Genomic DNA, 140,524 nt, shown 5'->3' with positions numbered 1-140,524 from the left:
TATAGGAGATAAACAAGAACAATAAGAAAAAAGTTTTCTTTGGAGGACTAAAAGGAAACTGGGTTTTATGAAGCAATAATGTATTTTAATGTGGACCACCTGCTGCATAATGTATTGGTAAAGGCAGCATATAGCTGCGCTGTGAAAGTTGCACAAGGCCATTATGTGAGAGATTGTGTACACTTGCAAGTGTGCCCATACATCCTGGGTACATATTTGTGTAATATTGTGTGTGTGTGTTTTTGTCATTCTGTTCGCTCAATGTTTGCTGATAATTTATTGGCATGATCAGCTGAAGAGTGCAGATGAGTTAGTGGCTGTTTTTCACTCAGATGTAGTATTGTGTGACATATAGGCTTATGTTAAATTAAAGAAATGTTAGAATAAGGAAAATAAGGGATCTGTAAACTGCTTTATTATGCCATTATCGATTGATCGACATTCCATAATAGGAAATAATATTCACTGGAAGAAAGGTCAAAGCATTTAGATGATATTCAGGAATATTGCAGCTGGCTGTAAAAACTCTGAGGTGTGTGGTTTTTGCTGCTGCTGCCAAGAAAGGATTCACACTCCACTCCCACTCAGTTTAGAGCTGTTCTTTGAGTGAGGCCCTGCTGCTGCTGCTGCTGTTGCCTTCCATTTTGAATGTCTGCTTCTCTGTCTTGGATGTGGGCTGCTGTCAGGATCAACAAATGGTAAGACGATGGCATGCATCCTCCTGCTATACATGGTGCGGTGTGTTCGCTGGGTATCAGAAAACCTTGTCTGTTCCAGACAAGGGGCTGTCATGAAGCTGCTATGATGACTAACTATAACTATAAACACACACTCAGCGTATTCTGGTTTCAGGAAGTCCCATGATGCTTGTTATTTGTTATATTGAAGGCAGAAGAGATTGATTTAATATGACAGGACACCTTGGAAAGGCTTAATGTATTATACATGCATTAAAACATATCAGACATGATTATGATTACTGTCACCATTGTGAGTTACTGATGAGTAAACAAACATGAGGCTGTGTGTTGTAGCTGTAGCTGGATAACCAGTATGCAAACAGAGAGAGCTTTATTCTAATCTATAGACGCGCTGCCCAAAAGGCTTCCCTTTGTTTCAGACTCATCTGTCCTGGTTGTTTGTTCTTCTTTTTTTTCTTTCTGAATAGAAGAGTCAGGGGCAGGATGGACAAGTGTTTCCGCACCGCAGGCCTTCACTGTTGTACTCCAGCACTGCCACAGAGTCTGCAATAGATCCCTGGCAGGGCCTAATGAGACACAAACACACCCCCGAGGTTCGACCGACTTGCTAAACACAACATCGTTGAACAGCACCGCAGTGTAGCAAATTAGCATTTATGCCCACATAAAAATCCATTTACTGACCCATTAGCTTAGCATAGTGCTAATGAGTTGCCAGTGATGACTCGCAAGGGACTCTTGGTTAGCAAGCAAAACGTCATTAAAGGTAGACTCTACATGTAAAGGGTGCACTGCGCTCCTCACACGTTCAGTGTTTTCTTTCTTTCCACCCATTTTTCTAGACACCTGCATGTTTGGCTTGGTGGAAACTGGCATTCCTCTGTCACAACAAATCTGTTTAACCATCCCTCAAACTAATGATGAGAAGGTGGCAGCACTCAACAATTACAGCATGTCCCAGATAAGCAGAGCAGCGCCGGCTGAAGAAAAACACCTTCATACGTGGTAAGCGGAAAGTAGAATGCAATCAAAGGTATCGGTAGTAAGAGCCTGAAGCAGCTTAAATCGACTGGGAGATCTCTGAAGTAATTTCTGACATTTATTTTCTTGGCCCGTGCTTTCTATTATACAACAATAGACACTTCAGTGTCAAATTCCAACCTGCTTCGGTAAAGGAATGTGCGGCGCTGCACCACACTATACCCACTTGACACTTATGAATGTGAAAAGCAGACATGCAGCGAATTAAATGTCATTCACAGTGCTGAGTGATTTCCTGTGAGGAGAGAAGCAGGCAGAGTGATATCGCTGTCATCTGAAAACATTTCCTCTGCCAGAGCCTCTTGGTTTGGACCCGGGCTTCCCGCACTGAAAAGGAGGTGACTCTAGGAGGGGGTGGGGGGTGGGGGGGGGGGGGGGGGGTCGGGGAGATGAAGGTATAAAATGGTCGTTTTGCTAGAGCAACACAAGCTAATTTATCATTCTCCAGGGGTCAGGCGACGCTCCCTTGGTTGTGAATTTTAATGTTGTTTTTTATGGGTCTTAATAAACTGTATTTTGCTGCGAGCGTTTATGCAGAAGAGCACAACATCCTTCACTCGGCTCATTTAGTGAGTCAAGGAGAGAAGGGCCGCAGCCAAATTTAACCAATGGAGTCATCAGTTTCTTGCACTAATAGGACACAGGGACGTGAAATATTGATGGTATTGGTAAAGTTTTATGGGAGTCACTCCTATGTTTCCTTGTGTGAAGAAGATTCACTCCTCCCGCATGGTGCACGTCACATAATTCAGTAGAAACGCCAACACTTTACAAACACATTAATCACTCACTGCTGACATTATATATTGTATTACAATTAGGATAAATCTATTTCGTTATCATTTATCACTAGAACTAACTTTATCACTACAATGAGCATGTGTTACTGCAACAGCCTAGGATTCTATGTAAAACCTTGGTGGGGCTGTGATATAGTCTCTGGGGCCATCTTGAAAAGGGAAAGTCAGGGGTCACATTCTGCCTTTGACCTATTTCCGCAGCAGGAAATTCACACTGATGAGGGTATAGATCTCCATGCATGCCCACTGACATGTTTATTGAGTTTTAAAGGGTTGAGTGACACCGTTTAACACCAGGGTCAGTTCATCACATGATTGCTTCCTGACACATCTGTCTCACTGATCCTCAGGCTTTGCATCCAGACAATTAACAGGCCTCCTGCCGAGGACTCCCTTGTTTATTTGAACATTTACTGCCTTTGGACTCGACAGCGGCTGCCCGTCCCTGCGACCACACACAAAGAGAACATGATGTCACAAAGGACTCCTAGTACTCGCTCAAGAAAAACAACGAATGTGTGTTTTATTAGGACGACATCAGCGAAAAAGTAATAGGCTCAAAGTCAAAGCCTCATTAGATGTACACAGCGGAAACACAACATGCTCTGTTCAATGACAGCATTCAGCTAAATGCTGATTAAAAAAGGACAATAAGTGTATTATGAGTGATTATGAATAAGAAGCAATTGAGTTTCTGAATTTTTTAATTATTTGAGGTGAAAACTGAACTGAATTGACTGTAAAGAAAAAACAGCTGTGATATTGTGTCAAAGGCGTCTATTTATTGTCAAACTCAAGTCCTCAGCATGGCATAACACTACTTTGTACCATGGGATGAGTCACTGTCAAACATAAGAGTCAGAAATATGGCGAGGAACAACACATACACAACAACAGCAGACGTTTGTTAGCCTTGCTAATTGTGGCCCATCCTTCTGCTACTGGCGTCACATACACTAGGGATGCTCGATTAATATTATTGTTTTTACATTGTAAAAGATTTACTTTTTTACACTGCATTTAGGAGGTGGCCAAAGAGAGGGAGGACTGGGCTCCCTATGGCCTCCCGAACCCTGGATGAGCTGAAGACATTGCAGCAACTATTTTTCAAACACAGACCTATATTCAGCTAAGCAGTTCTATTATACCCTTATATCCTATACATAGCTTACAGTGACGACTTCCTAGGATAAAAATATTTTCCTTTATTCTCTCTTGGTAACAAAAATAGAATGCAGAGAATATTATTATTAGTACATAAATATAAATATGACATGGTAACCTGAAGCTGTCTACCCCATCAGTTTCCTGTGCCTCTATCCCATGACGGTGATTAAACACAATCCACAGTTACAAACCAGGACAAACTCCCTTTTCTATGCCTCCAACCAAAGAAATGGGATATCTTCAACTGTGAAATATGTAAAGTGGAAAAAATGTCTGTCATTGCAGGCAGTCTGTCATTGCCAGTCTTGATTAGCTCAAACTCTGCTGAGCTTAGTGCACTGTCCTGGCCCTCCTGACTCCAAGACGATGTCCTCTGGGTTTTAGCTATGACAGATTGAGAGTGTCAGGAGGGACTCCCAAGGGTGTATGTGGTGTGTGTGTGGGAGTCTGTGCACTCCTGCATGCGTTTACGTGTATGTGCTTGCAAGCTTCTGTGCATCAGTGCATGATCATGATGTGTGTTCAACTGTGTGTACAGTATGTGAACGGCACCCACATACTGTAAGTGTGTGTGTGCACTTGCTGTCTAATATGTGTGTGCTCAGTGTGTGCTGAGTGTACCAGGGCCAAGATCTCATCTGTGAATCACATGTCTCCCATCAGTCTGACAGAATTAAGCCAAGTCCAATCAATACCCCGAGGGCCTCCAATTCTTGCAAGGGAGAGAGACAGACACACAGACACAGACTGAGAAAAGGCAAGAAGGGGAGACAAAGAAAGTGCAGTGGAGAAAACAACATGTAAAGTGATGAGTCCAAAGCTGTGTTTAAAAATGTAATAATAAGCACTTTTAGCACAGGCCCCTGTACAAAGCAGGCAGACAGATGCAGAAATAGACAACTTTATAACAGATCTCATCTTGACAAAGAAGCAGCACTGACAAGAAAAAGCAAAGACACTAAAACAAGTTTCATCTTTGACTGTTTTAGAAAGAAGAGCTGCTCGTATACCAGCTCCAAATCAAGATATTCACTGTTTGTTTTTAATTTACTTTAGTAGTAATTAAAAACCCAGAAAGACAGTCATCTTTATGATAGCGATGACCAAAAATAGAGTGAGAATATCTAATATTGCTTTATGTGGTGGATACGGATTGCTTTTAGGGACTGACTTCAGCAAATGCTGCTGCACAGCCCCGTACCCAACACACTGTGATGCATTCTGACACTTTTATTAGAATCAGGGTTCATTTTTTCAGCAGTTTGAGCTGCTGTATCTCATTTGTTGGATCAGACCACACAGGGCAGTCTTAGCACCCCACATACATCAGTGAGCCTTTTGCCTTTGCGTTTTGCGACCCATGACCCTGTCACTGGCTCACCTCTTTTCCTTCCGTCGACCGCTTTTGACAGGTGCTGACCACTGCAGACTGGGAACACTCCACAAAGGACCGGTAGTACTCATCTAGTACTTGGTTGTTGTCAAAGTCATTCAGATCCTTTTGCTGCCCATTTTTTTTCTGCCTCTAACATCAACTTTGAGGACAAAATGTTCAGTTGCTGCCAAATATATCCTACTCACTCACAGGTGCCATGGTAACCAGATAGTTAGTGTGCTAGTGCTAGTGCTATTCACTTTCACTTCATTTGTCAGTGCTCTTAATGTTATGGCTGATCAATGCGCTTGCATAAATGAAGGTGACCTTACAATAGCTGTGCGTAAAAGATTGTCACGCTCTTATTTATTTTTCCTTTGCATAAAGATTATTCATTAACCCTTGTGCGTCATTGGGGACTTTTTTGTCCATTTGGGTAATTTTTGCCTCTTTACCTGGCCACCATTTTATCTGTGTTGGTGCATATGGCACAATTTTTTGTAACAAAGACTCTCTCTAGACACATTTTAGAATTCCAATTTAAATTTTTCAAATACATCACCAGAACATGGTGAAACAAATTTACTACCCTTTTGTGTCGTTAGGGGACAAAAAAGTCCACTTCCAAAAAACTGCTATAAAAAATTAACAGATTAATATTAAGAGTTATTTTCCACAAAACAAAAGTTAGGTGGCTGAGGCATTATTTTTATATCTGTCATGGATAGGTCAAAGATTAGCCAAAATATTGAGTTTGATGCATTATTAGTTTTTGTGTAGCAGCAGTTTTAAAATTTACTACCCTTTTGTGTCATTAGGGGACAAAAAAGTCCCCTTCCAAAAAACTGCTATAAAAAAATTAACAGATTAATATTTTTTCTTACTTTTTTCTGCATAAATATGTTAAACAACTTCAGCCCTGCTCAAAACTACCAAACATTAAATAATTTTGAGGAATTTAACCCTTTAAATGCCAGTTTGATTACTTGATGTCACAGTAATTTTTTTATGAAGAAAACACAAAAAATGAGTTATTTTCCACAAAACAAAAGTTAGGTGGCTGAGGCATTATTTTTATATCTGTCATGGATAGGTCAAAGATATTGCCAAAATATTGAGTTTGATGCATTATTTTTTTTTATAGCAGTTTTCTGGAAGTGGACTTTTTTGTCCCCTAATGACACAAAAGGGTAGTAAATTAAAGTGACGCCTGAGGGTTAAATAAAAATGTCAAACACTGTTGACACCCTTAGGTGTAAAAGTAGGAAGTAACAGAATTAATAAGGCCTACTGAACCACAAAATCTTTATAGGGTTAATGCTCTATACTGATCACTTATCACTTAACACATTTAGCTCAGATGACAGCATGTGTACAAAGTCAAACTCTTATCTCTTTGGGAAATATAATACATGCTCTTAAAACACCCACATCAGTGACTTTAAGGAATTTAATATAAACCAGCATATAAATAACTGTTACGTCAGCCATTAAGCAAGTGATGAGTGTAATAAATAACAATCAGAGATGACCTGCTGTTATCTTGCTTTCAGGCTCAAACAAGTAAACATACAGGTACATTTAAAAGCTTTCCTTTACAGTTTGCTTTCGGAACCAGTAAGAGGACGAGGTTTACAGAATACTGTCATAAATCATGCCAATCAGACTTTAGTGGGTGTTTTTGGTGGATGCTTTTGATGGATGAATAGATAAATAGATAGATGGATATGAGAGAGACAGAAAGGCAGACAGATTAAGCATGTTTTGCTCTGTGTCCCCTGGGGAGGCCCATGTCCAGATGGCTCAGTGGAAAGTATCCTCCCCCCTCATCCACAAGAGCCCTGTCTCTCATGCAACACAGAGGGCTTGTTATCCCTCACTGTTCCGTCCATACTGTGGACTGTTTTCTGTCGTCTATGGGACCCGTCATGTATTAAATGCAGCCGTTAGAACTGAACTGAACTAAACAGGTAGAACTGAACTTGCATCACCCAGTAAAGCAACGAAAGCACTTTGGTGTGTTGGTACGTGGAATCATATGTTTAAGCACAAATGTCAGCCCTAATAAAAGCGTCATGCAACACATTACTCCCTGCAAGGTTTGCAAGCCTCTGCAGATCATGAAGGAAAATACGCATAGTTTGATTCACAGATGGCTGAATAATTGTTTTATTTACTATTAGATAGCACGCTTGGGAGGAAAATATAAACTCTCTTCGTCCTTTGATTTGGATTAAAAACAGTCCCAGTCAGCAGTGCTGCTTTTCATTGGGCCTAATGTGTGCTTCTTTGGCATGCAAATCAATGAGTTAGCAAAGCGGTGATTGGAATTCCACACATGTGGGCATTTGATCGGGATTTGCACCAAGATCCATGGGGCAAGTCGATCAAGGGTAATTCACTATGAAATATCCAGAGTTACGCTTCGGCGGGTGCATCTGGCCCCCGCCATTCATTTTGTTTAGCCATTCCAAGGTGGCAATCAAAATGAATTAGCATGACAATTTTATTTCTGAAACGGCTTAGGGCGGCCCATTTTTATTGATGAATTTCAATAAGGACTTGACAAAAGGTTCTTCGAAATTGACTGCCCACCCCTCACCCCCCCAATTCCCCCACCCCTTCCACTTGACCTTCAGGTATCTGTGTATGAATGTGGGCGCTGTAAATGTCCATATCAGCCATAATCATTTTATATCACCGTCCAGTGGTGTATCAGTCGGGGCTTGAGAGGGTAAGCACCCGAGGTGATGAAAAGGTCTGAATGCATGATGATGATGGTCATAAATCTCTCAGTGTTGTGTTAAAAAGTCGTACTGCTCATTCTAATCTTTTCCTCCATTTATCCATTGGTTTAACAGTTTAACATGGTGTAATTTGGATGATTAATGGTTTCCTACAGTATTAATGGTGATATAAGTATCTATGATGTCCTCTATCATTATACTGAAAGATTTAATATTGTTCTCATATGGAAAAAGTACAATGTGTCACAAGATTATACATCCAAACTAAGAGTGTCATAGGATGAAAAGGCACAAGTTTATTTTGTTGTTAAAGTTAAAACCTGTTTAAACAGCACCATGTTTAGGAACATCTGTTAGGGTTGTTGTTTTATTTACTTTTTTCCATTCAGACATGTATTTTGTAATTGTCTATTTAAATAACATCATTTGCAGTTTTAAGCATTAATTATGTTACCTGAAACCTAAAGACACTTTGTGCTAATCACTAGAGTGCAAACCTGCTTACAGTGACAAGGCGTGTTTTTCACCCTATGGTTCTATACACACAGGTTTGTGTTGCCTCCAGGAAACAGCCATATGCTTCCACTCTAAATGTCTGATATGACAAAAGTGTCCGCCTTCACCCACCTGCTCAGCTTTTACCCAGCCGTATAAACTGAAGCATGTACAACCTTAAATAGCGAGGAGAGTTCTCTTGAGAGCCGTGTGACAAAGTTTAGCTTGCTTTGAGCGGAACAGGTGGTGAATGAGTGATACGTCTTTTCCCTTTGGGGCTCACCTTAGCTAGAGTGTGTTTGGTGCTGAGACTATGCAGTACAAACTTCAGACTTGACTCAGCTGCTAGATAAAACGTGCAAAATTTACCAGCTTAATATATGAAGGAAAGCTATGATTTATGATCTATGTTTTCCCTGAAGTTAATCACTTAGCCTGTCAGCAAATAATTGTGTAAAAGCTGGGGTTGCTGGATTATTTTTTGCAGTGTCTGGCGATGAACATGAATAATATTTCAATCAGGAGAGACTAAGGTGACTGAATGAGGAAAATTATTTATTGAATTACAAAGAATAACAAAGAATATATGAAATGTGCTTTGGTGTTCTAGAACCTGACGCGATGAACAACATCCACAAAGGGAGGAAAGGACAGGAGGTGAGGCCCCTTAAACAGGAATCCCCCCGGATCTAGACCTGGTGGTGGTGGTGAAGGAGCTGGAGAGCTGGGGATAGGAGGCAGCCTGCGCTGTTGAGAAACTGGTGGTGCTTGGGATGGAGGAGGGTTGCAGGTGTCGATGTGAAGGACAGCTGGAGAAAAGATGAAAACATAAACGATTTTGCTAAGCTGTGATTGGGCAGGAGAAGAACAGATTGACAGCTGATTGGTGGAGGAGGTGCTCTAAATTAACCACCTGATTATTAAGGTGGGAGGTTAGAGAGAGAGGGGATGAGCGAGAAGAGAGATAAAGCATGTGGAGGATGAAGAGGGAGAGATCGGAGTGGCGGTTGGAAAATGATGAAGATTAGAGTGGTAGTCTTCCTGATTGAACTTGCGAGCTTCATTTGTGTAACAGCAATGTCAACATGTTGACATAAGTAGACTTGACAAGTGTCCAGAATTCTTTACAAAATTAATGACAATCCATCCAGAGGTTGTTTCAGTCCACACCACAGTGGCCTCCCCAGAGCCAGACAGGAAAGAAAACCAGTTTATTTTTTGATAAGGAAGTAGCTGTTAAATATTCTCTCTCAGCTGTGGACAATCAAACTAAAAGCATTGTTTCCACACAATTATAGGCAGCGCTTTACAGAATTGCTGCAGCTATCTGATCCCCACTCCCAGAGCTTTTGTTGTTTGGCCCAGACCTCTGTCACTCATTATGCATCACACAGTTTTTGGTACCCCACCAGAGCAGCTCCTCAAATACTCCTTGCAGCGCAGCGGCCCGCAAAATCTACACCCACATCTTGCATCAGCACAGCCAGGCGGCTATTATTTATGGTGCCTCCCGCCAGGAACCGTCAACAGCATAACTGCAGGCCTGCTGCTACAGGTTGTTAGGGTTTTCCAGTGATAAACCGACAGAGACCGGATGCCCCAGGTTCCTTTGCACTACCACAATAACTGCTATCATCAAAGAACAGGTGGTGTTTGATCTGGCTTGGATCAAAAGGTGAAGGACAGAACTGTCCTGCAGTGCTACAAGAGAAGAAGATATGTCATGCAGAGAAAGATAAAGGCTATAGAGAAAGAACACAGTAGTACCAGGCGGAGGCTTTTATAATTGAGACCAAGGGGAGTCCAGCTTGGGTCCTGGTGGGATTTCCCAAAAGGCTTCATCTACGTTTCTTCAAAGGCAAAAAGCTACATGTCACTCTGCTGACAGATCTTCATCCTCCACAGCCCTTCACTCCAATAAAGATACAAGCAGAATCCCATCATTATCACAGGGAAGTAAATAAGGCTAGAGGGGTGGAAGATCTAACAAGTTGGCGACACTTTTCATTGGTTTTCCACAAGAGGGTTTTTAACCGAGTTTTTCTTTTCAATCTCGACTTTGTTTGTGTCCAACTGGCTTTGTCCTTGATGTTCGGTGGCCAAGCATGGAGCTTTTGGCCCTAATCATTTGAAAGCACATCATCTGCCTCCTGAAGGCGCATTCTCATTAGCTTCAAAAGTGCATCAAAGAAGACAAAGTCAAGACCATGTGAAAGAAAGGAAGAAAGGGAGGAAGAAAAAGATAGAGAGGGAGAGAGATCTAGTTTGCCTCACCATTCATCATCATCCATCTGTCTTAAAGGCTTGGCTCAGATCCCGCGTAGTGAAATATGTTGATGAGGAGGAGCGAAAAGGCAACAAGGGAGATAGAAGGAAGGAGTGATTAGCAGAGTGAGAGGAGGAGAGGAAGGAGGGGCACTGGATGAAAGAGAGAGAAAGTGAATGAAGCAAGAGAAATAGAGGACAGATGAATGCAAGAGACAGACAATGTTCTCCAGCAGATCAATGCCGCATCATGGAGGCCACAACGGCAGCCCTGAGTGCAGAGAGGCTCTCTATAGACAATTAGACGAGCTGCTTCACCTCCTCCTGTCAAACCCTGCTTAAAGCCCCCTGCAGGTCTTCCTCTTCCTACCAGACTCGGCCATGCTTCCTATGGCTCTGTGCGTTTGAGATTATGTGATGTGTATGTGATTCAAGAATTCAAGTCACCAACCATTACAACCCCATATACCTCCATATTTACCCCATGTGAAAGTAGAAAATTGGGGAAATTTCAGCATGTTTCTCCAATGCATAGGATGGATTCCATTTTTGTGGCTTGTAAACACAGTTTGAAAAAAAATGACCCATCTCTCTCCAGCTCAACAAGACGTGAAGGTCGCGACCCACTGAATGCAGAGCTGCCAGAAAATGAGCAGCACTAGTGCCTCCAAAAAAAAACCTCGGGGAGCTGCTCTGGTACCTGAACGAGCCTGAGTGATGAAGTGATACAGCTATTAGGTTAACCTGTAAGGACACATTTTTCAGGGCAATGCCTGCTGACACATCCTGATACTACCAAAGGAACATTTGGATCATCAACTGGATCATTTTGTAATAATTCTCATTGAAGCTGAGATGTTTTGCAAGTCAATCTGCAACAAACCTGCAGTGCTATAACACAATTAAGGTCTAATGTCATTCTTGCAGTATGTTTTCACCTCTGACTGTGTGTGCCCATTTTTAGCACCAGATAGTTACTCGAGCTGAGGTGTGTGTATGTGTGTGTGAGATTGATTGAGAGAATGACTGAGTCCGACTGAGTTTGAAGGAGTACGTGTGCACCAGTAGACTCTAATAAAGTATTAGCAGGACAAGCAATTTGCTTCTTTGCCAGGCTTCTTGGCTTGAAAAAAGGACTTTTACAATAATGAGAGAAGCAGAAGAGGCAGTGGAAATGAACTCTTATCTCAACTAAAAGAGGAGAAGAGGAAGACTTAAATAGCATAATATATCAGCATAGCGCAGAGGGGGGGGGGGAGATAAATACAGAGAAAGAGAGGGAGAAAAGGCTGATTATTCACACTTTAGCCCTTTTTAACCTCTGGTTAGGATGAACCAATTATACTGCGGAAACACCTACCTGGTAACAGGTCCCTGCAGAAACGTGCACACAGGTCTAAATTACATTTCATTATTACAGTTATATGGTATACCTATAGGAAGTCAGGCACTGTTTTATATTGATTTCACATAAAATTAAGAATCAAAAATGGGTCCGCTGATGATAAATGTAAGCATGATTTTGTTCAGACATCATCACATATTCTAAGAGTGTGTCTTTTAGTTGATGTATACAGGAATGTAATTCCTTCTGCAGCAAGAGAGCATCCACATGTAGTGTTAAAAAATGCAAAATACAGCAAAGAAACATCACCTGACTTATTTATAGACACGTGGCATCATTGTGATTTTCCAGCAGTCGTACATTTTGATAGGCTTGGTCGATTTTAAGATTCGCCTATGAACCAAAAAATTTATTTGGGTTACTCTGTTAGATGACAAATCTTGGTCCAAAAAGAAAAACTGAAATAAATAAATAGTCTAATCTCATGCTGTTCGGTGCAAAGTTAGAGCCTGCTGTTAGCACACGCCAAGCAAAGGCTGGACTCTCCAAGGCACTGCCTGGTTTTTTTTTTTCTTCTATCTGTGCCTTGTGCTTTAAATTTTGATGCACTGAGGCACTGTGGTGTGGTGGGAGGGTTGGACCAGAACAAACACTGGAAGTGACTCAGACAAGCTGGATGCCAGCCTGCATTCAGCTGAGGACCAACAGCCATCACACCAGGTACTGAAAGGCTGGCGCTGCAGGGGGGCCGAGGAGGAGGGATGAGAGGAGGAAGTTTGGTCCTGGGTGTGAGGCCAAAAATAACACAATGTACTCCTGCAGCATACTGTTACTTTGAAAACTGTGAAGTTGCAGGTGATAGAGAGTGATAATTGGAGTTTTTGTGAAAGAAATAGCTCTAACCAGATAATTACATAGTTGAGGACATTTTGTACTGTTTTCTTTTGTAAAAAAAAAATACTGTTAGAAACTCCACTAACTTCAATTTAATACATTTCATTTTCATGCTAAAGGTTATGTACATTTGTGTATTGTAGTCTTAGTGGAAAAGCCTCTAACAATAGATATATTTCAGTATTGATTAATTCTTGAACAATGTCATAAAACAAGTTGTATCATATTGGAACCATCACCTGCACTGAATGGCTGCCATCTGATCTTCCAGTCCATCCAGCAGCTCCACACTAAAACCCTGAGGATTGTTTTCTTTTGCGAATTCATATGCAGTCAAATAAAATAGAAATCTTTGAAAGTCATAATGAAAAAAGATGAAAGGTACGAGCAGCCTGTGAGATTGTGTATCCGTGCAATATCTGGTTGAGGCTAACTTTATTGTTGATTGTCATGGCAAGGATAAATGAGAAAAGCTGGCAAAGAAAGGTCATTTTTCATGTCAGCCTCTAATCCTCTCCCTCTTCTTCCTCCTTTTCTCAACTTTGCAAATGTAAGGATTTGGCCCTCTTTCGTTTTTCCCTCCATCATTCTCCGTCTGTGTCTAAACCGTCTTTTTTTTCCTGCCTCCTTTCCTGTCTTCCTCCTCTCATCTCTCTATCTCTGTCATCATCTTGCCCCTCCTGCTCCATCTCCTCTCCTTTCCTCTCCTCTCCTCTCCTCTCCTCTCCTCTCTGCCCTCCCCTCTGCCCTCCCCTCCCTCTCCTCTTTTCCTTTTCTTTCTCGGCGTGAAATGTGTAGCTCATTAGTTTGCTCGCCACACCGTCTCACGTCAGTCTGTCCTTCACATCTCGCTGCACTGCTAAGAAGTCATTTACGCTGCCGTGTAGCTCCCCGCCGCACCCCACAACCCCACCATCTCCCCATTTCCCTCCCTGCAAACCTCACCACCACCACCACCACCACCAGCCTCCATATGGTTTCATCATCATTTTGCAGTAGCACAAGACAAAAAGACATTCAAGCCTCCACCTCCTACTTTTCCAACACCCTGTAAAACAGAAGTATTTGAAGGGTGAGGCTTGAGACTTGAAGGGGGAGGGAGGGGTGAGGGGGATCAGGATTATCCCAGGCGTAATGATACAGCACTTTGATAGAGCAGAAAGGGAAAGGCAGAGAAAGATGGGCGGGGGGTGAGATGGGTGTGTGTGTTGGTGGGGGGAGATGGGTGGAGGAATAAAGCTTAAGCTGCTTCCGAAAATCATGTAAATGCAGAGATAATAAAGGAACTGTTTGGCATTCAGGGGAGTGGGTGGCGCATCAGTGGGGAGAAATCTCAGTGAGAATGTTGACTAATGCCAGCTCGCTCTCTTTTCTCTCTCTCTCTCTCCTGCTTTAGAGCCAGCAGGGTGTCTGGGTATTTTATAAGGAAGCGGTGGGCAGGAGAAGGGAGAGGAGGGGGGGGGGGTGGTTAGGTTTTAGGATGCAGGCTTTGGAGACACTTGGCATAAAAGTGAAATCAAGTTGCAACATGTAACTTTAAAAGTTTACTGTCGAATTTACTGTAGTAAGCTGGGAACTATGATATTATGCCTCCTCGTGCTCCTGATATTACCGCACATTCTGAAGCCAAATATCCTATTAGATACAAGCTGCATTTAAGTGGGTATGCAATGCACTCTTATGCACGCAGATTTTCAGAATCATTTCCACCTAAGATTAAAATGCTTGGCATGTATTTGGATGTTCATTTCTAACGCACACAATGAGCTACAGGAACACACTGTAAGTAGTGCAGATTGGTTTATTTAACAGCCTGATCACATGGTTATATTCTCTGTTTGCTATTGTTGTGAGTGATTGTAGTGCATGTGTTGTCAAACTGACATTTTCATACACTACGTTGAACTCCCTCAGCCATCGTAGTTGTGAGCATCAATAGCTAATTAACTCTTACTGGGAATACCTGCCTCTTTAGCTGCTTAGTGCCTCGCACTGTGTGTCAGCTTGTCATTAACATTCTCTGCTGCTGGGACTGTAGCACACAGAGGGTTGATCAGGGCTTATCTGCTACTGCTAGAAGGCAGCCGTGGCAGCAGTAGATACTCAGTGAGTTGTTGCTGTGGTGTAAAAAGAAGAAAAAATACTGAATTCAAAATATTTCAGAAGGTACTTCTATGTCAAACAGTATTTTAAATGTTATATCTGGTCCAGACAGAGAGAGAGTTTTTGGACAGCCTCACCCAGACAGACAGTTTCACTTACATTTCCTAAATTAGTGCTGGGCTTGATTGACATTTGGTGATGGGACATAATTCCCAGTACAGCTCCACCCAATCCGCAGAAGACTAGAGGTCTAATTGAAAACACCTGTGTGGATCTGCTTTAAATTGCAAAGTGCCCGCTAACCACCGCTATGAACGAGAAGAAATGTATACTACGTATTTCCCACTCAGGTTTTGCAGTGGATTTAGTGAAGAGCCCTACATTTGTGCTCATTTTCAGCTGTGTGCAGCAATCTTTAGCTCCATTTGTGCTAAGAAACAATTGTAGATAATGGACCTATTTGTTGCCTCAAATCAGATTTCTATTATTACATTCTGGTCTATACAAAATATCTTCTAATCCTGAATCTTTCTTCCTGAGTAAAAAATAATGAGAGGAAAACCTTTAATCCACAGAACAAACAGAGTGTGACCACGATGCATTTTCAGAAATCAAATATGGTGACTTACACTTTTACTAGGTGCAGTATGTCAGACATAATCGCTTTCAAAGCTCTCTTAGTGTTTTTGGGCTGCTATACTGATATTCATACAGGTAAACTGAAGCCATGCTGACATGTCATGATGTATCTGTATGTATGTATCTGAGTATATATGTTGGAGGGTTAGTTGCTGGAGAATATGGAAGAGTTACATGGTCATTGCTCGACCTCTGAGCCATGCCTCCTCACTTCACACTGTACTATCTGGAGATGGGGGGCGTTACTCTAAATGATGAGGCGCACCTATTAAAGAGGATGCTCAGCGTATCACAAAATGTCAAGGGCAAGTTTGCATTAATGTGAAAATGAACTGTCTGTGCGCACACATGCTGACATTTGAGTGGAACAGGCCTACAAATACAACCTTTTCTCAACCAGAGCCTGTCTGTCCCCCTGAAATGGTTCTTATTTTTATTCATTTTTATGTCTTCCTGTATCCACATTTTAATATTCCCCAATCTATTTCTGTCTTTTACTGTGAGCTTTTATTCTGACTGTTGACAAGGATAACCTAATGACAGCAGGGCCTGCACGATAAAAAAAACATACATATATATTGTATAGGGTGTTATGTAGGACAGCGTGTACTAGAATTACATTACCTTGACTCTGATAGATGATCGCTATTTTGTTGTCTACCTGCTCAACAAAGAGAAATGTTTATGACTGTTTGTGCGGACGTGTGTGTGCACTCCATCATGCACACGGTCCTGCCTCTGTATGTGAGTCATTCAGAGCAACAGTCTGCATTAGAAATGAGAAATAATAAAGGCAGGGTTCACAGAAAGAATAGAATAAGAAAAAAAACACAATAATGGGAAATCTGTCTGATGTGGAGAGTGTGTGCAAGCAGATTGCTATATTTTATGTAAATTGTAACCTTTCTAGCGGTGCTGGCTATCAGGCGTGTTGACAGCATGGTGTGTATCTGTCCTGTTGACAAGACGAGCAGAGAGACACAGAGAGAGAAAAGACCTGTCACCGCTGACTAATTACACTGCAAGCAAACAGTTGAGTCCTCTGTTTACATTCAGGCAGCCAAGGGAGGCCGAGATGAGCATCATTAATCAGATTTGTCTATTGCATACTACCAACACACACACATGCACTCATAAGATTACAAATAGCTATCAGTCATGTTTTTGATTTGACATGAAGGACGGTCTTTCTAATTACCAAAGAGTTTGCAGTGATGAATCCAAATAAAGAGCAGGACCAGATGTGGTTAATTAAAACTCTCTGGGGTTTCTGGAAGCCGGCACAGGGCTGAATAGCTGCAGTCAAAGTCAATGGGGACACGGGCCATTTCTCCCAAAATCATTTGCAAACTCTTCCATGAAGTTGCATAAGACCCATTGCTGGGTTTGATTTGGAAACAAAATTAATAGATTTCCCATAAACTCACAGGGGTATTATTGGGGGAAATGCAAACGTGTTGACCAGTCTCTCAAAAAACAGATCAATGCTGGAGAGGTTTTTTTTTAAGGTGGATTGAAAGAATTGATGCATTCAGATCAGATGCAGAGGCTTGAGAAAATCCTCGTGCAGTATCATGTGGCATTTGTAAAAGGACAGAGGGTCCTGAAGATGCTTATTACAGGCATATTTATGTTATGTGTATGTGATATTGCTGCTTAAAGGAATGTATGTATGTATGTAGAATTGTACAAATTTCTTACACCGCTTAGAAGTAGTTAGGTAAAATGTGTGTTTTTTAACATGTACATTTCCTTATCAGATTAAGAGTGTGGTTTGTTAATTTTTTATATAGCTATTATATGAAAGGAAAAGAAGGTAGGAAGGAGAAGAAGCCCCTGCCTTATCGTTTTAGCTGTGGACCACTGGTCATGGGTGGCTTCAGGTCATCTGGCACTAACATACTGGCCCTCAGAGAGATACACACTTAGACAAGGGCCACTACACAGGAGAGAAAGAGAGAGAGAGATGAAGTGGAGGAAGGAGCGGTGAGAGAAACAAAGCGAGTGTATGGGGTCATGTGCTTCAGGGTGTAAGGCAAAGGTTTGGACCAGGGCCAGCCACAAGGATAGAAGGAGAGATGAATAAGTAAAAAAGTGATGAGGGAGATGAGACCTCAGTGACTCCTGATTGTTTCAGATACAGTGAAACTAGAAAGCAGGGTTTGTTAGTGAAAAAAAAAAGTACAGTGCTTAAGTTCATAAAATTATTTTGAAATGTTAACATGATGCTGATCTTTGTAGTCACTTGGTAATACATGTAAACAGTCATTCAGATCTCTGTTTTTGGTGACTTAAATAAACACATCGTCATACACGAATGACCAAACAACCATGGTTGACTCTTAAAACAACAAAGAGGCCCAAAACACTGCAGTTCCTCAAATGCCCACTTGAGGCTGGCTCTAAAAGCTGGTATAAAAATGATTAGGTGTCTAAAATCATATCCTATCATAAGTGAATATTTATATAACTCACCTGTTTAAATTATAAGGTTTAAGTTAATGCATAATGAAGTTGTCACCCAGCCACCTCAGCTCCACTCACATACCACCTCTTTGACCTTTTTGGATTAACCAGGTGTCAGGCAGAGCGACCACACTGACGTTTACAGTCACTTTTTACCACAGAGGTTTCTCTATCTTCATTTACAGTCAGGTACAAGGCAAACTTCTCACATTTACAACAGGATTCTTTTTTTTGTTTTTTTTCCCCTCTGGCCCTGGCTGGCAGATTTCACATGCATTAAATCAAAAATATTTGCTGTTTAAATTACCTAAAAAAACTGTTGTCACCTCGTATATTTATATAGGAAACAGCTGTGTAAATTATTATAATGATTCAGAACACTGGCACTCAATACCTGGACATTCCATCCACTGTTAATGTGAAAGTACTGATTGCATAACAGGTCAGTCTGAGGTCATTGTCTATTTTTATAAAGAAAATTGGCTTGGATGAGTCCACAAGTCCTTTTACATTTGACTTAGACATTAGCCTTTGATTGGTGATTCTGAGTGATTGTGTTCATATCTACTGTCACATCAAGCATTTTTAGAAGAGGAGCAGCTGCTAGGAGGCAATGGATGGGATCAAAATAGAGCAGGTGAAACCGAGTGAAGCCAGACAGACGAGGTGAGCTGTCAATCTACATTATAACTGTTACAGCAGCTCCATTTGAACATTTTAGAACTTAAGTTGTGTGTGCCAGTGAAGGAAAAGATTGTGTATGTGTGAGTGTGTTTGTGTGTTGACAGGTTTACAGGTCTTCTGGGCCACTGAGCTGGACAGACAAGACGCATCACTGTCACCTCACGGCTGGTCTGACAGGCAGCCAGGACGGCCATGACAGGCGTAAGTAACACGTTTTAGCCTGGACGCTAACACACTGTGACATATGCTCTCAAAAACACAGGCTGCCCACTCACAATTTTCTACACTAATTATAGGCATCACACAATGTTTTTTGTTTTTTTTTTTTCGGTGAAATGCCAATGATTTGGATGAAACTTGTTGGGATTGCACATTTGTCAGTGATGCCTTTGTCTTGGATACACTGCCTCAGATGTTTGTGTAACACCATTTACTGGCATGACAAATTAAAGATTTGGACTAGAAAGATGTTTCGAGTCATTGGTTTCTCTTAATCAACTTTCAAATTAGGAAAGAAAAGCTCACACACTTTATTGTCTGTAAACTCAATCAGCAAGCGTAATGAGATCTAATGGGCTCTATCGTCATGCAAATGCAGACCACAAAAAAAAACTCAAGACACTTCCCAGCCTCATATCATTAATCTGTGAAGTTGTTGGAGACGTTTGAAGACTCTGTCTTTGCATAATATGAACCTGCCCGGTGCACGTTCAGCATGCTGTTCCCCAATGATGTCAGCAACACTAACAGCGTCAATTAAAGTTGGAAAATGGGTGATGTATGTGACTGTGATAAGCCGTCTATCAGTCACAGTCAACGTGTCCATTCTGTATCAAACACAGGCAGCACTTTACATACAGTGTTCACATTGATCGACATTGATATTAACACTGAAAATGTGAACAAACAAATAAATCATTACATGTCTCTCAGACTCATGGTTTCTCTATTGATGGTGCCTTATAAATATAAGTATTATAAATACTATTATAAGTTAAATGTAATTTAAATTAACATTATAATCGATAAAAAGGTCACTAACAAGTAAAAAAAAAAAAACAATATAAATCCCAAAGATGGCAACCCAGCTATCACTGAGATGTATTGGGAAATTATTAAGATGAATGAATCTGTTGCCATCCACCAGGACGATGGGTAAAAAAAAACTCCAGACACAGAAAATAAAGTTGGAAAGGCTCAGTCTGAAACCCATCAGAACATCTGAAGATTTCAAAGACAGTCTGTTGGAAAGATGGGCCCATCTGCACACTGATCGATTAGTTCCCTCCTGAAATCTCTTGAAGCTGCCACTGCAAACAAAAGCCTTCTCCTCTGAATATTAAAAAATACATTTTAATTAGCATGTTCAACACACAGTGTGATGTATATTATGCTGTAATGCTCCCGTGAGGAACCACCAGCTGCATTTTTCCTTAAGTCTATTTATGTTTTTCATGATATAATTTGGCTTAACAAAGCATCTAACAGTGTGTGTGTAAGTGAGAAATGAAATGTTTTGTAAAATAAGTTCAAATCTGTACCCTGTCTATCAGGACAGTATAACAGCACCATGATGTAGAGTGTGTCTGGAAGATGTCGATTTGACACACACAGTGTTTTTTTGGCTGCTGTGCTGCACAGCTGCGTCTCCTCTTATGTTGAATGCAGACTTTTCAAAGTAATGAGCCATTTGTTTGTGAGGAGACTCAATTAGTTTACAGCTGTTACAGTCTCATAACTATAATTCTGGTGTTCACTTTTTTTAAATTGATTTGAAATTGTATACAGTTATGTACCAAGACACACCAAACAAATAAAAACACCTGATGTTTCTATTTTATGAAGGAATAACACTTAAGGCTGCCATGTGAATATTGATTACTTTCAACATAAAGTTATCTTCGTTTTTGGTTCTATAACTAGGTGAGATCTGTATTGAGGTTATCGTGGTTGCTCCTGCCCTGCTTGTCTGTTGTCAGGAAAATTTGTCAACAAAATTTACGAAAACAAAAATGCAGCAAACAAGGACAAGAGTGCTGACAGCAACACCACACAGCATGGCAGATGCTGTCCTGACGCTGCAGGTGAGATAAATTTAATGTGACTTTGAAATAAGGCACCCACCTGTCAGCATATACATAACAATGCCTAAAGTTTGTTATGGCAACTGATAGCATAAACACTGAAGGTCCCCAATGTTGGACAGAAAACCTTTCTGAGCAGTGATACCTGTGGTCAGAACCCTGGGTATATAATGCATACATTCTGTAAATGTTTAGTGTTATGTTGCACACCTGCAACCTTTTTACGGTCCAATCCATTTCCAAGTTAGCAATAAAAATGATCAATGCAAACATTTTGTTTAAAATGTTACATAATATGACCTGTCCTGGGTCGTAGATAGCTGTGATAGGCTCCAGCCCCCCATGACCCTGCACTGCAGGATGAAGCGGGTTCAGATGATGGATGGATGGAAGTATTGTCCACAACCTGAAGCTTTGCTTTATCTTTATCAGTTTGAGTCATGTGATTATTTGTGTTCCCTCCCAGGACAGGCTACCATACCTACAGCCACCTGCTGTCTGATCTTTAAGTCTGAATCACATTGTGTTTGACAGCGCCTCTGGTTTTCTTTTTTTTCTCACTCAACTACAACTGCAGCATCATGCTTCTACTTCATTACTCTTTCCTGGAAAGCTGTGAAACACAGCAGATTATCTTCAGATTACAGTTTACTCAGAGCTCTGCAGTCATTCTGTTGGCAGATAAGTGGAGAAGACAGTCTAATGCTCCATTTTAACTTCACTTCATTGGCTACCAGGGCAATTTAGGATTGATTGTAAAATTTTATTGATCAGCAGTAGCTGCACTTTTCTCCTTGGAGTAGCCTAATAACATCACATTGTTCTACAGTTGCTGCAGTAAAAGGGCCATTTAAACTGTGTTGAGTATAGACATTGAGGCATTTTGCAGACATGAACAACTGGCTTATTATTTCCCTTCTCTTACATGGCTCTGTAACCTCTGCCACTATTTGGGTCATCATTCACACAAATGAATACAACTAGCCTGGCTAATGCTCATTATTATCCCCCTTTTCCTGAATCTAACACTCATGAATGAAAAGTCAATGTCCTGAATACTTTATAAGGACTGAGTTGAGTCATTATGCTGAGGGTCATGCAAGTAACAGTCTCCTATAGCCCATTATTGTCATGCACTCCAGCAATGCTGCAATTAAATGCCATGCACATAAACTATTATAATATGCTGCTTTTGCTATGGAAGGAGCGAGCAGACAAACAGTGGTAAAGTTGAGGTCTGTCATATGTTGGCCAGCGAGCATCATTAATGAGTGGGTGAGATAAAACATGGCACAATGACTTGCATGCCTCTAAGGCTCTGTAAAGTGGCACCGCTGGGACTTCCTTTTACTGCATGAGGCACTGTCATTGTCTGGGCAGTGCACCAGGCTGAGTGCTGGTTTGCTGTTGATGGCACTGTTCGTGTGCATGCGCACGTATTACCCATCTGTTAGCTCAAGTTAATCTGTGAAGAAAAAAACAAATGCAACATCTGCAAGGCTTGGAGAGTTATTTTACCTAATGTGTTTTCCTCTTCATCCTCATTAGAGGGTGATCTGTGCTGACCTGAAGCCAGGTCAGACGGAAGGAGAACCAGGTGCTTGTCTGAATGGAATGAACACATTTGGGGAATAAACCTTCCATGATGCGAGTCCTGATCATCACAGATGATGTAATTATTGATCCTCAATAAAACACTGTGTATGTAGCCAAGTCCAAATTTAATTGCACCCATTTATCTCGTTCCTAGTCATTAAAAAGTGAATAAAATGTTGAATTATCTACAATAAAAGACTTACAGCTGCAATAATGAATATTTTCCCATTGACTGCGTGTAATATGAAATGAGCTGTTTATGGTGACAAAGCCACAGAGTATTAAAAAACAGGGTCCTCGGTCTTTTGACTCATTGTTTTTGTTTTCTACTCTTCTGTCTCACCACAGCTCCTCTCACCACGGCCAAAAAAACCCACTAACATCTTTTGTCCTGCCTGGGAAAGGGTTCAATCAGCATTTATTTTCGGGTGAAGACGTTACAACTCCAACAGGTGTTCACTGACACCGGCTTTGATTGTCAACAGTGTTAACAGCAAAATGAACAAAATTTCAATCAATTTCCATCCAATTCCTGCACAAATGCTGGGTTGTAAGAGACTGAAGTAGAACAATATAAAAATTCTTCCTGGATGTTAACCTTGTTTTCAGACAGTTGTTGGCAAATAATCTAATCATAACAACTTTATGTATGAAATATTAATATCTCAGGGTCAATTAACTAAATCATTAATAATCTCTTCATGTGACCATGCCTTGTGTGGGACTCTATTGAAGAGGTCTCGAGCTTTATGGAAACTCTCAGCTGGTTTTGGTATGTCATAGTCATAATGTTTATCTGCCCATAATGTAACCACATAAACTTTGTTTACGATGGTCACTAAAGACAGCAGATCAGCCTCTGCTAAACTATAATTGTGTATCTTTGTAGAGTTCAAAAACATAACATTAAACATAATAAATGCAGACTGCATCAAGCAATTTTCTCCAGACAGTTTCTTCTGTGTGATAAATATAATATTTATTATACAAACGTGTATGCATTCCTTATTATAGCTTCTTCTCCTGCTTTGTGTCAAGAAGAGTAGCTTGTGCTTTTATTGTTTATCATAACATTCAAAAAAGACTGAATATATGAATATGAATATAAGTCCATATGCCATATTTACATTTAATTTTCCTTTCAAATATATTTCACCCCTGCTTTTTGAACCCTTCCATGGGGGGAGCACACTGGAGTTCCGACCTACGAAGAATGAATGTAGCCTGCATGCCTGACCTGTCCTGTTCTAGTGGGAATGGTACCAATATAAAAATGTTAATGCCATGCTCCACCAGCTGAAGCCCACAGGGACTAAATATGGAAATATTTTTTAGAAGTCTTTGGGCACCCATTAATATCATTATCATCACCACTTACCGCCAGTATCCCATTTCCATGGCCCTAAAATTGTGTTTGAAGGCTTCGAGGAATAACATCACTGCCTTGCAACGACTATAATGTAGTGAATCTGAATGTGAGAGTGAGGAATATGAGGAACCTCAAATGCAGCATCCTGTGACTCTGAAGCTCGTGTGTGTATGTATTTTGTAGTATTCGGATGCTGAGTGTATGGGTGTTCCAACCAGCAGTCACCCCTCCCTACACCACCACCACCACCACCCCACTCTGGAGGTCATTTTGAAATGGAATAGATTTTTCTAGATCTCAGCCAAGGCTGTAGGGAAGGTCACTTCATTAATCACAGCTAAATGCCACTGTCTTCCCGTCTCCCTTCTTAACCAAGTAACACCCACTGATAACATCATTGATTGATACTAATAATTAATTCTCCTTCGGTACAGAGTGACACAGAGTATCATTCAGTGGGGACGCTTTAATTACTACGTAAAGACTCATTAGGTTAATGCCATTGTGTGCTCCTTTGGCACGGGGGGCAAATAGATGTCTTCCTCTTGCGGTGGCCTTTAGAGGAACAAGATGCCCCCCCCCCCTCTCTTTAACTCACTTCCTGTGTTGCTCTTTATCCATGCTATAGCCTACATTGTCTGCTGATTCAGTGTTGACAAGATTTTGGCAGATGGGTTGAAGCACATGACGAACAGTCCAGTGTGATTGTGTGTGTATAGGTCTGTGTCTGCATTTATGTTTGCAGCATGTTTATGTTTGTGTCTGACTTGCTGACATGTAAGCCACCAGTCACTTCAGTGCATCTGCATCACAAGCAAGAATAGAGGACATGCCAAGTTATTTTATTATCCTCCAATCTACACCGTACCAAAAGAAGCTGATGCAACCAACCACCCAGCGGCTTTTACATTTAAAATAATACTTTGTGACATGTTCACATAAATACATGCGTCATCTGCTACTGTCTCATTCAGCCTCTTTGTTTCTGTTGCCAATTATGAAGGCAGAGTAATGATTCAGGCTGTGGAAGCTTTTATTTTTGCTGCTCTAAACAGTCTGGAGGATCTTCGAGGCAAAGATTCCTCACTGTGTGGGACTTTATTTTGGAAAAATACGTGCAGTGGTCTGTGGTGAGAGGTTAGCCATTATTCTTAATTATTAGTTAATCTTCTCTATAATCTGCCATGAATTGCACATGTAATACTCATTTTGTATGTGAAAGTAGTTAAAATAAAAACATACGTGTAATCAGAACAACAACGCACATTTTACCAAGGTGACGGCCATGTTGGCATGTTATATGTACCGGGCAGTTACACACAAATTGTTGACTTTATTGTACAGAAAATCCCATGCACTCCAAAGGAAGGAGTCTCTCACCTCTCTGTAATCCACCCACACACAGGAAGTGATGCATTTTACATTTCCTATTTAACATGACTAAACCATAGAGGCTGGTGGTTTGCATTAACATTGGCAGCCACAGCTGCTGAATAAATGGAGCAGCAGGGTCTGAGCCATCATTCCAAAAAAGACTTCATAAAAGGAAAAACCTTGACTTTATTTTATTTTCTAGACAGATGACAAATAGACAGTTTTAAAATGGAGCAAAAGCTGCATTGGTCACATATCTGATTAAATGCGTCACTACTCAGCTCATCCTGCTGCCCACTGCTAGACATTAGCTCCATCTTGTGGGCTATATTTATAACCTAAAGAAAAACCTAAAGTGGATGATTACCTCTGATCTAGTGTGTGTATCAGTGCTTATTTGATGCTGCTTATTAAGCAGGACAATAAAATAATTAAATCTAGAATCCTCACAGAATTAGTTTTAACATTCATTTGACTCTTTTTGCAAAACCTTGACAATGACAAAAAAAATCATAAGTTTCTATGTGAAATGACAACAGATATTATGGTTTACAATTGTTTCTGCTGGACTCTAACTGATTTAGAGTTCAGCCTTGGTAACATGGGATGTTTCTTTATGAGGATTTCATGTGAGTTTGTGCTGTAATTCACTCACCCTGCATATACTCTGTGTCCCTGACATCTCTCAAATGTGGCATTTCCATGACATTTACCCAGACAGAATGGTCCACTATGAATTATTGGATAGAAACTATTTTTGGAGCTAAGCCATAAAGACTGACAAAAATGCAAATAAGAAGAGCAAATGATCAATATTGCCAGTGGACAGTGGATGGACAATAGATGTCTGTGAAATTGGGTTTCTCAGTTTGGGATGTATTAGCTATAGTAGGCAGTATGTAAAGTAATTACATGGAAGAATTACATGTAAGTATTACTGTATAATGTGCCTGTATGGTAGGGTGAATCTAATTAATCAAACACACCTCTCCACAGAAGGTAAGAGGAATGCAGAGTGTGCCAGAGTGTATTTAAAGTTTCTAGCCTTTGGTCAAGGTAAGAGACAAGGTGAAGGAAACTTTCAGCTCATTTGGTTCATTTTACAGTTAGTCCATTAAGTTAAGGCTGTGCCAGGTGCTAAATTGTCCTTTGTAGATTATTGGCTGCAGCCATTAGTAGATTATTCTTTTAAATTTTACTTTACTGGAGAAAGGCCATTGTAAACCGCATGCATGAGAGTTATAGTATGGCACTGGCTTTTATGTGTTTTATGAACTGGAATGAAGCTGAGGTTTATTGATTTTAAAATTACTGTTGCTTTATTGAGGTTACGGGGAAAAGGTCCTGGATGCTCAGGGTGCAGCAACCTTATCCCACAATGCAGAAATATATAGGATTTATTTCTATCTTTGTCCTTACTACTGTCAGCTCATTCTGTTCATACTTATTATATGAGGGTTATCGTAATGCTGGCCTACTTCATCACATGACTCCAGTACTGTGGGTGTTTTCACTCTAAAACCGAGGCTAGAATGTGGATTTTCAAAGCACTAAACCTAAGCCGAGCAACAACTGAGTCACTCTGGTATTGATCCATGACCCTGGAAGATATTTTATGGTCATTTTGTTCCATCCAGCAGAAACAGTCAAACCATCCAATTTTTTACTTTAAATAGCCCCCCCCCCCCCCCCCACACACACACACACCCTGAACAAGCATCAAACTGACCACCACCATAATACTAATTTTTTCCCTATATTATCACTTATACTGTATATGCATCATTACTTTTGTCCCAAGGAACAGAATAGGTTTTTAAGCACTATGATTTTCATGTTTATACTTGTGATCATTAACATAGAGGGTACTGGTTGCTGAAATTAAGAGATTTCTACAAATATTTATGTTTTGAAGACATGAGCATCCTCTTCATAACCAGAAAAAAAATTACTTGGAAATGACTTACACAACGCCTGGATTTCAGTGGAAAAGGGGATTAGAGTGCATATCTAACAACGGATAATTTCAGTATCACTGTAATATGACACCTGCTTCCTATTTAGATGGAAAGAAAAACACCCACATGGAAGGGCAGTGTATAACAGTGGCTACCAGCACTGCAGCGCCAGATTATTTATCTTAAAGATAAGAAAGTGTTGATATTCTGGTTTTTCTGGATTTCACTGAAACTGTCCTGTGATGTGGCAAAGTTTTTTAAAACTATGTAAAAGTGTGTAAATGCAGACTAATTATATTTGTTAATGTCAAATGTAGAATGTAGATAAAAGAATATTAGGAACCTGATCCTTCACTCTATGGGAACGAATTCAAAATTTGCCAATTACATGTTTTGTCCGTCCCTGTAAGTGTGAATGTCCCGCTGTAGGCTGTCATGATTCATGAACTTCTGGCGATGTACGGTAATTATTCATGAAATGTAACACCTACACTGTGTGGGCGGGAGCGGATCATGTTGACATGTTTCAGCAGGCGAGTAGCCGCCTGATCTCACGAAGTGTGTGCGCACCGTGCGGCGAGTTGAGTTATGCTTCAGGCAACTTTGTATGATTTAGGAGGATGTTAGCTTCAGGCCAGGTCTAAATGTTTCAGCCTGCTTTTCTTAACAGACAGCATGATACTAAGGAGCTCCAAAAAGCCCACCACATGACCAGACCGGAACTGTGGAGATTTTACCTTCAAAATAAAGTACTGTTATTTTATTTATTAGCTTATCCATGTTCTCGTTTTCTGTATATTTCAAGTAATTATTTTTATTCACTGCTAATACTATTCCACGCATATACGTGTAACTGTACTTTTTCATTTTTCATCTTTAAATGTGTTAGTTGTTACATATGCCAGCATCTCATTAATAACCCGTTGTTTCCTCTTGCACTGCGCCACAGTTTGTGACGGCCTGCTTTTATTTTGAAATGTTTGATAACGGAAGTGCTGGGTACGTTCATTACCTCGTACTTGTGATCGGTGTTTTTGCTTCACCTTCAGAACAAGTGACAGGCGAAGAAGAGGAGGAGGAGGAGGAGGGCGGAGAAGTTTTCAGTAGCTTCGCCTTCTCCTCTTCATAATGGAGGCTCAGGCGCATTTCTCCCGGGAGGAAATCAACAGCACGGTGTGGGAAGTCCCGGAGAAATACACGCGACTCAAACAGATCGGAACCGGAGCGTACGGCTCGGTGTGGTGAGTGCTTTATTACTGCACTGAATGTATGTGTGTGTGTGTGTGTCTGTGTGTGTGTGTGTGTGTGTGTGTGTGGGTCGAAGCTGGGACTGTGCATAAATCTTTACCGTTGGCTGCATGCAGCGTGTGGTGGGCCTGGTTTCTATCCTGTACTGTATACACACTGTCACCACTGATCACACAGCATGTAAACTCAGTCCTATTGTAACAGTATGAGTCACACAGCAGAACGGAGACCACATATCCTGTAACAGCTATAGATGATCTATTAGTCTGTTACAGTGGAGATGTAGCGATGGCACAGTGGCGGTTTTAAAGATGGCCACTTTCATGTCTGCATGCAGTTACACACAAGCTACTGAAATACACTGAGAAGGTATATGTGCTTATTACATAATATCTATTCACAAACCGGTAGCTTTTTATGCATTATAATGGTACAGCAGTACAAATCGAGGCTGTCACTGACGTTTGTTGAAATAGACACAACACACCAAAATCAATCATCATTATTGATTATTGATCTACCATATTGTTTATGGTTGACTTGATAAATAAAAACAAGTTTCTCAGGGCCTCTGATGCTTTATGTAGGCTGATTAATTATTGCACAGACTTGGGTTGTAAAAGTTATTTTTTTCTGATGCTATATCTAGTGTTGTTTGTGCTTTATCAGAAAAAAAATCTCAAACACCAACCCTTGTTTTTAATAAATAAGTTGTCAATAGAGACCAAATCTGTTTTTGCACCAGGCTGTAAACATGTTTATGTCTGCTTCAAAGTTGAAAATCCCAACATGGAGGTCTGTGAGGAATTACTTAGTTTTGGAACCAGCCCTCAGAGGCTGTGGAGGAACTGCAACTACCGGTACATCAACAGTGTTTCTCAGACATTCAAAGGCCATTGCTGATATAAAATAAGACATAACTAGCTACACATTCAATGGGTACACCAGTAGCATGCTGCCAACTTCCTAATATTTCACTATTTATCATTCATAAAGATACTTTCTAATATGTGTGTACCTTTACTGAAGTAGGATTTATTGTGACAAACTTTTAGCCATCATTGAGTATTTTTACTTTGCTGCATTGGTAGGTGTACTTCAGTGGCATCAGACTACATCTTCTGCCACTGAGCGTGTAGTGTGGGAGTTAAGATATGTTAGAGCTGAAAATGGCTGACCTTTAGAAGAAGCACCATCTGATGAACTGGGACTATTATTATCTGTTATTTCATATTTCTCATAAAGTGTCTCGACAATGGAAGCACAGAAGGAAATGGAAAAAAAATAAATAGCAGCAGTTTTATGGAATATATTTATTTGAATATTTGTGTTTTTGGCACGTTTCAGCTGCTGCATGTAAAACTATCCTACTACACTACATCATCAGTGTTGTCCACGGCACTCAGCACAAGGGAAGTGTGTTGGTGGATGTGGCTCCAAATAGCCTAACAAGCCTTTCCTCCCACCATTCAGTGCCCTGCAGATTGCTGCATACATGCACAATAATGAGCTGCCAAATGTTTACATGTTGATAGTCAAGAACCACACACTCTTTCTTTCAGTCACAGTACCATTTACAGTGTCTCCATCTGAGAGCATCTTTGCTGCATCATGCAGGTTTCTAAGCATGTGAAACTTCAAAAATCGACCATCCTCTTTATTTTTCCTACTGCTCTGACTTCAAAAGAGTGAAAATCATAGTGAAAGTAGAAGACGTATGCAGACACAGCACAATGTTAACCCCTCATTTCACTATAATTCATTGTAGCTCAGCAATAAACGAGAAGACTAAAGAGAAGGTGGCCATTAAGAAGCTCCACAGGCCCTTCCAGTCAGAGATCTTTGCCAAGAGGGCCTATCGAGAGCTCCGACTACTCAAACACATGAAGCATGAAAATGTAAGTACATCTGCTTCCTCTTAGGAAATGTGTTTTTTGCCTTTTACCCTCCATTGACACATACTTGCTCCAATGTCCTTGTTTCCTCTTTCATTCCAACTAGGTGATAGGACTTATGGATGTGTTTACACCTGCCTCGTGCCTGGATGACTTCCAGGACTTGTGAGTACTTTTTACCATGTCCGCAAACGTCTGCAGCATAGGCAGATACTTATGATCCGCAGTTTTCACCCGCAGAAACTACACAGCATTTGTCACTCCAGAACACATTCTAGCATGACGAATGAACATTTGGTCTACTTTCTGTTCTTACTGTTTCAGCAGAAGTTTGACATGTTCAGCCATGTCTCTGTGAGGCTGCATAGAAGAGTCACAGTTTTTAGCATTACTGTAACATAATAGACCCAAACCCAAGCAGCCAGTAACAGCCCCAGTCAAGGACGTCTACTTGTATTAGTAAGATAAATCATTCCACAATAAACTGAATAAAAAATGTGACCACTGTTCAAAAATCAGTTTTTCACTTTACTTTTACTTTGGCTGAAATATCTTTCTGTCTTATTGGAGTGTGTGATTCATAACAAGAAAAAGCAAGTAAAAAAGTTTTTATTTCCATAATGTTACCTGCAGTTATTTATAGTAGTAAATTTGAGAGATTATTAGCTCTACTAGACCTTTCTGCCATCTCTCCACTAATGGAGCATTGCTAGGTGCCCAAGAAGGGCATTCAGGAAGAATACAGTTTATAAAGGATCACGTAAGCATACACAAGCACTCTAAGCTCCTTAATGGAGATAAAAAGACATGGATTACAAAGTGTGGAGGATTATATAATGAGGCAAAAGAAAGCTCTTGTGCATTTACCATGATCTTGATTGAATACATTTTTGTACTCTGTTGTTGTCTGCTTCTATTTCTCAGCTACCTGGTGATGCCTTACATGTTTACCGACCTTTCTAAAGTGCGGGGTCATCTCTCGGAGGACAAAATCCAGTTTCTCGTCTACCAGATGCTCTGCGGACTCAGAGTGAGCAGCAAAGGATGACCTTACCCATTTACTATAATTAAACAACAGTGAAATGTATAGATTATCAGCTGTATGCCATAGTCAAAGGATTTTTTTACCTCTTTGAAGTGTAATAAGAGCTCTGCTACCTTTGTTTGTCTCTTCACAGTACATTCACAAGGCTGGAATCATCCACAGGGTGAGTACAAGTCAAGTGAAAACTAGCTTTAAGTCTACATTTTTCTTTGGAAATTTCTCCCTGTTCTTTAGACATGTTTATTTAATTCATAATTGCTAACGAGTCAGATCAAACCCTGCCCCAACAGGTAGGATGAGTTAACTCTTCTGAGATCTGACAACATGTCTAGAGAAGTTAGGCCACACCTTGTAGCACCGGTGCAGCGTGTGTGTGTGTTCGTTCTGATTCACCAATAAGATCATGTTATTAGATCTGTAAAAAAAAAAAGCAAAAAAAAAACAGAAATCTTTCATTTTACGCTCAGAAGTTTTTACATTTTAGCCCATATTGTGGATAATCGTCTCATCACACTCTCACATTTATAAATTGCTTTTTTCTGATGAACTGTAGAACATGAAACATTACTGGATTACCTGTTTGAAAACAGATACCGTATTTTTAAATTCACCCATGATCTACAGTTAAATCTCCATATTTCCTGATTTCTTTCATTAAAAAGTAGATTTACAACAATTACTCTTACTTTTATTATGAAATGTAGATGCCTTTGTCTTAATAATATACTACATGTAGTATGTTTAATCATAGCATACAGCTGATCATGGTGCTAATTATTAACAGCCCTGTGTTTGTATTTGCAGGGAAAAACAGTGTTAGGCTGCTATTGATTTTAAATCTTGAAAGCAGTTGAGGTGTTATCAACACTCGCTGAGTGTGGTACACTAATCATTGCACGCTGTATTGACGGCGTGCATCATGTTCAGGTTGTAGCTGAGTCACACGGCTGAATCCTACTTTCAAAGACCTGCAGTATTCGTGCAGTGAAACGCACAGCTGAGCCAGAAAGAGTGTGCAGCACAGTCTCTGTAATTTTCTTGTTAATTACCATGTGCACTAAGTAACCATCACTCATCTCATTTTCCTTTACAGGATCTTAAGCCTGGGAACTTGGCTGTTAATCAAGACTGTGAACTAAAGGTTTGTACTTCATAAACACAACACAGCACATAAATGATAGAGCAGCTGCAGCAGAGGGGGATATTCCAGGTAATAAGCGATTAACAGGATACAGCATGTGGATTTACATTCAGCCGTGCAGCATGCGTGTTGATGGTGTAATTGACTGTGGTAAAATATCACATATCAAACATTTTACATGTAAACACCCTGTAAAACAGTGTATAAACAGATGTCTGATGATGATCGGTGTCTTTCCTGCAGATCCTGGACTTTGGGCTGGCTCGCAGTACCGACGCTGAGATGACAGGCTACGTGGTGACCCGTTGGTACCGGGCGCCTGAGGTCATTCTGAACTGGATGCACTACACTCAGACTGGCAAGACAATTGTAGCCATTACATATTCTCTACCTCCATCCTCCCTGTTGTATCAGGCTTGTTGGTGCTATAACTGTTTGTTTGTCATGTGAAAACTCCAGCCTTAGACGTATGGCGCTCCATGGCTCAGCAAGTTCTATAATCCATATGAAGTTGCATTGGATGTAATTCAGGAAAATTAATCGGTTTTTTTTCCACTAAATCTGTTAGCTGTTGACACAGATGGGTCTGACAGCTGCCTGACTCAATGACAGAACTGTCACTGCAATGAAACTGACTTATGTTTCTTTAGGAGATAATACTTTTTCATTTTATAAACAGCTTCCGTAGTGTTGAATCAGAATGTAGCACGGAAAGCAGCTCTGGCAGATTTCATCCTGCATAGGATAGTATTACTCACCAAATTTAAACAGCACAATAGGCCAGACTCTCCGTTGTGTGTGTAGGAACTTTGCATAAATGCCACCTTCCTCATTTCTACTGGAGTAGTGTGTATCCTTCTTGTGTTCTCACTGATGTTTTTCTGTGTTTATTCTAGTGGACATCTGGTCTGTGGGCTGCATCATGGCTGAGATGATCAGTGGAAAAACTCTTTTCAAAGGGAAAGACTGTATCCTTTCATCTGACTGGTCCATTGGTTTTCAAGCCTGTGTAGCATCCATGAACAAAGATGGAAACACACTGTGATGATTCCCAAAGGATCCTATGTAGTTTCATTATCACCATTGTCAAAACATTGCAATAACGAAGAAGCCTGAGAACCACTCGATGAAACAACATGCTTCCTGAGGCCTGTGTCCTCTACAATATATATATATATATATATATATATTCATCATTTTTGCACATGAATCTACCACGTAGTAAACTTTTCACTGTTTCATCACATGGCTTTCATTTTAATCTCATTATTGTATTTTCTGTTGTCTAAATTTTTCATTTACCCACTAAAACACCAGCACAGGTTTACAAATCCTTGACTGTACCCTCCCACTCACTAACAGACATGGACCAGCTGACTCAGATTATGAAGGTGACCGGAGTGCCTGGGCCAGAGTTCATACAAAAACTGGACAGTCAAGAGGTAGGATTGTGCCTGTGACAAATATGAAATATGAAATAAATGTACATAAAGACAGACATTACAATATCTCTATTGCTAGTGGTTGATTCTGATAGTTTTTCAAAAAAGAAAATCAGATATGCAGCAGTAATGATTTCCCTCTGAGTCAGTGCAAGGAACGCATCTCTTTCATCTCTCCTCAACGCACTGAAGATGCACTAAAACCATTACTGAACATGTAACACGGCATTAACAAAGGCTAAAGTCCCACTATCAGCCCCCTCAGGTTAAAGTGCTGTATACATTAACATTCTGCATCCATAAGTTTTACCTGCAGTGGTTCCTGAGGGCGGCACTAGAGGGAAAAATGCAGAGCAACAATCCAAGCATGTGTAGCAAGCAAGTTCAACACTACTTAGCTATCAGCAGTGAAATTAAACACATTAATGGGTAACAATCTCCTACTATGTGATTTTAATAACATTCAAAAGGTGTGCTCATAAACAAAGTGGTACGCTGCATATATTTACACATGCGTTAGTGATAATGGTTGATAATTCCCCATGCATGCTGACAGAATACATCTACCGGTATCTATGTTTAGTCCGTGTTTATTTATTATGTTTTGATCTCTAAAAACAGGCAAAGAATTATGTGAAGGCCCTTCCTCGCTATCCCAGAAAAGACTTCTCTACGTTGTTTCCCAGAGCCAGTGAAAAAGGTGAGTTCATCTGTATCACTTTCAACCACATGCTGCTGTCCACAGTGTTTGTCCAGTTTTTAATCAATCCTATGGAGGTAATGTCCATTTTGTTCCTTTATGTCTCTGGACATAATTAATAATGGTAATAATTTAATCTTCTGAAAAAGGCTTAAGTTAATGATACATTTAATCAATATTTTGATTCCTGTATGACCACTGGCTCTTTTCAGGTATCGATCTGCTGGAAAAAATGCTGGTTCTGGACGGAGACGAGAGGCCCACAGCCGAACTGGCCCTGGAACACCCATACTTTGACAGCCTACGGGACCCAGACGACTTCCCCGAGCCTGCTCAATACGACGACAGCCACGATAACGCCACACTGTCCCTGGATGAGTGGAAGAGTGAGTGAAAATAATCAAAAGATGATGTGGTCTGATAAGAGTTAACCACATTGGTCTCCTAAAATGAATTACATTTGCAGTGCATGATGTTGCTGTATCATTAATGTGAACATGAATGATTAATGGTCTTTGATGTCTTCCGCACAGGGTTATGTTTCAGAGAGATGAAAAGCTTTGTGCCATTCCCACGACGAGACTCAAAGAGGAAAAACACTTTGACTATGTCTCCATGATCAGATGAATATCATGTAACTACTGATGACCCAACCCACACAGCATACAGCCAATGGTGCCCTTCTATACTCCAACCCCTGGATTTACTCCATTTATTTTGGATGTGTTTAGATTTTAAATCTGTTTTTTTTTGTTGTGTTCTTTGTGTTACACATTTCCTTTTAGTGAATTGTGTTGCAAATAGTGACTAAAATATTTGCTGTAATATTGTTTTACAATTAAATAATAAGACACAATGTGTATGATGTTATTTTTTTGCATTAAATACAGAATGGTGCTGCATCAGTCAGATTAAACCAAATGATTGATTGATGATGTGATAAACAAACACAGGATGCAGTATTGAGGTTCAAATGAATGTTATGAACATATGCAGTCTGTGAGCTTTACCAGCTGATGCCACAGAGACCCCAACAAAAGTTTAGAGGCTACTGTGTGAATCTAAAATATGTCACCAGTGCCTGTTATACAAAAAGCAATTTTTACCCATGCCTGCCTTTAGCTCACTGTGTTTGTCACTAATGTCTGCCATGCTGTGTACAGTATATTAACCAATCTTTCTAGTATGTGGCATTGCTTGACTATTAATTGGGCCTGTACCTGTATAATGTATGATCAGTTCATCCGCATGCATGTGCATGTTCACCTTGTGTGCAGAGAAGTTTCCACTCCAGAGCTGTTTGAATTAAAAGGTCCACAATATAATGTATAAAATTGTATCAACATCAATACAGACTGATGTGTTTTTGACCCTCAAATAGCTTGCGCGCGAAAACCATGGCCTGGTGACGTCAAGTGGGCGGGCTAAACCAGTATCAAGCTGTTGTTATCAAGGTGGCTCTTATGTCAGTAGGGCAGCGGAAGTGAGGCGTTCCGCTATCAAAATAAAACAATAAAGTAAAGAATGGAATGAAACCTCAATTTGTATGTTTTGTCAACACTAACCATCAAAACAATACATTGTAGCTTAAATTTCTGCCTTTTTCTTTGAACTGAGCTGCACAAATTTATTCATGGATTTAGTATTGATTTTCCCTTTTAGATTTGTTTCCCTATACTTGTTAACCAACTTCTTATATGAGTGTCCGCATCTTTTGTTCATTTTTTTCGATTGCAGTAAATAAAAACATGCAAAAACACAAAAAAGGTGGAAGAGCTCTGCCCTGCACATTCCTAAAACACAGTATAAAGCAAACTCTAGATAACTGCTTGTCCACGTTTTGCCGCAAAGGGTATTACACGTCGATAAAAATAATATTTTGGCACAAAATTACATTTATTCACAAGTTAGAACATTTTAATGGAATTAGTGTATAACTTACATGCACGCAAATGAGGAAATATTTTGAAATCTATACCCGGAAGTCCGATGTTTTTACTTAGGCTAATATCGATTTAGCACATACTCTGGGCTCCAAATAGCTAGCTAACTAGCCAAAAGGAGGCTAGTATCTCTCCTTCTGACAAAATAGGGTAAACAATAAGCTTTTTCTCAGGTTTTTCATGCAGATATATCGGTCTCGTTTTGAGTGAGCCATCGGTATTGACTGCCCGCCTCACAAACGGAGCGTTGTGAAGATACAGAGGGGTTATAAAACAGCGAAATATACCGGCTGGACCACCAAACTGTGGCTTGCTAACGGTGGCTATTAGCTTCTGGAGTGCAGCTAACAAGCCGCCTGGATAGGCAACCATTACTGTTAAAGCGGTTTGAGACCGCCGGCTGTTGAGCTGTCCCTGTCAGCCAGTATCCATAATAGGTAAGATGAATATTATGTGTTATACTGCTACTGTTTATTATTTTGACATTCATAACTTTTGACTTCAGATTTGTTAATGTGGTTTGTTATGTTATTTATCCTGTCAACCTTAAGAAATACCAAACCAGCTAACTCCAGTCCTGCTTAAAGTTAGCATGCTAGCTAGCTGACATATATTTACTTCTCTCGGTACGTTTTTGTTAAGTATGGCTGTTCTTATTCCAACGTAACAATGTGCAGTTCTCTGCTTCAACTTAGACAAACATGTAACTGAGATTTAAAGCATAAACAAGCGTTTACCAGTGTTCTAAAACTGTAAATATGGCTGACATTTTACTGTCGAAATAAGGACACAGATCTGCTGAGACTGTGGTATTCTCGAATCTCATTGGCCCTGGCTTGGATCAGTTCAACTTAGCTGAAAGCTGATTGGATATGGTGGTTGTGTTGTGGCTATCGTTGATAGAGAATGCCAACATTTTATGCGATAAAGTCGAAAATAATCGACAGATCATTTTTCTTTACTAGCTGCATGTGTTTTGCTGTAAAGACTAAACCTCTACTTCGCAGCTGACTAGCTGTCAATACATTGGTTCTTTTATTTAGCTATTTTGGGGGGTGAGTAGATTTCCGAGATGAAGTGTGATGGAATGTTTACAGGCATCGTGTACTCACATACTCATAGCGATATGTATAAAAAATTTCCTTGCACTATAATAATCATAGAACTGACTGTTGAAGAAGTGCAGCATAAATAGATAAATAAAAAATAAGTGACTACTGCACAGCCAATATAATAAAACCAAATATCAACATCAAATGTAGCAATGGGTGATTGCTACAATGATGATTCTGGATGATTAATACGTTGCTATTATAGTTACTAAAGCCGTCATCAATTAAAATGTTAACCACACAAACTGCTGCGACTTAACAGATTGCTTGTTGCTATTAATTATAGCTAGTGTTTAATGTTGAAGCTTGGAATAATTGTAGAGTCGGCACAAAGGTTTTGTACTGTACATTTTATGATATCAGATTAAATCACTAAGACCTAAACTGGCTAATATCTTAAAGGCATAATTCTAATTTGTACTAACAGAAATAATAGCAAGTCCTCAATGCTAGTATAATTCTTAACATACCTATGAATTTATATGTTAATTGTATGCTAATTCTTCTGTTGTTATTTACTTTGCTCAAGCATGTTCTTCCTCCATGCTCTCTCACTTTTATACAAAAGTGTGTATATCCTTAATACAGTGGTTTCTTTCAAGGGTAGAATATAAAGTCCCTCCAAAAGCAATTCAAATGATTTATTTTCATCTATGTTGTATATGTGTGTATATATAGAGAGAATCCTTGAGCTCTATCTTTTGACAGAATAGTTCAGGTTCACGTGTTATATGCAATGAGACACTGCAAGAAGAACTCAAATTCAAGCTGCAGAAATTGGACTTTTTACAAACTGTGTGTGCATGTTTTTTTTTTTGCCAAAAAGTACACATGTAATTTTAACCAAATATTTTTACTATCAAATGTTGTCTCTAAATGATTGCATTGACTACTGTTTATAATATATATTAATATATTTTGTTAACCTTACAGGAGGGAAAGAGTGAGCAGTGGCCTATGAGGAAGCCACGGCGAAAAGGCCAAGTGGCCGGAGGAGGTGGTGTAGATGTCAAAAAAACCAATGGCACTGCTGGCGGGCGTGGCGGTGCCCGGCAGCGTTCACCATCCCCTTACAGCCTCAAAGCCTCTCCAAGCAGAGAAACCCTGAGCTATGCCCAGGCCCAGAAGGTGGTGGAAGTGGAACTGGATGGTAGGCTTCATCGGATTTCTGTTTTGGAGCCTTTGGAGGTTATCACTGAAGATGAGATGATGGCTCAGGACATAAGTGAGTGTAACAGCAACAAAGAGAACAGTGTGCAGTCATCACCTCCCACCAGCAGTTATCACACAGCCCGCAAATCAGTCACACCCCGAGGCCGCCGGAAAGACTCCAAATGTTCCTCCATCAAGTCTCCACCCCCTCCCAAAAACCACTGCCCCAATTCTCACCCACAGTCACCTGAAAAGCTAAACACATCACACCATCACCACATGACCCTCCCTGAACCGAAGTTTCGTGTGCAGGAAACCTTTACACCACTTGAGGCACCTTGTTTGCCTACAGCATATTACCGTTACATTGAACATTCAGCTGAAGAGCATGAATCTAAGGCGGAGTATGACATGGATGAAGAGGATACAGCCTGGCTGGAAATGATCAATTCTGGCCGGACATCAGAGGGTTACTCAGCTATCTCACCAGACACATTTGAGCTGTTGGTGGACCGGTTGGAGGAGGAGGCATACCGGGAAGCTCGCAACCGGGCACCCTCTCAAAGTACTATAGACGATGATGCCTTCTGCTGTGTGTGCCTGGATGACGAGTGCCTCAACAGCAACGTGATTCTCTTCTGTGACTCCTGCAACCTGGCTGTACACCAGGAGTGTTATGGAGTGCCATATATCCCCGAAGGCCAGTGGCTGTGCCGCTGCTGCCTCCAGTCCCCTCAGAAACCTGTTGACTGTGTTCTTTGCCCAAACCGTGGTGGTGCATTCAAGCAAACAAGTGATGGCCGCTGGGCACATGTGGTCTGTGCTATATGGATTCCTGAAGTCTGCTTTGCCAACACAGTGTTTCTTGAACCAGTGGAAGGGGTCAATAACATCCCCCCAGCACGCTGGAAACTTACCTGTTACCTGTGCAAGCAGAAGGGCCGCGGTGCATCTATTCAGTGCCACAAGGCCAACTGCTACACCGCATTTCATGTCACGTGTGCTCAGCGAGCCGGCCTGTTTATGAAGATAGATCCTGTGAGAGAAACAAACATCAACGGGACCACATTTTCCGTTAAGAAGACAGCATTCTGTGAAGCCCATTCTCCACAAGGACAAGAGACTGGGTCAGATGAGGAGAGTGAAGGGCGAGTGGTGGGCAGCAGAGGGAGGGCTATTAGAGGACGGAGCGCCTACACAGAGGGTCCAGCAACACCGAAGAAAGGCAGAAAGTCTGACGATGTCAAGAACGATAAAAAGAAAGGGAAAAAGAATACAGACTCACACACTGGTTCACCACAAGTGTCAGTGCCTCAGATTCCCACAAGCAGGTCAGATTATTTATTCTAAATAAAATGTATCTGTGTTTGTTGTTTTTGCTAAAACAGTACACAGTAAATGTGCATTTTGTTGGAATTGTTTGGATTTACTAGCCAGTGTACATCAACACAAGTGGACGGCTACAACTGTTCTCTAGTGAAGATGCTGTGATTGATATCAGTTATGTTGACAGTAACGGTAACCTGGATCCATCTCTGTTTAACAGACTAAACATCATCTGCAAAGGAATCCTGTTCCAGAGGAAAAACCAGTTCATGCAGAGGTTACATAGTTATTGGCTACTGAAACGTCAGTCGAGGAGCGGCGTGCCACTAGTCCGGCGTTTGCACTCAAACATCCAAACCCAAAGGAATACTGAACAGGTTGGGGTGCAACACAGAACTACTTTTTTTAGGTTTAATATTGACAGTGTGATGGTCTTTACTTGTAGTTGGCAAGGCATCTATGACACAGCGTTAATGAAAGTTTTGTAATTTGCAGCCTGAAGTGGATGAGAAAATGTCTGCTGCAAGAGAAGCACTGAGATATTGGCAGAAGCTTCGGCATGATCTTGAAAAAGCCAGGCTGCTGGTGGAGCTCATCCGTAAGAGGGAGAAACTCAAGCGAGAGCAGGTAACATTCTCAGAAATCTGTACTTTTTATGCAAGTCCTAAAAAGAATACAATATTTCAGAGATAATCACGTGTGCATCCTCTTGACTTGGACTTTAGGTCAAAGTTCACCAGGCAGCTCTGGAGATGCAGTTGACCCCAGTGCTAGTGTTGCTCCGCTCCACTCTGGACCAACTACAGGAAAAGGACACAGCCCAGATTTTTGCACAGCCAGTTGATATCAAGGAGGTCAGACATTTGTTTTTTTTGTTTTTTCCTAGTGAAGTACATACAAGTTAATACTTGTAATTCTTGTAAATGTTGTCCTCAGGTCCCAGACTACTTGGAGTTTATAAGCCATCCGATGGACTTCTCCACTATGCGCTCTAAGCTTGAAAGTCACACCTACCACTCGGTTGGTGACCTGGAAACAGACTTTAACCTGATGGTCTCAAATTGCCTCCTCTACAACACGAAGGACACGGTCTTCCACAGGGCAGCACTGCGTCTTCGAGACCTAGGTGGCGCCATATTACGCCATGCCCACAGACAAGCCACCAACATCGGCCTGAACCTGGATACTGGCATGCACCTCTCAGAATCACCCCAGAAACGAGACTTCTACAGCTGCACCTGGGAGGATGGTGAGTCATTGTGATGATGTATACACGCACTATAGCACTTGGTGGTTCTCCCAGCATATGGTGAATATCAAACTTTGTCAAGATGTAATGGAGTCTGACATTTCATCCTTTAAAGGCTTCTTGTTCTTTAAATGATTGTTCATCTATTCCACCTTGATGTATCATTCTACCTCTTTGCTTTTTTTAGTTGACAGTGTGCTAGATCCAGACAACCGGCTTCATATGACGGTGGAAGAACAACTGAAGGAGCTGCTAGAAAAGCTGGACTTTGTCACGTCTATGCGGTGCAGCGGTGCACGGACTCGACGCATTCGCCTGCTTCGTCGTGAGATTAATTTCATCCGCTACAGGCAGGGCCAACACCCCCGGCACAGCCTCCTTAACGGACATCTTAAAGATGAGGAAGAAGATGACGATGAGGAGGAAGATGACAAGGACATCAAGCCAGATAACAGTCTTTTGTCTTCAGACAAAGGTGGGTGATGAAGAGCACTGACATTTTTATACTATGAAATTGCCAATGCATGAACCTTTAAACAACACTTTTTTTCAATGAGACCAGTTGTGAACATGAGCTAACGGAACATTGTCCTCAGGTAATTGAGCCAGGGTCCCCCCCACGCACCAACCCCAACCACCCCACTGTCTCCAGTCTAGTAAGTAGGGGCCAACAGAGTCTCGTTAGCCATGGCTGCCTCACAACTCCTCTCTCCCAGTGCACTCTTTGTCTGCACCTCTTCTATACATCACTCTCATAGACTCACCACTCTCCATTGGCCACGTACAGTCATGCCATATCATCCCACTTCTGAGCACAGGCTAGTCCAGCCAAACAGAAGACTGCAGCAGAGCACCTGTGATTCGAGTCATAAAAAGTGTCATGTTACCATGTTGCTGGTGTACAGTTGTGAGAGCGAAGTTCTTTATTCACTTGTCTTGATCAGGTCCTCCATATCTACAGAATGCCTCAACTCCCTTTGGGCTGTGGTTAGTGTTAGAATGAACTGTGAATCATTACAAAGTGACACCATTTTCCAGCGTGAATACTGCACCACCACATCACACTACATACTAAATGAGCATTCGTTTAAAATAAAAAAACTGGATGAAATTGAATTTTATTTATCTCCTCATCTTTCAGAAGACCTCAAATCCATTTCGCCACCAACACTGGAACCCACAGGGCCGGCTCCTCCTCCACGACAGGGGGACGCACCACTGGAGCCACCCACCCTGCGACCAATCACAGGGGAGCCCCAGTCCCTCAGCTGGCCCTGCAAGCGCCTTAAAATGGACAGTGAACTCTCAAACAGCACCACAGAGAGCATCAATTGCACTAAAGCACAGGAGCGATCTGCGTCGCTGACTAACAGTTTGCACAGTGAAGGGCAGGCGGTGACCAACGGCCTGCCAGAGCTCAGCGCCCCCCCGCGGCCCACCACTGGGGGAGTCGGACGACGAACCTCTGTGTTGTTTAAGAAAGCAAAAAATGGAGCCAAGCTGTACAGAGAGAGAGACAATCCTTTGCTGAATGGAAAAGGACCACCCAATGAGACTACAGCAATCAGTTCTACAGCCAGCAACTCATCTACACCTTTGTCTACTCCAACCAAAACTCCACAGAAAAGCCCAGGACCCCCCACGCTAAATGAACAATGGACCCCCAGTCGAGACATGTGCTCAGAAAATGAGCTGGAGAAAACGCCAAATCGTGCACTAGAAAGTGGTGAGAAACTTTCAAGTATTTAGAAACTAAAGCTACACAGGGACCTGTAGGACATCATCAGTAAGATGTGCTGCTAGCTAGTAATAAATTGTGCCTGCAACCTGACTTCAAATTATGGAAATGTCAGTAACAGTTGATGTAATTGTTTAATTTTATACAACTTTATGTTCAAAAAAGCTGTTTCACACAAGTACTCTCACCTCTGCACAAGCTTGTCACATAAATAAAATAGACAACAGTATCCACACTTCACAATGCAGTAACTACATGTTGACACTGTAAATACATTTGGAAATCCCTTTGCTTACAGGCTTAAGAAAAGAACGAATATAGCAGCTGCCTAAAATGTCTTTTTTTCTGGCTGGTTTTCTTCAGTAATCTCAGCAGCAGCTGTTCTATTTTTGTCACTGTGCTTTCAGGACTGACCAACGGCTTCAACAAGCACAAAGACAGCACGTCGGACTCTGAGTACAGCCCCTGCCCAGTCCTCCACAAAGAAATGTAAGACATGTTGTATCTCCTATCATTGCTTCTCCACCTTTGGTGAACAGTGGCAGAGTACTGACAGTACAACCTACTGTTTTACAGCAGCTCACCACCCAAACGAAGCCTTGGCAAACCTGCTCTTTCCAAAGTTCCCTTCTTGGACATAGTCAATGGAGACTCAGATTACACTGGTACTTCTTTTTTTCTTGTCAGTCATATTTTTCATGTGTTTGCTTTTATCTTTATACAATATTAATTTAATAATCTGCTTTTGGAGGCAATGGTAGCCAAACATCTGAGGATGAATCGGAGCTGGAGCCTCTCGACCTGGTGTGGGCCAAGTGTCGAGGATATCCCTCCTATCCTGCACTGGTAATAACTAATTTTATCTGCTATTACCATAAACTATGAGCTTTCAACAAAACAAATGTCACACTAAATTATTTCTGTTATTTATGTGTGTTGTTCAGATCATTGACCCAGAAATGCCCGAGGAGGGCCTGCTGCACAATGGGGTACCCATCCCAGTCCCACCCAAAAATGTTCTCCACCTAGGGGAGCAGAGGCAGGAGGAGACCAATGACAGGCTCTACCTGGTGCTCTTCTTTGACAACAAGCGGACATGGTGAGTTTCTGATCAAGTCAGGCTGTGACCTCATAATAAATACTGGAAACTTAGTGGAAATGTAATGAAGAGTTCATATTCTCGATCTTACATTGTAGGCAGTGGCTTCCCCGTGACAAAGTGACACCTTTAGGCGTGGACGATACTGCTGACAAGCTGCGCATAATGGAGGGCCGCAAATCCAGCATCCGCAAGTCTGTCCAGGTGGCGTACGACCGCGCCCTTATCCACCAGAGCAGAGTGAGCCACAGTCAGGGTTTCGTGGCCTCCAGCTACCTGTAGGGGGCAGCTGGAAGCGCCGTGTGCACCCACAGTCAGCTACTATGCATTTCTGTTTGGTCTTAAAGCAGCAGGTGGGCTGAGTGCCTCTGCCAGCTGAATCTGTATTCACACTGCGGTCTGAAGAGATTGCAGCAGCGAGTCCTGGGCTGTAGTTCATTACCAAACCACTAGTGTCTGACACAGAGCAGCCGCGTTTGCCTTTGTGTCACTGTGGAACTCCAGACGTGAATGAAGTTATCTTTACTATACTGCGGATAGTAAATGTTAATTCCCCTTCAGGGATGTATCGAGGCATCTGCTTCCTCCACCTGGATGTGTAGAAGCAGGGGGTCTTGATCACAGATATTCCCCTCTATTTTGTATAATGCTACTGCCAAGGAATCAAATTGTCAGAAAAGAGATTTGACATATTTATATGAACTGCAGAAGACTGATGAATGGTTCACTGCCATCTTTTATACAAAAGCTTTTTACATTTTAATCTTTTACAAACTTGTATATTATAAAGGCACACTTTGTGTACATATGTATGTGTATTATCAAACTTGATTTTTAATTTAATGTTGCTGTTTTAAAATGCGTATTTCAATCAGCCCACACAGGGCCAAAGCGAGGCTGTGTATAATTGTGGAGATAAAATGATTCCTGACTTGCTGCAGTGTATTTAGCCTGTTTCTGATGTAATTTCATTGTGGTGTGTTTGTGTGTGTGCGCGTGTGTGTATGTGTACATTCTGAGCATACAACACAATGAGCCGTTCTTATATTTGAATTCTCTTTTTGATACAGAGAGAAATAATTTATTTATGGAAGACAGAAATATAGAAATAAAGCTATATTGGTTAAAGTTGAAAATTAAATCTTATTTAAAACAAATGGAGGGAGGTTTTTAAAAACATGCAGCCCACGTTTTAACAGCTGACTTCGCACGTTTGGTTTTTGATGATTTTTTTTATGGAAGACCAACGACAAACTATTCACTGTTTTACCCCCCAGAGGATTCTATTTATTATTAAGAGCCCCATTTTATTAAATGGAAAAAACACCTTCATAAGCTTGTATTACCTGCATATTTTACCTGCTCACCAAATATTTTGTCTGTAACCAGTATTCCCTCATTTTGGGAAATAAATGCTCTATTAAATAACTTTTTTGGGATACTTACCATGAGTTGTGTTTTTTCTCCAGTGAAACAAAGTTTTCTTTTTCCTTTATTTTACTCAGAAAAGTGGAACATATTTATTATTTATGTTAACTGTATAAAAAAAGACCTATAAAAAAATCACAACCTTTCAGTCCACAAGCAGATTTTAGATGCTCTGAAATGACTGCAGGACTGAACTGATGAAACAAACCTGTTGATCCGACATATTTCTAAACATTTGTAAATTGTAAATTAAAGATGAAATATGAAACTTCCCAGAGATGACATTGTTTTCATCATGTTCCTGTATGTCCTCTCCATCAGTGTCCAGGCTGCTGTCTGATCACGAGGAGGTAGTTGTGACGCAGGGTTCGGAGCTCTGTCAGTCTGCCCAGCAAGCGGCCAAATCGCTGCGGTCCCCCTCGCGCAGCTCCAGCCTGGGTCCCACACACCCTGGACAGCAGGTCTAAGATCAGTTCCTGCATTTTATCAACACAGCTGGCTGCCTGCAGGGATACCCTGTCTGCAGATCAGGGACAGAGAGAGAGAGAGAGAGAGAGAGAGACGTTCACAACACAGGAACACAACTTTCTCTGTGTTTATATCCAATAAACTGAGGGGGTCTGAGGGGTCTCTGTCAGGCTTAGAGCCATGGTAAAATCCACAGTTAGACGCCTTAAGAGATTGAGTGAATCAGTCAGTGGCTCATGATTTGCTAAAGAGCTTGCAGATAAGTTAATGATTGTTTACTGCTGGTCAGACCTGAGCAGAGCAGAGCTGTGGCTGTAAGCAGAGTGTACTCGGCCTCTGTCACCCGCAGCACCGCCATGCTGTGGAAGAAGCTGAGCACCGGTCCAAAGAGATCCTCACTGCCTCCTGTTCACACCAGCAAACAACAAAGGCCTCATTTACTTATTCACTCCACCACTTCTTCACAACCTTATGTGTGTGTGTGTGTGTGTGTGTGTGTACTCACCTAAACTGTGGATGTTTTCCTTTGACTCAGCATTTCTGAGCCAGTTGTGTGTCGACGTACCAAAAAGCTGCAGAGCTGACGAAAAATAAAGGATTAATCATCATTAACTACAGTATTACCCTGAAATGTGTTTCTCCATGTCTGCAGGGATGTTAGGTGTGGTGGTTTAGGTGGGTCTGGTGATCTTCCTCCTTCTGTGGCTTGTTCACATACCTGGACTGGGGCCAGCTGGATTGTGGGAGAACTGCTGAGCTGAGAGCAAAAACATGACCTCCAGAGAGGAGACAGATAAGAGGGCAGTCTGATCTGAGAAGTCCAGGAGGTCAAAACCTGTGAGGAGTACATCAATTAAAGTATATACAGATATTTACGGCATTTCAAAACTGTCCACTTATGTCACGTATACATTAATAGTAATATTGAAAGACAGACTTAACCCACAGCTTGTCGTCCATTTTGTCTTTGGCCCTTCATGAGAAATAACTTGGGCACCTTTGGTCAAGTCAGTTTTCATAGTTCAGTTCCCAAAATCCATATGATGTACTACTATGTCTTTTTTCATATACCATTTTATTACTTGATAAATAATGTTTTAGTATTGTTGTATTACATTATAAAAGAACACGACATGATCATTTTAGAGTCTACTTATGCAGGAATTACAGCAGCAAGGACAGAGAAGACAAATTTAGGTCTTTTTCAAGGTATTAAAGTGTTTGATACTAATCTGCTAAAGGATTTGATAGTAAATTAGATTCTGCTCTTCTAGTTTTAGAATCCTTATAAAGAAAGTTTTAAAAGTTTAATGGAAATGAAAAGCAGCTGGCAGGCGTTATTTATAAGGCTTAGAATATTTGCCCTCATCTTCCCTTCATCTCACCTGGCACCGTCCTGGCGAACTGCAGCAGTCTTTGTATGTGGGGTGATAAAACATCAGACGAGCCCTCCCCTTCTTCTGCACATGGCCACTCAAACACCTGACCGCATACACACAGGGAGTAATGTGACCACTGTTTGTAGCCTTTGTGTTTGTGAGTCAGTGAAGTGTTTCCATGCTGTGACTCACCCTGCTGTCCTGAGCTCTGTACAGGTGATGAGCTTCCACCATCTTGTCTACAATGTATTTCTGCTCTCGGGTTAAACTGGACGACGCCGCCTGATACACAAAAACACACCTGTAACCCTTAGCCCTTAGCAAAATCACAAGGAGGGCTGAACTGTGAGATAAATGCTGTACTAAAAGTAAATACACACCATGTGTGGCTTTGACTTCCTGCAGGTCTGTTTTTAGATATAAAGGTGTAAAGGCTTAATGCTACTAGAGCTGCAGCTGATCACTGCAGAACCAGTTGAATAAATCTTGAAAATGTTCCTGTTTCCAGACTAAAAGTTCCAAACTTCTATCCATTGACTTGCATTATTATTGCCTATAATTTGTAATTTCCTGACTCTGCTTGGATGGGATTTGCAGCTAAGATAAATATAGGGCTGCATTTATGCATTTACATTTAATTTATTTTGATTTTACTTAAAAAAATACCCCTAAATGTGTCTATTTCTGTGTCACTACACTGTGAGTGTATCTGTTTCAAAGAGGATCACATGTGTACTATGAATGTCAGCTTCATCCCACATGCTGACCCAGACTGTGTGAGTCCAGTACCTGTGCAGGTAACCTGCTGGTGGAGCTGACTCTCCTACTGTCTGTGTTCTCCTCTTCCTCCTGCCCTCTGCCTTTACCGCCCTTCCTCAGGCGTTTAGATTGGCACTGAACCTCGGTCAGCAGGCCTAGGAAAGAACAATACACGTATATGTGTAATGTGTATATAGGTGTTCTATATATAGATATAAAAGTGTGATTTTAGCGTTTTAAACAGTTGATATTATGAATTTGAAGCCGATGTCGTACACTCAGCCAGCATTCCCACGGCGCGGCACTTCCTCAGCCGGCAGTCCTGGCACTTCCTCCTCATGTACATGTCCATCTCACAGTCCCCACCACTCTTGCAGTGATACACAGCTTTCTTAGTCACACTACGCCTGAAGAAACCTACGGTTAAAAGGAAAGGACCTGTAGTGTCTTAACAAATAAAAGAACAGGTGTTCAAGATTTCATAGTGATGTACCTTTGCATCCCTCGCATGTGAGAGCGTTGTAGTGATACCCTGACGCTTTGTCTCCACACACCACACACAACTCATCCTGACCTCTGATCTTCCCTCCTGACCCCACCCGTGACCTCCGTCCAAGAGGCAGGCCTACTGCTCCCAGCCCCTGAACCAGGCCCCCGCAGTAGGGCTCTGGGCTAGTATCACAGGGGGTCTCCAGACAAGGAGGGCTGTAATGGTACGGAGGATGGCAAAGCTGTGAAGAAGATGAAGAAGAGGAAGGAGAAGGGGTGGAGGATGGTGGAGAGCCGTAGAGGGAGAAGGGCAAATTGGCAGGGCTGTACTGTTGTTGGTTGTAAGGGAGCAGCTGGAGGTCAGGGTCCTGCAAGGGATAGCCCAGAGGTTCAGCCAGCATGTCTGAAAAAGAAGGTACAAGTAAAAAAAATAAATCAATCAATCAATTAAGGAAGCAAGCACAGAAGTAACACATGGGAGATGGAAATTAACATGACTAGAACAAAGAATTAAACAATTCAAATCAAATCAAATAAAAGTTTCCAATCAGTCTCTGAAAGTTTTTAGCTGGTTAACAGTGACATCTGTGGCCGTTATGCGAACTGCAGTCAGTATTGCATTGATTATTATCTATTATCAATACAGACCCAATTAAGTTTAATTGAATGGTATTAGCTAAGCAAGTTAGCCAATTTAGCAGCCATGTCAGCCCCTTTGAGTTTACTTGAATTAACCCTCTTCTTGTGCTACATCTGGAAAATCTTCTTTGTTTTTGGATTTTCATGGAAAAGTCCTTTACATAAATGTGGGGAAAAACACAGCCTTCTGTTGAGTGTGTGTGTGTTTCAGTGGTTGGTTGGAGCTGTAAATCATTGTGGAGATAGAGCAGTTTGTTATATTGGCATAATCCTGGTTAATTTGGCAGGATGCTTTGTGCTGGTTGAATTTGCTCAAATCATTAATTTTGTTCGGCAGACTTGATTCACATGCTGAAATAAAACAAAGGCAGCAGTCTGAGCGTGACTGAAACTTGAATGAATATTTCAAAGAACGTCACAGGAATGTAATTTTACGTGACTTCACCATTCTAATGGCTCTTAGGGGATATAATAAAAAGCTCAGAGTGAGACCCTGTGAACTGGTTCAGACTGCTGAAACAGGATGCAGCTGAAAGCTCCCAGTGCCATTCAGGATTTTTGACCCCCCCCCCCCTTTTAGTAATGAACGGTCAGTGCTGGGACGGCCTGAAACGTCTTGGAGAGTGGGTCAGCGGATGGTGTTTTGCAAGACCTGTCTCCACTGAGAAAACATGTGTGACCATTGGCAGCCTCTTAAAGCACAGCTGGGCCCAAAGTGACCAGGACTGCTGTGGGACTTGGTTCCGCACTGATTAAAGAGCAGTGAGGAGTCTCAGGCCTACAGGGACGGATACTTCTAACATGCATGAAGATGATGGCTTAAAACAATATATCAATCTGAATGTTAAAGGTTGGAGGTCCTCCACAAAGTTGGAGGAGTAGAAGAATGGTCATAAACAAAAGCAGCAAAGTTGTGATATCCAGCTGGGTATGAGCATAAATACTAAATGCATTTTAGCCTTTGACTGTATTAGTGGAGAGAAACAGGCTGAACAGTAAAGTCTTGTGCCCCAGGTGTCACCATTTTGGCAGCATTTATGTCCACTACCTCTCAGCAAAGCTGAAAATGGGTTAAGAGGTGAGTAAAGCTGGCTTCACTTCAAGTCTAAACATCATTCAAACAGGTAATATAAGTCTCCATTGTGCAGTTGCTATGTCATTTTTGAGACTAAACCACATCCTGCAAACATACACTTAATCAGAGCATTTCAACAGGGATTAAAATAGACTTGTTTTTGGAGTCACCATCAAGTGGCCACTAGTAGAACTGCAGTAGTTGGAGCTGGAAGTGATTCCTCCTAATAATATGTGTGAAATGAGTAGAGCTACCCTTTAATAAATGATATATTTACCTTCAAATGTAGTCAAGAATGTAGGTTATTTTCTTCTAATTCTTCTATAAATATTTTGATTGGTCTGTCATTAGTCTTGACTGAAAAGTTGATAAAATGATCCTGACACATTACAGAGAGCTTCCTTTCACATTGCAGAGTGCTTATTAACCCTTGCCACCCCTTCCTTTTTTTCTCTTATCATCCACTGCCTCTCCAGATGTTTCCTGTCTTCACCAGACCGTGCCGGCGATGGTGGTGTTGGGGAGGGAGCGGGGGGGGGGGGGGGGGTCTCGGCGTGTGACAGAGCTGTGCTTTGTACTGTTTGTAAACCATCTGAACGCTGTCTAAACACTCCTCAGCCTCCTCTCCATCCCACGCACGCTAGGGAGCCAAACAACACCAGCAAACTACCCCCCATAGACAACCCCCCCATCTCCTCCAAAGGGCAGGAGGGGAGACAACAGGGACAATTTGTTGATGATCCACATCAGTATAAATAGATCCTCCAATGCAGGCTCAGCCTTCCTGCGTGCTGTGAACACAGCGAGCCGGCTGAACCTCCTCAACAACTGCTTTTATTCCACGTCACTGAGTTCTCAGAGATGGTTAGCATCATCATCATTCAGAAGCCATATTTATAATGCAATAACACATTAGAACATGTACCCGGCTCACTCCACCATGAGATACTGTAGGCTTCCACTATGGATTATAAGCTGTTACATTTAATGTATGTAATATCTCTGCATACTGTGAATGAATGGGAACACTCACAGAGCAGAGCCTAAAGTAGTCCGAGCTCAGGTGTCACTCTATGATGGTGATGTTTTCTCTGGCAAAAAGGATGCAGGCCCAATTCTTATAGGCCTATACAACATTTTGTATTACAACAGCCTAATGAGGACATTGGCTCACACACTTACACAATGTTGTGGTTATAAAGCAGCTGGTAAATATTACAGTACAGTATTTATATAAAAATACCGGATACATTACACATCATGTATTTGTAAACTGTTTCACTTCAGAAGCTACCATGCTAACTAGGCTAACTATGATATACAGTCAAATAGATCAGTCTATTACTTGGATCCTCCAAAACCTAGATCATAGTGATTTAGACACCATTGTTCAGTAGTTCACTTGATAATATCTAAAAAATATTTTCCCTGCAAAGACATGCATGAACCAGAAGAAACATATATTCCATATTTTTCAATACCTAAAATAGGGCCTAAGAGTTATACTCCATATTATTATCCAGAAAACTGACTCTGGAAAATGAGCCTCATAAATGCCACTGTTCAACTGTGACATTCTAAAACAAATTATGAAAATTATTAGCATGATAACCCAATGATGTCACACAGCATCATATACATGCTTTAACTGCTGATTGATAACACAAAGGCTGCTTTGCAAATGAAATATCTCCTTATATTCAATCAGGTGAGACATGGCCGCTACATGTCTGAATGTGTCCTGCAGTGTTAATTTATTGCCCCTCTAACAACAGAAATACAGCATGAATATAAAGGCTTTTTAAGAGAAGTAAGAAAAAGTGGAAGGAAATGAAAAGAAGTAGTAGATAGTAAGATAAATTGAAGGAGCTGAGGGTAACAAAGTGCATGTGTTAGCATGTACTCACCGTAGTACTGGAGCTGCTCTGTGGAGCAGTAACCATCCGAGGTAGAGAGAAACCCTCCTGCCGAAAAGCTCATCTCCAGCTCCGTCCACTCTCTCATCTGGACAGAAGAAAATCCTCTCTACAGCTACCAACACTGGACCTGTCTTCACACACAAACACACACACAGTCGGTCACTCAGAGGATTCACACATATATCAAGGATCTGGGAAGTGCAGAGACATTCCTCGATCCCCCAGGACGTGTGCAGGTCTCTAAGCTGATATCCCAGCCTTTAAAAAACAAAAAATAAAAAAAGCAGAGAGGAAGAGTACAGCTGAGGATCTTTGGTGTGTGCTGGATGATGTACTGGAGGAGGTCTTAAGCCTCCCTGGGGGGTGTGCTCGATGGAAAAAAAACAGGAGAGAAAGTGGGGACACCCAGGAAGGACAGGGATGTGGGAGAGTGGACCAAACAGCTGGACATCACAGACCAGAAAAAAGGGGACGTGGAGTGACAAGTGGCACAAAAAAGTTCAATCTAAAAGAATTCCAGACATTAAACCATCTGTTCAAACATTTTAAGCTTTTGGTACTCCAGATTATATTTAAGATATTTAAGAGTTTACTGAATGTGTCTGTCCACGTTTGTCCTTCGGGGCTTGGGAGTGTGTTTACTTTGCTTTTTGTTTGTGCTGCAGTTAATATTGGACAGCAGTTAGATTTAAGTGTCTCCTGGACCTCCACCTCCCCCACACACAGTTAACCAGAGCGAAAGGAGCCAAGACCCCGAAACCGCCCAGAGGAGATACAAGAGTGACCCCAACACAGGCCTGCAAATCTGCGAGCATGGCCGTTTGACATGTAGCATGCTTACTGAGGATTAACTGTGTCCTCCCACCCGCCTATCATCCCTCTCAGCGGCTCATTATGGGAACCACAGGGCTCACTGCTGGAAGGCAGAGGGTTAGAGACCAGCCAATCACTCTCACTGAAACTGCGGCCTTCGCTGATGCCATCAGTCTCAGTGAGAAAGGAAACAGTAACGGTTTGCTCGCTTGTCTTTGCTTTTAAGTGTACAAAGGGTAAATTGGTACATATGTGGCCACAGTGACAACACTGCTTCAAGATAAATTGGACTTTGGGTAAAAGGTCAAACTGGAAGAGAGCAAACAAGTAAAACAAAACATTGTGTCCCAATTTTTAAAAACATACAAACATTTACTGTAATTATGACCAAGGAAAGTCAAACAAACTACATGAAATTATTTTTGAATAAAAAATATTCACATATGACAAGACGGGAAACATTTTCCATTGAAAATGGAATGATCATTGAATGAACATTGAATTCTGTGGACTGAATATACAGTCATGCTGGAGACACTGCGTAGTAATAAAGTAGGATCTGAAACCATTTGGATGAGTCGGATCAGGTGGATCCTGTCTCATTTTAACCTCTGACGCTGCTTTAATGCCCTGGAAGGAGTTACTTTTTCCACAGTGTTACGTCTAATTGATTAACTGCTTTTCTTTTTTACCTCACTAATATGGTTATTTTGTGCTGTACACAACAAAAACTTGAGGACAAAAGTGTATTGATCAAAAAGAACCGTGCTCAAAATCCACAGTTTATCCAGAGACCTGTCACCTGAAGCTGACTGACTAGTTTTACAGGTGACAGACTGTGATCAATCCTGTGGTCAACATGAATATCTACACCAACTACTACGTGGATTTATTGATGTTAAAACTGGGGACAACTTTGCCTGGTGTTGGCCTAGGATGTCAGAGGATCACCATCATCAGACAAAGACAAATCCTGAGGGTGGATGTCTGGATGCATCACTGCAGCATCATCTGCATACAGTGCAGTATACTATTTAAAAAAAGGTACAGTGAAATACTGGTGTTAGAGTCTGACATAGATCCATTATTAGTTATTACTGTAGCATGTCACATCCCAACATATGTGGTAAAACAAGCCTAACACCACAGAGCCATCCCTCTAACTGTCTGTGACCTCTGAGGAGTGGACGGAGGACAGAGAGCAGGCAGCAGCACAGAGAGTGACTCTGAATGATGGAGACATCATCTGAGAGCGTGCAAATGTCACCATGGATCTTCAGGAGGTGTCACACTGTTGGACACAGGCCTAACTATGAGGGCTCGCCCCCTGGGAGATGAGTGTCGTGAAAAAAAGAAGAAAAAGAAGAGGAAGCAGGGACAGACTTTCATGCTTAGTTCAGAAATATGTGTTCTTTGCATCAGGATCAGAGTCTGGCTGCTCCACATAATGCAGTTTCTTTTGGTCTACACCAGAAACAAGATGGCATGTGAAACCCTTAAGCTCATTAGTCCTGACTCACTCACAGCACAAACCCTGAGATAAATTCAGCACATCATAAATCCAGCTCGGGACGTCCTGTCCGTGTGTTCAGCTCCCATCTTTATCAGGCAGCTGGCTGGTTGGTAGCTGCAGCTCGATAATGGCCTGGACTGTTTACTGATCCTCGCAGGAAATTGACGCTCACGTTAAAAGTGGCCTCAGGATTTTGTGAGTAAAGTCCACGGCTTATGTCTGAGCGTATGTGAGCGCTTGTGGGTGTTTGGCTATCATGATTAGGAATGTAAATTGTCAGACGTCTACTTAAAGCATTTGTTTGGAGGCATTTCCTCTGTTCTGTGGAGGTCATTGTGAAGTGGGCCTTTCACACAGCAGTCAGTCTGTCTTCTGTGATGAGACATTATACATGCTTAACTTCACAAAATACCCTCAATTGTGCTTAATATAAAGCAGCATGTAAACACATGGTCATCAGAACAGGGCCTGCAGCCAACACTATACAACATTTTTAAGGGCTAAAAAGTAGCAAAGTACATATAAGTTGTACTTTTCAAAGGTTTTATTTACATTTGTATATCACCTAAATTGATTCCCACTAAGATTGCATTCTGCGTCAAAGCAAAAGCTGATGATAAAGATGAGTTATATTATCTTTCAGCTGTGTTAGCTGGACTCACCGCTGATGTTTGGAGTCTTCCTGCTGTGTAACGCGTCCACTCTCACTTTGTCCAGCTTTCACTTTTTTGAATGATGACAGCAGCCCAGCCTCTATTCTCTCTCTCTTACACACACACACACACACAGAGTAAACAGAACCTTTCAAGTGTGTTTTAGAGACATGTGGAACTCTGACCAAAGATCTCCTATTTAAACAAACCATTCGGATTTAATGCTAAAATGTATGTTGAGTTCTGTAATGGAGGCATTAGTGAACTTCACTAGCAAACCACGAAAATGTTTCCTCACCCCCAACTCAGGAGCTGGAATCATCTCATTAAGAAATTCCCAGTATATAATGTTTATAAACAGCCTCTTGTTCGTGCTGGTGATGGATGGATGCGCCCTATCACTGTGTGCTCTTCCTGCAAACTTCCCAACCCGCTTAACAATCTCTCTGCCACTGTTTCACAACCACACACACACTTCTGACCTTACTTCCTCAGTGGGTGGGCTCTTACTGTTTTCAATGTTTAATAGTAAGTGTAAGTGTGTGTGTGTGTCATGAGGGAGGAGAGGGGCAACTGAGAGGCCAGCGTGAATCTGCTAATGAAGAAAAACAACATGGCTGTGAAGGCCTCCCAGGAGCAGGTCAAACAGTCGCCGGAGGTCAGTGAAGGCAAAGCGTCATAGGTCAACGTTAAGGTCGAGAGATGACCTTGTGTGGGAGGTGAAGAGAGTAAACTGAGGAGCTCTTACAGTAAAATAATGAATGTGGGATCATCTTAAATGACTGGATCAAGACGTGTAAAAGAGAAAGTGTTGTTCAGTTGTTTAATCTTTACAGTACACTGACCCACCAAATATATTTAACATTTTTTTTCAAAGTACAAAACCAAGTTGTGCAAAACTGTGTAGATGAAAAATGTGTGATTTAACCAACAAAAGTGGTAAAAAAAAAAAAAAAAAAGTCTGCGTTAAGGGACGTGATGATTATCACCAGTGCAATCAAAACTGGTCAAGAAAATAAAGCCGTAGGAGTACAAAACGTTAAGCCAAAATACACAAAAAAAGAATTCATGCTAAAAAAAATATTTTGTTTGATTATGGCACTACATTCTATACAATTAAATGTGCGTGAAATTGAAAATTGAAAAATTCAAGTTACAAGAAACACAAATCAGACAGGCCTTCGTGCAGAGATTGGTCATCTGTCCGTGTTGGCACCAGAATAATTCTAAATCTATGTGTTTTTTTTCCTCCATGAGAGTTCAGGCTTGACAGGAGGAGATTCCATCCATGTTCGACACCCGAAATGTCCCTTTAAAACTTCAAATGAAAAGTTCTATATATTATCTTAACTCATCCGTCGCTGTGCTCTGTGGTTAAAAACACATTGTAAACATTACAAGAGGATGAAAGTATAATAAATACAACTATAAAATTAAAGTGTGCAGTTTTTTTGTCATCCTAATGTTGTGTTTGGGATATGATTGAGAGATTTCACTGAAGACGCTCCAGTCCCACCGGTACACTCTCAGTGTTTTGGTTTAGCTCTGCATCAGAGGTGTTGTCTCATCATGGTTGACGTCCAAGCACTCCGGAGCTCTGCGGTAAACTAAGAACTGGACAGAGATCTGAAGCAGAGTGAAGGAAATGTAAAGACCTGCAGTTCCTTGAATGGCCACTTGAGTCTGCCTCCAACAGTGACTCAATACCACATAATGCCATGACGACTGTACATTTAAATCACTCACATGCATTTAAATCATATATAGTGCTTAGTTAAGGTTATTAAGGGCTTTAGTGACAATGGGGTGTCATAATAGGGTGTGGGCTGCCTGCCTAGACTTCAGTTGCTTTATCTCTCTGTCATCTCTATGCCACAATAATGATAGCTTTGCTTAGCGTAGCTTCACAGTCCTGAGTATAAGCTACAAATATATGGGTTACTACAATTAGAGGAATCTAACTGATTACAGGCGTTAGCCCAGCAAAATACTTCAGTCCACTTCCACCACACCACGTTTATGCAGTGCAGCAGTTTTTACAATCTATAGCTATCCCATGCTGGCAGCAAACCAAATTCCCTGCAAGTGCCTGGACCTTTGATACAGAGTATTGCATTTCCATGCACACACAGTCATGAGACCTAAACCCGTCTGATGAACTGTACTCTCTTACCAGCTCAGCATTGCCTAAAATGTAGCATGTATGTGGGATTAAGGAGAGCCGTGAGGCCCAGCAGTTTTTTTCCTCTTTGAAAGGATACAATGAGGTCTAAGAAGAGAGTGCCCAGGCTGCCGATGAGCCAGGGCAGGTGATGAATCAGGTAGTTGCCTTCAGCCTGCCCCTCATCAGGGTTCTTCAGTAGGACACTCAGGCCATATAGAGTGTTTCCCAGGATGATCAGCGCGAACAGGAAGTAAGACACTCCTTCTGTCGACTTCCTCTTAAGCTGTGGGCAGATGAGTGACAATGAGAGGGGAAGTGGGAAAGACAAAATCCTTTAAAAGGCTGAGCTACGTTTAACAGAGCTGTGAACCTTGAACTGATGTGAAATGTGCTGACTGGAGAGACAGCTGCACCTTCATGCTAGATTACATTCACTTGCATTTTTGGTTGCTCAGTTATAAGGTACATTAAATCTCTCTTCTTTCACTTTGATAACTCTTACTTATATCATTTAGACAGAAATAAAAATGATACATGAGAGTGACTGGATCATCTTACTCAAGTTATTATATACTATTTTTCTTGAAGCTCATTTTTATATACCATTGGAAGTGTTTACAAACTTTTTCTTGTATCAATTTATTCAATTTAAAATAATTCAATACACTTGTAAATGTACAGGTAAAAAGTTAACATTTGTATGACTTTCTATGACCTTGAGTGCTAAATAATGATGCGGCTGTGTGTCACACTTACATTAGTGTATATCTGTGGAAGTCTAGAACAGAGGTAGAGCACTGATGACACGGACCCAATAGAGAAACCAATAATCTCTTTAGGGGTGAAAGCCTGGAGGGACAGAGGGGCAGATGCAGAGTATTGCAATAATCATCTCATGCCTTTGTAATAATAACAATTAATAATCATAATTTAATAAATGAGCAGGACTTACTTTCACAGCCCCCGTGGCTGAGAGCAAGGAGCGACTTCTGAACCCAGAAGAAAAAATGTCCTGCTGCGTGTCTGCACCGGTGAGGTGGGTGAAGCTTGTGGTGAAGCCCAGGACGCAGACTACACCCACCACATGCAAAACCCTCCTACCTGTGAAGAGACAGCACCTGGGTACATTAAGACATCTCTCCACATTCAACCAGACAAGAGTCAAAGGTCGCCAGTAAAAGGAAACTAAACCACTGGAGACGTGTGATAGCATTTGTACATCTTATAGTGATTAGTGCTCTTTCTCTGTCTGCACTGATAGCAAGCCGTCAATAAGCGTCTATATCACATTAAACTGACAGATCAGCTGCATTATTAAATGCTAAGACAACAGTTGGGGATAACATGTTTGCAGATGCCACTTGTTTAAAGAGAACTGCACGTAAAAACAAACCAAATCACTCACGTTCCGCCACTTTGTTTCTTAGCTTGTAATAAGCATACATGGCCAGCATCAATAGGTCAGCCACAACGTAATACACCGCTGTATATGTCTGCATGACAAGGAAAGAGACAAGAGACAAGACAAACAAACAAATATTTTCTTAACACAAAAATAAGTCTCTGTAAGCTTCTGGCAAAAGAAATAGTTAAGATAAGATGATCAATAAGAACATTACTCAATGAATCACCTAGGTCCCTGATCAACAAACATTAATTAGCTGCTAAAGGCTCTATAATGTGATACATTTCAGGCACAACACTGCATAAAACATACTTTTAAAACTCTAAAAGAAAATAACAATCCCTAGACTACATTTCTAGGTTTCATAACTTTGAAGGACACTTTACCACTGGTTTAAATCTTTGACACATTTAATTATTAATCTCTAAACATCACAGACTTATAGATTAATTGATAATACACCAATCATGGGAAACAACTCCGCACTAAGGCAATCACTAGAAGTCACCTGAAGTGGAAGCTGGTCAGCCAAAAAAGAGCCCACCAGATTGCAGGAGTCACCTCCCAACCACAGCAGCAGAAACCAAATAGAGAGGGCACTGTCCATATTCCCTGTTTTACAGGAGCTGTAGTACTGTCTGCAGCCAAAGAAAGAACAAGGACATTTAAACACAGCATTTAAATAAAACCACACTTCTTCTGAAAGATACATATGCACCAAAATACTTACGGAAGTGAAGACATCATGAAGCAGAGGATGGAAATAAGGCCCAGATAGACGCTGGCCATATCTCTTGCATCCTGTGCACATTCCCCAAGTCCTTCCCAAATCCATTTGGACCCATTAGGACACAAGGAAGTGAAGTTTCCCTGTGTGGTCCAACTAAAGGTGCCCCGTGTTAGGACTCCGTCTGTCCACATATTCTGCAGGTGAAAAACAGAAATGTCAAGAACACTGTACATTTTAACATTCTCAGTTCTCAGCCAATGAGCAATGCCTCCAATCAAGCATAATTTGAATATGGCATCAACAGCTCGAACACATGAATCAGAAGGCAGAGCTTTCATCCCACACTCAACACATACACAATATGTCACTCAACAAAAATCTCACAAAATCTTCCAGGTAAGGTGGTCGTAACGAAACAAAGGTTTGCTTTTCCCGAAGACATTCAAACTGTATTAGTTAACTAAAGTATATCGGTATCGTCAAGTAACGATACATGTTTAACACAGTTCATACAATTAAACCGAAACGTTTAGTTTGATACTTAGCTAGCTAGGTAGCAGTGACGATAACCCTCACTAACTACCGGATGTCTTACATGAATATTACGTCAAAAATAAAGTACCAGACTGGAAATAAAGAAAGAATCAGGTATATATTGCCTGTGTGGGCGCTGATATGCTGACAGAGTCCATCGCAGAGCAACAACCTCCCAGAGAGTGGAGCGAAAACACGGAAGCAGGCGGTAAACAAGTCAGGGCTATACCTGCGAGCTGATTGGCCGTTCTTCTGCCACGTCACTGAATGCGCGTCACATGACTTCAGGCTCCAAAACAAATCACTATGGCCTTCAAGATTAGAATACATATTAGCATTTTTATGACGAATATACCACAGCAAACAGCTTCTAATACATGTTTAAGACTTGTCCCGCTTTACGTTTTATTTAACAATGATTTTGCGATAAATAAATCATTAACCCGTTTAACTCCAGAATACAGTATATCCGTGTTAACAGTCTGTGGTCAAACTGTTCCACTGTGAAAGATTTATTAAGCCTGTGAAACAAGGTATCTGCCGAAGTGGGGCGACACGCACATTTCACACACTCTCATCACATATCAACAAGCCTTGTTAAAGTGGATCATTTGGCTCCACGTGTAAATTCAGTCGTTAGTCTTGAGCTGTGGCCTCCTGCATTCTCAGGGCTGGCTTTACATTTTAGAATGCAGCCGCGAAAAACAATATTATCAAGCCCATAAAAGCGAATTCTTGTATGCAAATAAAACTGCGTGAAGTGGTCTCAGTAGCCGATTAGATGGCAAATTATCACAATAAAACAGGGATCTATTTTCTCATCAATATCTATAATAGTCTTTATTACATTCAAAGATAATGTAAAAAAAAGTAGGATTAAATGTAACTCCAGTCTATAGTTCCTATGTTTCTGAAGTGAACTTGTCAGCTGACTCTTAGTCATTTTGTTGACTCGGCACTTCAGCATACTGACGTCAGCTCGTGCGGGTTTTATTTCTAGGTTTGCCGACATCACGTGCTTCATAAAAAAGAGGCCAGAGGTGCAAGATGAGGCCTTCATCATCTAGAAGCACTGTTACAGCAGTCATGCATGAAGTGTTACCATCAAAGTATCAAAAACACACATTGAGCTGAAGGGCAAAGATAATTATGATCATTATAATAATTATTCTTTAAAAAAATACACTGATCTTACCACACTACATCTGCAGTTAAGTAAGTTACAAATGTCAAAGTGCTTTGTCCTTTACGGGTCAGAAACACAGAAGCTCAAGCTGCACACACAGTTGCACTGCAGTTGCAGTTGCATCAGGAAACACTGATGGTAAATTAATATAGTAGCTCCTGAAATGTTTGGACAAAAAAACTGGGGTCACTGTCAGCTGTTAAAATCTAGAGTGTAAATGCTGCTGTCTATTTGTATTAGCATTAACTTAATGAGGTAGAACATTGATCGTGTTTACTGAATAACACCCGACAGCATCACAGAACTTTTACACAAGGGGTTACTTTAGGTAAGCAATGTACAGCGACACAGAAAATATTCAAAAGAAAATGAAAATAGTCGTGGAATAGTGACCGGATTTCTCAAGGTGGCAAAGCAGCCCAGCACATTCTGACCCTGGACCACTTTCTGGTGATTCTAGATCCTGACTTTGATTTATATGCTCTATGACTGCTGAACTGAATATCTTCTATTGTGGCAATTGTGTCAAATTACACCTGTGGTCCAAGATTCAGTGCATTTTTGTGTGTATAGTTATTGTAACTTTGTTGTACCTACCCCACACAACACATGTTGTTATATTTCAAGAACAGGTTTTATTGATGATGCACCCAAACATCTATACTGTAGGAATACGTTCATTGGGCTAGATTCTCTTATTTACATAATGTTTCCACAAAGTCATACAAATACTTGGTAGGCTTCATGTCAAGTATAGATATAATACATTAAACAGAACTGCAGATATTTTTGAACATTTTATAAAGCAGATGTCACAACAAATCTACAAATGAAAATGGATGATTAAAAAAAAACTGAAATGAAACCCATCGCTACCTACTGCAAAACAAATCTTACTTCAGAATCTATACAACAAATTTGAACGTCCATTAAATTAGGAGAGAACGCAGCTCTTCAAGCTTTATGTCTTCATTTAGTTGAGTCATTTTTTTTTTATATAGTCAAGGATGAAATGAGTCCAGCAGTTATTTGCTGCTTCCACAGAAAGAGAAGTGTGGGACGTAAGGAAGACAGTTCTTGACTTCTCTTGTTTGTTTTGCGGTTGGTCCTCACTTGATGTGGAGCACTTTCTCATCTGTTTTCAACCGTTTGCGACGGGGCTGTATGAAGTCCTCCTCAGAGTCATCTGTGTCATTGTCCTCCTTTTCCTTCTCGTCCGAGATCTCAGACTCAGGTGTTTCAGGGAAGTTTTGGCCCGGGAATATCTCCTGCAACTTCTCCTCAAAGTACAGGTCCACTGCATTGCCAGATACCGCCATCTCTGATCCAGCCTGCCAGAGGAGGAAGACGAGGGGAGGGAAAAGAAGAAGGGCATGAAAGTGCCATTGAGTGGGTAAAGATGGAAGAAGCAGAGAGGAGGAAGAGGAGAATGGGGAGACAAATTAGATGTGGTTAACACTCCTGGTGGCAGGGTGGCCTCAGCTCAACCTTGTTGTACAGAGCACAGACATCCTGCTGCCCCGTCCCACTGTGGCTCCATGAAGCATTTTTACAATTCAATTTAGGCTCATCTCAAACACAGAATCCAGTGAGTTAAACACATGTGCATTTTAATTTTATTAGACACAAAGGTGAAAATTAAAACATTTAGAATATGGACAGAAAAAGCCCCACACCATATTAGTTGTAATAAAGTGACCCCATAGTCCAGCAAATCAAAAAGCACACCAGTTTAAACAAGCCCAAAAACCAGGAGTCCACTATGATGAAGAGCTAGAAGTGTCTCATTACCAGAAAGCCTTAAGCATCAACATGTTGCTCCTCTCACATGCATTTGCCATCTCTCTAATGGATACACTTTCCACACATAGTTGCATGCTCATATCAATGTTAGACAAAGATGAGAATCTGTATTCATATCACAGTATTATTACTGAAACATATAACCCAATTTCCAGAGAAGTTTGGCGTTGTTGTTGTGGAATAGTATACATGTAACCACAACACAGTCGTAAGTGAAAACAGATCTAATGTAGTTCAGAGGTTAATGTGATTTGCACAGCTGTCTTTTTGTTAAAACCCAGTCACATTCATGGACCATGGTGATGTTTTAAAATGTCTAATCCTAAAACGAATGGTAAAAATATTTCTTGGAGCCTTAGTGGGAGGAGACAGGACATCTTTGCTCTATTTGAAACAGCTTACCTGGGTATTAATCTGTTTCTCCTCATCATAAACCTGGATTATTCGAGACATCTAAAAGGGGCAATAACATTACAACAAAGACAGTGAAGCAGCAGGGGGAAAAGAGTTCACAGCACAGGCAGGTTAGATAATAACAGATCAATAATCTGTTAACTGTGCTCAAATAAAAGGTGTCACCAAATGGTAACCATAGAAACAGCAAGTGAAGGTCACAGAATTTACAGGACACTGCAAAGTACGTGTCCAAAAATTTTTTTGTCTCTGGATTTTAATAAGTGCTCAGACCTTAAAGATCTTTCCATAGTATTTCGTCACATGTAAACAACTACACGATTTAAAGCTGTCTTCAAAACTAATATGATCACAAGAATGACCCAAACATACTTTATGTAACAGCTGAAAAAGTTCTTATTTGGAAAATGAAATTAACATTATTAAAGGCCTCAAACAGGACATCTTTTTAAGTTCATGTTCCATATTTTGCAGGCATAATTTCTATCTGAACTTTAAAATGCCAGCATGTAGTGGACAAACTGGATTATGTTGTGTTTTTTTACTGCCCAAAGCAACATATTACCCCAAAACCTCCAAATCATCTGGAGGATGCTGAATGCATCATTTCTCCTATCCTGATCTGTACATACTAAAACTCTGCCCCTTCAGTGTAACAGGGAAGACTGCTGGGTTGAATGCAATAAGCTTGACCAGCATAGCTTCATGGCCGATTTTAGACAGCAACTATTTTACGACTCTGGGCTGTAGTGTGGAAAAACTTTTGTAAAGATGTTAAACAGTCAAAGATCTGCAGCACACGGAGACCCCATTTTTCAAACACTGTTATCACCTCTGAGACTTGGAAATGCTTTTTTGTTTGTTTTTTAAATTAGAAAAATATGTAACTTTTTAAAGTTGCATGGCTATATAATTCACTGTTTCAACTGCACAACAGACATGTTTGAGTTCTCTCAATTTCTTTGTTTCCATAGAGATGCAGGATTTATATTCCAGTGAAAAATTACCCTACAGCTAGTAAAAACGTGACAGGGACAAAAAACATTAAACAAATGGTTTCGCAGATTTTTACAGAGATTGCTATAGCCGGTGTCTCGTGTTACCATGTGAATAGCCACATTAATCATTACTCACTAATTAATGACTTTGCAATTACGTTGATAACATTACAGTGACGATGTCCTGCTGAGATGTCTTTCATTATATTCTTTAATCATTCAAACAGAACTGGCACTATTGCCCATTACTGACATCTGTCACGAATTAGGACCTTAATTGCTGTTAATTTTGGTTACATTAAAATGCATGAAGTTCCCCTGTATGGCCCAAAATCCCTTTTAAACAAAGGAAGTGACACCTCGAGGCAATCTAAGCTCCAGACAGAGTTTACTTCTTGATAAAGAAGAGAGCTCTCTTGGAGTAAAGACAGTGTATGAAGCTTGATTGTTTCAGTGCAAACAGCTACACCATATTGTACTCTACTTGACCCCCACCGCCAACATTGTACTGACACAAAAGAAACATCAACTCTATTGTGAAGAAGCAACGAGACGACACAAACACGTCCTTTGTACATTATTCCCGAAAAATATGTGAAAAGTTTGTTAATCATCAGGTGATCACAGCCATACAAAAAACAAACTTGCGTTTTATCACTGTGATGCAGACAGCAGTACAAGAATTCAAACAGAGTTCCTGCAGCCAGCCAGTGTGAAGAGAGCTCAGTGACACTCCATCTTCCAACAGCCAATGTTAGTAAGTTTAGAACCTGTGCACACAATACAGTCTCTAAGCAGCACCTCTCATTTCTTTAACATTATCAGGTTAGACTCATATAATGGTCCAGCTTTACTGGCATGAAAATAGCCAAACAAAACGTCTCTAAGTTCTCTAATCAGCTGGTGGCAAATACAATTTATCATAAATATATCAGCCTTACCCATGTCGGCATGCGCACACATTTCACGCACACAAGCAGATGCAATTTCCCAAAGCAGGCCAGAGACTCATGCTGCTCACCTCATTGTACTTTGCACAGTTTTTGAAGACCAGGCGCATATCGGACACAAACTCCTGGGAGGACTGATAATGCTGGGAGCTCCGCAACTGCAACTTCTTCTTTATCTTCTTTAGGTCCATGGGCTGCTTGATAATCTTGTAATAGTTGGGCACCTAAGTTTAATAAAATGGGTCAAATAATTATTTCAGATGGATGGAAAAAGGTTTATTGTCTTGAAATAAAGAGGCCAAACAATTAGATTTTAAGCTTTAGGAAACTTTGGAAGTAGTCTGGACATTTAGGAATAGTTGTGTTTTTCTGCCACAATGGTTTAATTACTCACAGACAGTAAAAATTATTCTAGTATTTAAATATTACTCAGACTCTACAGCATACAGGAAGCATGTTAGGTTATAACATGCACAACAGAAAGTCACTGAATAACACACATCACAATGTTTATGGGCAATAACATAGTGTAACTGGCTGTGTGTTTGTCATGTTGCAGTACTTACAGAGCTAGGGACAGGTTCCCTAAAACCCACGCTGAGCTCATGACAGAAAATGTACAGCAGGAGGCGTTCACATCTCTGCAGAGAGACAGAAGAATAGAGAGAGTCAGTTGTCTTGCAGTGATCAAACATGATTTTCTTAGGATGTGGCAGCTGTCCTGACCCGCTGGTCCTCAGGATTCAGGGACTGCTCTCCTTTGATTTTCTTGCTGTCGTCACAGTATTCTATTTCAGGGTTGGTTAGACTCCGGCAAAACGTGCAGAGGAAGTCCCCCCTGAGACACACAAACATCGCAGAGAAAGAAAGAGGATATGAAGATTTGTTTGTCTTGGGGCTCTCAGTACAAATCAAGGGGATGTTTTATGAAACGATCACATCCAAGTGCACAAAAAACCTTTACCAATTACTTACTTTGGGAAGATTTTAATGGTGGGCACATGGCATCTCATGTGGAACACTTTGGGGCAGTGGTCACAGCATAGCAAGTCACCACCGTTAATACAAACAGCACACCAATCTTCATTCGGGTCGTCCTCCTTTCCACCAAGGCCCCCCGTTCCAGCAGGAACATCGCTTCCTTTGGTCTCTGCGACTTGGTCCGTTTTTCCATTAGTGAGCGGAGGGCCTGCCGTGTTGCTGCTGTTCTCAGTGGATGATGAGGTAGTGGAGGTCATGGTGTTCGTGGAGGAAGATAATGTGGTTGCACTGGAGCCATTTAGTCCAGAACAAGTTGTCTCAGACTGTGGTTCTGTTTTGATGCGGTCACCTAGAGACTTGAGAGCATCTGCCAGGACAGGAAGGGGACTGTTCTCAGGACTGCTCATCTGAGGGAAACACATACAAAAATATGAGCAACATGACAAAGTTGCATTGGAACAGTCTATTCAAGTATGATGATAGGGTTCTACCTGAAAGCAGGCATTCACGGTCAAATCATGAATAAATATTTTTTTTGACACCAGAGATTACTGGAACTTTCAGACATAAATTGATCTTTATGTGTTCTGTACGAGGTCAATGCAGCACAGGACACCAGCTTCCACACCAGTGGTACCACATTGGTACACATTATTTTACAATGGATTTAAAGCAGAGTTCATACCATGCAGGCACTCCTCCCAGCATCTTTGCTCCGCTCTGTCTTCACAGAAGAGGCTGTACAGCTGTAGCTTTCGTCTGATCCAGGCTCCTGCTTCACCCTCACCTGCTCTACTGGAGCTCCACCTCCTGGCCCCACCCTACCTCCAGAACTACAGCTGGAGCACACAGCATAGACAAATTCTTAATGCAACTGCCAATACAAATCAATAGAATCAAAACAATATAACAAATGTACAACTACACAACAATATAACTACTCATGAATAGGCAAGTTAATTCAGTCACTGACACTCTTGACATTGTTAGCTATTTAGCTATTATTATAATCTAAATGGCACATGAGATCACACTGCAACAAACCATGTATTGTTAGCTGTGTCCAGTTATTTTGGAACCCTGGTATTAGAGTATTATTGAGTATATCAAAGAACATGAAATCAAGGCAACTGGACTCTTTTTGAATATGTTTAGTTCTGCTTTAAACTCATGGATACTATTATGGCTCACAACATTACAAACATATCCTGCTTTGACACCTACTATGTCCAAATTATAAAGAAAACTACAAGAAAACCTGTTATATTATTTTACATTTTAATAAGGTGCTTTGAAAAAATCTTCACACTCCCTTACCTGCCTCTACTGCCTGTGCTAGACGTGCTAGAAGGTCGCGCTGGTGTGTGAGCATTAGACAAACCTGCAGGTGAAAGAAATCAGGTGATATAAAGCTGAGTGTACGGTATGTCCACAAGAAGAACCGTGAGAAGAACATTCAATGACCTTATACATAAGTACAAAAGAAAAACATGAAAATGACTTTTAAGTTTATTTAATTTGTTACATTTAATCCTGGACAAATATTACAGTACCTGAAGATCCAGGAGAGTGTGTGGACAATCCAGGTGAGGGATTCATGTCCACTGAGCCCAGCTGTTGCTGTGTGCTGGCTGTGATGTAACGAGAAAGGAGGTGCCCGAGGTTGCTGGAACCTGCATCCTCCAACTGTTAAAGCCGGAAAAGCAAAGGAAAGGAGAAAATATTTACCACAAATCAGGTTACTTGACAAAAACATCTCATGAAATGTATCTTAATAAATTAAGGTAAAGTCATTTATCTGTTCATTGAAATCTCAATGGTATAATTAGGGCCCGAGCACCGAGTGGTGCGAAGGCCCTATTGTAATGTTGAACATGTTTTGTTAACTAAATGCTATATTTCATTTTAATTCAAAAACCACATTCTGAAACCAAATGTATATACCTGAATAGGTGGGATCTCAGGTAGGCAGGGCAGGTTCTCAGGATTGGTGACAGAGGGGATGAGCTCGATGGGACCTACGATGGGGCTGGCAGGGCCACGGTGAGCATGGGCCCCAGCCATACTGGCACTGGTAGGACTGGTGGGGTTGGCATTATGCAGAGACGCCACTGGGAAAGGGCCCGCATGCCCAGGGTTGGAATGCTATGTGGAACAACAGAGAGAGGAAAGACCGAGAAAAGAACACAACAGTGGAAGAAAGAAAGAGCAGAGACAAAGGAGAAACAATGAAGGAGGTCAAACAGAAGGGTCTCCACAAATAGTCGTTACAACGACATGGATGCATTATCATGCATTTGAGTGACCATGCATGCTGCACAAGACACACATTGATAACAAAGAAGGAAAAAGGTGCCAAACCCCTGATTGTAGTAAGAAACGAAACCTTTGGTGGCTCATCTCAGATTCTATAGACATCTGGACACAAAGAAAAAGGGCCTGGATATAGTGGAGGTTCCTCTTACCTAGTCTCACATGCAGACAATCAATGTACATTTTTTTGTAGCGTACAATACACAAACAGTCAACTTTATTTACTTTATCAGTATAGATACACTGGTGCTGCTGAGCAGAACTGAAAGTTCTCCACTCCTTTGTGAAACCAAGTTTCAACCAACATAATCAAATCTTGGTGCCATTTTGTGAAATTGTCAAAATAAAAATGTCACAATTACACCTAAAATTACTAAAATATACCTCACTGGTGTAATTACACCAAAGCGGATGGTAAAAATAAATGGGAAATAAGCTTGGCCTTTGCATTAGAATTTAAAAGTTGTTAAAACATTAATGGGTTTGTATTCTCACTGAAATAAAGGCAACACTCCTCCAGGTTTACTTTAGGAAATCATTCATCAAAACCAGTGAGCAGATCTAGTAGTGGGTTTCCACTGCTGTAAGTTAACATAACATAATGTATCAATGTGTAGCCACTACTGCAGGATCTACCCTGGTTTTCTTACTTTATACCCACACATTTCCGAGTGCATGTGTTTATGACTAAGGTGGCAACTACAACTAATAATAATAATGCATTGGTCTTATATTGCGCTTTTCTGCTCTGTTGGGCAGGCACTCAAAGCGCTTACATTGAGATGCATTATTCTTTCACACCACATTCCCACAGTGGCAGTGGTAAGCTACCAGTGGTAGCCACAGCTCCCCAGGGGGAGACTGACGGAGACGTGGCTGCCAAGGTGCGCCTACGGCCTCTCCGACCACCGTCGATTCATTCATACGCATTCATACACCAGTGAGTGCACTGGAGGCAATGCGGGTAAAGTGCCTTGCCCAAGGACACACAACAATGACTAGGGAGGAGCTGGGGTCGAACCGCCGACCTTCCGGTTATTGGACAACCCTGCTCACCACTGAGCCACTGCTGCCCTCAACTATCTTAATTTCCACAACGGGGACCAAACAACATCTGGCACAGATGGGAGATAAAACACAAGGCCAAGGAATGCAAAGCTAAAAGTAACCCGGCCCCTGTTTTTTTTCTCTCCCTACCTGTCACTGCTCTATTTGGGTACATTTGTGAATAGTGTTAATAACACACTGGCTGTGATTAGTTATTTCTAATACCAGGCACACATAGCTAATTTTTTAAATGTTACATCAATTAACCAAATATATCTTAAACATGCCAGGCACCATGGCTTAAAGTCACAATAGAAGAGCTGCTCCTGAACTCCTACAGTCCGTAGGACCAAAAAGGACATATGACTTTTCCTGTCAGTCATTTACACGTTCACTGTTCACTGCCTCCTTCAATGAGCATTTTGGCTGCTTCAGACCAGTCTCACCCTGTGTATCTATACAACTGATATATATCAGTCAAAATACACAGTAAAACACAAACATTACACATCCTAATATTTCTACAGAGGAAATCCAGACTGACCTGTCTCTGCAGCTGAGGTTGCATCATGGGGGGATACTGTTGTCCATTATGTCTTGGCTGAGCCGTTGGCATTCGGGCCTGTGGTGGACCAGGCAGACGCATGTGGTGGGAGGAAGAGAATGAGGGAGGACCTGGCCCACCGTTCATACCCCCAGGCACTCTTGGCAGCTGCTGCATACTGATGAGTCTTGGAGGCTGACAAATGTCATCAGTTAATACACAGAAACATGATGCATATTTTGTTGTTATTGTCATAAAGTGGTGTTATTACCTGCTGCTGAACCAGGGGTGGGCCGGCCTGTCTGGCATGCTGCTGGGACATTTGTGAGGCAATGCGCATCTGTTGCTGGATTTGCTGCTGGTGCTGGTGCTGCTGTTGTTGCTGTTTCTGTTGTGCATAGGCTGCCTGCTGCATATGCTGCAACCGGAGCTGGGCCAGGTTAATCTGTCCGGGGTGTTTGCTAGAGTGACCTTGTGCAGGTGGAACGGGTGGTCCTGCAACCATAACATTGGGTGGTTGCGTAGATGGAGGTGGTTTCTCAATTACCAAATTACCTATGGAAAGAAAAAGATGAATGTCAGCAAGCTGAAAATAATTGTACATGATGTAGGCAGCTGTGAAATACTCCTTTATTTTATTCATGATGCATTAATAAACATGAACTGGAAGTATGGAAATACTGACTGATGAGGAATAATACATTTTTCTCACCTAGATTCACCACATTTTTTGCCCAGAAAGTTGGGTCACAGAAAAACCGTACAACTCCATTGGCCTGGGGTGCTGGCTCCAGTCTAGCCTTGAATAGCTGGCGAAGCTGGAAGAGGATCTACATCATGCACATAGAGAAATGATGTCTTTGCATTACTGAGCCAATACTCCACAACCCCTCAAATAAATACATCTTAATTATTTCATTTGCTGCCTGTCTTGTGGTAAATGGTCAAATCCATATGACAGAAGCCTCTTTTGTTTGAGCACATAAATGTGCACATAACGTGGGAAAAAAGTCAATTGATTTTCGGAACCCCGCCCTCCTTAGTTGTTATCATTACACCTGGCAAGCTTTCACACACTCTGCATAGGCCAATATGTCAGCAATGTTTGTGACAGATATCCCAAAGGGAATTATCAACAATCTTTGGAAAACTAGTAGAGTATCAAAAAGACCCAAGCAGAGGGGACTGCAGTATGCTTTTGAGGGGTATATCCATGACATTATTTGTTAACGGTCAGACAATACCATAAAAATTGACCAACAAACCAAGCAGCAGACACCACACTTCCTGTTTATACACTCCAGAGAAGCCTTGAACATTAATCAACGACGTTCATGCACCGCATGGTAAGTGAAATATAGTATGCAGCCTTAATGTACACCAGCAGCGGCGACCTATTGACTGCCGTTACACTGGTAGTAGTCTTAGCACAGCAAACCATTTGCATTATTAAAAACATACTCTTAGCATTGTATAAAAAAACACCCCACCCCACAAATTTTGTGGATAGTGCTCCTGTGCCTAGATACAGTTGCTAAGTTATGATGTGTTAGTAGATGTTCTTTGGGTGGAGTTTCCATAGGATCAATTCTGCAGCTTCATTAGAGCATTAATTACTCTGCAAAAGGTCAAGCCTGCAGTGTCTAGCCGTTCTTTTTCTTAAGTACAGCAAACATTTAGGGTCCTCTCAGAGTCAAATTCAAGCCTTTTGTCACACAGTGCTCATGTAATTTTAGTGTTGTTCACAGCATACATTCAGCTTTGACTTCTCAAATTGCCAAACATCTGCAAGTGATGAGAAACATACCAGTCTCTTGCTGTAAAGCAGTGCTGTGCTGCTGCCAGTAGTGATGGCCCAGTGGCAGAAGTTGAGAACATGGTGGATCTGTTGGGCCATCTGGGTGGTATCCTTATGCTGCGCCACAAGTCTCATACTGCGTTCTTTGGTGACAGTCTACAGACAGAGAAAGAGGGCACGGCGCTACAGTCAAAAGAATGGACCAAACCTCCATTCAAGCTATTTCAAACGTGAGAATCAGAATCAGAATCAGAATCGTGTTTATTGCTATGTAAGTGAAGGGGATTCACATTACTAGGAATTTGCCTTAGTGATTGGTGCATACATAAAAACATATAATAATTAACATGAAATAAGATAAAACTAAGATAAAATTAAGGTAAATAAGGTCAAGTAAACAAGATAAACTAAAAGTAAGGCTATGACCTGTGTAGAGCAGATGTGTAGAGATAGATACTCATAAATTTGAACAGATTAAAATGCAAAGGTGCTCTTACAGAGCTTGGAGGATAATATACGCAGCAAAGAATGGATAAGATTAGTATTAAGATTAGTAACAGAAAACAAGAAGAAATGGAATTTATGAGAAAATCATAGTGTCTGATGAGTGAGAAAGTATACACACAAAGGGGGAAACACGTGCTGTTGGATGTGTCATTATATGTATGGGCCAGAGTCCAAACACACAAGCTACACAAAAGATTTTTGCCAACCCCATATTTTCAAGGCTGCAATTTCGGTGATGTCACCAAGTTCAGTAGTGAAATTACTGTGTTTTAATGCCGTAACAATGAGTCAACAGGCTCCAGCTGAGCTCACATGAATACAAGCATGTGCTATATCCATTCCAACAAATCTGTTGTATTTACTAAGTGATGTTCAATATTCTCTTACCTCTAACTGCAGCAGCAACGCCTTGCCCTTTTTGTTGATTTCATTTATAAGGGTAAATACTGCAATCTTGATCTCGTGCTCCACTTTCCTGTGTGTTTCATTCAACTCTTTTAATCTAAGGGTTAAAAAATAGTAAGAATTAAAATCACAAATTTAGAAATTGTGTCAGTGGTTTCAGTGCAGAGTAATCTGGTCATGAAAAAATACACACCTGCTTTGCACCTGAGAGACAGAGTAATGAACATAGTTCTTCTTCTCCTGTAGTTTGGCCATATTGCTCTCAATGATGCCTTTATGATTCTGGAAAGCCTCTTCTAGAAACTGGTACCTGGGAGTAGGAGGATAGCACAAAAAATAAATCTTTTAAATAACCGAGTGACTTATTTAGTTTTAAAAAACAGTTCTATGGGAATAAAATAACTAACAATTTAAAGAAATTACTGTCAGTGTGGATCTGTTAAGCTCATTGCACATGTTAATGAACTAAACAAATAAAAATGAGCTGGCAAGCATAAAATGGGGAAAATATTCTCATCCCTTTTAGACCTCTGTTTAGAAAGTAACTAATTTTGGCTCTATTTGTTTGGTTGTGACCAACTCATCTTAGGCTCCGTTCAGACGGTTTTGGTAAAATCCGTTTTTTTTTAAGATACTTTAGTAATCCCAGAGGGATTCAAGTTAATGTCCAATCATAGCCAACATAATTACAATTTGGTTGTAATAATATTAACAAGGGCCGCTGAGAAGGAAGAAAGCAGTAGCTGCAACGTCTGTACAGAGGTGTGTGTGGAGTGGTGGGATAGTGATGTGACTGGTTTTAACGACACTGACTTCATTCATAATTTCGGAATGACGAGAACCTTTTAATACGTCTGCGACTGCCTTTTTGTATCACTTTCATGGCAAGACAGTCGAAATCAACCTGTATCTGTGGGTAAGTGTGTTGGAGTTGGGCTCTACTGGATGGCAACAGACGCTTGTTATCGCACTATATCAAACCTATTTAAAATGCTAAAAACGCCGCTTGTCTGCCCGCTCCTGTGTCGCAGAATTGTGACGTCTGTCGCCTTTCACTGACGCAAAAGTCGGATATATGCTGCATAACCGTTATCTATCTGATTTAGGACCACATATGGTGACCCAGTTGCCTGGGTCGGATATAAAAAAATGCAATTGAGCTGTTCAGACTGTCATGAAAATATCAGATACAGGTCACATATGGACACACGGATTTGGGTCACTTTAGCCTGCAGCCTGAATGTAGCCTAAGACATTACACACCTGCAGACATCACCACAGACAACACAAACAAGCATATTTCAAATATCTGCACAAAAATGGGCCAACACCAGTGTCTGTATGTAGGGTAGGCTTTCAGCCAGGGTTGTATTCATAGCTCTGAGGAATAGTCAGTAGTAATTTAAAGTAATAATGGTCCTACAACATGTCACATCAAAGTAAACATAAATGAAGATATCAGAATTATAATATATACTGCAACACAATACTAAATAAAATGGTACTTTGCCAGATAAAAAAGCTACAAGATAAACAAATAAAAAGACTGACAGTCCACTTGTAATCAAATAGATATAAACTACCTGTGCTCCTTGTGCTCCAGCAGCTGGCAGTCCCTACATGTCAAAGTGTCACATGTCTCACAGAAAAGCTTCAGTGGCTCTTGCTTGTGTATGGGACAGAAAACCGGCCTCTGTCCTGACGTACCAACAGACTCTGCAGTCAAAAACATGAGTAAAGACATCGTTGATGATAAAAAACATTTAAACAATAAAAAAATTAACAGCAACAAAGATGCATGTAAGTTTGCAATCACACAAAATCATAAGAGGTTTAGGGTGAATAGTCTGCTCAGCTAGAGGTATTGTCTAAGCAACAAAAACTGCAGCACTATCACCATGGCAACAGCCAATCAGTGATACTGCACTCACTGTGCTTCAACTAGAGTTAGTCTCATTCAGAATTTTGCAATTTTAGCTCTACTAAACACTAGTTAATCTTTCACCTTGAGTTTTAGCCATCTTACCAGAGGCAGCATCAGCATCTTCCTTTGTGCGAATTTTGTGGTCCTTGGTAATTTTGACCCTCTGGTGGGCCTCCACGCAAGTCTTGCACAACCATTCTCCACACTCCACACAAAAACCTATGGTCCCTGCATTGTCCTCGCAACTTGTGCACACCTTGGAAAAAAAACAAATGTACTTTTTTTACATTTTTTTTAAAGTGGGCAGGAGGTGGAGAGCTAAGGTGGAACTGGAACTAAAAACTGGAATCACACCAAAAATACAGCTGCCAAACCGAGCCTCAATTTATGCATGTCCCTCAAGTTTTTACCAGCTTTTCATGTATTTGCTTCATGGTGAATAAAATGTTAGAATCCCAAGGTTCTACTAAGAGTCTGCCAAAAAGCAGAAAAAAAGCTACAAGCATGCAAGTCTACCTACCCCCTTGGCTTACAGGCTCATGCAGTGTGATTTAATGTTTAGTATTATTTGTTCAGAGCTGGTGATATCTAAGTACAACTATTCTGAATCTGCAAAAAGACTTTCAGTTTTGTTTTATAAGAGAATAAATTATTGTAAGACCGGCCGCTCTCACGTACCTGAGCAGCTTTCTCATCAGATGTGCTGGTGGCCTCTGTAGTATCTTTGACAAAGTAGTTGTCAATAATGTCACTCTGTTTGTAGTCTTGGTGGCATACTGAACATCGCATAACATTCACTAAAAACAGAAAAAAAACATGAGTTAAAAGTCAGAAAGTTGAACTCTGGCATTCAATTTAATTGATTTTTCATTGATGACAGAATATTACAGAAAATGGAAATAGACAGAGGACAGCATTATAGACAAGCCCATGTGTTAGCCATTACCTGGCTTATAAAACTACTTCACTTAAACTAAAAGCAAAGAATAAGGTCTTCTACTTTCCATAATTTCCTTCAGGTAAATTCATGTTGTTATTAAAAATTCTTGGCACAGTGAGACACCCATTCCTATTCATGGGGGCTAATTGATTTAGCGTTTGTCTCTAGAAGATTCAATCTCATCATCCTTGGCACTTTTATTAGATCATTAAATCACATGGCCAAACAACAAGAACTACTTCTACTTAATTACTTTATTTGGCTTTGTTAATTGAATTACAGCTTTAATCCTAGACGACAAAAAATAATTAGTTAAACGCATTAACTTTGCCAGTTATTTTCTGAAGTCTAATATTAGTCACAAAATTGAACTTCACATAAATGTTTTAAATTATTGCAGTGTATTATGTTGCCCCTCCTCCACCTTATAAACCCATAAATCCCCCTTGTATCCAGCTGAGGTAAAAACTGGTGTAAGCCAGTTTGAGCCGGTCTACACTGGCTTGAGCAGCACACAGCCGGTTTGTGTAAGCTCCAGCTGCAGGGGTCCCTGTGTGATTGGTTGTTAGAGCAGCTGGACTGGGATTATGTTAAAGAACAGACACACACACAAACACACAAACATGTACTACACAGCTGTCAAAGTCCATGCTCAGCTGCACGTCTGTATATTATGCGAACATACAAAATGAATATCTAACTGGAGTTCTATTTCCATAAATTCATCAAAAACATATAAAGAGGAAAATATCATATATTTTGTACCCCAAACCAGACAGGTTAGCCCAAATTAGGCGGATAATTTGCCTGTTATCATGCATCAGTCAAAATAAGACCAAATGGACTGAAAACACCCACTGCTTGGTGCAGGTGGTCAATTTATACTCCACCTATTTGCCTGTATTCGGATTAACTTGAGTTTAGGTGGACTCACACTGCCAGTCTTTGACCTGTCCATTTAACTGGGTTAAATAAAACCAATCATTACCCTGTTTAAGTGCTATGATTAGGTGGCAATATTTGTAATCCTTTATGTGAATCCATGTTAATCAATACTCTGGTTAATAACAAACCTACAATAGGACTCAACTAATCAACTTGGCGGAAGTCACGCTAAATTTGTTCGTTTTTTGTGAAAAGCAACTAGCGACAAATCTAGTGACTTTCTCTAGTGAGAAAGTCTTTTCGTTCTGCAGTTCCTCAACGAGCAGCGGGTGCGACTGTGAGCTCCTTCCCTGCCAGTCTTACAGGCCAGTCTACTGTACTGTCTACAGTCTACTCTTTACAGTAGCTTCACGCAGCAGTGTTAGCTGCAGTCAGAGCAGAGAGGAGATCCACAGCACTCTGTGTCCAACTGTGCGCAAAGCTGCTGCTGCTCCCGTCATGGCTTACAGGGCAGGATGCAAATAGAATAGTTTAATGGCAAATTAAACAAAAAAAAAATGCTGGCATCAGTACCGTTAGTTTAGCTTAGTGTCAAGGGAGTCATTCTATCCAATTGTCATGAGCAAAACAACACACGCTCTCTATCCACTGGTGGAAATGTCCTCGCCTTTATGTGCTATTTATTTTGTTTAATATAAGAAAAAGTATAGACCTCTTGCATATACTACCCATGACCTCAGAAGCATACATGATGCAAACCGAACCATGTATTTTGTGAACCGTTCCACTCCTACTACTCACAGACTGAGACTAATATACGATATGTCAAGCTTTGTGGCAGGAACTTGAACATGGTTAAACTGTACATGTGTGGCTAAATGGGTAATAAAGAGTAATATTGAGGCAGTGCTTCTGCATTGAATTCCATTCCCTAAATTGTTTAGTTTGTGTACCATATTTTCCGGACTATAAGTCGCACTTTTTTTCATCCTTTGGCTGGGTATGCAACTTATACTCAGGTGCGACTTGTATATGAAAAAATATACAATTAGTTAGCCTTGTGTCCGGACGTCCCATTACAAATATAACGGTAGCTGTTCTGTCCCTCTCCTGATGGTTCTCTTCCACCCCAGGCTTGTCCACACTTTGCATTCCGAGCACAGGTGAGACGCACGTTCATGGAACGTGTGCTTGCAGCTGAGCCGACAGGCCTACAGGTCGCTAATTCCAGCCAGTAAGTGCACAGTAGTCGCCTTTGACTCATTTACAGGATGTTTATAGGAGTTTCTGTGTGGTGGAACTAATCATTTCTCCGTGTGAGGACTTGTTGAAATGTGTGTCTCACTCTCAATGCCCTGCAAGCTGCTCCACTTTCAAGAATTCAAGAGGCAACATTACGCTGAAAACATAGTGATTTACGCTGGCCCGCTGCGACTAATAGTCCGGTGCGACTTATCTATGGTTTTTTCTTCTTCATTACGCATTTTTTGGCTGGTGCGATGTATACTCCGGTGCGACCTATGTCTGGAAAATATGGTAGATCAAGAAATTTACAAACGGATACAAAGGTAGAAACATAAATGAGCTTTTACATTTAGGGCTTCTGCCAGCAGTTTGACAATCAAGCTATCCTATTAGTACCACAGAGTTTACCAAGCAAACAGTCTGATGGATGTATCATATAAAAGCAGTAAGGTAGCAAATACATGATATGCTTGTGTGTCCGCAATAGCACTGCTTTATACACTTTAGACCTGGATATATTAATAATTACACAAATACTTCTCAAAATTTCAACAAAGGAATAATGCAATTATAAAGGGTAAATGTCAACTATATCCAACTTATGCATCCTGATGCCTGCTATTTGAATAGCAACTAAGTACACAAATAAAAGGCTGTATTACCAAGTACCTGACCAACATATTTTGACATTCTTATGGATGCCAATTTACAGTGAAGTACTAAAAATCTGGCCTGTGGTTACTCTCTGGTCAACACAGCATACTGCTAGGTCAGATAAGACATGCAAGTTTGCCATATCAATCTCCCTTTTTTCCAAAGGATACAGTCCAAAAAATAGTGTATTTTATTTTGGGTTTACTAAATATATAGCATTCCGCAAAACAGAACAAGTTTTTTTTTTACTGTTTCCTCACGAAAGTACATGTTTCAGGTGGTTTTGAGTTTGGGCCATCGATATGTTGTCATCAATATTGACAACACATGCTGCAAATACTCACAATCAAATGCCATAACATGATGTGAACACAACTAACAGTGCAGTCCATACAGTATTCCCTCTACCATTATATTAGGGGTACAGCCTGCCTCCCCCCAATGGTATTCCCCGCTACTGGGGGCAATATTCTGCAATTAGGGGCAAACACAATATTCTGCAATGTTTGGCTAATATTCAGATTCAAACCGCTAGTCCAGTGGGTGTACCAAAAATATCATGATAACGAGATCCATGCATATCCAAGGTTTTCAGGGGGTCAGAATGTGTGACCTCCATCTGTTGCCTGCCAATGAGCCCTGTGAATTAGTTGAAAACAGGGCCTGTCAGCAGCAGCAGTGACAGCCTCAGTAACCGTGACAGAGCCACCACATCACTCAGAGTGTTCGTTTTTCCTATCAAAGCATGGTAATACAAAGATCAATTCACTGAAGAAGTGAATGCTTCCAATGCTGTCCACTAAGGCAACCTTTTCTTCATTATAGCATTATGATAGCTAACGATGGGCTGCTTACCCCTGTTGGGATAACATAAACTACACCTGTTAGAAAACAAACTCATTAAATGTTGTGGTGGATCTGTGGTGAATTCAGCAAATGCATTGCTGAAACTCACATAGCCCGTTTTAAACATTTCAGCTAAATCATGGGCCCTGCAGGCAGCACAACATGGAAGAATAACAAATAGTGGTAGCCTGGTTTTAGACAGAATAGTCAACTAAACACAGGAGTGGACTGATTTAAAGGTCTTGACCCAGACAATTGACACCACAATGACACAAACAAAAAAAAACGCCCATTCATTGTATTCCTAAGAGTGAATTAATTAAATGCTAAACCTTCATCTCCGGGGAGATGTAATTGTTTTGAACCACATACTGACCTGTTGCATTGTCTGCAATTCAACTCCCATTAGTTTAGAGGTGTTAAGTCTCAGGTAACCCATCCAGCTGCCACCTAAGTTTGCCTTTTTTGTCAGACGCCATTCATTTTTGACAACAACACCTGACAGCACGGGCCTGTTCACAAGTACATACCCCATCACGCAGAAAAACTCACCTATGTGCGTGTCAGGTTGCCCGTGCGGTCCAGCCACCTGTACACTAATCTGCCTGTCTGGCTGCGGGATACATTTCAGGCAAAAAGAGTGCAGACAAGGCAGAAGTTTGGGTTCACAGTCTCGGCTCTGAAGACTTTGTTTACACACTGCGCACGTATCCAGTAGATTAATGGGAGTGGGTACCGGCGTGGCCGCTGGAGCTGCAGGAGGGGGGGACATTTCGGTGGAGAGACCGCCACCAGAAGCATCGCTTGCGGGGAGGGCTTCAGCAGCCGTTGTCTCTGCATTGGTGCTGTTGGTTTCGGCCGGGCTAACGGCGTTGCTAGCACTACCGTTGGCTTCCCCTACCGCACCACCAGTTCCACCGCTGCTAAGCGTCCCGCCTTCAGTGGTGGGTGTAGATGCCTCCGTAGCGTTATCACGGGGTTCGGTTTCTCCGTCTTCTTTTGTATTCGCTTCTATGACTATTACAGCATTTTCGTTTTTTGCCTCCGACTGTTCGTTATCCTGTGCTGAAGGTACCGAGTCCGCATTAGCAGACTGTTCCATATCCTCCTCGCCTTTGTTATCCGCCATCTTCCTTCCTCTTAGAACCTCTGCACGTACTGCGTAACTTCTCGAACCAGGACTACGCAATGTAACGTTATGACGTCAACAAACGACACTGGTTAGTTTGAGTACCGTTGTTCTTCACCCTCTTTCTTCTTCTTCTTTTTTATTCTTCCGTAGGTTTTTTTGGCGCAGCGTATCTTAAGCATACATTGACCGATTTCAAGTTTTTTTCAAAAAATTATAGTTTATTAAATATTAAGCAATTTTGGCGTCATCTGCCAAATGTATCTCCTCCGACAAATTTCAAGCTACAGACTCTAGTGTTGTCTTAAAACGCTCATGAGATGCTGCTCTATCAAACCTGTATTCCGAATCAGTTAGTAAGACGTTATAAAAGCAGTAAGTACTGTTCTATAAACATATTATTAGTTTATATAGTCACAGACAGATCCTTTTTAAAATAGTATGTATTCAAAATCATCTGATCTGTGAAGAAGGGACTGTAAAAAGTGATAAATAATATGTACATTATCTTTAAATGTTCGATTTGTATCTTTCTAACTATAATGTTGGATTCTATAGATAGCCTATCATTTGTCACCCTCACTACACCAGCAGACTGTCTAAGAAGTTAAAAGAGGAACCCGAGACATGATAGGGGATTATAAAGCTATATTTAATCTGCTGTTTAGCTGAAGTGGTTTAGTAACGTGGTCGTAAAGGGTCTCAAGCCTTTCTAGACCCAAATAGATTTATACATTACTCTAGCAGTCCTAATATTGCATATTAAGTTAGCCTAACCACAAAAAAATAACAATGAATCTGATGGTAGAGAACTGCAACTGTATGTCCTGCAAACTACAATTAACTCAAAAGTGGACATAAGACACTGAACAGAAACAGCTACTTTACTGAAAGACTTGCTGTTTAATACCTATTGTTTAAAGCTGTACATCAAAGACTCAAATTTTATCAACACATTGATCCATGGGCTGCCACCACACACATAGCTCAGAAAAGCCGAGATGACTATTGATGATGTTGGTGTGCGCATAGTACAGCATAAAAGTTATCACATATTATAAAAAACATATCTGACTGAGTTGAAAAGTTATTCAGAAATGGACGCCTTCATGCTCTGGTATCAAGGTTTCACTGATTTGTGAAACTGAACAAATTTTATAATATAATATAATTTTTTGGCGGTCTCCTCTGCTGTTACCATAGTGACACACACAATCACACAATCAGAGCAATCCTTCACATCAGCATTCAAAGCAATGCTTCAGCTGCAGCAATCAAACTTGCATTTTCTTCAGGAAATGCCCTTTTCTAGTTTTATTTTATTGTTTACTGCTCTGGAGGGATTTGACTTGATTGATGATTATTCATAATATTGACTCTTATTTCACTTTGTACCTTGAGAATGTGTTTTGTTGTAATGGAAGTGATAACCTTAAAAACAAATACAAGACCTACTAAATACAAACATATTATGATTGTTATAATTGCATTTACCTTTTTTACATTTTCATGAATTGACTTTATTTTCTTTTTTTTTATTCATCTCAGAATCAGGATCTAATTCAACTTTATTTATTATAATTTATTAAGTAACCAGACACATTCAATGAATCTGACTATACTTTTGCACTCTACACTCTAGTGTTTTTGTATTTTTTCCTACATATATTTATATTTATTTAAATGTAATTTTAAACGTGTAATGTATAAAACCCATTCAGTTAAAGTCAATAAACAGCTGGGTTTAGTCTCAGTTTTCCTATTAGTTGTGAAGACATTGGTAGAATAGATCAGTTGTGTGGCTCTTTTTTTAGTTCTCCCAGGTCTTGTCTGTTATCAAATCCATTCACTGTGATTGCCACAGATTCCACTCTGATTAATGAAAAAGTGGCATTTCCATAACGACAAAGGGACTATTATTGATTACTATGCGGTTACCCTCCAGGCCGCTAGGTGTCATCGCACACAGAAACGCACTGTTACATTACACGCAGGCTTTTATTATGAAACTCGCCACCTTTAGTTAGCCGGTGGGTTGATTAGCAGGGACAGAAAGAGATTGAAAGTCGTTAATATACTGGTTACAAATGGCTGGAACGGCTTCGGTAGCTGGTGAAGTGTTTGTTGACGCCTTGCCGTATTTTGATCAAGGTTATGATGCAGCGGGTGTCAGAGAAGCGGTGAGTAAAGAGACGGGATCGTGTGTAAGCTAACCGCAGCATGCTAGCAAACCATGCTCTTTAGAGATGGTACCTTGAATATTGCTGTGGGGTATTTAGCAGTTAAATGGCAAGTGCATAAGTCACAGCAAACTGTTCCAACATTTTGTAATTAGTTGTTAACTGAAGTATATCGGTAGATGGTGTTTCACTTTGACTTAACTAAATAACCGTGAATCACTCTTACTGGCCTCAAGCCTTGTTTGTAAGAGGAAATGACTGTTGTCTTAGCTGTATTGTTTTATGCTTTTCAAAGACCTTGCTAAATATTGAACTACGATACTATAGTGCAGTGATGAGCAGCATTAGTAGCACCACAGTGACCAAATAATATCTACACAGATTTAGTTTGAATTCTAGATTTATTTAGCGTGCAACATGCAAAATTGAAGTAAATTACACAAAATGTACTTGTAGTTGCTGCACAGATGTAGTTTACAATAGATGCATGAGAAGCATGGATCACTTAATTATAACTTCACATATTCAAGTTGTGTTATCCTTGTCTGACCTCACCAAACACTGAGTGTGTTTTCACATGTCAAGACGTGAAGACATTTTTTATGTCTTGGCTCAGATCTGACACTTTTATAAAGACATTTCATTCTCATCTGGCAGGCTGCAGCGTTGGTTGAAGAGGAAACCAGACGGTACCGACCAACGAAGAATTACCTGAGCTACTTGCCTACTCCTGACTTCTCTACTTTTGAGGTGAAAAGCTCAACACACCTGGTTTATTTTATTTTATTGACTACCACATAGATAACAGCATTTCTTCTTTTTCCACCTTTCAGACAGAAATAATGAGGAATGAATTTGAGCGGTTGGCAGCTCGGCAACCCATGGAACTCCTGAGTATGAAAAGGTAAATGCTGCACAGTACAGGAGTGCTTTCATGAGTTGATATAAAACATCTCACTGCAAATGCTGCACAATGTGCTCCTGCAATATCACAGAAATACGCCTACTTTCAGCTGCCACAAATCATTATAATTACACAAAATGATATGACTGTCTTTGTTTTGTGTGTAGATATGAGCTGCCAGCACCTTCGTCAGGACAGAAGAATGACATTACAGCGTGGCAGGAATGTGTGAACAACTCAATGGCTCAGCTAGAGCACCAGGCAGTCCGTATTGAAAACCTGGAGCTAATGTCGCAATATGGAACCAACGCGTGGAAAGTCTACAATGAGTATGTGACAGCAGCTTTGTTTTAGACCTGGACTCTTGAGTATAACATTTTTCAACACATTGTCTTGGTTTCCTTCTACAGTAACTTGGCCTTCATGATTGAAATGGCTCAAAAAGAACTTCATAAATTCAGGTAAATTATAGCAAAGTATTTCGATAAATAGATACTTTATTGATCCCTGACGGGAAATTCAGGAATGCTTTTGAATGCTGTTACATCTGTTTTGATTTATTTTGGTACACAGGAAACAAATTCAAGATCTGAACTGGCAGCGCAAGAACGATCAGTTGGGAGCAGGAGCCAAACTGCGAGAACTGGAGTCCAAGTATGTTGTTTACAGAGCTCATGCATGTTATATCGCTGCCCGCAGGCAGTATGTAGCCGACTGCCCTTCATCTTAACATGTATATTTTTCCCCCAACAGCTGGGTGTCTCTAGTCAGTAAGAACTATGAGATTGAGCGGGCCATCGTGCAGCTGGAAAACGAAGTCACTCAGCTCAGACAGCAGCAGGGGGATGAAAACAAAGAAAACATCCGACAGGACTTCTAAGCCCTCACAGCACTGACAATACCCGAGTGCAACAGATGAACTTAGAAGCAGGTGTTGGAGGGGATGTTACTCTTGAGAAGGAGATCAAATTGTATTTTCAGTATGTTTCAGAAGGAGCTGCCCAGAAACCTCTATAACATCGGCAGAAATAATTTCAGCATTTTTTTAAAGCAAGACTTTTTCTCTTGAACCACGGTGGAACCCATCCATCATCTTACAATTGGAAACACACATTCACTCAGTTTAGTACAATTATAGCTATTTAATGCTAGCTACATTTTAGGATCAGTCTTTAAGACTGTTTTCCCATTGTACTGCTGATATACCAACATTAGCATTCAATTATTATGTGAACAGATCAGCTAATGTTACATAGTCTTGCTATGAAATGTGAATTATCAGCCTGTAGACTTCAGTCTTTGAAGCTGCCCTCCAACACAGGGTTGTGTTTGGCATAAGTGTAAATAGTCTTCATGAGCCCCACTGTGACTCGATTCTTGTCATTTTTTTAATGCTGTTTTAATAAATTGAACTTTTCTTATATTTCATAACACGTGGATGGTGTTATTTTTCAGCTTATCAGCTTGTGTGAAATACACTGCTCAAAAAAATAAAGGGGAACACTTAAAGAACACAATGTACACTCAACAAAAATATAAACGCAACACTTTTGTTTTTGCTCCCATGTTTCATGAGATGGACTTGAAGATCTAAACTTCATTCCAGATACACAATATTACCATTCCTCTCAAACATTGTTCACAAATCTGCCTAAATGTGTGATAGTGAGCACTTCTGCTTTGCTGAGATAATCCATCCCACCTCACAGGTGTGCCACATCAAGATGCTGATCTGACATCATGATTAGTGCACAGGTGTACCTCAAACTGCCCACAATAAAAGGCCACCCTGAAATGTGCAGTTTTGTCTCACAGCAAAATGCCACAGATGCCACAAGCATTGAGGGAGCGTGCAATTGGCATGCTGACAGCAGGAATGTCAACCAGATCTGTTGCTCGTGCATTGAATGTTCATTTCTCCACCATAAGCCGTCTCCAAAGGCGTTTCAGAGAATATGGCAGTACATCCAACCGGCCTCACAACCGCAGACCACGAGTAACCACACCAGCCCAGGACCTCCACATCCAGCAGGTTCACCTCCGAGATCGTCTGAGACCAGCCACTCAGACAGCTGCTGAAACAATTGGTTTGCATAACCAAACAATTTCTGCACAAACTGTCAGAAACCGTCTCAGGGAAGCTCAACTGCATGCTCGTCGTCCTCATCGGGGTCTTAACCTGACTCCAGATCGTCGCCGTAACAGACTTGAGTGGGCAAATGCTCACATTCGATGGCGTCTAGCACGTTGGAGAGGTGTTCTCTTCACGGATGAATCTCGGTTTACATTGTTCAGGGCAGATGGCAGACAGCGTGTGTGGCGTCGTGTGGGTGAGCGCTTTGCTGATGTCAATGTTGTGGATCGAGTGGCCCATGGTGGTGGTGGGGTCATGGTATGGGCAGGCATCTGTTATGGACGAAGAACACAGGTGCATTTTATTGATGGCATTTTGAATGCACAGAGATACCGTGATGATATCCTGAGGCCCATTGTTGTGCCATACATCCATGAACATCACCTCATGTTTCAGCAAGATAATGCACGGCCCCATGTTGCAAGGATCTGTACACAATTCTTGGAAGCTGAAAATGTCCCAGTTCTTGCATGGCCAGCATACTCACCGGACATGTCACCCATTGAACATGTTTGGGATGTGCTTGACCGGCGTATATGACAGCGTGCACCAGTTCCCACTAATATCCAGCAACTTCGCACAGCCATTGAAGAGGAGTGGACCAACATTCCACAGGCCACAATAGACAATCTGATAAACTCTATGCGAAGAAGATGTGTTGCACTGCATGAGGCAAATGGTGGTCACACCAGATACTGACTGGTTCTGAGTCCCCAGACCGCCAATAAAGCAGAAACAAAATGCACATTTCAGGGTGGCCTTTTATTGTGGGCAGTTTGAGGTACACCTGTGCACTAATCATGATGTCAGATCAGCATCTTGATGTGGCACACCTGTGAGGTGGGATGGATTATCTCAGCAAAGCAGAAGTGCTCACTATCACACATTTAGACAGATTTGTGAACAATGTTTGAGAGGAATGGTAATATTGTGTATCTGGAATGAAGTTTAGATCTTCAAGTCCATCTCATGAAACATGGGAGCAAAAACAAAAGTGTTGCGTTTATATTTTTGTTGAGTGTAACTCCAAGTCAGTCACTCTTCTGTGAAATCAGCCTGTCCAGTTAGGATCAACACTGATTGTGAATCAGTTTCAGCTGCTGTTGTGCAAATGGAACAGACAACAGGTGGAAATGAGGCAGTTATCAAGACAAGCCCTATAAAGGAGAGGTTCTGCAGGTGCTGACCACAGACCAGTTCTCTGCTCTCATCCTTTCTGCCTGATGTTTGATCACTTTTGCATTTTGTCAGTGCTCTCACCCCTAGAGGTAGCATGACTGTCAGCACAGTGTCCAGAGCATGGAGGAGATACCAGGAGACAGGCCAGTACACCAGGAGACGTGGAGGGGGCCGTAGGAGGGCAACAACCCAGCAGCAGGACCGCTACCTCCTCCTTTGCAAGGAGGAACAGGAGGAGCACTGCCAGAGCCCTGCAACATGACCTGCAGCAGGACACTGATATGCATGCTTCTGCTCAAACTTTTGGTGGTGGGTCAGTAATGGCGTGGGGAGGCATTTCTTTGGCACAGCCCTCCATGTGCTAGCCAGAGGTACCCTGACTGCCATTAGGTACCAGGATGAGATCGTCAGACCCATTGTGAGACCATGTGCTGGTGCAGTGGGCCCTGGGTTCCTTCTGATGCATGACAATGCTAGGACTCATGTGGCTGAAGTGTGTCAGCAGTTCCTGCATGATGAAGGCATTGATGCTATGGACTGGCCTGCCCGTCCCCCAGACCTGAATCCAATTGAGCACATCTAGGGAGGCCACACACACTACTGAGCCTCATTCTGACTTGTCTTGAGGAACTTCCACTCAAGTTGGATCAGCCTGTAATGTAATTTTCCACTTTTATTTTGAGTATGGTTCCAAATCCAGACCCCCATGGGTTAATAATTTTGATTTACATTGATCATTAAAAAGTTATTTTGTTCTAAATGTATTTCACTATGTCATAAGATTTTCAACTGGAATATTTCATTAATTGAGATCTAGGTGTTATTTTAGTGTTCCCTTTATTTTTTTTGAGCAGTGTATTTTCTTACCTCAGCTCAGTCAAAGCATCCAGTAGGCCAGTTCGTATATTAAACAAATGATCTTACTTCCAGTGTTAGAGACTGAGAGAGCCCCAATTCCCAAACATGGTTTTGCAGCTCCATAGCACACTCGGCACAGGGACCAGTTTCTGAAATTATTGACATTATTGCTACATGTTTGTATCTCAATCAAGAGGCTTGCAATCATTTATCCACCTTGTTTTAAAAAAAGACACAACTACAGTTGGACTAATATACAGTAACACATTTGGTCACCAGGAACAAACAAAAAATACAATTCAAGAAAACTAACAGCTACCTACCTGATAAATCAGTAGATCAGCTGCAAGTTAACAGTGACTAAAAATGTGAATATAAAACACTACCATTAAACAGGCAATTTATGTTCCTGTAAGGGTATATTTACAGTATAAAATTGTCAAGTTGACACTTGAAACTGGTCAAAAATACTGAGTAACCATGTTTTATATAAAGTGAAACTGCTCTATCATGCCACAAAATGAAAACCGACTCATGTACCTCATATTTAAAAGCATAACATCAGCCTGAATAATGCATAACTTCTGGTTCACACAGAAAGAGTTAATGATCATTTATTATGTATTGCCACATTCCAAAAACAGAATGTATAACAATCATCATTTATCTGCACTCATCCTTTACTTCTGGCTTTGATCGGCTCCAACAAACAGAAAAATTCGAAAAAACATTAACTCCATCTGTGGCAAATGGAAAAAGACTGGCAGAACAGGATTATCTGCATGGTTGTCGTGGAAAGCCAGATGTTCAGCATAGAAAGGGGTTAAATAGCTGCTGTACTGTAGGTAGACCAACACCAACCACAGATCCAGCCAAAGGGAAATCTAACAAAAACACTGGTAGTCATGCTCTGTCACTCTGATCTTCACTCATCTCTCTCACACACACGCGCAACCTTGCAGGCACCTTTATACTGTTTGCAAAGAAACTATAGGATTCTCTTTAGGAAAAGTTATTTTACTGTTATTTAGTCTGACTATGTGCAAAAGTTTGTGGACAGCAATTGCTAGAGAAGCGGTAGGTTTTTTTGGCCATGCTCCAGTCTATATACTGAGAGTGTTGAGAGCTGGTACTAAAGTAACAGACTCTGGTAGGTTCTGGTTCTGGTCCTGAATTCCTTTGCTCTGGAGAAACTTTTGCCGATGCCTCTCCTCTTGACGTTTTTTCTTCTCTTGCCGTTGCTGCTCTTTTCTTTGCTTGTTTGATACCTGAGGATAATGGGTACACATCACTTTAACTAAGATGTGTTCTGACAAGTGAAATAAAATGAATGGAATGTAATTATTTTCACTACTCAAGCAGACTGTGAAGTGACTGCAGAGAATAGCTTGAACAGAAAAAAATACTAAAACAGAAAAGAAATTCACCTTAAGTTTTTGTAAGTTGCTGCCCTCCGCTGGCTGTTTCAGGTCACTGCTATCTCTGCAGGTTGGGCACGATTCTGTGGCACAATTGCCCTGGCAGGACTGGCCCAGCATAGAACCAACAAGCCATTCAGCATTGATTGTTGCTGCACTCAGCTGGAGCAGATTCTCCTCATCACCTGGGGTAGAAACACAAACACTTGGTGGTTGGTATGTAAATGTGATGAACCAATGTACAATTTAGTTGACAGTCTAATTCTTCCTGCAGCTAATGATTGAAGTATGACCCCTGACCCTGGATTCCTCGATTCTTGATGGAGCTCAGGATCACGTTGTCCTCCTCTGATGCTATAGGAGCCTTTTTCTGTATGTCCCTCTGACCGTCCCCAAACTCACGCTGCTGTGAATTCTGCAGATTCTGGGAACAGCAATGACCAGAAAACATCAGAAGCATGACATAATTTCCTCCTGACCTTTACAGCAGTATCTGCAGTAACCCAAAATGACAATTTGTATATACTGTGAATATTGTAAGTTGTGTACCTCTATGCGAAGCTGAGCTGGACTCTCAGAGTTGTCTCCAATCCGCCTCACACTGTCATAATGATCTCCATAGCGGTAAGCAATGTGTAGCTCTCTGCATGCCTGCTTCTCTGCACCATTTATCTAGAAGAAAAACACAACATAAACTATATGGTGTTTACACAGTAATAGCACTACAGAGCACTTGACAGCCCAAGCTTCTGCACCGACCTCCCACAGTGGTGTGTTTAGCTGATGGATGACCACTTTCACCTGTTGGCTGCGAGCAAACGCCACAATAGCATCATTGCCAGCAAACGTACCGGGCTGAGAAAGGTTGGACACTGAAAAATGAAAAAAAAAAAAACTAATATTGACAGGTTTGTCTTTATAATCATATCATGGTATAATTATAGCAGCAGTATGTTTCTAAGAGACTGGTGTCCAAAACTCTCATATTTATGAAAATGTAAATGTGATGGATTATGATTGATGTGAATGATTGTGGTACCTGAATTGATAGCTAGAATTGGTCAAGAATATGTACAATAGAGAGAAAATAATATTTGTAATCTGTTGCAAGCAGAAGCAATCACCACCAGGGGTCACTGCAAAGTTGCTGGTCAGATTTGCACCCTATTGAATTTAAAGGGCCTGCTCATGTATGGGAATGTCGCAGAGTTGTTGAATGTGAATGAGTCTCTTTCTAATAATGCTTTGATCTTATAAGGTGCTTTTCAAGGCTCCATATTCACACAGTGGTGGTGGGAAGCTACATCTGTAGCCACAGTTTCCCTGGGGGACACTGATGGAGACGTGGCTGCCAGTTTGTGCCTACGGCCTCTCCAACCACCACCAAATATTCATTCATTCGCATTCACAGTGAGTGAGTAAAGTGCATTGCCCAAGGACACAACAACAACAACTGCCAAGCCACTGAATGACTTTTGTGGACTTAGTCCGTGTTTCGAACTTACAGTGCTGTGCAAAGGGCACATCATCCTCCACAAAGGGCTCAAAGTCTTGTCGGTGGGACATCATATACTGGACAGTCTCCTGGCGAAGCCGCAGGTGACCCCGGGAGTGACCCTCTAACTGGTCACCAAGAGCTCTGAACAGGCAGTTCCTGCAAGAGACAAAGGCAGTGACTGCTTGGACACTTGACAGGCTGTAATCAAAAAGATCTGAGTCTTAAGCTTGTTACATACACCACAAAAACAGAGAAATTTGTTTGTTTTCTTGAGATGGCAAGAACAAAGTCTGTTTTGGCCGGGACTTTTCATACTTCACAAGAAACGTGTGCAGAACTAATAAGGCCCTCCAGCGCACAGCGCATATCGCGCACACACATTCACAGGTTTTAAAGATGTGTCGCTGGTGAACAGTAGCAGAAGCAGCAGTTTAGGGTGAACATATTTGAGGTGGATGAGGAGGAAGATGTTGCTTCTATTTGAGATTTCACTGTTTTGCTTATTTGCCCAAATGTGAAATGAAAGAGGGATGATAACAAGCCAGTGATGTTCAGAGAGGTGGGCACGTAAATGCTCTTAGCCTTATAATAGATTGAACAATAGGTCTGGCAGACAGTATTGTTTGACCTGTGTGGATTCTGCACTGGTAGAGAACCAAGAAAAAAGTTATGCCCAGACGATGTGTCGAGAACAAGCAAGAGCTCCCAAAGCAGCGCTCCGAGAATAAAATGATGTCATTTTCTGAGAGCAAGAACAAATTTCTCTGTTCTCAAGGAGTACGTAACAAGTTTTAGCCACAAGTATCTCTGTAAAAAGTTGTCACTACAGAATCTGAGATGCTAAAGGACACAATGGGGGAGAAAAAAAATCTAGACAATACGTTTATTTGATTCTTACCCATCCCCAGGGACTTCCCTCAGTTTGAGCCCTAGCGCCTGGAGCTGGTTGGAGAAACTGACAAACTCAGCACCTTCATCAACATCCTGAGGGCGGTTCTTTCTGTCTTTCACGATTGCCTGACGTGCTGCTCGTTCATCCCTCTTGCGTTCTAGTTCACTCTTTTTATTGCCCCGTACAGGTTTTGATGTCTGTTTCCTGGACATGTTGGCTGCAATTCTGTCTGCAGACCTACAACACCAGATTGTGTCTTCTTACGGTTGGCACTTCATCAAACACTTCCATAAACCTGCAGCATATTAAAAGAAATGTTTAAGTTAAGACATACTACAGCTTTTTGTGAGATAATTCACTTTAGGATTAATTAAGCATATGAGTATCGTTGTTGATGAAGGAAACATAAACACACGGTATCAGTAATAAGAAAGATTGCACATTTCAGCCAGTTAAATGGAAACCTGCAATTTGCAAGACATAAACATTCAGAAGGTTGAAGCAAGGCAACCGGATGTTTCACTGCTCATCCAAGCAGCTTCATCAGTTCAAACTGTTTGGTGGGGAAACAGTTTATATGTGGTCTCTACCACAAACTCAACACTGCAACACAACAACAATATAAACATCCAGTTTAGCGTGTCTGGTGTAAAATGCATACATTACTAAACCTCATCAGAATATCTGATACATTTATTATTAGCCATTAGCTATATATTGCGTTGTTTTGGCGTGTCTTGTGTTAATCATATTTATGTTGCAGTGTAATCTTTTAATGTCAGTGGCTTTCAGTGTAATTTTGCCAAAATCAAGACATACAGTCAATATAATTTACGTACATGACGAATAATAAGACACTATCATGCTGACTTATTTCCGTTTTGGTTAGTGGAGAAGCTTTAAAACAATACGATTAGTTTTGCTATAAATGTAACAAAGTAATTAATAGTGTTAACTGCCCAATACATACTAAGCTAGTATCTTTAATTCTTAGTTCATTAATTCAGACGTGTTTTTAGTGTCAGGCTGTTAGCTAACCTTAAGTTCGACAGCTAGCAGCTAGCTTCAAAGTAGCAGCTGGACATTACATAACAACTCGTTTACTGTCGTTTGTAGTACAAACATGGTAGTGGCCCACCCAATAACTTAAATTCTAAATATGTTTATACTTACATTTATGAAAGTGCGACCAACACGATATTTCTCCGTTTTGTTTTTTTATGTTTTGGCTCAGTAAAAAGAAATGTAGTGATTGTCCGATTTTGTTTACAACTAAAGTTCCGCGTACGTATACTCATGTACGTCAAAACGTACGGATGATGAAGAGGTACAAACTTCATAGGCAAAAAGCGATTGTAAATGTCTCCAGGCTATTACTGAATTTAAAAAAAAATGTTATATTGAAGGAAACTCGTTATCGTTTATCTTTTAGTCTATCCTCTGTGAAGACCTCCAATTGCACTTAAACTCTTACAAATCTTCTCAGTACCAATTCCTTCTAATGACTCCACACAGTCAGTGAGTGTAGGATGTGGGGGAGGAGTGGGCTGAAGCGAAATAAACAGGATGTTTGCCAAAAAAAAAGAAAAAGAAAAAAGACCAGCAGACACAGACAAAAAAGAAGTAGCCTCAAGACATTAAACTGCATCACAAAACAAGAGGAAACGGGGGACTATTTCTTCCAAAACTACAGAAACACTATATACATTTATACCAGCTAGCCTATACCAGAAACTGTCCATACAGCTGCTGATGTAAGATTGTGTTCATTTATTACTCACAGTTGAGTGTTGGCAGAACAGATGTGTAATGGCCTGAAGGCTATCCGTGCATTTGTGTATATCACTCACCTGAGTGGAAGAGAGGAGCAGGCAGCCAAGTGTGACTAAAAGACAACATATCATCTATACTGCATCTATGTAGTGTGTGAGTGTGTATAAAAACCATCAGAGCACAACAAATTGTTTCTTTTCTTGACCAAATATCAGGCATCATTTCAAAGCACTATCATATGACTGATGTTTTTTTTTAGCAAGACATCTTCACGAGCTTTACTGACTGCGTCAGCATTGCTATAAAAGGGTTTTTTTATTGGTTGGAGTCTCACAAACTCAAGTTTTGCTTTAATGTTAGAGATCTTAGGCTCACCACTTTAGTTAAATTGCATTCATCATTGTTGTTGCAGCTACACCTATGATTGAAACAGTTCAGGTTTCAGCTTCTTTTACTGTTAAATGTTTATATTAGCCCCATTCTGCCCCCTGCAGATTTTAATTAGTGCCTGCACCACTTGTGTTCAGCTTGTGTCTACACAGGGGGAGGCAGGGAAAAAAAACATCAGCAGTGAGCCTGTGGGTGACCAGAGCAGATGTTCCAAATCAACAACAAAGATGAAAAGCATGGCTATTGATAGCTTTCTCTACATTTTACTAAATGATAAAGAAGACAATGTATGTCACTGACTAATATGACACATTTCTGTTTACTTTATTTTTGTAGATGAATTTGAGACATGCTTGAACGGTTGGCCTATTTTTCTTAAATTCTTAATAACATGGCTAAACTGCTCATATTTCAAAGTTTAGAGTGTATTTTAATCTTTGAGTCAGTGAACATAGTATATATGCAAACATATATGTACATATACAAGTACATATAAGCAAAAAAAGGGAAAAATTGAGAAGGATCATTGACAGAGCAGCAGCAATGGCATGTATGATATTGAAAGCAAGGATCTAACACTGGACTCCTGTTTGGGTACACACACAGCAGAACTCAGGCCAGGTAATTGTGGATGCTCAATGCAATTGTGGACAAACGCCATGGTCAGTTAGTTAAGGTAAAGTATGCAGGGAATGGTGTATATGTGTGTGTGTGTGTGGTGAGGGAGGTTATTAAATCACCAGGAGGGTCCCTTACTGGAGCCCAGTGCATCTTGCAGGTATCCACTACAATCAGCCTGTAGGCCTACAGTAAAGCCAGTTTGCAGTTCTTGCCTCTCACACCGCCCACTATATACGCTCTCTTGCGCACACACGCACGCGCGTGCACACGCACGCACACGCTCTCTGGCTAGAGGTGGGAGTGGATGCTCGTGTAGCTGCTGGAAGCCAGGATGGGATAATCATGCGTGTCTGGCTCCGGGCGTTGATGCAGCTGCCGTTGCTGGATTCGGACTGGACTCGGGGCGCAGGGTGGGTCTAGTTCCTGACTGGAGCTATCTGGACCTCATGTCGATGTTATCAAGCATTCCGAGAAAGAAGAGGGCGATGGCCGTGAGAGGAGTTGGTGCAGCTCTGTGAAACATCCAGGCTGAGAGAGAGATCGGCCGTTTTCTCAGATGGAGGACAGGAGTCACCGGCATTAGAGCGCAAACCGGTTTGGAATAACTTGGAAGGGGGGGGAGAGGATACCGAGGCACATTTGAAAGGATATCAAGGAATCCATTCATTTCTTTTCTGTGTGTCTGTTTTTTTAAAACCGGGAGAGAGATAGTAGCGTCTCTGGAAGAAGAAGGTAGCACTTTTGCATCGGTAATTAGAGGACTGCCTCTTTGGATCAAGCGGCAGCCGCAGCCGACTGATCGGGAGGAGGGGGATTACTCGGATGGTTGGATGGAGAGGGCGCAGTGAGGGCTGAGAGAGCGGCTTGTAGGAGGGGACGGAGGGAGACCGGGTAGTTTGAAGGAACGGGGAGCCAGGAGCGGCGCGGCGGCTCCATGAGCGGCTCCTGCCGGGACAGAGCGCCCAGAGCCCACCCGGAGCGTCTCCACTGCCGCGGGTAGAAGCCCGGGCTACAGGACGGCGGCCAGTTTGGAAGTTTTGATGCATATGATCACAACCACCATGATTTTTATGATTCTTGGTGCTTCAGTTGTAATGGTAAGACACCCTCACCTCCCTCAGCCACAGCGGCCAATGCTTCTCTATTCATCACTGAAGCTTGTATTTAATGAGCATTTCATCACATGTAGAGAGAACAGCCTACATTTGAGCAGTCCTATCATTGACATGTGGAAGTGGGTTAGCCTACCTATAATTACCTGCTGTCATAAATAAATAAGTCCGTTTGGAGGCAGGAGTCCTCCTCCTGGAATGGGCAGGATCTGCCAAGACAGTCTTTTCTTCATGCTCTTTTATTATCATTATTATTTAGAGTCATAGTAACGTAAAGAATGACTAGTTGTGTGTAGCCTATGCTGTTGCTTGACATGTCCCAGCTGACTGGCATGGTTCTTTGCAGGCGATAGCCTGTTTAATGGACATGAACGCACTACTGGATCGCTTTCACAACTACATCTTACCGCATCTACGAGGGGAGGACCGCGTCTGTCACTGCAACTGTGGAAGGTAAATACCACCATCCTCTAGAAAATCAGGGATAAACACGGTGTCGTGTGCTCCCGTCTATGTGTGTGTGTTTTTTACCCGTCAACGTTTAATTGTGTGAAGAGGCCTCGAAGATATGTGGCGGTGAAGCCCCGCAGAGCACAGCCTGGAATCAGCCTGTCTGTGCTCCGACACGGCGGCTGCTGTTTTCATACAGGTTTTTATTATTATGAACAGAACAGACAGGCATCGCGCTCTCTCTCTGTGTGTATGTGTGTTCTTTTTTAATGGAAGGAATTCGGTTTTGCTGCATACACGAAGGTGTGTGTCGGAGCCATAAATAGGTAATGAACTATGAGCAATGTAAGGCCATTCAAAAACAATCTGAGCATCAAGTGCGCTGCGCGATCCACACAGGCCTACACGGCGTCGGAGAGAATATAAACCTGCTGGGCCAATTATGAACATATGAGCGCTGAAGTGAGGTGGTTATATGGCTTAAGAAGCGCTGTGTGGCTGACCGCGGCTCATCAGCCTGTACCTGCTGTGTTTGCTGTCACAGTCAGAACGGGTTTGATGTGTGGAAAACAGCAGCAAGACACTCATTAATATATTAATTAGGATTCAGTCATTATCGTTGCCTTTAAACCCACACACCCACACACACACACACAGTGCCAGATTTAGAGTAAGAATCCTTTTATCACACCTGTATTGACCTCTATTAGATCCTGATTGGCTCATGGTCTGCAGGCAACAGTTAGGAGTTGGGATTTTTTTGTGTGCAAGCTGGAACAAAACAGCAGTGTATAGTGTGCATACTGCAGTGAGGGGGTTGATGTGTTAGTTCATAAGATACCTTAAATTCAGAAATGGGTCATCATACACAGATTATTCTTGGGATAAAGTTGTTCTAATGAATGTGATGTGCTATAAAAAAACATAGTGGAGGCAGATTTTGGGATAAAACCGCAAACTGAGCAGTGATTTCTTCATCTGTATCTGTAATGCCACAAAGATAATGCACCTTGAAAATATATATCTACCGGACGGTATGCACAGTCAAACCCTTGGTCTTCCTGTTAGTGTTCAGGTTACTGTAACCACACAGAGTCTTTCACTGACCTGGAAACTCTCCTGAATGAGTCAGTCATCTGTTTTCACACAAACAGCAGAAACGTGGGATACATGGATGAACAGAAGAGAGCTGGGCTTCGCCTTCCTGCCCTTCCATCCATGAGGCATGGAGGTGTCGGGACGCCCACAGTGCTCACCTTATCAGGCTCGAGGACACAGCCAGTGTCATTTTTTTTTTGGCAGCCTCCATGCTCTGATTTGGATACTAGCTGTTGCCTCTCTGCAATATCTGCCTCTGTGGCAGAGGGTATAGACACAGAGTCTTAACCTTAATGCAGTTACTGATGTATTTTGATATTCTTGTTCAAAGGGGAAGGTGCACACATGGATTCCTAGGGTGGAGGTGAACAGAGGCAGCAGAAGGAAAACGTTTAGGGGCTATCGCCACACATTGTGCAAGAAACAAATGTATTGGCATCACTGGGCCTGTGCCTTCAGGGCTTAGTGATGTGGAGTGATGGAGGTTTGATCCCCCATGTGGCTTCTGCTGTAAATCACTTAAGGTACTTAGTGACTGAATTGCTGTAGATTAAAACATCAGTTTAACTTTGACTTTGACTTAACCAGGCATGAACCTTTTTTGTTATCAATGATATTTTTTTGGCTTAAAAAAATACCAGGTTAACATAATATGGGTATAAATAGTAGAACAAGAACAGTCCGCTGATTTTGTGTCCAGGTCTGAAAAATGCAGAATCCATAGTGGAAAAAAATGTATGTTATATTCACACTATTCATTTATATTGTAAGCAATGCAGGAGAGAAACACAACACATGTTACAAACTTAAGTACTCTTATTAGCAAAATACAATACAATTAACACAAAACATGAAAAATTCAAGTACACTTACACTGTTACAGGCAATTAATTACATAAAAGGAATTTTTATGATTTACTCTGAAACGTGCATCTAATCTATATAGTATAGTATAGTTAAGCAGCTAAAAAAAGGGAAGAATCTTCCCAGTGAGGCACCTCAGCTGTCGTCACTGAGAGAGGAAGGCCTCTTTTCATCCTCTGAGCTGTTTCTGCAAATTTAAAATAACAACTCAGCCATAAACTTTTCTGCCTAAAGTGCAGCTTGTGGAGACCCAGGGGTCCCACAGAAGGCTTCAGGGGTTTCCAGCAAAGTGCGGATTAGTGCAATTTTATTAAAATTTAGAAATCTCTGGACACATCTAACACTTCCATCACTTTGCCTGTCTGTCCTCCCTCCCCCCAAGGCATCATGTCCACTATGTAATCCCATACGATGGGGACCATTCGTTGGTGGACTCCTCAGAGAACTACTTCGTGAGTGACAGTGTGACCAAGCAGGAGATGGACTTGATGCTGGGGCTCCTGCTGGGATTCTGCATCAGCTGGTTGCTGTTGTGGCTCGACGGAGTCCTACACTGTGCCGTCAGGGCCTGGAGGGCGAGCCGCTACTACGGTAAGCTGGATGTCTGTTTATCCACTGCAGCTATACACATGAACTTGTGAATTCTTAAATAGAAATCCTTCTCTGTATAGGCTGAATGCACAAAAAGAAAAAAAAACAATTTAAATAATCCTTGTTTGACAGGTGCTGGCAATCTGGTGTTAGCAGAAAGCCTGAATGCAGACATGTCAGCATGTGTATTATCCACCATGTGTCTGCATCTCTAAGCACTTGCCAGGTTAACACAGCAGTTGGTGGAGCTCCGGAAAATGACCTTCCCCCCACTGCTTGGCCCATTTTTGGCTCTTTTCTCTGATTTTTTTCCCCCTCAGTTCATAAAAAACCTCCGAGAAAATCACAGTTAGACCTTCCCACTGTGTGATGAATCATATGCATCAGCTGACAGGACACTAAATTTAAATGGCTTTCTTCATTTTAGGACAGTCTAAATACATTTACGCTTTTTTATGTAAAGTGTGTTTAACCATTATGTATGAGAGAGAAAAAACTCACATGGCAGCTGTGCTACTTACCTCTTATTCTGAGGTCTCATTGGGAACAATGCACTTGTTTAAAGCAGTGAAATAAAATGAAATAAAAACACCTGTTTCCTCTGGATTGCGCTAAATTAGGATTTATCCAGTGTCCATTGATTTAAAAAAAAAAAAACAGATTATTGATCTGTTTTTGGCCTAAGAAAGAAAGTTAGTGTGGCCCCTGTAACAGCGTGACCCTTTTCAGAACTTGCTTTGCATCCCAGAAAATGGAGGCCATCACCCAGCCTGTGGACCTCATTCTCAGTTTCTGGTTACAAATTGCTGGAGAAATCTCTGGATCTGCTTTAAAAATGGCACACTGACCCTCGACAGGTTGTTTTGAGTCCTCTTCTCATCAGGATCCAGCAATTTGACACCATGATCAGTTGGAATTTGTTGTGAATGATTGCATGGACATGTTGCTGGAAGAGATAGAAACAGTGTTATTCATCCATCTGTCATGATCATGTCATAGATCTTGGCAATCAGGTCTCTTATGTGGTGGCGGTGGCGGCGGTCATCTTCTTGGCTCTTTATAAGTGTTGTACTCGTGGATCTTTTCAGATAATAAGCTCTAGAAACAGAAAAAGGACATGAGGACATGTGGACATTTGGAACTAAAAACTTTCAGCATATGTAGTCACTTAAAAAAGTGCACCTGCACTAGCATAATAGCCTCATCTTACTTCTCCTTAGGTGAAAATCCTTATGGCTAAATGTTTATCTGAGCATCAATGAAGATTAATAACACAACATTTAAAGGGTAATTAACTTTACTTAATATAAAGCTAATAATAAGTGTGAGCCTGAGATGCACTGATAGCTGTGAGGCCCACCAAGACCTGCTAATCACTCAAGCAGCTCTGAAAGTGGATCTCAAGTAGCAATCAGGCTTACAATGGGTTAACCAATCAAATAAATGTACTTAAAACCATAAAATCAGTTCTTCAGTTGACGGTCATGCTGTGAAGGTAAATTTGAGTAATCACTGTTCTCTTGGAGAGTATGATTAGCCTAGCAGCAATGTAGTATGTTGATGTTTGATCCTGCACAACAACCAGGCCTTCCAAAACATGCATGACCTTCTCCAGAACTTAAAAAATGTGTAGATGTATCCACCAATCTCTGATGCTATATGTCTCATCATTCTCTCTTGTTTGTTATTGTTATTGTTATACTATCTCCATCACATGTTTCTCAGTCAGAAAAACACGCATCAGCCGTGACAAGTGGTTAATGTTCAATTCAAGATGAATAATAATTAACTTATGTTGCAGATCTTTCTGTAGTTCAGTTCAATTTTACAGGAAACTATACTGCCTACCTGCACAGGAGGCCATTTGTGATGATTTTGTATCTTTTTGTCACACATTGTTGTCAGCTGATGTGTTTTCATTTTAAATCACTGCTTTGAAACTAAAACACATTGGTGTGCCTGTAGCCTTAAAATAATTGTTTGGGGTGTAGCTTTAGTAGAAACTCTAGTTGCCTAGCAACCAGCCACTGCACTGGGCCAGGAAATAAGTCACTGTAAAACTACAACTTGTCATTTTTATATCACAGATGGACCAAAGGTATTGCGATGTGTTAAGGAAACAGAGCTGTAGTGGTGTTGGTAGGGGTATTTTTCTTTTCTTTAGCTTTGGGTGGAACAATGTAATCATAGCATAGACAGAGGATGCGTCACCATTTCTACTTCCATCACTTTTGAGATGCTATCATGACTTCTTCAATCCTGCTTTTGGAGCAGATTGTTGAGTCACGCACGTGTGGATCTTACTGACTGCATGCAGGATTTAACAGGGGGAAGCACAGGTGGAGGTGACTCTTCATTGGGCTTTGAGGGGCCTGCACACCTAAGACAGGTGTTTTGACTTGGTGTGAGCAGAGCTATTGTATGATTTACATAAGGTCACTGGACTAAAAAAATAAAAAAAAAATGGCTGCGCTCCATTTGGCTGTGCAGGAGTAAGGTCAGGAAACCTTTTTAAAAGGAGAGCAGGATGCATATGAGGACGCTGGTACGACGTGGAATCAATATCAGTCAATTAAGTTAATCTTTTCAGAGGCAGTGACTTTTCCACATGAATTCAGCCAAGACAGGTGACTTATTTCCTTTAGATGTCTGTGTCTGTGCTACTGGTTTGTGTGATGTTTAGAACACACAGCTGTCAGTTCAAGTCAGCATGTGTCACGTTGTGTGTGCGTAATAGAAACGGAGTGGAAAGCACACCATACCTGCACAAACAAAGGAGAGCGAGGCAGCCTGAACACGGCTCGCTCTGTGGTTTTATCACAGCTGTGCAGCGCTGTTAACTAACAATGTTACATCTGTCTGAGTAGCCGTATGTCCCTGAGACTCATCTGCCAGTCTCACACAGGGAAATGTGCAATAGGGGATAATGCATTTTTGTAGACCAGGGAGAAGTTAGCATCTCCCTGCATCCTTCCACAAACCTGCAAAGGGATTTTCTTTTTTCTCTGCATGTGGATTATTGCAAAAATATAAACAAACGTTAATACTTTTCAGCAAGATTATTTCACAAATCCCTTTTATAACATAAGTATAATCAGCAAAAGAAACGGCTAATGTTCTAAATAACATATCTGATCTAAAATCAGCCAGAACGGGGAGTGTTAACATGAAAACACGAATTTTATGATGATGCCTTATGCACCTTGCATTAACAACTGTAGTACTTTACATGTATACATAATGTTTGCATGTGAAAATAAGAAAACTATCTATTCACACTGGTGATAGCATGCATGAATAAACAGAACTTTCTGAAAATCCAATGAGAAAACCTGTTTTAATCAAATGTTCCTTTGGTGTGACTAAATAAATATAACTGATATCTGAATACACAAATATACGCAGCAGCCACTAAGACTGGTTCAAACCAGGCTCGGATAGAGACAGAGATTGAGATGTGACTTCACTCCCACCATCTGCTGTGCTGTAGTGAATGCCACAATCCCACATACAGTGTGTTTAAACCCAGCTGAGTGTGAAAGTTGCCTCTTAATTTCCTGTCTTCCGTCAGCACATGCTCTGTGAAATATCTCCTCATTTTCTGTGCTGACGGATGAAGGATGCATGTTAGCAAAAAGAAAAAGAATGCAGCAGATTTAATGAGAGCATGTAGTGTACAGTTATGGTTTAGCAGGGCTGTACAAGCATATATATATAAGGATAAGGTTTCCAGTGAGATTAGCGCTATTATAGTACAGACATGTGAAATCATGACATGGCAGCATGAAATCTGTCACATTCACCTCTGTGTTCCCAGGGAAGATGCTCCATGATGAGCGGACTATTAGCATCCTAGATTACAGTGTTTCTCACAGTCATGATGGGTTTTTTTTAGGATTTTCCCACCTTGCCAGGATCAAACTCAGGCAGTGAAACACTAACAAACGTTTCTTTTGATATTGCAATAATGTTGTTGAAAACAGCAGCAGGAATACTCTACTGTGCACCGAGTGTCGGGGCCAGCCTGTGACGTGGAGGTGGCCTGGATCTTCAGTTTTAAGGATAAAGTAGGTGATATGTGACCTGGATACTGGGACTGCCGTGGAAAAGCTCCTCAGGCAGGATGCAGAGAGTGTCAAGCAGCAATCAGAGAATGACAGTTGATTCTCAGAAGTGCAGCCATTTAGGCTTGTGTCATGTGTTTTTTTTCTGGATTTTATTTGCAGCTGTAATAAACAAGCTGCTGTTTTGCACTGAAGTGTAGACGGGGTTTGCAGCAGTGAGCCAGACAATGCTGTTTTCTTTGGTGCATTGATACAACAGTGAAAAATACATCATCATAAAAAAAACACCCAGGGAAAAGGAAGCATCCATATTCATTAGCAGCATTTATAGAGTAGGGGTTATAGGATTCTTCTTTTGCACTGGGAGGGAAAGCCCCTCACTGCTGTGTGTGTGTGTGGATTGTGATGGTGGTGCTAGGTCAGACCCGTTTAGTCTTCCTGAGATGAGGAGTGAAGGTGAGGCTGACAAAGCGTAGAAGGAAGGGTGTGTGTGTGTGTGTGTGTGTGTGTGTGTGTGTGTGTGTGTGTGGAGGGGATGGGGGACAGGATGGAGATGCTGTCACATCCCCACCCCCACTCACACACACACACACACACACACATCCACACACACTCTCTTTCCTCCCGAGCTATAAATAGAATAAGAGAGAGCAGCTGGAATGGCAAGTGAGAAACACACACACATACACACACAGTGCATTGAGATGCACATTGATTCCCATTGCTTCCTTCTTCTCCTAATTCCATCTCTGGCTCCTCCCTCTTCACTTATTGAATCTACTCCTGGCCATTTCCTTTACATTGCTTCCTGCTGCAACTACATTCTTTCCCCCTCTAATCTTTGATTTGCATGATAGTCTGTTTCACAAAGACACTGGGGATAGAAAAACATCTCAAAAATGGAGAAAGTGATGACTTAGCATTAACACCCCCCACCCCCCTTCACACACAGACACACACACACACACCCGTACCCCTCACCCCTTTTTTGTGCTTCCCTTTGCTCGAAAAGACCATAACAATTGTATCTCTGCCTCCCATTTTCTGCCTCACATTATCATTCCTCCTGACTCCAGCTCCATCTCCATCCTTTTATTCAAATGAGAGAAACCTGTCTTCGTTGCCCCTTTTCCTTTGGATACCCTTCAGAGCAGTCCTTGTGGACAGCATACCCATTCACGGCTATAAATAACTCCCTCTCTCTCTCTCTCTCTCTATTCCTCCTCACCTCACCCCCCCCCCCCCCCCCCCACCTCCACCTCCGCCTCCCCACTCTCCTCTTGCTCATCCTCTAGCGGGGCCATTTGCTATACCGGGTTTGCTGTCTGGGGCTCTCCCCTCCTTCCCTCTCCTCTCTCTCTGCCATCTCTGTGGACCCTGCTCCGGTTTATAACCTGACAAGCATGAATGTCTGCTCCGCCATTCCCCGGTTCATGTTGTACACCTTCACATTCATGAAATCCCCACTTGCCACTGTCCTGCATGATAGCTGCTAATTGGTCAAAGACAGGAGAAAAAAAAGAATCAGTTCTTTTGAGTGTAAAGAAAAAAGGCCAGGACACAGTCACATGTGCAGCAGTAAATGTGAAGGGCAACGCCATGGTGCACTTGAAGAGATTGATACCATTCTCATCCAATATTCCAACACTTCAATCTTTTATCTCGTGTCTGTCACTCTGGCCTCACTGTAGAAAAAAAATCCAACCCCTACTCCCCAGAATTAAAAGTTGTGATGGAGCTGCAGCTGAAAAGACATTAAAAAGCAGCTTTTTCACTCCGTGTGCCGAGTTCATTTCTCTCTCTCTTTTTTTTGTTGCACCCTGGACTCTAAAAACAGAAGACCTGCTTTTAATATTTAAACATGTAAAGCTCCATTCCTCTGCACACTTTGACACTTGGCCATCAAAAAACACATTCAACATTTAGCTCAGATTTCTTTTCAGGTTGAAAAACAGACTCATTCCTATTATAAAGCAGAAAACAGCAGAGCTCAGTCCTCCCGCTTGTTGATGTGTCTTCTCTGCTTCTAACTGGATTTAGAGCCAGAAAACCAGGCTAAGAAGGATTTCACACTATTGTGCGTCTTGATCTCATGAGTGTGTTGTCAAGCTACTCGGCTAGGCCGTCTTCGAAAAGCCGACATTCAGTTGTTTTTTCTCATGTCTGCACATCTGCACAACGAGATTGTTCCTCAACAATACAACCATATAGTCATTAGACCGAGTACAATGGTTGATTACTGTGTCATCTTAATACTTTGTGATGCAGACACCCTCCCTTTATGGAGATGTTTTTACAGTCTTACTGACCCATTTTTATCCAAATAAACATGTTAGTATGTTTAAAATGTAATATAATGTGATAAATTAATTGCAAAACAAATTTTAAATAATAATTTACATAAATATGTCTTTACCACTTGGTTGCCTTTAACATCATCTTGACTTATTTGTATGTAAAAGATGTGCAGTACATCAGAGTTTGGTGCCAAAATGTGGGATTAAATCTTTAATTTATAGCAGATTATGCAGATGTTGCATGTAGTTGCAGGTGAATATGGCTGTGGACTCTCTCTTCTAACCTCCCTGCTGTTGTTTCTTGTCTCCTTCTCTTTCAGATACTCCATCCTGGTCATGGCTGCCCCAATTCTGCAATCTTCGAGACCTCCGTCGCCGAGCCCAGCTCAGACAGCTGGAAGACTCCAGCGGCAACATGGTCCACATCAAGCAGAAGCTCTACCACAACGGCCACCCCAGTCCCCGCCACCTCTGACTCTAAAACAACAACAATAACAACAACAACAACAAAAAACCCAAACAACAAAACCAACAAAAAAATAATCTAGACCACTTCCTTTTCCCCCTAAAACCTTCTGACCCCTCTCCTCCTAAACACTTCACCTCCCAACTTCCTAGCCTGCCCCATGGCCAACTGTTGCCTCAGAGACCCTGGAAAACTGCCCTCCCACTCTTCATACCATGGCCCTCTTAATCCCCCATGACAGGACTTTCTTATGACTAAACACAGTCCCTGTCAGCACTTAAAAAAAAATCCCCAAATGGAGCAAGATGACGATTATTTGTTGCCACTGAAATCTTGTCTTATGTCCATGTCCACCATTGTGGGAGGAAGAAGAAAGAAAAACATTTTTAGGGGGTGTTTTTTCTGTATAGAGACATTTTCTGTGTTCATTGTTAAACTTGGCATGCTCTTTTAGAACAGGGTAAGATGTGGGCAGTGTATGGACCGGGGGCAGCAAGATGGGTGTCATGATATTTTTTTTTTCTCTATCAGGTGGGATGGGGACCTTGTGGGCATTTGGTGGGGCGAATGAGACTGGTGGGTGGGTGGGTTTTTTGTGACGGTTAGACTGCTGCTTCTGTAAATAGTTATAAATATGGGCAAGTGGGATTTAACAGTCTTTAAAAGGGGGGTGCGTGGGGGGGATTTTTGTGTGAGTCGTTTATCAATAGAAAACCTAAAGATGGACTGTGTGGGTAAAGATTATAGGAATGGAACAGAAAGACAAGCCTGTTTGAAAACTGGATGTGAAACCATGTGATTTCTGCTAAAAACACAGATTAATTAGCTTTGTTACTTAGTGAATTAACTGAATGTATTAATTTTTCCTGTAAATATGTGAGGGGGAGGGGAGCGAGTACCGGTTGAGGTTGGGGTTCTCTTTGCTAAATTATCATTGTTTAGTAGTCACGGGAGGAGAAGTAAATGCCAGCCAAGATGAGTCAGTTCAACACACACATATATATACACACACACTGTGCTCAACAGTGCAGTTCAATTTTCTTTATCCAATTCCCTCTCACTTATCAGGAGCAACCAGCCTATCAGCAGAGGGAACCCTCACCCAGCCCCCCCTCGTCCTCTCTGTCCAGACATTGCTGTTGTGAGGATGAAATGTCTGTTTTATTAAAAGTGCCATTGAAGCACAACAGTGACCTCTGATGTTTGATTGTGTCATTCCAATCATACAAGAACATGTTCTCATAGTGAGAGGCTATTTCAGAGCACCAACAAACCAACACGCTGATTATACAGAGAGGTCCTGCTGACAACTTCAGTTTGGTTTATTAGAATTCAAAAAGAAATTTCAAAAGCAGTGACTAACAGTACTTCTGAAATGACTAATGGTGCCAACAAGAGCCAGATGAAACTGAGAAAAGTCCTCCACTATTGTCCAGTGGTACATTATGAGATGTTCCAGAGGAAGACGGGGCACAGAAAAGGACTACTTGTACTTTAATCAAGTATTCTTTAGCAGACACATGTCCTTCAATCATCTTAAATACAGCCTGCCACATGTACACACAACCTGTCCTAACCAGAACAAGTGGTGTTGCCTGTCACAGATAGGGGGAAGGTGTCCTTTTAAACAGGTCTGTAAAAGTAGTAATGACTTCTATTCTTGAATCAATGGCAACTAGTGACATAAAGTGTGTTGTCGAATGAGCATAAACAAATCCAACAATATCAAATTTACAGATTGTAAATGTCCAATGATTATTAAACTTAAAAAAATTGTTGCTAAGAAGGACCGGGCAAGAAAACAAATGGCAATGCCACCGGATTATACCAAACAAAGAATGCTGTCATTTTTATATCGTAGTTAACATCTTTTACTGAGAATAATCATACCAATAGAGGAAAAATCTAAGTCAAGGCTCAGTAGTTTAAGGATTGCATCTCCTTATTTATCTCATCAACATTATCTGATCAAAGCTCTCGGTGATTATTTTGTTGGATTAGATTTGTCACTTGCATCTTTTCTCTGTTTGCCTGCAGAAGGTGTCCCACTCTGTTTGGGTTCTGCTTCTTCGTTGCTGGGAGTTTGAGACGCAGCTACCTCTGTATCTACCTTCGTTTGAAGACGGCTGCTGGGAACAGCTACCAAGTCCTTCTCATCAGGTGTTTCAGTTACCACGGCCTCTGCCTTCTGTGCAGCCTCTGCTGGTTTGTTCTCTACACTCTTGGCAGCAACCTCACAACTTTCAGGTAATTTTACATCCTTTGTAACCACAGCATCGGCCTCTGTGGTTGAGAGGACTTCTTCCTTGGAAACCTCCACTTTCTTGGCAACTGCACTGTCCAAGTCAGACACTGTCTGGGCCAGTTTAGCTACCTCAGAGGCAGGTTCTTCAGTTTGTACAATGTCTTCTGTTTGGATTACTGTACTTGGTGGGACTCCTATTTCAACTGAAACCTCTGTGGCTGCTGTAGGAGCAGTCTCTGCAGGTAAAGGCTCAGTTTCTGCAGTCTCCAAGGCAAAGTCTTCAGCTACAGTCAGTTTCTCTGTGGTTACTGTGGCAATTTCTTGACCAGGTAGAAGTTCTGCTTCCTTGGAAACCTCTGCTGTGCCGACTTCCTTGGCATCAGTCTTTGCAGGTAAAGGCTCTTTGACAGACTCTGTTTCCACAGTCTCTGACAGTAAATCTGCCGCCACAGTCTGACCCTGCTTTGTTACCTCTAAGGCTTCAGTTTCTATGGCACTTTCTGGGGTTGCTTGACTTGGTAATACGTCTGCATTCATGGAAACCTCTGCAGACTCCATAGCAGCAGTCTCTGCAGGTATAGGCTTAGTTTCTGCAGCCTCCACAGCAAAGTCTGCAGCTACAGTTGGCGTATCTTTAGTTACTGATGAGCATGTGGCCTCACTTTCAATTTCTTGACTAGGCAGAAGTTCTGCTTCCTTGGCATCAGTCTTTGTAGGTAAAGGCTCTTTGACAGACTCTGTTTCCACAGTCTCTAACATTAAATCTGCAGACACAGTCTGACCCTGCTTGGGTACATCTAAGGCTTCCATTTCTATGGCACTTTCCGGGGTTGCTTGACTTGGTAATACATCTGCATTCATGGAAACCTCCGCAGACTCCATAGCAGCAGTCTCTGCAGGTAAAGGCTCAGTTTCTGCAGTCTCCACGGCAAGGCTGGCAGACACAATCGGAATCTCTGTGGTTACTGATGAGCATGTGGCCTCACTTTCTATTTCTTGACCAGCTAGAAGTTCTGCTTCCTTGGAAACCTCTGCTGTGATGACTTGTGATTCCTTGGCAGCAGCCTCTGTAGGTAAAGGTTCTTTGACAGTCTCTGTTTCCACTGCTGCAATGGTCAAGTCTGAAGCCTCAGTCTGAGCCTCTTCAGGTACCACTGAGGTCTTAGTTTCTATTGCAATTTCTGCTGCTAGTATTTGTGCTTCGGTGGAGACCGGCACAGCCTCAGTGGCAGCAGTCTCTGTGAGTAAAGGCTCTGTAACACTCTCTGCCACCATTATCTGAGCTTCTTTAGCTTCCTCTGAAGCAGTGGTATCAGTTTGAGGTTCTGCAACTTTATCTGGTTGGTCCTTTGTTTCCTTAGAAACATCTGGTGTGGTGACTGTCAGCTTGGTTTCCTCCAGAGATGTTGCTTCAGTTTCCACTGCAAACTCTAATTTTATGGTTTGGGTTTCACCGGCAGCATCCTCAGTTACTGCAGGTTCAGCCTCTTTAACAACATCTACATCCAAAATCTTTGATTCTGTCTCTACATCTTTAACCACTTCAACAATGTCTGACTGCACTGTAACTTCACTGGTGTCCTTCACAGCCTCCTGTTCCATTGGTTCACCTTCTTTTGTGGCAACTGTCTCCACCTCCTCAGCGAGGGTTGCTATCACATCAGTCACCTTGGCCACATCAGTTGCTATAGATTCAGCTTCCTTTACTATGTTCGCCACAGACTCAGTCACTTGAGCTACATTGGTTACAATATCCTCTGCCATCTTTACAGTATCAGATGCTATTTCTAGTGCAGCCTTAATTTCTTCCGTTTCTATGCCACCAACAGAGGTGATTTCCTGAACAACAGCATCCTGGGCTGCATCCCCTTGACCCTGGATGACATTAGAGCTGACAGAAACTGGTATATCTTCAGCTTTTCTAACTTCTGTTTCCTTTACTTCAGCCAAAACAGAGGCTGGGGCCACAACTGTTTGTGGAATCTCCTCAGACAAGCCCTGGGCAGCCTCCACCTCCTGCAGCATGGGGGCAGCAACACTAGCTGTTTCAACTAGCTCTGCTTCCTTCTGGATTGCTGTTCCTAATGCAGCTGCAGCAAGCTCACTTTCTTTAACTAAAGTGGCTGCCTCTTGAATTATAACATCGGCATGCACGTCTGAAGGTGGGGTGGTTGCTTCTGCCTGAGCAGCACTGCTCATAACATCAAGCAGTGGGAGCATTTGGGTTGTATCTTCGCTTTGTGTAAGTGAAGCAGTCTTCTGAGCCACGATCCCTGCAGCCATTTCCTTAGGGAGGAGTACACCGACCTTGCCAACCCCAACACCTGCTTCCATCAGCAGCCAGTCCATTTTCTGTGCGTGCTGCTTGATGGCATCATCGACCCTTGCGTCAATCATGGCTTCAGTCAAAACTCCATCTTCAGAAGAGTAGGCAGCAGCCTTCACAGAAAACACATTTATCAGAAGCTTATTTTTGGCTTGTAAGTTGATTTTGTATTTTTGTGTCAATTCTATTCACCTGCCAGGCCACACCAAGTTTGGAGATTTCACGACCAGACATGCCATCTGCTCTCTTTGCAATGTCTGAACACTTCTGGCTGTAGTCAAACTTAGCCAGTTTTAGTCTCCTGTTGAGTTCAAGCACAGGAGGTCTGTCATGCAAGCAAAATTTAACTTGTCTCCTGCACTGATTATGTGCACATTTGCTAGATTTAAAGCCATCCTGCCTGCAAGGAGTTAAACAGCAATTCATAAAAGCAATAAATAAGAGTCAGACACCACTGTGGCTTCAGTGTTGAATGCATCACACACATGACTGTGCAACTTGAGCTAGTGGTTCTGCCTCTAGGGACCAATACTTTTCACTTTAGAGTGAAATACAGTAAGAGTACTCACTGTCTCCCTGCCGTGGCAGGACCAAGCACAAATTTGTCGAAATACAAGCGAACCAATCTTTCCCTCTCTTCCAGCCCTGGCAATGCAAAGTTTACAATCTCGTCAATGCGGTCGTTAATGGCCCAGTCAAACTGCTCTGGCTGGTTACTTGCGAGCACCAGCATGAACCTGAGGAAAGGGTAAAAAAAAGACTACTTAGAACAGGCCAGTGACCTTTTCAGTTATGGCGATGACCTTTTCACGCCCAGCCATGCACATCGAATGGAGTGAGATACTAACTTGTTGCTCTGCTCCCCAGTGCGGTACAGGAATGCATTGAGGGTGGCTCGGAGGTCCTCGCTTATTTTTTCCTGCAATGCAAAAATCATGAATATGTAATTTAAAAAAAGGGCATCATCACCATGCATATGGCACTGCAGCTGAACTCACTGTGGCTCGCTTACGCAGGAAGGCATCAGCCTCATCTACAAAGAGCAAGAGGCTGCAGAGAACATCAAAGAGAGAGCTTCATTTTCTTTAGGGCTTTTAATGTAATTAGCCAGCAAGATAGCACCGGCTCTGCATGTCTATCCTACTGAACTTTCAGAGTCAATATTTAACAGCTCCTACACATCATAGAGATAATTTATTGGTCGGTAATGGAGCACATTAAAGTGCCTTACCCTCGCCTGCTGGTGTTGGCCCAGTCAAACACCTTGTGCATGGCAGTGACTCCATCGCGCCCCATGGGTGCTACGTCCCCACCTGTCATTATGGCATAGTCCATCCCTGAGTGGAGAGCCAGTTTCTGAGAGGCAAATGTTAAGATGCTGAATTCATACAGCAACACTTTTATTTAAAATAACACATTTTTATTTACTCAAAATAAGCCACAGAAATATAATGCATATAATGCATGCAGGGAAAAAGACAATCTATACTCTCTATTAAAGGCTCAGAGAGAGTACAGCCCAAAGTCAGATGAAGCCTTACCTTTGCAAACAGAGTCTTTCCGGTTCCAGGAGGTCCGTACATCAGGATGTTTCTGTACAAGCCTTTGTTCTGCCTGGTGTTACGGGTTGCGATGGCAATGTCTCTCACACGTTCCTCCAAAGCTGCCTGTGTGAACCAGATCCAACGGAAGCATTTTTTTAACAGCCACCTCCAGAGCCCATGAATAATGACTGCCTAATATATCAATATGATAAAACCACTCACACTGAGCACCACGCCCTCTAAAGCATCCTGGGGTCTGCTTCTCAGACGCTTGATTGTCTGAAAAGGACAATCACAATCAGGAAAACAATAAAGTCATAGCATGAAACACGCACATGTGAAAACATTTGGATGACATTTTGACCTTGACCGGATGTTTGACGGCTTCTGCAACAGTCAACCTGGAGGTCTCTCGGACCAGTGAGGGTTTGCCCAGACGAGCCTCTACGTAGCGCCCAGCCACGGCTGTAGCATTCCTTGCAGAATACACTCCTGCTGCCAAAAGGGTCAATCCAGCAACCTGTGGAGGAAGAAAAAAAAACACACGTTTTCAAATATGATGTAGAGTATAGCAAATCAGAAGACAACTCTGCAGTCCTCCTGTGGTTTATGTGCGACAAAGCGTGACGGCTCCGACATGGATTTACCGTGGCTGTGAGTCTATCCCAATCAGAGACGAAGGCCCTGAATCCCTCTCCAAACACTGCTCCTGCCGTCCTGCCAGGAACAAAACACAATTATCACACTGACTGCCTCTGCTGCCACTGCAGCCCACTGGGGCTTTTGTTTTAACAGCTACTTTACAGACACTAGAAGAGAATGTTCCAGTTACTCTGAGGATTAAGGAAAAGTCATTTTGGCTTCACCTTATAGATTCCAGGACAGTTTGTCTGTGTTCAGCAGCTTTCAGGCGGATCTGTTCCCTGATCAGATCAGCGTTCTCCCGCTCCACCTGAGCTCGGGCTTTGGCCTCTGCTTCAACCCGAAGCAGGTCATTCTTGTGGCGCAGCTCCATTTCATGCTCAATGGTAGCTGGGAGGTGGAGAAAAGGGACAGCTTATTAACTGTGTGCTTCTGATAACTTCTGACAGCGATAAGCATTCGACCTACTTTCAATCAGTGAGGCCTAAATTAATACTACACAAATACTGGATTGAACAGATTTAAAGATACAGTTTCATTGTACCCCTTGGCTCCTCTGATATGGGAACACATTTTTCTAATTTGTGATGTGTAACATCTTTCTATTGACACTATAGCAACTGTTCCATATAATCAGTGTATGCCGTTTATTGTGCCAGTTGTTTATTGATTCTTATTCTCTGGTGTTGCTGTATCAACAGATTCTGCATCAATACAAGTTAAAGCAGCATTGTTTGTTTTTCCTCCTCCTTCCTACCATAATAATAAAGACTACAATTATGTTTTTACATAATATCTTGCAAGAACGTGTAACTTGTTGTATAACGATATTCTACCTTTCCTCATGGCCTCTTGCTTCATAACAGATTCCTCTTGTTTGCGGATGTTGTCCTCATTCAGGAATTGCTGTAGTTAAATAAGAAATGATGAACACCCTGGTCCAGGTACAGCTGAGGATCATTTTTAGTGCCTGTTTGAAAGGATTACCTGTTGTCTGAGCTGGTCATCATACCTCTGTCTAGCAAGCTTGTCTTGATATTGTGCCCTCTAGAGGTGATACGAAAAAAACACACCAATTTGAGTTTAGGTAAAAACTTGAGATGGATGCACACATATCTGGTTCCGGCATGTCCGTACTGCTTGGTTCTGCTTCGTCTCCTCTGCTAGTGTTTTGCGTCTCTCCTCCCCCTGCAGCTGGATCTGCTCTCCCTTCAGCTGCTCCAGAGCTGCCTCATACTCCTGTTAGGGGAGTTTTGTTAGTATTGTTTTAATTAGAAGCAGAGTCAGGAAATCACAGCATCACCTACTTTCACTTTACTCTGATGCTCCATCTGTACCGTCTGCTCCTGCATACGAGCCAATTCCAGCGCTTCTTTGGCATGTCCTGTGTGAGTAGTATGGTATTTTACTAGCTTTACAAGAAACTGCAACTTTCCTTAACTTGCATGTTTAACTGACAACTAATTAACAGACAGCACAATTCAAACACGCACAAATGTCCAGCACAGTGTAGTGCAGAGCTGTGTCCAATGAAGTGACCATCGTTCAAAACATGCACGTCCTCAGCATGACAGGCACAGAGTAAAAATACCCCATATACAGTGCACAGCATAAAGCATGCTCATGTGCACATACTGACAGGAGGACATGATGTGTGGGACAGGTGAGAGGGGCTGAACTGAACAGGGACACTTTGTTCTTCTTGGCTCACATGCCACGCCCCCAAAACTCTGCTGCACCGAGACAAGCAACTGATCAGCCTGCACACACAGTTCCATTAAATCAAATTAAACTAAATGTTATCGATCTTATCTGACAGGTGCATGCCGACCTGGCACTTACAGTGTTTACACTTACAACAGTTTTCAGTAAATTTGCAACTACTAATTTGATTTAAAGTTTGATATATTGCATGGTATTCAGGCCAAAATGGAAAAGATTGGGGAAAGTTTGTCCACCGCTGTGAAGAACATTTGTAAATATCACTTTTTCACCATAAGAATTGGAAAATAGGAGGAAAATGTAACTATAAACTGAGCACACACGTGATTTGTCGAGCTCCCTTGCAGCTTTTGCAGCTCTCTCCAGCCCAGTCGGGTCAAAGTTGCTCCACTTGTCCCCGGGTTTGTCTCCCCCCCGACCTCCCGGTGCTCCACCGGCCCCTTCTGTCGGTGCATCAGGTAGGATCTGCTCCTCCGCCGGCGGAGGGCTGGAGCCCTTCCCCCAGCCGAACAGCCACGACATGCTGCCTCTGTCGGTGTCAATCCCACAAACTGAAGTTTGAGATCTAAGTGGGAGCTTCTGTACTGTGGTCCATGCTTATTGGACAAGAGTATAGAAATAACTTCCGGTCAGAACTTTCAAAATAAAAAAATAATAATTTGAATTTATTTAGAAACAGTTTGTGTAAATGAAACGATAGAGGAGGATGGTGATAGAACTACTCACTGTTTCTCTTATATCATTTACATCATTTACCCCAATATTATTAATTTCCAATATTATTAATTTAGAGCCACCTGAAAGCTTTTATTATGAAAGGCCGTGGGCCTTCGCATCCGGTCAGACAAACATGCAGCAGCGCGCATGACAGACGCAGTACATGATAGTGATATAATATATAACCTGTATGCTCCAGAAGTGACAGCACTAGATGACAAATGATTAATTATTGATCAGTTTCAGACGTGTTTCATGTAAACAGTGATGTAGAGTGTTTCAGTGCATGGTAACAACCTGATAACTATTACATGTCCATATTACATTAAAGACGTGTTACAAGGAAGGACAATACATTTGTGTGTGTATAAAGTTCTCAGGGAAAGTGAGGCAGACACACAATCGGAAGTTCTGCATTACAGATATGTAACTGTCATTTAATGAGAGTTGTGAAAGAGGCATGGTGTGTTCAGGGACTGTCGGATATATGTGACATGTTTCAAATGTACGTGTACAAACCCGATGACTGAAGAGATAAAGCATGTTTTTTTCAAAACAGAAATATGTTTAAACCTATTTTTGACTTTGTTCTCTGGCTTCAGCATAAAATGTCTAAAAGAGTAGAGTGTCATGGAGGTCTGAGCTGAGTGTGCGTCCATGAAGGCAACCGCACCGACGCACTCTCCCCACGTGATGCACGTACGGGTGTATCTGCTGGTGACGTACACGGCACACGACACCAAAAGTGAGCCGGGCAGGCTGCTTTGTAGTTTTCTGTGACAAACACAACACCCTGCAGGATGTCAGTGGTTTGTGTTGCTCTGAGTCGGAATGTGTTGGCCGTCAGGAATTGTGCCATGATGGGGGTGAGTATAACATAATTTAATACATCTTTAGACATGATATGACACGTGGGGCTTTTTGTAAACGCTAAATTATTATTGCCGGCAAAATTGTTACACATAGAACATACGTACACATATGTACCTTTCAGTTTTTATAAGGTAAATTCCAAATGTGAATAGAGTAAACAAATCACATCACAGCTTTGTGTGTTATTAAGACTCCACAGTGAATGATCTGTGTCTGACTTCAAAGGCGTATACAGCTCGTTTATATGTCTGGAAGAGTTCTATGTATGTAACATTAGGGGTCATTAACACGTGTTCACACCTCATAGGTTAACAGAAATATTAAAGTCATTGTTGGAGAAAAGTCAGTTAGATAACTGAACACCGCAAAGTGATGTAACGCTTCCTCGTCAGTTCATCCAAGCTGCCACTAGAGGGAGCTTCTGTACTGCCTTGTATTAATAATCATAAACAATGTAGATATCTAAAACATTACAATTTCATTTTAATACACGTTCATCTCACAGAGGACATTCCGGGGTTTTTTTAAATGATTGTCCAATAACCGGAAGGTTGGTGATTCGATCCCAACTCCTCCCTAGTCACTGTTGTGTGTTCTTGGGCAAGACACTTCACCCTAGCCTGTGGCGCGCCTTGCTAGTCATTGTATGACACTGCTTGTGCAGCAGCCATAACGAATTTCCCTCTGGGATTAATACAGTATCTAAAATAAAAAAATAAAAAAATAAAAAAATAAATAAATTTCGCCGCCAATGCCAAATGTATCTGCTACAAATTCCAAGCTACAGACTCCAGTTTAGTCTTAAAACGCTCGTTAGATGCTGCTCTATCAAACTTGTTTTCAGAATGTTTTTCCGTGCGCCAGGCTCTCAAAGTTGGAGTGGTTTTTGAGGTCTCCTCTGAGTTTAACATGGCAGGCAGGGCTGTTACCATGGTGACAGGCTGACAACAAGAAGCATACAAGCAGCCATATTTGTAGTCTTTGTCACATTTTAAGCATTATATGTGTCATATTGATCATCCTTCAGCTGTATACTACTTTTCCACATTCAAATCATACAGCCTGAGCTTCTTATAGTCTTATGGTATTATTCCAGCCTCAGACCTTTCATATGGTATATTCACAGGCTATTCTTTAAGGTCATGACTTCATACTGTTCTTGTCTTCAGCTGTGTCTCTTTCATGTCATCATGATATTAAGATTTTCTACTTTTCAAAATAAGAGCTTCATCTTTTCAAATTCTTAACCGTGTTTCAGCAAATTAAATTCAGATTGCAGATTCTCCAGCAATTCAGCGCAATCTTTCACATCAGCGTTCAAAGCAATGCTTCAGCTGCAGCAATCAATCTTGTTTTAATTTGATCTTGATATGTTTTTATTCCCTAATTATCTCATTAATGTGTTTTGTTTTGTGCAACACAAATACAGTCTTGTTGTTGTTTGTGAGAGTTGAGCTGTTGGTATGTGTGTCTTTTTGCGTCTCAGGATAGAATTACCAAATGCCTCCCATTTTAACCTTGCTTCATGTAACCAACAGAGGTCATATCACGTGTCCATAACTTTTGTTTATAATCTTTATTTCTTATTTGTTTCTTTTATAGAGGTGATGTAAAAATTATTGCTTCCATTTTGTGTTGAAATCCTTTCTTCCTCGTGGTACAGATGGTGCGGCATGCACAGACTGCAGCTGCTCCGGCTCCTGAATCCAGGATCAAAAAATTTCAGATTTATCGCTGGGACCCCGACAAGGCTGGAGACAAACCCCGAATGCAGACGTATGAAGTAGACCTAAACACGTAAGTCATAGCTGGATCATGATCAAAACATTAGTGAGCTGTGTTTTACTTCACATCTACTGACACATTGTTGTTGATACAGCTGTGGTCCTATGGTTCTGGATGCCCTTATTAAAATCAAGAATGAAGTAGACCCCACGCTCACATTCAGACGTTCCTGCCGTGAGGGTAAGACACAGTTTTGTTCATCAGCAGTTCAATATATTTCCACCGAAATGAACATGAGAGCAGATCTATTCTTTGTGAAATTCTTAAGGCATCTGCGGCTCGTGTGCCATGAACATAAATGGAGGCAACACTCTGGCGTGCCTTAACAAAATCGACAACAACACGAGCAAAGCCACCAAAATCTACCCGCTCCCACACATGTATGTGGTCAAAGATCTGGTGCCTGTAAGTACTGCGAGTGATGTCTACAGCAGCTGTACTAGATGTTCATGAAGACTGAAGTTCATTTGTCATTATTTCCACCAGGACATGAGCAACTTCTACGCACAGTACAAATCCATCGAGCCGTACTTAAAGAAGAAAGATGAAACTCAGGAAGGGAAGGAGCAGTATTTCCAGTCAGTGGAGGACAGACAAAAGCTGGTAGGTTAAGCAGCTTCCTGCTGTAACCTGAACAGAGCTTTACACACATGATAAAGCACGTCCTCCAGCAACCACGTTGAGTGCATCACTGAATGTGGTTACTGTATATCTCTATGTAACAAAGTTATTTATATAACATCTACCTCATATTCAACATCAACAGGACGGCCTGTATGAGTGCATCCTCTGTGCCTGCTGCAGCACCAGCTGTCCAAGCTACTGGTGGAATGGAGACAAATATCTGGGACCTGCTGTCCTGATGCAGGTGGGTAAAGAAAAGACGTCCTGAGAACATCTGTCCTAATCATACTTCATCATGACATACACCAAACACTGAATATTAGCTGAAACTGTCACACCTGTTTGTTTCCTGCAGGCATACAGGTGGATGATTGACTCCCGCGATGAGTTCACAGAGGAGCGTCTGTCCAAACTTCAGGACCCCTTCTCCCTTTACCGCTGCCACACCATCATGAACTGCACCAAGACCTGCCCGAAGGTACTCAAACTCATCTACATACTTGGTCTCATGAGTGTGGAGTGTTTCTCACAGTGTGTGTGACTCGCTCCTCTACAGGGACTCAACCCGGGAAAAGCCATCGCAGAGATCAAGAAAATGATGGCGACTTACAGAGAGAAGAACGCAGCAGCAGCAGCTTCATAACCTTTAACAAAGTAACTGGAGATCAGGAGGTGGAAGGAAGACAAGAGCCAACTACTCCTGCTTACATCAGCACATTCTGGGATTTGGACAGTGCCTGAGGTCTGTGTGTAAGGGAACAGAAAAAACTTGAACTTGTGAGAATAGCTGATTTGAGTGAATGTTAATCAAAATTGTGAAAGTGCTGCAACATGTTGGATCACAGTTCTGCTGAAAATTCAAAGTTGTTATGAAATTGTATTCATATATATATGTGTGTGTTCATTAAAGATGTGTGGAGCTCAGTATGGCAATTTAATTTGCACCTTACACTGCAATACAAAAATATAAATCTAATGGGCCCTGGAGAAAACAATGCAAACATTTACACCTGCACTCTTAACCCATTAATCTGTGACTGTGTTGAGACCCCAAAGGAAAGAGAGCTAAACGGAATCCAACCAGTCCACACATGTTACTATTGTGACATGTTAATGTGTCACATCATGTTAAGCTGGCTGTCCTGCAACAACTGAGGGAAACTGTGTAAAATAGTTGGTTTGTGTATTTTAGGGACTTTAAGGAGAGTATTATTCTATATTTAAGTACTTTTACCATCCCCTTTTTTCATTCAATGTTTATTATTGTTCTTGTTACATCATAGACCTTACAGTTCATAGCAGTATTTACAAACAACCCTGATTGCAGACTGCAGATACACATTTTAGCTAAGTTTTCCTGATTAAAACCAGCACCAACTTTATTTTTGTATGATGAACTAAAACATATCTAAAGTCGCTCTACAGAAAGTGATTGATGATAATGTTTATATTACAGTCTGTATAATGTATTAATAGAAGATGGATCAGGCAGAGATTGTTTTATTGATCCCTGAGAGTCAATGTAGTTGTTACATTTAATTTTGCAAAAGTGCAAACAGATCATCCTACCCAAATACTGAGGGGAATTGCTCAGTGGTTCATGAGAAGTTTCCCAGCAGCCTTCAGGACTAACAGCATAATGAAGGGATGGTTCAGGATCAGCGTAGGAAAAACTGTGTTGTCCCTGAAGTATTTCAGTCAAATAAAGATGAATAATCTCTGTATTTAATCCCTGAAAGCAAATACACAAACATTTCCTTCAAACTCTGGATCACTTGACAGATCAGACACTTTTATTCTGTTCTGTGTGATCTGTTTGGAGGCCCACCTCCCACTTTGAAACACCCTAACAAATTAATCTGTTGCTGCTGATGTGATCAAACCAACAGAAGCCAGCTCAGAGTGCACAGACTGAGCTGAAATCAGGAGAAGTACTTCAGATGAAATTCTAGCAGCTGTGATAAACCTTGTTCACAGAATAATCAGTTTTACTGTGGCCTGCAAAAACAGCATAAACTCTTCATATTAAATTCATGTTCTAATAATATAATGCAGAATAATCCAGCAGGGGCCCTCTGCTTATATGAGTCAGGTCACTTATGGGACCCTTTATTTTGACTGTGATTGATATTTACACATTATATCCTTTACAAGACAAGATATAATAATATAAAATATATCATAAATATATCATTTACATTTATTTAATTCTAATTTATGTGACTGTGACTGAAGATCATTTTCTATTTTTATGACATTTAGATTTCAAGACATACACACACCATATTTAATAAAATATAAAACGTGTAAAAATATGATCTAGGCTACTTAATGTAGTTTTAAAACAAAACAAGTTTTGAATTCCAAAGATGCGAATGAGTGGGTGTCATGGTAACCGGACAGAGGCTATATAAGGCTGCTGACCCTCCACACGCCGGTGGAGGGTCAGCTGGTAGGGCTGGTAGGACTGAAATATTTTCTTCTTTTTTCATGACAAAATCAGTGATTTAGCCTCATAAACGCATTTAAAAGTATCCTAGCATGAAAGACTTGTGTGACTTTGCTAGTTTATGGGCGCACAGTTCACCCTCTGGGACCCAGTTTGTTGGTAAAAAGTCAAAAATCAACTTTCACTCGACGCACTCTTCGTGAAAACTGCTTGTTTGTTGGATAAAAGTCATCAGACTTCTCAGGGAAGCTGTGAAGCGCTATTAAGAGTGTTTAGCTCAGTTAGCTCCGATATGTTGACGCTGTCATGCTAACAGTGAAGCTACAGCTAACATTATGCTGCTGTAACATCACGTGTTTCTGTGTGAAACACTGTTTGTTAAATGCATTATAATCATTAGTTTTTGCAATATAGTGTGATCAGGCAGGAAATGTGTGCAGATCAAAGCCAGGCTGTAGTGTAGCATGTCCTGCTGTGTTTGAGTAGATGTTTATTTTTGAAAAATGGACCATTAATAGTGAGTGTTACTTTGAACATGCAGTGATATGTATAAAAGGACCTCAAGCATTTATCATGATGCCACAAACAACTCAACTACATAATAAATGTTTGTGTATCATCATGATCTGTCAGTGTAACACAAACAGCCAATAACCAATAGCTAATCAATAACCTGTGGTCCAGTGGTGTTAGCTGTGTTTCCTGTCAGATTACCTAATTTCTCTATGGTGATTAATACAATCATTCTTAATCTTAATCTTATAGTCATTCTCATGTCGTCATCTCAACACTAGCAGAACTCTCTCACTTTGACTCTTTGTTTGAACCTTTTTCATGTTTTTCTCCTCAGAGGACGACGACCTTGTCATCGAGCGTCCCCCAGAAGACCTTCCTGAGGACTTCCTGCTTCCTGAGGGCAACGATGACGACCGTGTCCCATACGAGGATGAGGGGGAGCCTCTCCGCTTGGGGAACTTCGTCTTCTGGAAGGATGATGCAGACTTTACTCAACTCCTTGGTGACATGGAGTGTGGTGAGGAGGAGGAGGTCGACATGGTGAACTGGGACAAGGAGGATTCTGGCTATGGTAGCATGATTGGGGACTCTGAACTCTCAGAGGACAAGGATGATGGGGACCCGTCCGGCTTGCAGAAATTCTTGGTGGCCTGGTGGAAGGATGCAGACTTTCCTCCACTCTTTGGTGACATTGAGTTTGGTAAGGAGGAGGAGGAGGAGGAGGAGGAGGAGGAGGAGGAGGGGGAGGAGGAGGAGAAGGAGGAGGAGGAGGGGGAGGAGGAGGAGAAGGAGGAGGAGGAGGTCGACGTGGAGGACTGGGACAGTGAGGATTCTGGCTATAGTAGCATGACCGATGACTCTGAACTCTCAGAGGACGAGGATGATGGGGACCCGTCCGGCTTGCAGGAATTCTTGGTGGCCAGGTGGGAGGATGCAGACTTTCCTCCACTCTTTGGTGACACTGAGTTTGGTAAGGAGGAGGAGGAGGAGGAGGAGGAGGAGGAGGAGGAGGAGGACGACGTGGAGGACTGGGACAGTGAGGATTCTGGCTATATTAGCATGACCGATGACTCTGAACTCTCAGAGGACGAGGATGATGGGGATGACATGCAACCTCTGTCTCCCTTCCAGCAGGTCCTCTTGGAGGACCTGTCTGAGTCTGGGAGACGTGAGATTGCCGATGATGTCTCCATCATTTCGGTCTCTGGTGTTCATGAGGTCGCTGCTGGCGCTCCTCTGGTCCGCTTTGACTTTGGAAGCTTTGGAAGCGTCTCCCCTGAGGAGCCTGCTGCTAAACGACCAAAGTTGGACCTGCCCCAGGACTCCATGCCCTCCACTTCAGGTGCCAGCTCCACTGCACCAAGGATGATGGAGGAAGTCTACAGACACTCCGCACCCTCCACTTCAGGCGCCAGCTCCTCCTCAAACCGGAGACCCGCTCCGTCAGCTTCAGGCCTGGGGCGTGGCCCGTTTGCTCCTAGATGGTCTGACGACAGCGACTCCGACTGAGGAGATCTGCTGTGGTCTGGAGTTAAGGTAAGTGAAGGTAGAGGTAAGTCCATAGTGTAGAATTATCACTGTTAATTTGGCTGTGTAAAGATAAGTGACAATAACAAAATGTTCATCAGACTCAGTGTGTCTTCTAGTCTCTCCCCTCTCTCTCTCTCTCTCTCTCTCTCTCTCTCTTCTCTAACAGGTGGATTTTTAGCAGCTGAAAAGATTCAGGATTTCCTTGATAACAGAAGACCAGCTGGAGAGGGGGCCCTGTGTGTCAGTGGGCTCTGTAAGTAGTCCCCTCAGTAGGACCAGTGCAGAACTGCTGAAGCTAACAGCTCTGACTTTATGCTGATGATGTTTCTTACAGCATCAAAGCAGTCCAGTGAGAGAGAGTGCCATACACCAGTGAGTACACTGGAGGCTATGCAGGTAAAGTGTCTTGCCCAAGTATAGCAGGGTTGTCCAGTAACCTTCCGGTTACAATTAATAATTAATAATTAATAATGTAATATTGTAAATAATGTATAGTCGTTGTATGGCTCCTTAATGCCATCCAGCCAGGCCTGACAGTACTTAAGAGTTTTATTATAGTTCAGCATGTTTCATAGAGAGAAAAAAACTGACACGTGTCATTAAATCACAACCATGCGGTTCCATGTGTCCATATGTAAAACAGACAGCACATTCACTCAGTATGAGACTTAAAAAGAGAAAGATGATAACAAACATTAATGACATTCTCTCTCAGTGAGGTGTGATTCTTTGTTCTGTAGCTCTCTGTTCAACAAAAACGAAACACACGAGTCACGACACGCACATGTCGGGTGCTCATTCATAGCTGACCGGGCTACTTCCGACACAGCCCAAACGTCGGTTCCGAGTCTCCGACAGCTACATAAAGCTTTATTTAAAACACAAAGTGATAAAATAATGATTGGGGGGGAAATACTAACTGTCGAGCGCTTGTTTTCACAAATATTGTTTCATTGACAACACTGAGCTCTGTATATTTCCCATCACTAGTCTGACTCAGCGCTATTAGCATTGTTAGATGCAGCCCAATAGCAAAACTAGCTAGCTTACCTGTAATACACCTGAGAGTCTTGCTATTGATTGTTCAGTTGTCTTCTAGGCACGTAGTTAATTCAGACAGTGTACAGATAAAGTCGTTCACTGTTTTGGGTAATTACATTTAAAACAACAGTCCGCCAAATTAGCGTTTTTCTTTTTTGGGGGTATGTTTATGAAACACAACCTACCAGGAAATAAAGCCACTCCTTCAATTGTTAGCATTGTAGCAAACAAGCTAACGTGCGCAGTCACTACTAGGAGTAAGTAACTCCTCCCGTGAAGTAAATTAAATACTTCTGTGTCCAGTAGTAGTAACGTTACATATATTTCCTGATAAGGTGACACACTTTAACTGTTGTTCAGCAACCTTCCAACACTTTCCCTTTACTTTGTTTCACCGCACGCAGCTAACCGCGAGCTAAGCCCGGAGAGCAGTTTAGCTAGCTGAAGTAGAAACAGCGTTTGATAAAAGTTATACAACAAAATCACATACCTCCGGATAGCTGTGGTCTTTAGCTGTGGTCTTCGTATATACTGTTCATATTAGTGTGCGGAAGTGCAGCGCAGCAGCAATCCAACAACAACGTTTGAAGGGGCGGGAGGAGAGATTCTTCTTCTTCTCCTCTGCTGGCTTCCGGTGAGGAGAGGTGGGTGATGGCGCCCTCTACAGATACACAATGCTGTTTTTAATTTGATTTATTCAATACATTAGATGCAGACTGTTAGATATTTGTTTACAGAATCTGAGAACACCCGTGATGTTTTATTTTACTTTGCATCAGTTTCACATGTAATACTACAAATAAATGAAATGTCAAAACAGTTTGTTTTCTTTTAGAATAGAATAGAATAGAATATACTTTATTAATCCCTTTGGGAAGGTCCCTCGGGGAAATTTGGGTACAAGCAGCACTACAACACCAACAGTCAGAGCAAGAGTTAAATAGAATAAGATAAAATAGAATAAAATAGAATATAGTGCAGTAAAAAATAAAGGATAAGAGGAATTATTTACAAACATTGCACACCAGCATAGATTGTCATGTGATATAGTGCAGTAATGTAAAGGAATTGTGTACAAAAAATTTGCACAGCAGCATAAATGGTAATGTAGTATAGTGCAGTAAATGTAAACAAACATTGCACAGCAGCATAAATGGTACAGGATTATTGCACATGTAAATTATTGCACGTGTGTTGTATCAGGCGGGCTGTGCTCCTCCCTTCCTTCTCCCCCTCCTGCCAAAAGCAGAGTTGTAGAGTTTGATGGATCGGGGGACAAAGGAGTCTCTGAGTCTGTTGGTCCTGCTCTTGGGGAGGAGCAGCCTGTGACTGTTCTGGCTCCTCTGAGCGCTGATGACAGTGTGCAGAGGATGACTGGCATCGTCCACAATAGCCAGGAGTTTTCTTAGTGTTCTCCTCTCTGCCACTGTCACCAGGGAGTCCAGCTTCATGCCGACCACAGAGCCGGCCCGCCTGATAAGTCTGTCCAGCCTGTTAGCACACCTTTTGTTTATGTTACCCCCCCAACAGACAACAGCATAAAAAAGTGTACTGGCCACCACAGACTGGTAGAACATCCACAGGAGTTTCCTGCAGATGTTGAAGGCTCCCAGTCTTCGCAGGAAGTACAGTCGGCTCTGGCCCTTCTTGTACAGGTGATCTGTACAGCATGTCCAGTCCAGCTTGTTGTCCAGCCACAACCCGAGGTACTTGTAGTTGCCTACAATCTCCACCTCGTCGTCCCTGACGGTCACTGGACGTGGCTGTGGGCTGGACTTCCTGAAGTCGATGACCAGCTCCTTAGTCTTTGAGGTGTTAAGCTGGAGATGGTTCACCTGACTCCAGGTGACATCTGAGGACATCCATACTTCATCTACATTAATTCAACAAGTGCATGATCAATGAATATGATCTGCCTGTGATGTATGATCTAATTTGACCTCAGCTCAAAGTCCTCCCTCTGTCTGAGGAGGTTCTGGAAGGCTTTCTCTCGGTAAATGAAAAAGTTTCTGTTCCGCTCCAGGTCCTGAGCGTTGATAATGCGGGTCACCAGAGCTTGCTGAATGGCCGAAGACTCACAGGGATGGTGCTGCACGTTGTGACTGACGTTTCTCCAAGGCTCGATGACTAACATGTGTTCTTCCTCCTTCCTGCTGTGCCCAGCAGAAATATTGAGTGTGTTTTTATTTATCATACCTACAGTGGTGTCATTGTTTCCCTTCCTGTCTTCGTTGAGTCCAACGTCCTCTGTGGAGCCATGAGTTTTACAGCTTCCAGCAGTTGAATTGGGTGTGGTAGAGTCATTGAATATATCAGCCGAGACACTTGGACTGACCAAACTGATATTAAAAAGGACACTGCTGGAGCATGTTGTATTGGTTGCACTGGTTTCTTTTGGACCACTGGCTGCATTGATTGCAGTGTGATGTGGGCCTGGAGCTGCAGTCTCCTGGATGTTTCTGCGCAGATAAGCTGCGTAGCCCTGAATCAGGTGATTCAGTCCTGTCTTATAAGAAAAATGCAGTGATTTAGCAGATCCCAAAGGCACAGAGTTCAGACGGACCTGTTGGAAGAAGAACAAAAGTATATCTGAGCTTGTCTGTTTTTTAGCACCTTGTCAGACATAACAGAGCTCTTACTTAAGTTGCATTGTGGGTAATGTAGGCAACAGTTTAAGGCACAAAAAAGCATGTGGATACTGCACCATATGGTCATTGACATGTTTCATCTGGAGTTTTCGCCTGCCCGTCCTTACCTGGTGCAGTCTCAGGTGCAGGTGAAAAGCTGCTCCTGCCAACCACTGCTGCATGGACACTGAGCTCATTCTCTTCTTGTTAATCATCCTCTCATAATGATCAAGCAGTTCAAGTTTCAGCAAACTGTCGTAGAGCTCCGTGGTTTCGGCCATTGTCTCCTGGTTGTTGGCGATGCCAGGAATGAGGCGGAGGTAGCTGTTAATTAGCTGGCCAATTCTTGAAGAGGTACTGATGCCAAAAATCATCATGGCCTGGGGTCCCTGCGTTGATAGATGGCCCTCTGTGGATGATCCTTGCACTCGGACCTGATAAGATAACAATTTTTGATTTTTTTTTCTACAAAAAACACACAAAACTGAACAGCTTTGCCTACATGTTGGGCAACCTGGTCAAAAAGCATGGACAGAGCCAGAGCAATGACCCCTACTCCTCCATAGGTGACCCTGCTGCCCCCCAGCTCTCCGATCAGGCTCTGTCTGAACGCCGCTTGCTGCTCTCTGCTCATACCCCGCTGCAGGAAACCATATCGATGCTGCAGTGCTGCTGAGGAGTCCAGTGACAGGAAGGTTGTGAGGACGGGATCCAAGGAGATATCAGGGATGATGCTGGCATCTCGTGCCACAGAGAACAGCTGGTGGACGGTGGCTGGAGAAGGAAGACACAAACCGCGGCCCATCGGGATCATGGCTGCAACTGTCAGTTTAACCAGTGTGTGCTGAGTGTTATCTGTGTTATCTCTGTGTGTTTATTCGGCCCATTCAGGAGGATGTTATCAACGTGACCAGTCCACCATAGAGAGCATGAACAGGAATACAAATGCATGACCTCTTTGTTTAATGAAACAAGGGTTATGCACAAACCTCAGATGTCCTGTAGTTTGAGTCTACATGTTCTGTTTGCAGCCTGTTTCACTGCAGCTGTGGACATAAACAGGCTGAATAGTCTTTTACATCGTTCATTGTTTATGAAAATAGGACCTTCCTGTTTTATGCAAATTTGTTTTGAAGGACATGAACAAATGATTTTAGTTGCTATGACTGCTTTGCTGTTTTTTCCACAGTGGCTGCATAATAATTGATCATATTAATTATAACGCTGCGGTCTCTCACACTTTGGATGGGTCAATACTCTGTTCTATTCAGAGCATGCCTGTCTGTGCTCATCTGCCCCTCAGCCTAGGATAAATATGAACAAAATCTTCTGTCTGCTGTGACAAAATCAATACAATCTTTTTTTACAATTTTTTTTAGCTCAATTTTTGAATATACTGATAAAGTTTCTTATCTATATCTAAAAGGAGATTATATCTCTGTAAGCTATATTTAGGAATTTATACTCAATAGCATGAAAAATCAAGTGTTCCAAATGTTTTGACATCATAGAAGAATTACAAAACCAGAAATGAAGAAAGTATCCCTGCAACTGAACGGAACAGTCACATTGGCATTTTAGACACTATTAAACACTATTAAACACGAACACTGAACATTAAGAGACTTGACTTAGACTTGCCGTCAGTGACTTGAGGCTTGAACCTGGAAGATATTTCACACAACACAAGATTCCATCCAGACTTACTGCAGAACAGTGAGTGAAGATGGATTGCTTCATTTGGCCATCACTAGTCCTGGCTATAATCGAGGAGCGTCAAATTAAGTGTGACCCAAGTCCTAATGAATAAACTGCGAGTCCTCATCTCTACCTAACACCACAGTCAGCATTAATTAGGTTCTGCGCTTGAACCACTCATATGGTAAATAAACCAGAACCACCACCTGTTATTATTTATATTGTTATATCTTATTAAATATTTAACAATATGACACTTATAGGCTATTTTTTATTTTTTTTAAAGTGTGTGTGTGAGAGAGAGACAAGAGGGCTTCTTCTTGGAGGTGGACTTAAATCTGAGAATTTACTGAGACTTTTTTCCCTCAGAATTGTCGAATTCTGGAAAAAAACAAGTAAAAATCTGAGATTTTTTTGCACAACTGTCAGATGTTGTTTTAGTTGACAGCTTTTATTGGAAGCTTGTAAGCTGTAAGGTTCTGCTGCCTCTTATTCGCTTTGTTCTTCTTTGTTTTATACTGCAGGTCTGGTTCATTATACTCTTCTTGTCTCTGCAGCCACGATGGTTTTTTTTGGTTTATGGTTTATGGTTTTGGATCTGAGGAGGACAAAGGCTCCAGTGACCCCTACCAGCATCAAAGGGGTCAGTGTGGAGGTGGTGGAGGAGTACAAATACCTAGGAATGTACTTGGACCACAAACTGGACTGGAATAAGAACGTGGACACTGTTTACAGGAAGGGCCAGAGTCGCCTCTACTCTCTGAGGCAGCTGAGGTCCTTCAACATCTGCAGGACGATGATGAGGATGTTTTATGAGTCTGTGGTGGTCAGTGCCATCATGTATGCTGTTGTCTGCTGGGGAAGCAGTCTGAGGGTGAGGGACATAAACAGACTCAACAGAATCATCAGGAAGGGCGGCCATGTTGTAGGAGAGGACCTGGACTCTCTGACAGAGGTGTGTCAGAGGAGGATGTTGTCCAAAATAAAGGCCATACTGGACTGTCCCTCCCACCCGCTCCACACTGTGCTGACCAGCTATAGGAGCTCGTTCAGCAACAGACTCCGACTCCCACAATGCACCACTGAGAGACACAGGAAGTCATTCCTGCCTGTGTCAATCAAACTACTGAACTCTGAACTGTAACAGTCACTCAGACACTGTACATTCATACTGGTACATTCATGTCATGCTCTTTACTATGTAAAGGTTTATACAGTAGTATGTTCTTTAGGTAACAACTCAGGGATTTAAATGCTGTCTAGGTATTTAGATATTTATTATATATTTCTGTTTCATATTTCAATTCACTTTTATTCTATGTGTCTGTAACAAACAAGAATTTCCCCTCGGGGATAAATAAAGTAATTTCTGATTCTGATCTGATTCTGATTAGTGCCTGTTGATGGATTTCACATCTCCCTGTGCTGTAAACACAAACTTTAAGTGCACAGAAATGAGAAGACTTCTCATAGCCTGCATCTGATGTATACCCATACAAAACCTCCATTTACAGGGCCGAGCAGCCCAAACACTGCTCTTCCTTCGACTTGATATGTCTGATACAAAAAGACAAATACGACTGTTGAACAACGATACTGGCAGCAGATGGAACAGCCATCTTGGCTCCTGATGAGAGATGTACTGCAGTTTTGTGGTCAAACATTTTGGTGGTAACAGGTTTACACATAAATAGCTCTTAATGATGGAGACAGTTTTGCCCTAATATTGCTTCAAGAAGGTTTTAGTAAATTCTTGCTTTGTGAGGCAGAAAGATGTTATTAATCCCAAATAATTAGACTGTTCCTTTAAGAATGACTGTTGTACTGTAGACACCTACATGAACCAACAGGCCAACATACACAGAGGAAACAAAGTGAATGATGTTTTATGTGACGTTGGTTCAACTGTGAGACTCACGTGCCTCAACTGAATTCAAGCACAGCCTTACAGCCCTCTCTAGGGACAGCTGTATTTCAGGGTGATCAGTGTTTGTTCATATGTCCTGATTTTTGGCACTTTTATTGATGATAACCAAAGGTATTTTAATTATACTTTTTAGTGTGTTAATGTAAAAATAAAAAAATAAATTCATTGTCAAGAGAAGTTCAGTTATTGGCAGGTTTTCTTTACTTGTTTTACATCAGTCCTGGACATTTTTTATACATTGACATAATGTAATAACAATGGATTCACATACAATTGGCAATAAACAATAAGAAGGCTAAAAATCCACATAGAAGTATATTCACAGGTCTCATTAAATCTGTAGCCCTCTGTGAGCTTCAGCTTCTCATTAAACACGTCATCCAGTTTCCACGTGACTGCACTGACCAATTGTAAAATCCCAATTTCAGTAGCAGCAAACCAATGTTCACCGCAGGTTCAATGCTAATATTTAAAAAAGTCTTTAAATTATTTATTGGAGCGTTTAAAAATGTTCCTCTTCTATTTACCAACTTAATTCAAGAAGCTAAAATAAAAATACATGTTAGCTTGTAATGTAAACATTAGCGTGCTAACAAAATGCTAACGTAGCTTGCTTGCTAACTTTGCTACTAAGCAGCTAGCTAAAAAAAACAGGTTGCTTGGTTTCAAAACTGTAGGCAGGAGACGAGAAAATGCATTTTTTAAACAACATCCGAAACCTCCGTCACAGTCCTATGATCTTCGGGCTCAACAGTTGGTTTCTTCTACGAGCAAGAAGCATCTTTTTTTGCGAAGGAAAGCGGTTAAAACGAGACCTTATCTTCAATTAAGGAGTCAATCAGAGCAGACCATCGGCACTGAGCACCCGGTGAGAACTCACACACACTTTGAGCTAGTTTGGCCTCCGTAAGAGCTAAATAACAACATACTGAAATGCCGTTCATATAATATATTTATTAGTGTCTGTGTGTGAAATTGTTCGCTAAGGTAGCAGTAAGTTAAAATGCCCACAGCCTCTTATTAAGGGAGCCTGAAGATAAGTTTTCTATTACTGTGTGTCACAGACACGGACAGTCCATCTTTCTCCGGACGACTTCAGGGACGTCAGTCAGACATGGACCTCATGGAAGAACTTGAGCATGTTGTGCGGGGACTGGAGTGGGCTGAGGTGGACCCAACTTTTGACGAGGACTTGCGTGACATCCTCTACTCATCCCCTCCTTTTCTTCCTCCTGCTGCATCCTGTGTCCACCCTCAGGGACAAGCTGGTTCTGTGTTTGAGCAGCAAACTCCACCAGCTGGATACCAGCACTGTCAGACAGGGACAGCTAGCCAGGGACAGGTAAGACACTGAGCACAGATCAGGGATTTATGTCATCAAAACTTTATCCAGAAACTATGCTGGCTGCTAAAGGCCGGAAGACAGGACAGATTCAATCAAGTGACTCTGTTCTGTGAAGTATGCTGACTGTTCACACTGCTCACATGTTATATGTTGATCTTTGAAATGAGGGTGTGTATTACAGCTTCCCTCTCTCTCTCTACACCACCTGCAGGATCTGTATGACATGTCTGTGTTTGACACAGCAGCAGCGGTGGCTTATGCTCCTTCAACACCAGTAAGACCCTGTTTAACCACACACTCAGCTCATGTGTGAATGACAGACAGATGACAGCAGCACAACATGTCTAATCACCTGTTCTCTGTGCATCTGCAGGCTGAGAGTGACCAGTGGATAAATCCATCTCACACCTTACAGGGGGACTTTTGTGAGCTGCTGGGTTTCTCACCTGATTCTCCACCCGTAAGCTAACCGCACACATTCTTGATCGATGATCACACACCCACAGAGGCTCATTTTTGACAGCATGTGATTATTTACACAGTTTCATTTTATAAATAGAGGGTAAACTCCCCCTGGTGGACAGATAACAGCAGCACAACATGTCTAATCACGTTCTCTGTTCTCTCCCCAGTTTAACGGACCAGTTGACATCGCCGTCCCATATTCTGTCATCGAACCGTGAGTAATTCATACAAACCTGACGGAGCTTCTGCTATCTGCGCTGCCTTCTGATCTCAGAGTCTGTTCATGTAGGAGCAGACAGGTGGCCTATGAGCAGGTGGCTCCACCACACACTGTTACTTCTTCTCTCACCAGCACATCAAACTAAGTTTATCATTATTTGGGTGTAATTCACCTAAACAGATAAGATAAGATAAAACTTTATTAATCCTGAAGGAAATTCTTGTGCCTGAGGTATCAAGTTACATTAAATGCAGTTAAGTACAGAGTATAAGAGTATAAGTGTCACTATAATCTAAATCAGAGTACAGTACGCAGTATGAGCACAATATATGATACATGGATACAAATATGGAGATATAAGGTGCTAAGTAAACATAAATATAGACCAGTGGAGGGAATGACAGTGATGCCTAACATGATTATCTAGCTCTTCTCCCTACAGAAGGAGTTATACAGTCTGATGGCCACTGGCAGGAAGGACCTCCTGTGGCGTTCTGTGCTGCTCCTCGGTAGTCTCAGTCTAGTGCTGAAAGTGCTTCTGCAGTGTGTCATGCAGGGGGTGAGACGTGTTGTTACGAATACTGAGGAGTTTCCTCAGTATCCTCCTCTCCGTCACCTCCACCACAGACTCCAGCTCCACTCCCAGTACCGAGCCAGCCTTCCTGATGAGCTTGTTGAGTCTGTTGGTGTCGGCCGTCTTCATCCTGCTGCCCCAGCACACTACAGAGTAGAAGATGACGCTGGAGACCTCCGAGTGGTAAAACAAAACAGCTGCCAAAGATAGATTCTTGTGTCCTCATTGTGGTATATTTGTCTTTCCTTTTAGAAAGAGAAGGTGTGAGGAGGAAGAGGATGGCCAAGGATGGGCGACCATATGTAAAGAAGCATTACATGACCTCCTATACCCATCCCCTCCTCCTCTTCCTCCTGCTGCATCCTGTGCCCAACCTCAGGGACAAGGTGGTTTTGTGTTAGAGCAGCAAACTCCACCACCTGCTGCTCCCGTCTGCTTGCAGCCAGGATACCAGCACTGTCAGACAGGGACAGCTAGCCAGGGACAGGTAAGACACTGAGCACAGATCAGGGATTTATGTCATCAAAACTTTATCCAGAAACTATGCTGGCTGCTAAAGGCTGGAAGACAGGACAGATTCAATCAAGTGACTCTGTTCTGTGAAGTATGCTGACTGTTCACACTGCTCACATGTTATATGTTGATCTTTGAAATGAGGGTGTGTATTACAGCTTCCCTCTCTCTCTCTACACCACCTGCAGGATGTGTATGACACGTCTGTGTGTGACACAGCAGCAGCGGCGGCTTATGCTCTTTCAACACCAGTAAGACCCTGTTTAACCACACACTCAGCTCGTGTGTGAATGACAGACAGCTGTCAGCAGCACAACATGTCTAATCACGTTCTGTGTTCTCTCCGCAGTTTAACGGACCAGTTGACATCGCCGTCCCGTATTTTGTCATCGAACCGTGAGTAAATCATACAAATCTAACAGCTTCTGCTATCTGCGCTGCCTTCTAATCTCAGAGTCTGTTCATATAGGAGCAGACAGGTGGCCTATGAGCTGGTGGCTCCACCACACACTTCTCCTCTCACCAGCAAATCAAAGTGAGTTTGTCATTATTTGGGTGTAATTCACCTAAACAGCTGCCAAAGAGAGATTCTTGTGTCCTCATTGTGGTATATTTGTCTTTCCTTTTAGAAAGAGAAGGCGTGAGAGGGAAGATGATGGACGACCTTACGTCAAGAAGCCCCGAAATGCGTTCATCATCTTTCTGCAGGAACAGAGGCCAAAGGTCCTGGCAGAAAAGACCTTTAAAGACAGCGCGGCTGTCAACGCATTCGTAGGACAGACAGTGAGTGTGTTTTTTATCTTACAGTCATACATGTATGTCACAGCTTTATCATCTCTAGAGAGCAAATCTGTTTAATCACATGAGCAGTAAACAAAGCCACATTTAAAGTTCCACATGTAAGAATCAGGCACCAATGTTTAGCAAAACACTGTGTGTTTGTGTATATATTATCATGTAATTGATCAATGATATAAACCTATGTATTGTGTCTTAACAGTGTGGACTGCAGTTCACATACTGACACACAGGTGTCAGTATTAGCAAAGCTTTTCTGACTCTTCCATGTAGAACATGAACTGTGAATCTGTGTATATTTAGCAAATCCAGAGTTGGATGTTGAATGTTTGCACTTGTGTTTGTGTGTGTCAGTGCATGTGGTGCTGATGTTGTATTGTTATCTGTCTACAGTGGAACTTGATGTCACCAGAGGATCAGTCCCCGTACTACACACTGGCTGCAGTAGAGAAACACCTTCATGCTCTGCAATACCCTGAGTGGTCCACCAGCGACAACTATGTATGTACAGTTTGCATCACTGCTCCACAGTCTTTGCAAAGAGTTTTTTATCAGCTGAAATCCAACAGAATGTGTTTGATTTTAGGGCAAAAAGAAGAGGAGAGACAGAAGGCGAGCTCCAGCCACAGGTAAGTCACATGCCAAATGTGGTGACTATAAGATGAGAGTTCATGTCAAAGTTGTGACGACTGATCATGTTTGTGTGTGTTCCTCTGCAGAAAAACCTGAAAATGAGATGCGGCCTCCAGCCTCCCCTGCAGCCGGCGCTTCTAACGATCAGGACTCAACAGAAAACCTGCTGCAGTTCCTTATGGCGCTGAATGTCCCCCTTTCTTAAGAGCACCCCCACCAGTGTTCTCAGAGGCCCTAATGTATATATGTACATAACATTTCTGCACAAGTTTGTTCGTTTATTTTTGCATTTTATAATTTTCTTTTAATATTTTTTATTTTTATATTTTGTTTTATTTTAGTAGTTTTTAAGTAACACACTTTGTAATGTATGCTGAACATGTATTTATCTGAATTTGTATGTATATATCACAATAATACACCTATGACCCAATCCCATTGACTGTTTTTACCCTGTGTTTTTTCCTGTGTCCCTCCACCATGACTACTACCCACTGGGTGAGTGGGGCAGTGGTTGAAAGCTTCCCTGCATCGTTAGTGCCTGTTGATGGATTTCACATCTAACAAACATTTCTGCACAAACATTTCTGCACAAACATTTCTGCACACACCGTAACATTTCTGCACAATTTTGTTCGTTTATTTTTGCATTTTATCTTTTCTTTTAATATTTTATATTTTTATATTTTATTAGTTTTTAAGTAACACACTTTGTAATGTATGCCTGAACATGTATTTATCTGAATTTGTATGTATATGTATATATCACAATAATACACCTATGACCCAATCCCATTGACTGTTTTTACCCTGTGTTTTTTCCTGTGTCCCTCCACCATGACTACTACCCACTGGGTGAGTGGGGCAGTGGTTGGAAGCTTCCTGCATCATTAGTGCCTGTTGATGGATTTCACATCTCCCTGTGCTGTAAACACAAACTTTAAGTGCACAGAAATGAGAAGACTTCTCATAGCCTGCATCTGATGTATACCCATACAAAACCTCCATTTACAGGGCCGAGTAGCCCAAACGCTGCTCTTCCTTCGACTGAATGGGTCTGATACAAAGTGACAAATGCTTTAAAAATACTGATACACTGAACTTGACATCTCCCCCTTTCCTGCACATACATACACAAACAGTTTCATCTGTGGGTGGGTGGATTGTTGCACTAGAGGGAGTAACTGAAGTGGGTTGGCTGCTCCATAGAAAACAAATGACCTCTGATTGTCTAATGCCAACTTTGTGAAGAGACCAAAGAGGGGCTCCTCTGTGGTTTGATACTGCACCAAGTGGCTAATGTTAGCTTCCTTCAGCCAGGATGGAATATGCCTTCAGGAGCCTTTTTTCTGACATTTTAACATCTGTAGAGCACTGTCAATATTGACATCCATAATGTTTACTGTGATTTTAAAGTTCAGCCTCTAAACTCAAAGCTCCATGCTCCAGCTGGATGGATAAATGCTGGCTGTGCTGCCGCGTGTGTGTGTGTGTGTGTGTGTAAGCTGACAACAAGCTGCAAAATACATCCAGAGGAACTTTCCACTCTGCCTGCCTGCAGTCACAGCGGCAGTGATCCTTTGTGTGCTGGTGTGTTGGTCAATACTGCTCTGTTTGGCAGCTCGGCTCAGGTTGAGCATTTCTGTGACGCTGATGCTGATGAAGCTTTCATCTGTTTTGAGAACAAAGTATATTTCATGCTGATAATGAAATGGCCAGTGTCCATAATAAAAACATTAAAGAGGTATCAGTCCATTTAGTTTTACAGTGTTTTTCATATCATTAAACTTTTTAAATGACAAAACACTGTCTACAAGGACATTTTACATCTCTGTTGATGGGAAAATCACACATTTCAGAGAGCTGCTGTGGTGTATTGTAAATGGTGAATTACTTTGACCTGTAGAGGGCGCTAGCCGCTTGTGGGACATGTTAAGAAGAGAGCAGAATAAAAAGGTCATCTTGAAGTACAGTCGGTGACTCACGCATGGTTTTTGTTAAGAGGACACGACATGGTGTCAGAAGTGCCGCTGTAGCTTCGACTCAGGAGGAATTGCTGCACTTTCGGAGCCAACACGGTCCACATCAAGGAGTGAGGAGATAGGAACCGGGGAGCAGGTTGAATGAGCGCTAGCAGTGACGAGGAAGGAGCTAGCACAATGGCTAACGCTTCCAATGCGACGTTCAGCATTCAGCCACCTGAACCGTTCGATTTCTCAAAGCCACAGGAGTGGACGAGGTGGATAAGGAGGTTTGAGAGAATGTTGTCTATGAACGCGCACGGTTCAACGTGAGAAAACAAGAAGCTAACGAGAGTGTTGATGCATTCGTAACTGCTTTATACAGACTAGCAGAGCACTGCTGTTACGGACCCTGCATGGCGAACTGATAAGAGATAGAATAGCGGTTGGATTAGCAGATTCGAGACTTTCTGAACGCATGCAGATGGAGAGAGAGATTTGAGCCTGGACAAAGCCATTGACATGGCCCGGCCATCAGAAGAAATCCAAAAGCAACAGAACACGCTGAGGCAGGATGCTAGCACCGCTAAGACAACAGATGTCAGCTCAGTGGACAGGCTGTGGCAAGGAAAACGGCAAACAGGTGAAAAATTATTCTATAATTCTAAAAACCCTGGCTCAAAGCCGCACGAAAGATACAGCGTCAAAGTGCATAAAGGCTCTCAATGCCACAAATGCGGTGGCATGCCTCATGCTGGACAGGAGTGCCCTGCTAATGATGCTAATGATGCTAAATGCAGGTCCTGCGGGAAGCGGGGTCATTACCAGCGTGTGTGCCGCACAGCCAGAGCGGTACATGAAACACAGGCAGAGGAGGAAAGTTTCTTTCTTGGCTCAATGACTTCGGATGATAACACATGGACTGTCAAACTTGAGATGATGGTCAAGGCTATCACTTTCAAACTGGACACTGGAGCAGATGTTACAGCTGTGTCACAGTCAGACTTTGACAGCATGTTTTTGAGCCTGTGCTCCAAAGGCCAAAAAAAACTCTGTTGGGTCCAGGACAGATTCCTTTGAAAGTGTCAGGTTTCACAAGTCTCGTGCTAAAGAAAGGTGCCAAGCAAGCTATGGAGAATGTTTATGTGGTCAAAAATCTAAGCAAGCCCTTCATCATAGTCCTTGGCCTGCTGCACCGCGTTGATAGCATAGACATGGGCACTCTGAAGTCAAGCTACCCCAGCCTATGCAGCGTCCTGGGAGTAGTCCAGTGCCTTATGCCATTAAGCTCAAACAAGGGGCTGTGCCTGTTTCCGCGAAGACTCCCAGAATGATCCCTCTACCGCTGGTGGACAAGGTCAGAGAGGAGCTCCGGCGTATGGAAGCTTTAGGTGTCATCAGCCGCGTGGAGGAGCCTACCGACTGGTATTGTGGTTGTACCTAAGAAAGACAACAAGGTGAGGCTATGCGTGGACTTAACTGGCCTGAATCAGTATGTCTGTCGTGAAAAATATATTCTGCCATCAGTGGAGCAAAGCCTTGGAACACTGGGTGGTGCCAAATTGTTCAGCAAATATGGGCTTCTGGCAGATTCCCCTCACAGAAGAGTCAGCAAAGTACACCGCGTTCATCACGCCCTTTGGTCGTTTCCACTTTAACCGCCTGCCTTTTGGCATTGCCTCAGCCTCTGTGCATTTTCAGTGTAGGATGGCAGAGGTTCTCGAGGGGCTAGAGGGTGTGATCTGCCACATTGATGATGTGTTGGTGTGGGGAAAGGATCAAGAGCAACATGACAACAGACTTCATACTGTGCTGAGAAGGCTGGAAAACACGGGTATTACACTTAATGTGGACAAGTGTGAGCTGTCCAAGGGCAAGGTGGTCTTTTTAGGCCATATCCTCACATCTGAGGGCATACACCCTGACCCGAGAAAGACTGAGGCCATCGCAGACAAGAAGGAGCCCACCACTGCGAGACCTTCTGTCAAAGAAGAATTCCTGGGTCTGGGGCGTGGAACAAGCAACTGCATTCAAAGTGTTGAAGGAGGCACTGTCTTCACCTCCTACACTGGCCATGTATGACCCAAACAAGGACACCAAAGTCCAAGAACAGTCCAGCTATACAGAAAGGTGAGCCAGCCTTAATGCGACTGATTTCTTAACTTTACTACCTCCCCTTTAAGTCCCAGGCGTTAGTGATGGGACAAATGAAGCCGAGGCTTTGAGGCTGGCGCCGAGAAAAGGGGGCGTGTCAGATGAAGCCTCGCTTCGAAGCGTGAGTCATTTTGCTGAAAACCACGTGACCAATGACAAACGAGGCCTCGCTTGTCATTGGTCACGTGGTTGGTTCGTTTTTCCGTGTCAGTTTTCAAAATAAAAGCGGCAAGAACCGCGGGCGCTTCGTGGGTTGTAGTAGGTGGATAGCGCAGTGTCAGCAGTAGAGATTGTAGTAGTGAGTTGTCGTGGTAGTAAAGAATAGAATAGTGAATAGTGAAGAAGATTTAGCTTAAAATGGAGCCATCAAGAAAGAGGAAAACGTCTCCCGTCTGGGAATACTTTGAAATGGCTGCTCACAACAAAGTTTGTATAATGTTTGTGTAGGCCTACATTGTTATGTAATTGTGTGAGTATCATCAGCAATACTTTTGTGTTAATTATATTGCACATTTTTGTTAGGTGAGGTGTTTGCTGTGTGACAGAGAGCTCGTGTACAACAACAATACCTCCTCAATGCTCAGGCATTATCGAGCAATACATGAGAATGTATCTGCAGACAGACCAGACACCAGCCAAAGTAAGCTATTATTATCCAATTTTCATTATTCAAAACATAGTGTGTGTACCGTTTATTTTTTGTTTGCTGGATGCAAGTGTGGATGAAAAGAGACGAAGCTCTAATGCCACAGCAGATGCCATTGTGGAAGTGGAGCGGTACCTAAATGAAAACAATTTAAGAAGAAATGAGGATCCACTGGTGTACTGGCATACACAAAAACATGTGTATCCTCATTTACACCACCTGGCACTGAGGTTCCTGTGTTCACCAGCATCATCTGTGCCTTGTGAGAGGGTGTTCTCTAAGGCAGGAGAGATCATCAGTAAAAGGAGGAACCGCCTCAAACCAGAAACTGTGAAAAAAGTCTTGTTTTTAAATAAAAATGATTAACCCCAGAAAAACACATATACTGTGTCCCTACACAAGCACTGCACTCCCATCCCACCATGAACAAACAAAAGCACAACTACCAATGATAACCAAACTGATGGCAGAGTCACTTTGGGTCCAAATCTTTATTAGGAATAGACAGGGATAAAGAGGTAGCAGAGTGACATAAAACAGACTTGTATATGGGCTTGACAAAAATCTTTATTATGAAAATAGAGAATATAAAGCTATATTGTGGTAGTTTGTTAAAACTAAGATCTATTTGAATGACTTGGCTGTCGCAGTCAATAGTTAACTCCAACAGCAGATGTCACTAGTGAGTACTGAATGAAGCTTCGAGTAATGAACCTTTGAGCAACACATTGGGCTGGAAAGCCTCATTGCTTCATGAAGCTTCATTTGCCCATCACTACCAGGCATTACTAGCTGTTCAGGTTGTGAAAGAAGAAATAAGACCGTTGGCTTCCTTTTGCACCAAACACTGCACTGACAAGAAGTCGCCCCAGAGACCTATGACCCAGTGGTCCCACTGGGCCCAGTTTGTTTGTCCACAGATGTCTTTGGCCACACAGCGCAGAGCAGGGCTGGCAGAGCTGAGCAGGGCAGATCAGTGCTGAAGGACTGGCTTTTAAACCCAGCAGGCCACGCCCCTGCCAGGTGGCACCGTAATCAGGAACACACCTGAGAATAGGAAAAGAAGCAAAGAAAGAGGAGGAGGCAGAGCTGGGAGCCAAAGTTTAAGGCCCCAGAAACAGACAAAATGCAGCCTGCTCTGGGGTTGTGTGTGGTCTAAAACACAGACCTACTCACTTCTGCAGGACAAAGATTCTCAGACACTCTTTTTTACTTGCAAGGGGAGACGTGCACCACCTGTGCCACTGACATTCTCCAACGTCTCTTTCCCTGTGATCAGTATTTATTAAGCACAAATAATAAATCATGGTTACATGGGCAGGTGTTATTAAAAAAGTTACATGGGTATTGATATTTTTTAAATGAGGAGCCCTTTCATCATGAGTGCGCATGTGCCTCACTCACTTCTGTGGCCTTGGCTGGCATTTGAG

At 41.8% G+C, this 140,524-nt stretch overlaps 11 protein-coding genes and 1 long non-coding RNA gene across 17 annotated transcripts; 5 read left to right on the top strand and 7 right to left on the bottom strand.

The window, feature by feature from the left end:
- The first annotated feature begins 27,690 nt into the window (after positions 1–27,690).
- Positions 27,691–36,044, top strand: mapk13 (mitogen-activated protein kinase 13). 2 transcript variants are annotated; one of them, XM_028410323.1, is made up of 13 exons: positions 27,691–27,852; positions 28,153–28,344; positions 30,120–30,249; positions 30,353–30,411; positions 31,171–31,276; positions 31,425–31,454; positions 32,385–32,432; positions 32,676–32,790; positions 33,329–33,400; positions 33,795–33,874; positions 34,496–34,574; positions 34,787–34,960; positions 35,108–36,044. In XM_028410323.1, exons 2-13 carry the CDS (start codon positions 28,232–28,234, stop codon positions 35,191–35,193), a joined length of 1,092 nt encoding a protein of 363 aa, XP_028266124.1. In that variant the 5' UTR covers positions 27,691–27,852; positions 28,153–28,231; the 3' UTR covers positions 35,194–36,044. The 2 variants fall into 2 exon arrangements, with proteins under 2 accessions (XP_028266124.1, XP_028266123.1); XM_028410322.1 differs by lacking the exon at positions 27,691–27,852 and having other exon boundaries at positions 28,079–28,344.
- A 571-nt stretch (positions 36,045–36,615) lies between these two features.
- On the top strand, positions 36,616–45,638 carry brpf3b (bromodomain and PHD finger containing, 3b). 2 transcript variants are annotated; one of them, XM_028410320.1, is made up of 13 exons: positions 36,616–36,954; positions 38,563–40,112; positions 40,328–40,484; positions 40,603–40,734; positions 40,833–40,961; positions 41,044–41,356; positions 41,544–41,831; positions 42,501–43,082; positions 43,502–43,583; positions 43,671–43,759; positions 43,846–43,940; positions 44,039–44,193; positions 44,292–45,638. In XM_028410320.1, exons 2-13 carry the CDS (start codon positions 38,587–38,589, stop codon positions 44,473–44,475), a joined length of 3,732 nt encoding a protein of 1,243 aa, XP_028266121.1. In that variant the 5' UTR covers positions 36,616–36,954; positions 38,563–38,586; the 3' UTR covers positions 44,476–45,638. The 2 variants fall into 2 exon arrangements, with proteins under 2 accessions (XP_028266121.1, XP_028266120.1); XM_028410319.1 differs by having other exon boundaries at positions 42,498–43,082.
- Positions 45,421–55,730, bottom strand: nr1h5 (nuclear receptor subfamily 1, group H, member 5). The gene is made up of 11 exons (XM_028410321.1): positions 55,338–55,730; positions 52,338–52,480; positions 48,721–49,119; positions 48,504–48,644; positions 48,258–48,382; positions 47,661–47,750; positions 47,475–47,571; positions 46,808–46,924; positions 46,595–46,669; positions 46,381–46,494; positions 45,421–46,141 (listed from the first exon to the last, which is right to left on the bottom strand). Exons 2-11 carry the CDS (start codon positions 52,432–52,434, stop codon positions 45,939–45,941), a joined length of 1,458 nt encoding a protein of 485 aa, XP_028266122.1. The 5' UTR covers positions 52,435–52,480; positions 55,338–55,730; the 3' UTR covers positions 45,421–45,938.
- Positions 55,731–56,125: 395 nt separating this feature from the next.
- slc66a1 (solute carrier family 66 member 1) lies at positions 56,126–60,379 on the bottom strand. Its single transcript, XM_028410324.1, has 8 exons — positions 60,287–60,379; positions 59,628–59,821; positions 59,406–59,535; positions 58,898–58,985; positions 58,445–58,593; positions 58,249–58,341; positions 57,590–57,775; positions 56,126–56,954 (listed from the first exon to the last, which is right to left on the bottom strand). The coding sequence occupies exons 1-8, from the start codon at positions 60,317–60,319 to the stop codon at positions 56,868–56,870; spliced, it is 960 nt and encodes a 319-aa protein (XP_028266125.1). The 5' UTR covers positions 60,320–60,379; the 3' UTR covers positions 56,126–56,867.
- Positions 60,380–61,962: 1,583 nt separating this feature from the next.
- trim33 (tripartite motif containing 33) lies at positions 61,963–80,787 on the bottom strand. 4 transcript variants are annotated; one of them, XM_028409898.1, is made up of 21 exons: positions 80,154–80,787; positions 75,710–75,828; positions 75,134–75,287; positions 74,691–74,823; positions 73,301–73,417; positions 73,090–73,204; positions 72,205–72,351; positions 71,110–71,227; positions 70,669–70,952; positions 70,398–70,592; positions 68,855–68,911; positions 68,438–68,638; positions 68,047–68,179; positions 67,811–67,874; positions 67,179–67,332; positions 66,488–66,900; positions 66,239–66,350; positions 66,079–66,153; positions 65,584–65,736; positions 63,553–63,603; positions 61,963–62,678 (listed from the first exon to the last, which is right to left on the bottom strand). In XM_028409898.1, the coding sequence occupies exons 1-21, from the start codon at positions 80,728–80,730 to the stop codon at positions 62,457–62,459; spliced, it is 3,594 nt and encodes a 1,197-aa protein (XP_028265699.1). In that variant the 5' UTR covers positions 80,731–80,787; the 3' UTR covers positions 61,963–62,456. The 4 variants fall into 4 exon arrangements, with proteins under 4 accessions (XP_028265699.1, XP_028265700.1, XP_028265701.1 ...); XM_028409899.1 differs by lacking the exon at positions 63,553–63,603; XM_028409900.1 differs by lacking the exon at positions 68,855–68,911.
- Positions 80,788–82,730: 1,943 nt separating this feature from the next.
- bcas2 (BCAS2 pre-mRNA processing factor) lies at positions 82,731–85,245 on the top strand. Its single transcript, XM_028410148.1, has 7 exons — positions 82,731–82,910; positions 83,568–83,660; positions 83,744–83,814; positions 83,982–84,143; positions 84,225–84,275; positions 84,388–84,468; positions 84,568–85,245. The coding sequence occupies exons 1-7, from the start codon at positions 82,818–82,820 to the stop codon at positions 84,692–84,694; spliced, it is 678 nt and encodes a 225-aa protein (XP_028265949.1). The 5' UTR covers positions 82,731–82,817; the 3' UTR covers positions 84,695–85,245.
- A 3,322-nt stretch (positions 85,246–88,567) lies between these two features.
- On the bottom strand, positions 88,568–93,122 carry otud3 (OTU deubiquitinase 3). Its single transcript, XM_028410003.1, has 8 exons — positions 92,967–93,122; positions 91,800–92,088; positions 90,909–91,057; positions 90,163–90,275; positions 89,953–90,075; positions 89,704–89,827; positions 89,413–89,588; positions 88,568–89,253 (listed from the first exon to the last, which is right to left on the bottom strand). The coding sequence occupies exons 2-8, from the start codon at positions 92,003–92,005 to the stop codon at positions 89,089–89,091; spliced, it is 1,056 nt and encodes a 351-aa protein (XP_028265804.1). The 5' UTR covers positions 92,006–92,088; positions 92,967–93,122; the 3' UTR covers positions 88,568–89,088.
- Positions 93,123–94,915: 1,793 nt separating this feature from the next.
- tmem240a (transmembrane protein 240a) lies at positions 94,916–106,017 on the top strand. Its single transcript, XM_028410397.1, has 4 exons — positions 94,916–95,674; positions 96,036–96,142; positions 98,484–98,692; positions 105,374–106,017. The coding sequence occupies exons 1-4, from the start codon at positions 95,618–95,620 to the stop codon at positions 105,526–105,528; spliced, it is 528 nt and encodes a 175-aa protein (XP_028266198.1). The 5' UTR covers positions 94,916–95,617; the 3' UTR covers positions 105,529–106,017.
- An 803-nt stretch (positions 106,018–106,820) lies between these two features.
- On the bottom strand, positions 106,821–114,582 carry LOC114438919 (nascent polypeptide-associated complex subunit alpha, muscle-specific form-like). Its single transcript, XM_028410567.1, has 16 exons — positions 114,322–114,582; positions 113,584–113,660; positions 113,414–113,515; positions 113,264–113,323; positions 113,113–113,182; positions 112,501–112,666; positions 112,282–112,351; positions 111,999–112,154; positions 111,857–111,913; positions 111,632–111,757; positions 111,322–111,446; positions 111,089–111,140; positions 110,939–111,009; positions 110,660–110,827; positions 110,283–110,391; positions 106,821–110,203 (listed from the first exon to the last, which is right to left on the bottom strand). The coding sequence occupies exons 1-16, from the start codon at positions 114,518–114,520 to the stop codon at positions 107,504–107,506; spliced, it is 4,308 nt and encodes a 1,435-aa protein (XP_028266368.1). The 5' UTR covers positions 114,521–114,582; the 3' UTR covers positions 106,821–107,503.
- Positions 114,583–115,423: 841 nt separating this feature from the next.
- LOC114438738 (succinate dehydrogenase [ubiquinone] iron-sulfur subunit, mitochondrial-like) lies at positions 115,424–118,921 on the top strand. The gene is made up of 8 exons (XM_028410266.1): positions 115,424–115,581; positions 117,252–117,385; positions 117,468–117,553; positions 117,642–117,778; positions 117,860–117,976; positions 118,140–118,241; positions 118,353–118,475; positions 118,554–118,921. The coding sequence occupies exons 1-8, from the start codon at positions 115,516–115,518 to the stop codon at positions 118,638–118,640; spliced, it is 852 nt and encodes a 283-aa protein (XP_028266067.1). The 5' UTR covers positions 115,424–115,515; the 3' UTR covers positions 118,641–118,921.
- A 560-nt stretch (positions 118,922–119,481) lies between these two features.
- Positions 119,482–124,317, bottom strand: LOC114438739 (uncharacterized). Its single transcript, XR_003670989.1, has 2 exons — positions 124,024–124,317; positions 119,482–122,487 (listed from the first exon to the last, which is right to left on the bottom strand). It is a non-coding gene; the product is annotated as an uncharacterized LOC114438739 (long non-coding RNA).
- A 1,146-nt stretch (positions 124,318–125,463) lies between these two features.
- LOC114438267 (uncharacterized) lies at positions 125,464–127,360 on the bottom strand. Its single transcript, XM_028409491.1, has 3 exons — positions 126,663–127,360; positions 126,289–126,594; positions 125,464–126,096 (listed from the first exon to the last, which is right to left on the bottom strand). Exons 1-3 carry the CDS (start codon positions 126,972–126,974, stop codon positions 125,464–125,466), a joined length of 1,251 nt encoding a protein of 416 aa, XP_028265292.1. The 5' UTR covers positions 126,975–127,360.
- Positions 127,361–140,524: the final 13,164 nt, after the last annotated feature.

Source organism: Parambassis ranga, chromosome 7, assembly GCF_900634625.1.
Source record: "Parambassis ranga chromosome 7, fParRan2.1, whole genome shotgun sequence".
Classification (NCBI taxonomy): domain Eukaryota; kingdom Metazoa; phylum Chordata; class Actinopteri; family Ambassidae; genus Parambassis; species Parambassis ranga.
The sequence above is the reverse complement of the archived record's forward strand: the minus strand, read 5'-3'. Positions and strand labels throughout refer to the sequence as shown.

Bases quoted from the DNA above. Each gene is read 5' to 3' on its own strand.
- mapk13 (XM_028410323.1), top strand. From the start codon at position 28,232: ATGGAGGCTCAGGCGCATTTCTCCCGGGAGGAAATCAACAGCACGGTG. The intron at 30,412-31,170 runs GTGAGTACTTTT...TCTATTTCTCAG, and splicing joins CTGGATGACTTCCAGGACTT to CTACCTGGTGATGCCTTACA. The intron at 34,575-34,786 runs GTGAGTTCATCT...GGCTCTTTTCAG, and splicing joins TCCCAGAGCCAGTGAAAAAG to GTATCGATCTGCTGGAAAAA.
- brpf3b (XM_028410319.1), top strand. From the start codon at position 38,587: ATGAGGAAGCCACGGCGAAAAGGCCAAGTGGCCGGAGGAGGTGGTGTA. The intron at 43,083-43,501 runs GTGAGAAACTTT...CTGTGCTTTCAG, and splicing joins AAATCGTGCACTAGAAAGTG to GACTGACCAACGGCTTCAAC. The intron at 44,194-44,291 runs GTGAGTTTCTGA...CTTACATTGTAG, and splicing joins TTTGACAACAAGCGGACATG to GCAGTGGCTTCCCCGTGACA.
- nr1h5 (XM_028410321.1), bottom strand. From the start codon at position 52,434: ATGAGAGAGTGGACGGAGCTGGAGATGAGCTTTTCGGCAGGAGGGTTT. The intron at 47,751-48,257 runs GTACTGGACTCA...TTTGTGTATCAG, and splicing joins CCAGCAGGTTACCTGCACAG to GCGGCGTCGTCCAGTTTAAC. The intron at 47,572-47,660 runs GTGAGTCACAGC...GTATGCGGTCAG, and splicing joins ACAGAGCTCAGGACAGCAGG to GTGTTTGAGTGGCCATGTGC.
- slc66a1 (XM_028410324.1), bottom strand. From the start codon at position 60,319: ATGGACTCTGTCAGCATATCAGCGCCCACACAG. The intron at 59,536-59,627 runs GTAAGTATTTTG...CTTTGGCTGCAG, and splicing joins TTCATGATGTCTTCACTTCC to ACAGTACTACAGCTCCTGTA. The intron at 57,776-58,248 runs GTAAGTGTGACA...ATCTGCCCACAG, and splicing joins TTCCACAGATATACACTAAT to CTTAAGAGGAAGTCGACAGA.
- trim33 (XM_028409898.1), bottom strand. From the start codon at position 80,730: ATGGCGGATAACAAAGGCGAGGAGGATATGGAACAGTCTGCTAATGCG. The intron at 68,912-70,397 runs GTCAGTCTGGAT...CTTTGTGTCCAG, and splicing joins AACCTCAGCTGCAGAGACAG to ATGTCTATAGAATCTGAGAT. The intron at 67,875-68,046 runs GTACTGTAATAT...TTTCACCTGCAG, and splicing joins ACACTCTCCTGGATCTTCAG to GTTTGTCTAATGCTCACACA.
- bcas2 (XM_028410148.1), top strand. From the start codon at position 82,818: ATGGCTGGAACGGCTTCGGTAGCTGGTGAAGTGTTTGTTGACGCCTTG. The intron at 84,144-84,224 runs GTATGTGACAGC...TTCCTTCTACAG, and splicing joins GCGTGGAAAGTCTACAATGA to TAACTTGGCCTTCATGATTG. The intron at 84,276-84,387 runs GTAAATTATAGC...TTTGGTACACAG, and splicing joins AAAGAACTTCATAAATTCAG to GAAACAAATTCAAGATCTGA.
- otud3 (XM_028410003.1), bottom strand. From the start codon at position 92,005: ATGTCCAGGAAACAGACATCAAAACCTGTACGGGGCAATAAAAAGAGT. The intron at 91,058-91,799 runs GTAAGAATCAAA...TGTCTCTTGCAG, and splicing joins AGGGAAGTCCCTGGGGATGG to GAACTGCCTGTTCAGAGCTC. The intron at 89,828-89,952 runs GTACACAACTTA...TGCTGTTCCCAG, and splicing joins CAGCTCAGCTTCGCATAGAG to AATCTGCAGAATTCACAGCA.
- tmem240a (XM_028410397.1), top strand. From the start codon at position 95,618: ATGCATATGATCACAACCACCATGATTTTTATGATTCTTGGTGCTTCA. The intron at 95,675-96,035 runs GTAAGACACCCT...GGTTCTTTGCAG, and splicing joins TTGGTGCTTCAGTTGTAATG to GCGATAGCCTGTTTAATGGA. The intron at 96,143-98,483 runs GTAAATACCACC...CCTCCCCCCAAG, and splicing joins TGTCACTGCAACTGTGGAAG to GCATCATGTCCACTATGTAA.
- LOC114438919 (XM_028410567.1), bottom strand. From the start codon at position 114,520: ATGTCGTGGCTGTTCGGCTGGGGGAAGGGCTCCAGCCCTCCGCCGGCG. The intron at 111,914-111,998 runs GTCAAAATGTCA...TGTCCTTTTCAG, and splicing joins CCGTCAAACATCCGGTCAAG to ACAATCAAGCGTCTGAGAAG. The intron at 111,010-111,088 runs GTGAGTTCAGCT...TTTGCATTGCAG, and splicing joins TCCTGCGTAAGCGAGCCACA to GAAAAAATAAGCGAGGACCT.
- LOC114438738 (XM_028410266.1), top strand. From the start codon at position 115,516: ATGTCAGTGGTTTGTGTTGCTCTGAGTCGGAATGTGTTGGCCGTCAGG. The intron at 115,582-117,251 runs GTGAGTATAACA...CTCGTGGTACAG, and splicing joins GGAATTGTGCCATGATGGGG to ATGGTGCGGCATGCACAGAC. The intron at 117,386-117,467 runs GTAAGTCATAGC...TTGTTGATACAG, and splicing joins TATGAAGTAGACCTAAACAC to CTGTGGTCCTATGGTTCTGG.
- LOC114438267 (XM_028409491.1), bottom strand. From the start codon at position 126,974: ATGATCCCGATGGGCCGCGGTTTGTGTCTTCCTTCTCCAGCCACCGTC. The intron at 126,595-126,662 runs GTAGGCAAAGCT...TTATCTTATCAG, and splicing joins TTGACCAGGTTGCCCAACAT to GTCCGAGTGCAAGGATCATC. The intron at 126,097-126,288 runs GTAAGGACGGGC...TTCTTCCAACAG, and splicing joins TGCACCTGAGACTGCACCAG to GTCCGTCTGAACTCTGTGCC.